The sequence below is a fragment of the Ovis aries genome, chromosome 3, assembly GCF_016772045.2.
Source record: "Ovis aries strain OAR_USU_Benz2616 breed Rambouillet chromosome 3, ARS-UI_Ramb_v3.0, whole genome shotgun sequence".
Taxonomy (NCBI): Eukaryota; Metazoa; Chordata; class Mammalia; order Artiodactyla; family Bovidae; genus Ovis; species Ovis aries.
The window spans coordinates 10,665,806-10,787,701 of record NC_056056.1 but is presented as its reverse complement, the minus strand read 5'-3'; the positions used below and the strand labels follow the sequence as shown (position 1 = coordinate 10,787,701).

The window sequence follows — 121,896 nt, the reverse complement described above, 5'->3', positions numbered from 1 at the left end:
AAGGTAAGGGGAAGCAGGAAGTTTCAACTATGCTCAAGAAAACTCCGCTCTTGAAATGGTCCTTGCCTAGTTAAGCATATGGATGAACCAAACTCCCACCCCTTTTCTTAGATTAGGTTAGGCAGGTTTCCCAAAATGACTGAATATTTAAAGAAATGTTTCCTTACCTCAAAGCCCTGAACACTCCCAACACATGAGAGTCTAACCTTAAATGACTAACCTAATTAGAAGCTTTATCACAAAAATTAGACCAGCGTAAATAACAAACATTTATTGGTGTCACTTATGGTAGAAAAAAGTTCCTACACCAGATACACATGACCCAATTGTTAAATAGAACATTTTCAAGGTGAACACACGCCTAACCCAGCTTTTTTTAACCTACTTTTGATGACAGCCAATTCTTCCTTGCCCCCCACCCCAAGACATGTGAGCAACTGCTAATGAAAAGCAGTAAACAGCCACTTGGGCTATAGCATTTTCAACTCCACTCCAAGGTGAAGATTCCAATTACATTCGAGACTTAAGTTCTCTTAATTTTCTCCTAGCGAAAGTTCCTGAGTCCAGTATTTACAATATTACAGCACTAGCTGAGCAGTGTCTACAACTCATCTTTGTCTGCTGCTTCCTCCTCATTGGTTGGGGGAGGGCCTGCACTTCCATAGAGTTTGCTGATAATTGGCTGAACAATTTCTTCTAGCTCCTTCTTTTTAGCTTTGAAATCTTCAATGTCAGCATCTTGGTGACTTTCCAGCCACTCAATCTTTTCTTCTACAGCTTTTTCCATGGTCTCCTTATCTTCTGAGGAAAGTTTACCTCCCAGTTTTTCTTTATCTCCAATCTGATTCTTAAGAGAGTAGGCATAGCTTTCCAATTCATTTCTTGTGTCAATGCGCTCCTTGAGCTTTTTGTCTTCTTCAGCAAACTTCTCAGCATCATTGACCATTCTTTCAATTTCTTCAGGTGTCAGGCGATTTTGGTCATTGGTAATTGTGATCTTATTTTTGTTGCCTGTACCTTTGTCTTCAGCTGTCACTCGAAGAATGCCATTCACATCTATCTCAAAGGTGACTTCAATCTGTGGGACCCCACGGGGTGCAGGAGGAATTCCAGTCAGATCGAAAGTTCCCAGAAGGTGATTGTCTTTCGTCAGAGGTCGTTCACCTAGAAGTCACACACACAAAAATTGTTAGTTGTCACTGATAAATGTTAGTACATTTGGATCTCTACATTTAAGTCTGCAGTGGGAAAGGCACTCTTATCAACTTAAAGTGGGTTGTACTGGATCTGAAAAGAACACTGAATTAAGTTACTAGTACTGTTAATAGAATTTTGTCTACTTTATAGCAGTATGAACTTTGCTCGTTGTATTTTAGAAGCCAGCTCTGAAGGCATTTTTAATGGAAAAGAGTGCCAGACAAAAAACAGATTTTAGTCCTGGCTCTTCCAAACTCAACACTAAATTAAGGCCTTCTCACCTGAAAACAGCAGACACTTCTCTCCCTAGTCATTTCAACAGTGTATATTAAAAAAAGTCAAACTCTTCAAACACATATCATGGTATTAACAAATGTAAGCAATTACCTTCATAGACCTTGATGGTAACAGTTGGTTGATTATCAGAGGCTGTAGAAAAGATCTGAGACTTCTTGGTGGGCACCACAGTGTTCCTTGGAATCAGTTTGGTCATGACACCTCCCACAGTTTCAATACCAAGTGTCAGGGGACATACATCAAGCAGTACCAGGTCACCTGCAAAAATAAGTTAACTGTGTAAGTTCCAATTCAGGAGTCCCAGGAGCAATACCAAGCAGTCCCCACGATCAATAAAACTTTATCTTCTCCATCTTGCCATTTGGTTAGGTTCTATGCAAAATCATTTCAGAAGCAGTGAATTAAATACAGCTGTTAAGGATCTTGAGACTTCCAGGTCTTGTCATCACTGTACCCTTCACTAGCTCTTTGAGCTTGCTGCTTGTGTTCTATTACTTTCTAAAGCAACAGCTAATACTCTTCTCATTAAGCTACTGAAGCACTGTGGACAATGCTGACAGACTTACCTGTATCTTGATCACCAGAGAGCACACCAGCCTGAACAGCAGCACCATATGCCACAGCCTCATCTGGGTTTATGCCACGGGATGGCTCCTTGCCATTGAAAAACTCTTTAACCAGCTGTTGAATCTTTGGGATTCGAGTAGAGCCACCAACAAGAACAATTTCATCAATATCAGACTTCTTTAAATCAGAATCTTCTAACACTTTCTGGACAGGCTTCATGGTTGAACGGAACAGGTCCTAGAGTAAGAGATACAATCACTGTGATGATGCCTGTCATACCAACAAATAGTCGAAATCCCTAAATGCACTGTCCCAAACTCAGAGTCTAACTAGATCTCATTAGCAAAACAAGGAACATACCATGTTTAGCTCTTCAAATTTGGCCCGAGTCAGGGTCTCCGAGAAGTCTTCTCCTTCATAGAAGGACTCAATTTCAATTCTTGCTTGATGTTGGGAAGACAGGGCCCGTTTGGCCTTTTCTACCTCACGCCGGAGTTTCTGCACAGCTCTGTTGTCCTTCCGAACATCTTTGCCAGTCTTCTTTTTGTAGAGCTTGATGAAGTGTTCCATGACACGCTGGTCAAAGTCTTCTCCACCCAGATGAGTGTCTCCGTTAGTGGCCACGACTTCAAAGACACCATTATCAATGGTGAGAAGAGACACATCAAAGGTTCCACCACCCAGGTCGAACACCAGGATGTTCTTCTCCCCTTCCCTCTTATCCAGGCCATAAGCGATAGCAGCTGCTGTCCTGTTAAGGGAATGAGAAAGAAAAAACAAACCTTACTTAACTTTTACCTTTCCACATTTGGCAAATGTGCCATACTTTTGAATTTAACACTTACGGCTCATTGATGATCCTCATGACATTCAATCCAGCAATAGTTCCAGCATCTTTGGTTGCCTGGCGTTGGGCATCATTGAAATATGCTGGTACAGTAACAACTGCATGAGTAACCTAAAATGATAACAAAAGGTAGTCAGACATATTTTATCATAGTTTAATCTTTAAGTTACAATCATTTTATTTTTAAGATATATAATTATATGTATGCGGACTTGCAAGCAGTAAGTGATAAATGAAAAGACCCTAGTATTTTATCTCCAGTAAAACATGCAAGTGATTAAATATATACATGGATGTACATGGATGTCAGACTTTCAAAATGATGAAAGATCTACACAACACAATCAGAAACAGTAATAATAAAACTGCTCAACAAGGTTCTAGAAAATACCTACCTTCTTTCCCAAATAAGCCTCAGCAGTTTCCTTCATTTTAGTGAGAACCATGGCAGAAATTTCTTCAGGAGCAAATGTCTTTGTTTGCCCACCTCCAACATCAACTTGAATGTATGGTTTAGTTTTCTTTTCAACCACCTATTTGAGAGAATAATTACTATTTTCAGACATAGAAGCAATGACATTTTAAACTTTAAAAGAAAGAGGACTGAGACTCACTTCCCTCTCCAAAGCTGGGTTTATTTGGGACCCTTTGAACTGACTATTTGGGGCAGAAATATTTAAGGTGTAGAAGGTGCCTTACAATTACAAGCCACTTCAGTTTTAATCAGTCTCTTAATCCTAAACTATTGTCGACAGAATAGTTTTGCATGAAATTTCCTTGCCAACTTAACTATCTTCAGTTCTGAAATATACTAGGAGTATAAAATAAAATTACATACACACGACAACTCTATCCCCCTTGCTCGTGCCTAAACTTTTTAATCCTAAATACTCCCATCACCACCACCCACTATCTATTTAGAAGGAAAAAACCGGTTCGAACCTTGAAAGGCAAGAACTTGATGTCCTGCTGCACGGACGGGTCGTTCCAAGTCCGGCCGATGAGTCGCTTGGCGTCGAAGACTGTGTTCTCAGGATTGGAGGTGAGCTGGTTCTTGGCTGCATCGCCGATCAGACGCTCCCCTTCAGGAGTGAAAGCCACATAAGACGGCGTGATGCGGTTGCCCTGATCGTTGGCGATGATCTCCACGCGGCCGTTCTTGAACACCCCGACGCTGGCGGAAAAAACCGAACGGAAGGAATCAGCACCACGATGCTCTGGGCAGCCCAGGAGGCCACGCCCCATTTTCCCCTCTCCCCAAACCCCACTTACCAGGAGTAGGTGGTACCCAGGTCGATGCCGACCACCGTGCCCACGTCCTCCTTCTTGTCCTCCTCCTCCGCCCGTGCCGTGCCGAGCAGCAGCAGCAGCACCGCGGCCACCAGGGACAGCTTCATCTTTCCGGCACCGTCGGCCAGTCGGTCAGCAGGCAGCTATAGGGCTTCGTAGGAAAACCAGCCACAGGCCGCAAACACAGGAGCGCACCGACGTTACCGAGCTGAGGATGACAGGGCCCCGGATCAGGAGAACAGCGGACAATGCGAAGGGCAGGTCCGAAAAGACAGGCCTCAGCACCTACCTCTCAAACGCACGAAAAGATTAAGTTGAAGCGTCTGTGATGTCTCGGTCAGCGTCGACCGCGCCGTCGCCTACTCCGCTTATATACCCTCCCCCAGCCCCGTCGTGGAGGCCTCGGATTGGCGAAGGCGCAGCTCGTTGGACGTCGCTGATTGGTCCAGGCCACCAAGCTGGCCGCTGCGGATTCGAAGCGGCCTCCTCCGCAGCAAACGTCATCGCTACGCCCCCCGGGCTGACTCATTGGCTGTTGGGCGCGCCCAACAATCACCAATGAGACACAACATCCGCCCCGTGCTCCAGCTCCGTTGGTTTAGCAGCTGCCTGTCAGTGACGGGATCTCTCACACCGAGGTGGTTTCCGCCGGTAACAGCTGAGGTCCCACCTCCACGCTGGGCCCTGAGGGGATCCGGGCCCGTCCGGCGTGCCAGATCCCCTCGAGGCAGTAGGACTTGAGTCTGTGCCTTCTCCACGACCCGCCCGGCTGACCTTCCTCCGTCTCTCTCGAGGGAAGCGGCTGTTTTCTCCTCCCCGCCTCCATCCCGTCCCAGGCAGGCAGGTGTCAGCGTAGATGTTGTAATCACCTCCGAACAAATTTCTCTGTCCTCAATAGCTGCCACAGGTACTAGTGTCCTGGGGTCTTGTGTTGCTCATCAGGCCGCTGCTCTCTAGTTGGGACCTAAGCTAGGCACTGCCCGGTCGCGAATCATGGCTCCTGCTACTCACATGCCCCGGCACCCGTGTTTCCCAGGTCTCCCCACATTGCCTTACCCCACGGTAAGTCCCGGCACAGACCTGACCAAAGTAATTGGCTCCTATACAGAGTCCCCTACACATGGCAACCCTGCCCTTAAGAGCGTGCTAATGCCATCACTCCCACCTTGGGATGTATCATTTTTCTAGCTTGTCACCCCTTGTCTTCCCTCTCCTTGCCATCATTTCCTTTTGTGGCTCAGATTATCATTTACAATGCCTTCTTCATCCTTTATTGATACCTTTTTACTTTCACTTCTGGAAAAGGTCCTATTGTGCTAAACGTATTTAATGGACAAAGACCTCTGGATATTGCCATACTCTTGTAGCAAAAAGTATAAAGGCTGCTATTTACTTTAGCCTTACTATGTGCCAAACATTATTCTTTTGCCTTTTGGTCCTTACAGTTCAATACTTGGCATTTCCCATTTTACAGATGAGAAAATGGAGACTAAAGAGATTAATTGTCGCAGAGCTGCTAAGTAATAGAGTTATTATTGATATCCAAGTAAGCTTGACTCTGTAGCCAATCCTCATAATAAGTTTTTAAATTTGTTCTTTGTCCTCAGTGTAGAGCATGTGGGGTATTAGTTCCCCAACCAGGGATCAAACCCATGTCCCCTGCATTGGAACTACTGAACTGCCACAGAGGCTCCCAACAGTTTTTTAAAATTAAGTTCACTTATGCAACAAATCATTTTAGAGGCCCTACTAGAGATGGGTCAAAAGCCTGATAAAAAAATATTTTGAGATGCTTACAGTAAATTTGTGGGACTTAACCACAGTCGGGAGCTAGTGACTCCAGTATTTTTTGCACTAAATGGTTTCCTGAGATTCATTGGTATGAGCAATACTCTGTCCAAATAGCACTGAAACATCTTACACACAGTTGACTAAGATGCTGAGCCTAGGAGTCAGTACTCAGGAATTTTTCTTTCTCCTTTAGTGCTCCTCAAAGGTTATGCTGGTGACTCAGTGTTGACTCCATTTTTACAATTGAAGTTGCATCATGCATCTCTTTCACAGGGCTTGTAATACTGCTGTAACAACTACCCTTCGGGTTACATCAGCCCATTATCAAGATAGACATCCCCATTCCACCACATTGCAGTTACATATCATTGCAAGCAAATTTTCTGTATGTATCATAGTCCATATCCTTTAAAAACAGCTCTCAATTTCAGCCTCATCCTTGATTGATGGAGTAACCTTTGCAGCTCTCCTTTTCTGAGATTTAGAAAAGTGGTATCTGGCTAACTGCTAAAGAGAATTGAACATGTTGGTGGTTATAGTATTTTTAAAAGTCAAATATATTAGGTAAATTATAATGTATTCCAAAGTGCAATCATTTATGGATGGAGTAGGAAAATCAGTAAATAAATCTAGTTTGCTGAATGTTAAATACCAATAATAATAACAGTGCTAAGTTATCAATATTTTAGTGCTAAACACTATGCTAAATGCTGTAAGTGCAATATTTTAATCCTTAGGTAAATATTTTTTAAATCCCTACTTTGGAGATAAGGAGTATGAAGCTCTAAGAGGTAAAGAAACTTGGCCAGGAGGTCACACAGCTGAAAAGATACAGAACCAGAATTTGAGCTTTGGCAGGTCAATTTTTAATTTCTGTAGTCTGGATTGTCATCCTGAACTTCAGGTTTATAAGACTTCTGTAGTTTTTAGGATATAGAGTAGTTACATAGTTTGCAAGTATTTTGATATTGGTGATAGACAAATGTAGATTTTTATCCAGTAATTTAAACAAGCTCAGTTTACTTGTGCCCTTATGGATAAGAAAATACATTTCTATTTCCCATCTGATCTCAGAAAGCTAAGCAGAGTTACAGTTGATTAGGATTAGATGTTATTTAGCTCCTAAATCTTCCTTTCTGAAAGGGAATTAAAGGCATAGCGCAAGAAGGAAAAGGCCAATGTAATCAACAAGTTGAATATTTACACCCTGGTAAGTTCACATACTTTGTTGGAGAGAATATTCAGCTAAGAAGGCATATGACCGTGGAAACACGCAACCTCCCAGAGCCTCAGTTTCTTCTTCTATTGAATGTCAGGAATTTCTGTCCTTCCTTGTCTTGGTGGCTTGTTTCAAGGATCAAATGAGATATTGTATGTGAAAGTTGTACAGTAGTGGTAATGCTATTATTTATCATGTAAATATACTATGAGAATAAATTTTAGAAGTCTTCAAGCAAACCACCTCTTGAGAGTGAATTTTTAAGATTACTTTCTACGGAAAATAGTGTTTGGTGATCTCATTGAATTTGACAAAAATTTTTGGAAATGCTTTGAAAAGTGTTACATCTAATTACTCTCTTGTATTGGCTGCATAAGATGTCTTTTTTGATTAAGAGACCGAATAATTCCTCAGCCTTCGTTAAACAACAAGAGAGTGAGAGAAAAGTATATCTCCCCATTACCCAAGCTGGGAGTAATAGGAAGTATGAATCTTATAGGATATTTTAGTACTTCTGATAGTGCAATGTATCATTCAATAAGTTTTTTTGTCTTCACTTAAAAAGTGACTTTAATAGAGAACCTTCCCCACACACAAGTGAAAAGTAACAGATGGTGTGTTTTCTGTTCTTCACATAAATATTTTTGGTGAAAGGGATTTAGGAGGATATATTGTGTCAGCATGATAGAGAAGAAGGATCACAGAGTTCACAGGCATAAAAATGAGTTCCAGTTCTGTCACGAATTGGCATTGACTTCCCTGGTGGCTCAGATGGTAAAGCGTCTGCCTGCAATATGGGAGACCCTGGTTCGATCCCTGGGTTGGGAAGATCTCCTGGAGAAGGAAATGGCAACCCACTCCAGTATTCCTGCTTGGAGAATCCCAGGGACAGAGGAGCCTGGTACGCTACAGTCCATGGGGTCCCAAAGAGTTGGACACGACTGAGTGACTTCACTTTAGGGTAAGTCGCTGAATCTCTCTAAAGCTCTGTTTACTAGTCTGTAAAGTCGGACATGACTGAGTGACTTCGCTTTTAAAATGGATGTAATTGTGCCTCCTCACAAAGCTACTTATGATTGAGGTACTTGATTAATTATAAAGTATTTTATACATAAAGTGTTCGTTTTAAAAGTTTTCCTTTGAAGTACAGTAAGCTACGGAGGGGACCTCCTGGGTGGTCCAGTGGCTAAGGTTCCACTCTTGCAAGGCTGGGGGCCTGGGTTTGATCCCTGTTCTTCAGGGGACTATATCCCACATGCCACAACTAAGGCCCAGTGCAGCCAAATAAATTTAAAAAAGAAAAGAGGAAGGACTGAGCATAAAGAGCTACCTGTTGATTTTGAGTGACAATATTTGATGTCTTAAATTTCTAAATTTTTAAAATAGGAAATAATATATACGTAGCATATAATTCAAAGGGTACAGTATACAGTGAAAATAAGTTGGCCTGCCACCCAGTCCCCAGCCCTGTTACCCTACACAAGTGAAGGTTACTGCTGTCACTGCTTTCTGATAGTACCTTCTAGAGATGTTTTATTCACATGCAATGTGTGTGTGTGTGTAACCCAGTTTTAAAACCAATGGTAGAGGATAGTGCACAAATGGTTTCTGCTCCTTTATCCACTTAGCTGTGTTTCTTGGAGATTGTCACAAATCAGCTGCCTTCATTTTTTTTAAATGTCATACTGGGTGCCCTGAATTGAGTATCTACTACATGATGAATGTTTTATACATTTTAAACCGTTTTATTATAAATTACAGTGTGGATGCAGAAAATACAGATGTACAGTTTAATGAAAAACATGAGTGAATCCCTAAGTATTCAATAACTAGGCCAAGGAATAGAATGTTGTCAGTACCCAGAAGTCCTCATTTTTTCCCCTAGCACAGTCCCCTCCTCCATGAAAAAAAGTGACTTTTCTGGACTTCCCTGGTGGTCCAGTGATTAAGAAGCTGCCTGCCAATGCAGAAGATATAGGTTTGATCCCTGGTCTGGGAAGATTCTGCATGCCGTGGGGCAGCTGAGCCTGTGTGCCCACAACTATTGAGCCTGTGTGCTAAGAGCTGCAGCAGCTGAAGGCTGCACATCCTAGAGCGCGTGCTCTGCAACAAGGGAAACCACTGCAATGAGAAGCCCGCACACGGCAACCAGAAAGTAGCCCAGGCTCACTGTTTCTAGAGAAAACCTGCCCGCAGCAATGAAGACTGAGCGCAGCCAAAAATAAATAAATAAATATATATTTTTAAAGTGACTTTATTGTTACAGTCTTCAGAACTTAACCATGTAAAAATACCTCCTCACACATCATGGTTTAGATTCCTTTGTATTTTTTCACTTGATGTAACGGAACCCAAGAGTATATATACTCGTGTCTGGCTTCTTTCACTCACATTGTTTTAAAGTTTTATCCTTACTGTTATGTGTAGCTCTAATTCATTCAATTGTTTAGTATCCCCAAGACAGCACAATTTAGGTTGTATTTAGTATTTTGGCTATTATGAACAATGCTACTGTGAACATTCTTCATGATTCTTGGTACACACGTACATGAATTTCTCTACAGTGTATGACCAGGGTTTTGGCTAAGATCAGGTGTGTAGTATGGGGGCTTCCCAGGCTACACATTGGGAGGAGGAGGGCCCCCCTCCTCCCAATGCAGGAGGTGTAAGAGATGCAGGTTTGATCCCTGGGTGGGAAAGATACCCTGGACTAGGAAACAGCAACATGCTTCAGTATTCTTGCCAGAAAAAATCATGGACAGAGGAGCTTGATGGGTACAGTCCATTGGGTTGCAGAGCCTGACACAACTGAGCGACTGAGCATACACAAGGATCAAAAGGTTTCAGTCAGTTCAGTCATTCCGTTGTGTCCGACTCTGTGACCCCATAGACTACAGCACACCAGGCTTCCCTGTCCATCACCAGCTCCTGGAGCTTGCTCAAGCTTGTCCTTCGAGTCGGTGATATCATCCAACCATCTCATCCTCTGTCATCTCCTCCTGCCTTCAGTTTTTCCCAGCATCAGAGTCTTTTCCAATGAGGCAGCTCTTCACATCAGGCGGCCAAAGTATTGGAGCTTCAGCTTCAGCATCAGTCCTTCCAATGAACATTCAGGACTGATTTCCTTTCCAAACCCTGGAAAAACCATAGTTTTGACTATATGGACCTTTGTTGGCAAAGTAATGCCCTGCTTTTTAACATGCTGTCTAGGGTTTAAATATCTTCAAAAGGTTTAAATATGTTTCAAATATAGTAGATCGTGTTGAACTGCTTTCCAAGTGTACACTCTCACCAGAAGTTTATGAGAAGTCCGCGTGTTCATGTCATTGTCAACACTTGGTATAAACTTTATTTGACAGTCTGAGGCATGTGTACTCGCTTCTCATTGTGGTTTTAATTTCTCTGATTTTAAATGGAGTTGTGTACTTATTCATATTTTTATTGGTCATTTTGATTTCTTTTATGGGGTTCATAGTTAAAATGGCAACCCACTCCAGTGTTCTTGCCTGGAGAATTCCAGGGACGGTGGAGCCTGATGGGCTGCCATCTATGGGGTTGCACAGAGTCGGACACGACTGAAGAGACTTAGCAGCAGCAGTTATGGTTTATTACATAACATATATTACATAACATAGCAATGAGATGGTTAGATAGCATCACTGACTTGATGGACATGAATTTGAGCAAACTCCAGGAGATAGTGGAGGACAGAGGAACCTGGTGTGCTGCAGTCCATGGTGTCGCAAAGTGTCAGACATGACTTAGTGACTGAACAAGCACAACAAAATAAAATTAGCAAAATAGGCACAGGGAAATCAGAAGTCCAGATTTCTAAGAATCTTCTCTCAGTGGGGTAACATAAGACATGATTAATTGCTCCAGGTTCCAAATAGGAAAAGGAGTACATCAAGGCTGTATATCGTCACCCTGCTTATTTAAATTATATGCAGAGTACATCATGAGAAACGCTGGGCTGGAAGAAGCACAAGCTGGAATCAAGATTGCCGGGAGAAATATCAATGACTTCAGATATGCAGATGACACCACCCTTATGGCAGAAAGTGAAGAGGAGCTAAAAAGCCTCTTGATGAAAGTGAAAGAGGACAGTGAAAAAGTTGGCTTAAAGCTCAACATTCAGAAAATGAAGATTATGGCATCTGGTCCCATCACTTCATGGGAAATAGATGGGGAGACAGTGGAAACAGTGTCAGACTTTATTATTTTGGGCTCCAAAATCACTGCAGATGGTGACTGCAGCCATGAAATTAAAAGATGCTTACTCCTTGGAAGGAAAGTTATGACCAACCTAGATAGCATATTCAAAAGCAGAGATATTACTTTGCCAACAAAGGTCCGTCTAGTCAAGGCTATGGTTTTTCCAGTGGTCATGTATGGATGTGAGAGTTGGACTGTGAAGAAAGCTGAGCACCGAAGAATTGATGCTTTTGAACTGTGGTGTTGGAGAAGACTCTTGAGAGTCCCTTGGACTGCAAGGAGATCCAACCAGTCCATCCTAAAGGAGATCAGTCCTGGGTACTGAAGGACTGATGCTGAAGCTGAAACTCCAATACTTTGGCCACCTCATGCGAAGAGTTGACTCATTGGAGAAGACTGATGCTGGGAGGGATTGGGGGCAGGAGGAGAAGATGAGATGGCTGGATGGCATCACCAACTCGATGGACATGAGTCTGAGTGAACTCTGGGAGTTGGTGATGGACAGGGAGGCCTGGCGTGCTGCGATTCATGGGGTTGCAAAGAGTCAGACACGACTGAGCGACTGAACTGAACTGAGCTGAACAATGTGTGACAACATGCACAGAATGTTGCCAATCAAGGAAGCTCATCTGAGCCCAGGAGTCCAGGGTTTTTACTGGGGGTCCATCAGGTATACAGTGCACATCCAGAGGGAAGATGTTCACCAGAGAATACGTACTTGTTAGTATAAACCAGCCGAACTAGTACAAAGTGGCTCAAAAACCCCAGGCATGTGTTCTTGTTTTTTCCTTTTTCTATTCTTTTTCAAATTCCTTTCCCATTTAGGTTATTACAGTATGCTGAGCAGAGTTCCCTGTGCTAAACAGTAGGTCTCTATTGGTTCTTTACTTTAAATATAACAGTGTGCACATGTCAATCTCAAACTCCCAATCTATCCCTCCCTCCCACACTTTGCCCCTGGTAACCAGAAGTCCGTTCTCTTAGTCTGTGAATCTGTTTCTGTTTTTGTAAATAAGTTTGTATAATTTTTTTTTAGATTCCACATATACACGATATGACATTTGTCTTTCTTGATTTATTTTCTGAAATTGTCCTTTTCTCGATTTAGAGTTTCTTATTTTGTAATTAGTTCTTTATATTCTACATATTAGTCATTTTTTCAGTTATATGTATTGCAAATACCCTTTCACCACACTGTGTTTTCAACTCTTCCTAGTGTCTTTAAAAACCTTTTACTTTTGAAAGCATTGCAGACTTGCGGAAAGTTACTTTGCCATTAAAGGGCTGTATAGTCAAAGCTATGGTTTTTCCAGTAGTCTTGTAAGGATGTGAGAGTTGGACCATAAAGAAGGCTGAGTGCCAAAGAACTGATGTTTTTGAATTGTGGTATTAGGGAAGACTCGAGAGTCTCCTGGACAGCAAGGAGATCAAACCAGTCAATCCTAAAGAAAATCAACCCTGAATATTCATTGGAAGGATTGATGCTGAATTTCCAATACTTTGGCCATGTGATGCAAAGAGCTGACTCACTGGAAAGGACCCTGATGGTGGGAAAGATTGAGGGTAGGAGGAGAGGGGCCAGCAGAGGATGAGAAAGTTGGATGGCATCACTGACTTAATGGACACGAGTCTGAGCAAACCCTGGAAGATAGTGGAGGGCAGGGAAGCCTGGAGTGCTGCGGTCCATGGTGTCACAAAGAATTGGACATGACTGAGCGACTGAACAACAAAAACAGCAACAAAATACTAGAATCCCATGTACCCTTCACTCAGGTTCCTCCAGTGTAAGATGGAGGATGTAAGGTGTAAAGTGACATCTTACATAGTTGGAAAAACTAGGAAGTTGACATCAGACCATTACTTTTAACTAGATCGCACATTGCATTCAGTTTCTACCATCTTTTTAGCCTGTGTGTATGTTTGTATATAATCCTATACAGTTTTTTTCCAAGAAGCATTAGTATTTAATTTATAGCCCCACTGTTTTATATGTACATTTATGGACTGTCCAAAAGCAGTAGTTTTTAGTAACCTTGTAAGTTTTAAATACTCTAAGCAGCTCCTGATATCAAGTTGTCAAATTCCTCACCAAGGACAGCCTTAGATAATCTGTGTGCTCCCAGATAGTAAGTATTCACCTGGCAGCCATCTGTGCTTCAAGCCTCCATCTTTCACCTGCAAGGCTGGTGGTACTCATTTCTGCCAAATTCTGCACCTTGACACAATTATCAAGATCTAAACTTAAGTGGCACTTCGGCGTTGACCTGATTTCACTCTTTGACAAGGTCAACATACCTGCAGTTATATTGTGAAGCCTTTCCCTTTCACACGCAAAAAATCCCCTCTTCTATTAAAAATTCCCTGACATACAATCGATGAGCAATAAACTCACCCCCATCGTCCCATCTCCTGACGTGGAAAGGCAGACCTGGGGCCTCTTTGGGGCCTCCTGAGTTCTCACACCAGGACACCGCCCTCCAGTGTTCAGGACGCAGAAACCTCGGGCCAGCAGGGTTGCGACAGGAACCTCTCCAGACCCAGGGAGTCTGCATGCCAGGGACCTGGCCCTCAGAGGCCTGGTGGCAGCTCACCCCAACCCACCCGAACCTCCGGAGAAGAACATCCCTACTGAGAGCAGAGGCTAGAAAGCAGTCTTATACTGTTTTATCTGATGGATAGATTCATGTAACCATCACTAAAATTAAGTTAGAACTTAATGCTATCTTTGATGGCCAGATAGTTTGACAAACGGAAAACATCAATTTTTTTTCTTTTATGGTTCTGCTTTTTTATGTCTTGTTTAAGAAATCTTTCCTTATCCTGAGATCAAGAAGATCTTGTTCTTAATTATCTGCTAAAAACTTACTTTTTATTGTTTTAATTAATTAACTGGCCATGTCCTGCAGCATGTGGGATCTTAGTTCTCAGCCAAGTATTAAACCAGTGCTTTGATAGTGCAGAGTCCTAACCACTAGACCACAAGGGAAGTCCCTAAAACTTACATTTTTAAACCTGTCTCTCTCAGATCTATATAATTTACTTGGAATTTATTTTTTGATATATGTAAGTTATACATAGTGTGAGTAAAATGAATTTTTTCCCATATGGATACTCAATTGTCCCAACACCATTTTTAATATCAGTGTTTTGTGAGTCTCTGTCTTAATTTCTATAGCTGTATAGAGCTGGACTTTGAGCGACACACAGGTTTGAACTGCATGGATCCACTTACACATGGATTGTTTTCAATAAGAAATAGTACAGTAGTACAGAATCCAAGGTTCGTTGAATTTGTGGATGTAGAACTGTGAATACAGAGGGCTAACTATAAGTTACAGTTGGATTTTCTGTTATGCAGAGGGCTGGTATCTCTAACCCCACACATTGTTCAAGAGTCAACTGTAATAAATTTTGGTATCTGGTAGGATAAGTCCTTCCATGCTGCTCTTCTTCAGGAGTGTCTTTGGCTAATCATGGCAATTGTATTTCCATATAAATTTTATTTTTTATTAAAATTTTATGTATTTGGCTGCACTGGGTCTTGTGTCGTGTGGGATCTAGTTCTCTGACCATGGCTCGAACCTTGGCCCCCTGCTTTGGGAGCATGGAGTGTTAGCTGGACCACCAGGGAAGTCCCCCACAAAACTTTTAGAATTAACTTATAAACTTAGCAAAATAAACTATTATTAAATAAAAAAGCAAGTTACTCAATGAGTCCTATGCCATGTATTTTTAAAATAAGCTTTATAAAGTATTAATTTTCTATTTAACTTATTTCTGTATTGTAGAGTTTTTTAATTTGCATGAATTTTGCATTTAAAATCTGCTATCAAGAGTAAACAATTTCCATTTTGAAATGATGTTATGATTTATCAGTTTGATATATTATGTAGCCATTAAAAGTGTTGATATCTATGATTTTCAAAAAGTACATAAAGTGTAAGCATGTTACTTTTTTGGTCTAGACATTTTTGCTATTAAAAAATCTCCATTTATCTATCAGGAGCTTAATAAACTTGGAAAACTTTAAGGACTTAAAACTAAGAGTAATACAAGACAGTGAAATAAGTCATCAGTGAAAGCTATAAGATATGATTACATTAAGGATACTTCATACACTGTAAGGGACTTCCTTGGTAGTCCAGTGGCTAAGACTCCATACTCCCAATGCAGGAGGCCTGGGTTTGATCCCTGTTCATGGAACTAAGATCCCTCATGCCGCAACTAGGAATTCATGTGCCACAACTAACGATCTCAACTGCAATTGAGACTCAGCACAGGCAAATAAATAAAAACAACAACAACAAAATTTTTTTTTAAGATTCTTCGTACATTGTGACTGAGTGCTTGCTTAGTTGCCTAGTCCTGTCCAACTCTGCAGCCCTTTGGACTGTAGCCCACCAGGTTCCTCTGTCTGTAGGACTTTTCGGGCAAGAATACTGGAGTGGGATGCCATTTCCTCCTCCAGGGGATCTTTCCAACTCAGAAATCAAATCCATGTGTTCTGTGTCTCCTGCGTTGCCGGCGGATTCTTTACTGCTGAGCCACAGGGGAAGCCCATACATTGTAATTAGTCATCAGTTAAATTCAAATACAGATAATGCGCCAGAGTTTTACGTTGCATTAACATTATAGCTCCTATCATTCTGTACATAACTTGCAATGGTAGAAAAATAAATTTTATAGTAGATTTCATTGCCCTGAAGTATGAGTTGCATGATTTATGATCCTGTTCTACAGGAGTCATTTTTAACATTTCCAGTAGTCTCAAATTTTAGGCTTTTATCTGTTCTCAATTTAGCCAATAATTTAAAATTCCTTGGCAAACGTTACAAAACTAAATGACTATGTGAATACATTAATAGATTGCCTTAAATCAAAAGCTACATCAGCTTCACAGTAAACCGACCTCTGAATATCTGTATTTCTGAACCTGCCAGCGGGGGCCAGTGCAGGACAGCCAAGGGCACAGAGCGTGGAATAAGGCTATGGCTGCAATCTTGTTCTAGACTTTCAACCAGACTGTGTACGTGCAAAAAAGGACTTTGTGAAGGAACTCTTTGCCACCTGTGTATAGGACAGCGTCCATGCCTGTCTTCCTGGATTTTCCAGAGGTTTAGAAAAATTTTCCCATTAAGACATAACATATAGTTAATTCACATGTATTTTTTTGTTATTCAAAGTGTGATGAGTCAACCTAAATGTCTATCAATTGGAGATGCTAAACTAAACTAGGATAGAATATACTACGGAAATATTGTGTAAGATTCAAAACGATGAATTAGATTTTTATGTATCTATATGGAAAGATGCCAGGATTTATTATTACATGAAAAAAGTGTTACAGAACATGGAACAATATGTACAATGTGATTCTATTTGTGTTAAACACCCCACCATTCGCCAAATCTGGATGGATACCTATCAAGGTGACAAGCTTGGCTCCTGGATGGAATTGGATGGGAATCAAGAGGAATTTTTGACCTCTTTATATTGTATACATTTAAAATTTTTAATTTTCTTTTTATTCATTTTTTAAATAAAGTTTTTCATTTTATATTGAGTATAGTTCATTGACAATGTTTTGTTAGTTTCAGGTGTACAGCAAAATGATTTAGTTATACATACTTCTATTATTTTTCAGATTCCTTTTCTATTACAAAATATTGAGTAGAGTTCCCTGTGCTATCCAGTAGGTCCTTATTGATTATCGTTGGCAACCTGCTCCAGTATTCTTGCCTGGAAAATCCCATGGATGGAGGAACCTGGTAGGCTGCAGTCCATGGGGTCGCAAAGAGTCAGACACGACCGAGCAGCATTTACTTTACTAGTGTATATATATTAATCCCAACCTCCTAATTTATCCCTCTGCCCCACCTTTCCCTGATAGCTCAGTTTGGTAAATAATCCGCCTGCCATGCAGGAGACTTCAGTTTGATTCCTGGGTCAGGAAGATCCACTGGAAAAGGGATAGGCTAGCCACTCCAGTACTCTTGGCCTTCCCTTGTGGCTTAGCTGGTAAGGAATCCGCATGCAATGTGGGAGACCTGGGTTTGATCCTCGGATTGGGAAGATCCCCTGGAAAAGGGAAAGGCTACCCACTCCAGTATTCTGGCCTGGAGAATTCCGTGGATTACTGTTCATAGGGTAGCAAAGAGTCAGACACTTTCACTTTCCCACCTTTCCAGTTTGGTGACCATAAATTTGTTTTCTAAGTCTGTGAGTTTCTGTTTTGTAAATAAGCTCATTTGTATCATTTTTTAGAATCTATATATAAGTGCTATCACATATTTGTCTTCATATGATTTACTTCACTTAGTAGGATAATCTCTAGGCCCATCCATGTTGTGTATCATATATATATTTTATAAGAACAAGAATGAATATATTACTTGTTGGATTGAAAGTAGACTTTATACAAGAAATGTAGTAAACAGAAAACAACCAAGTTAGCCTTTAGCATTGAATGTTTGCCAGCTGTTTGAGTTTGAATTATGTCAAAGTGTAACATTTATATTTTGACATGATAAAAAGCTTTGGCCTGCATCCTCTGGTTTTACCCTAATAACAACCAAATGGGATAGAGGGGATTGATGATGTCTCTGTTTTACAGTTGAAAATACAGTCTCAGAATTAATTAATAGTAAAATTATGAATTCTCTGCTATACTGGTTTCTATTCATGTTATTCCTATATTTACTTATCACCTAGTTTATAATCTAATTGGCTCAGATGAGACACTAAAATTAATCTTTGCACAAACCAAGTATGTACCATTGCTTCAAACTAATTCATTTCCCAAACACACACCAAATAAAATTTCACATAAATGAAGTCTTTGTTTTTGTTTCTCTTTCACCTTGCTCTTCCTCTTCCTAATTTTTATTTCTTTCTAGATATGACCCTATTTTTCTTTCTGGTATAGTTTTCTCTCAATTAACTGTCATATTTCTTTCCTATGTATAGATGCACAATAATGTAAATTTTACTTTTTCTAGGGGCATGTACTTTTTAATCAGGATCTCTTGAGGAATAGCCTCCAAATTCAAATGAATGCAACTTTGGACTAGATGATCTCTGATACAGCTCTAACATCCAGGATTCAATGTTTCTATCACTAATGATGACATTTCAGGGAGCTATCATGGACATAAGGAAAAAATATTTTTATCTGGAAATACCAAAAGCCCCTCAAATCACTTAGCGTAGCACCTGCTTTCTCATCGTGCCTCCAAGTACTGGCTGTGCACAAACAAAAGGAAAGAGAACACTTAAAAACAAATTGAGTTCGTCACTGCTCTCTGCTTCTGTGGCAGAGTAGTCTGGGGATTATGAGGTCGAGAGTCTCAAGAACTGACCTCTAATCTAGATCCGGCATGATTTCTGTGGCTATGAACATGTAATTTCATTTTCTCTGTATGTCAAGGAAAGTTCTGTGATGTAGTGGAAAGAAAAGGGCTTTGACCACTGCTCACTGTTTATTCATCTCATTCATTTTTTTTTTAAAGAAAATATGTATTACATCCTAAGTAGGTAGCATGGCAGGTTCCAGAGAGACAGTGGTGAACAAAATGGGGTTCTCTCCCTTTGTAGTGAGGTGAAAGTCGCTCAGTCATGTCTGACTCTTTGCAACTCCATGGACTGTAATCCATGGAATTCTCCAGGCCAGGATACTGGAGTGGGTAGTCTTTCCCTTCTCCAGGGGATCTTCCCAACCCAGGGATCAAACCCAGGTCTCCCACATTGCAGGCAGATTCTTTACCAGCTGAGCGACAAGGGAAGCCCAAGAATGCTGGAGTGGGTAGCCTATCCCTTCTCCAGGGTATCTTCCCGACCCAGGAATCAAACTGGGGGTCTCCTGCATTGCAGGTGAATTCTTTACCAACTGAGCTATCAGGGAAGCCCTCTCTTCCTGTAAAGTGTACTATTAATTGATTCTGAACATCTTTTCATTTCCTGAGTTCACTTTCCTTTGTGTAAAAAGTGTTCAGAATAATCTTCATATTCCATAAGAATTACAGTGATCCTTTTCTCCTTTTTTTTGGCTGCGGTGGGTCTTCACTGCTTTGCACAGCTAGTTGGGGCGAGTGGGGGTTACTCTTTGTTGCCCGGGAATGGGCTTCTCATTGCGCTGCTTTCTTTTGTTGTGGAGCCTGGGCTCTAGGTATACAGGCTGCAGACAGGCTCAGTAGTTGTGGCTCTCAGGGCTTTAGAGCACAGCTCAGTCGTTCTGGCTTTTGGGGGCTCTAGAGCACAGCTCAGTAGTCGCGGCTCTGGGGCTTAGTTGCTCTGTGGCATGTGGAATCTTCCTGGACCAGGGATGGAGCCGGAGTGCCCTGCGTTTGCAGGTGGATTCTTATCCACTGTGCCACTAGGGAGTCCAGTGATCCATTGTTCTGATGTGCAGATTGTGTTCCTTGGATGTACTAGCTGGAAGAAAATATTGAGAACTGCTTATCTAGGTCAAGTTCTTCATTTATAGGTTGACAGAGGACTCAGAATGACTAACTGACCATCCTGGTATTCTTTTTACTTACTACATACTGCAATTTCTTCACAACCTTTAAGAACTTCTTGCAACTTTGGGGGCTCTTTCCTTCCCCTTTAACCTGGCCTGTGTGCTCCAGCCCATTTATAGCACTGTACTCAGTGTTAAGTGAGAGCAAACGTGATCCATTTCATTTTGCTGGACTCTTCCTTAGTGATATGCCATTTCTTTCTTGAAATCCAACCATTCGGTAAATTTGAAGTGTTACTTCCTTTCTAAAGTCATGGCCCATCAACGTGATGAAGATTTTTACCAAGAATCTGAATGCACTTTATAACTTAGCTTATTATTATGATCCTTAATCTGTGTGATTATCCTTTTACCCTAAATAATAAACCATATTCTGTTGCTTTTTTCATTCACTGGTTGCTGTGTGTGTGTTTGTGTGTTAGTTGCTCAGTCATGTCCGACTCTATGCGCCCACCAAGCTTCTCTGTCCATGGGATTCTCCAGGCAAGAATACTGGAGTGGATTGCCATGCCCTCCTCCAGGGGATCCTCTCCACCCAGGGATTGAACGCAGGTTTCCTGCATTACAGGTGGACTCCACCATCTGACGGAGAAGGCAGTGGCACCCCACTCCAGTACTCTTGCCTGGAAAATCCCATGGATGGAGGAGCCTGGTAGGCTGCAGTCCATGGTGTTGCAAAGAGTGGGACACGACTGAGTGACTTCACTTTCAGGCATTGGAGAAGGAAATGGCAACCCACTCCAGTGTTCTTGCCTGGAGAATCCCAGGGACAGGGGAGCCTGGTGGGCTGCTGTCTATGGGGTCGCTCAGAGTCCGACACGACTGAAGTGACTTAGCAGCAGCAGCAGCTACCATCTGAACCACAAAGGAAGCCTCTGGTTGGTTTGGACAATGTTTTATAATAGAGCTGTGGAATAATCTCTAATCGAATTCTTGAGTCAGTTGAATGGCAATATGATAGCAATAATACCTGACGAGCTTACCACGGAATGCTCTTGTGATTAAAAAAAAAAAAAGGCAATAAATCCGAGGCAAATTTTGACAATTTCTAAAGATACTACATCAAGAATATGGAAAGCAGTCTGGGAGCTGAATCATATTTAAGTTGTTGCAAAACTGACAATTATCACTTTTTTTTTTTTTTGGTCTGGAGACGCCTAGTGTTGGAGGATATAATTATTGTGTTCAAGTTTTTGAAAGACTATCAAGGGGAAAATATTCTATATTGCTGTAAGCAGCATAACTACTAGCAGTGGAAGGAAGTAAAAGGGAAATAGATTTTGGTTCAGCAGGAGAACTTTCTAACATTAAACGCTGCCCAACAGTTGAGCAGGCTGTCTTACTTAAGGAAGTGAGCGCTCTGAAATTTGAACTGTTGAAATAGAAGTCGGACGCCTATCTGGAGGGAGTGTACAAGAGGGAATTCATGCCCGGGGGGAAGTTGGACTAATGACTTTTAAGGTGTCTTCCAATTCTAAGGTTTATAGGAGTGTTCAGTTAACCTGACATTTGAATCTATGTGAATTGTTATTTTTAAAAGATTGTATTAAATAAATAGTCAATCGACCTAAAAACTGTATGGTCAAGTTTACAGTATGTAAAATTTGATAAACATAGTGGGAAATCAGGTTTAAGACTGAAAACCTAGGTGTCATTAAAGGCAATTAGTGACACTTTTAACAGAAAGTAGGAAGAAAGAGCCATATGGGTTTCGAATGATGTGTTCAGGCCAAGTGACACTTGTCACCTAAAACATAAATGCTATAAATTGTTTTACTTTACACATGCTCAGACGGATTTTTTAACATTCAGCGGTACCGTACGCGAGAGCAAGAGCGGGTCTTTGGCTAACAAGTCTCCGGAAGCCCTTTCGCGGTTACCCAGCCGCGGAAGACCGCTCCAGCCCGCGGCGGACTCGGGGGTGGGGGGTGGGGGGTAAAAGCGGAAGAGGCGCCGCTGGCCGCGGGTCCGAACTACCAGTCCCAGAGGTCCCCGCGGCTCTGCGCAAGCGCGATGACTTGGCGGCAGCGCCGCCGCAGGACGCAGGGAAGCCAACTAGCGAGTGGCGGCGGCGGGGGCAGCGGCCGTGGCAGTTCGCGGCGAGGGGACGGCTCCGAGGCCGAGTGACGGTCCGACGCAGACCTCGGTGCCCTCTCCGCATGATCTTCTCGGTAAGTGCACGTCCCGGATCACCCCGCGCCCAGTGCGCGGGCTCCTTGCCTGGCGGCGGTGCTGCTCCGGCCTAGGGCCGCAGCCTGCGCCTGACGGCGGGCCACCGGGTGCAGCTAACCCCTGGGCCCTGGGCCCTTCCCTCCAGCGAGGGGAGACGTGGGGCCGGGGGCACACGATTCGGTCCAGAGGGGAGAGGAGGCGGCGCGCAGGGGACCAGGCAGCCTGGGGCGGACAAGAGGGAGGGACGCGTGGGGGATGGGATGGGAAGGGAGAAACAGAGGCGAGCGACCTGGCAGCTGGAGAACTGAGAATGGGAGGCGAGAAGGTGCAATATCCTCTGAGAGCCGCTGGTGAAGATGTCTTGGTTCGGAGACTCTTGACAAGCTGGACTCAACGGTCTGGGGGTGGAGGGGCAGCCCACCTACCAGAAACATACACACCATACTTGGCATCTTTCCACTTCCTGTTGGAGGTCTGTAAATAAGAAGCTGTCGGTTGCTTCCACCGCCTTTCCTTCAACTTCGTCTTTCATTGACTGGCAAAATTTTAAACGGGTGCTGGCTAAGCAAAGCAGAGAAATAAACAGGTAGTTCTGTCTGTAAATCTGCGTAAAAACAGGGAGGCGTGGTGGTCCGTTCAGACGAGAGGTAAGTCAAAGGAGAACTCAGTGTTTTAATTTTAAAATTTGTGCTAAAAATCAGTTTGAGCGAGGCTTTAAACTAGAAAGGATTTTAAACCTGGGATTCACCATTTGGTGGTTAGAATTCAGGAGCTCCTTGAACTAGAATGAGAACAAAACACGTCTTTATTATCTGATAACTGTATTGTCATTATAAGCAACAAACCACAGTAGAGTTAGCAATGCCTGTGACTTTGTCACCAACATAAATAATAGATATTTTTGTGTCTTGTTTACAGTTGTTGCAGGTATCTTAAAATATCATTTATGGTACACTCCAGTAAAACATTTTTAAAGTATCATTTATGCTTATAATTTCTTTGGATTATGGTATTATCAGACCCACTGTTAGACCTTGTTATTTGATAATAAAGGTACACATATATTAAAATATCAGGTTTTTTTTTTTTCATTCTTTTGCTAATAGTTCAGTATAATTAGTTTCTTTTGTGGTCGCATATAGTTAATTATGCATTTAAAAAGCAATCTGAGAAGGGGGTCCATAGGCTTCACCAGACTACCAGAGACCCATGGCTCAAAAAGACTTAAGAATTTCTGAAGCAGAAATAAGTTTTGGGGATCTGTAAGTTGGCTTGCAAGAATATTTGGATCATTAGATAAGAAAAAAGTCAAAGCAGATAGGACAATAGTGTAGATGAAAGAGGGAATTTTTGTAATCGGGGAAATAAAAAAATCTGACTGTAATCAGAGTAATAGTTTTGAAAAAGAGTATTGACCACAGATATTTCACTCAAGGTACTGAGGAATCAACAAAATAATCTGAGGAAGAAAGGGAAGTGAGTACTTTGGCCCTTAGATTTTTGTGTGAAGGCACCTCCTGGTTCTAAGTGATTGAAGGAATTGAGCCCTCCAAACTCTTATATAAGTCTGTGAAAGAAAATTTTAGTGTGTGCTGTTTTTCTTTAAGTCATGTAGGCAGTGTGACTTCTAAAGGGGGGTAGGATATTCTAATTTTTCTATCTTTTTTGGGATGCGGGGTGGTGGGCCACACCGTGAGGATTGTGGGATCTTAGTTCTGTGACCAGGGATCAAACACGGACCTGTGAGAGCACTGACTGCCAGGGAATTCCCCAGACTAATTTTTCTATCATTAAATGAAAACTGCAGGATCTCTCTTCGAGTGTGTTTTCCTGTTGCTGTTCTTTTCATACATGACAGAAAGTAAACGTACAGCTTAGAGTTGAAGAGTTACTAAGTCTTTTTCTTGAAATTTCATTTAAAATTCTTGTAGTTCAGCTGCTTTTTGGCCTCAGACTTCTCACTGACAAATCACTCTTAACATTTTTTCAGAATATGTGTGACTGGAAGTTTGCACCTGTTTGTAAACACCTGTCAGCATCTTGTGTGAAATATTGTCCCCTCTAAAATAATATCTATAATGAAAAACCAGTGCAGCAGACTCTTTTCTGAAATAGATGTTGGTGCTGAAATAGTTTGTGTTGACTTAAACACACTGTGTTACAAATCACTGCCTTGGGGAGGTCTTGCCATATACTTTCTGTGTCCTTACACTGCCTCTTTCATCATTCTTTCTCCCCTGCCCCTTTATTTTATTTATAGCATGTACCTATCTGGCATCATATTATTTGTATATTTGTATATATTTATACCTAAAAGATCAAGAGAATTTAGATTGGAGCTACTACTACTAAATGGGACAGTGGAGATTGGGGAGTGCTGTGTGGATATGTCCTTTGAACTGGACATTCAGTCGTAGATGTGATTAGCTACAGGGATACTGGAGAAAGGCCTCGGGTACAGGGAACAATTTGAACAAAGACAAGGACAGAGAAGTTTGTAAATCAAATAAACATCTAAGTCAACAGCTCACCGCCACCTCCCTCCCATCCATCCATCCATCCATCCAGTGCGTTAGGTCTGTAAAAGGAAAAATGGAAGAAAAGATTATGTATAAAGGCAGTTTGGGATGAACAAAGGCTGAGAAGTCTAGGCTCCCCATGAGAGTGTGTGACCATTTGCCTCCAGATGGATCTCTCCCTCCTAGAGCCCACCATTGACATTGCTCACAGGGAACCTGAAGTCTCTATGCTGAAGAACCAGAGGCAGCCTGGGGAAATGAAGAGTGGGGGGTGTGGAGTCAAGCAAATCTAGTCTTGAATTCCTTGTCTGCTGCATAATAGCTGGATGATTAGGCAGTAAGTTATTTGACTTCTCTAAAGCTATTTCCTCCTCCGTATAATGGAGGTGATAAATAGTTGTCATATACGATTAACCCCAGAAGTAACTTCAGGAACATGGCTTTCACTCAGTAACTGCTGGTTACCTTTTGGCGTTCCAGCTTTCAACGTGCTTTCACCCTTTTCCGCCTTCATGCCACGTCCCTGACTTTAAAACAGCCACTACTCTTCTGGCGCCCTCTTGGGCACTGTCACAGTGTTGTCACTTCCCTTCCCCCAGTCGGCTTTGCTGTGAGTTTGTGAGCAGTTTTCCAGGGGTGACACTTAGCACCATAGAAGGTGATACTGCCTGAGAATGGCATTCTGGAAATGGCAGCAATATGTATTAACTTTTGTTGAGTGCACCTAACAATATAAAATTTGCCACTCTTTAAATGTAATGTGCTTCAGTTTAGGTTAGTTTATTTGGAAAAATTACCCCTGATATTTGCAGAAAATTGAAGCAGGAAAGTAGATACATCCCCAGCTGTAAGATGTTTCACTTTTATTTATTGTTATTTTTAGTAGTGAGTGTACTGGGGAGTTGGTTACACATTCTCCAGGATAAAGTATGATTTTTTTGAGGGATTTAAAGTCTGATATATTAAAAAAAAGTTTGATATAAGTGGGATCCTTGGGGTGAATTGGGGGGATGGAAGGGAGGTTCAAGAGGGAGGGGATATATGTATACTTAGGGCAGAGTTACAGTGTTGTATAGCAGAAACCAGCATGACATTATAAAGCAATTATCCTCCAATTAAAAATAAGTCAAAAAAAAATAAGTGGAATCCTTTTTACTTGCTTAGGAAAGACCAAAAATAATTGAAAAACAGTTTCTTCTCAAGTGACTAATTAAATTTTCCCCTTCAGCTTTATGTTTATTCACCACACACATTTCCTTTTCTGTAGTTAATGTTTTCTTAGGTAAGAAGGATTTTAGCTGTGTTTTTGTTTTTTTACATTTGAACTGCCTAGAACACAAATTCTATATGTTTGCATAGAATTATTTGTGGCTTTAACTCTTAAATCCTAATCAAGAATTCATTTGTAAAGGAACAATTTCTGTATTGTGTACAGAAAAAGCTTTTGGCACAAATTGTTTGACTTGTGGTTTGCAAAATTACAGATAATTAAAATTTCCTTCTTTGTGTTTACCTATATTTTCTTCTTTTTTGGATTATGTTTCAGTATGTATTATGATTTTGTAAAAATAGTTTCAGAAGGGGAGTTTTTCGTTGTTTCTAAGCTGAAACCCAGTTTTGAACTCTGCAATTCAAAGGTCAAAAAAAGTGATGAATATCTGTTGATACTTCAAGGTCTCATATTTAACAAATAAATGGCTGAGCAAATATTTAAGAAAATACAGACTTCCTAAGGGTCTTTATAATGTCTTTTTTCTTTTCTAAGTTTGAAGATAAACTAGATACTTGTTAAGTATTTATACCCAAAAGGAAAATATAACTTAATGCTGTATATTAAGCCAAAATTATCTTTGTATTCACCTTTTCTGTAAGCCATTTAAAAAAGATAAGACTACATAATAGCGAATGAAATATTGCCATTTGCAGTAACTTGAGTGGACCTAGAAAATATGGTACTTAGTAAGTCAGACAAAGACAAATCTATGATATCACTTATATGTGGAATCTAAAAATAATGCAAATGACTTTATATTCAAAACAAAAACAGACTCACAGACATTGAAAATAAACCTATGGTTATCAAAGGGGAAAGGGGGTAGGGGGTTGATAGAATAAATTAGGAGTATGGGATTGACAGATACAGACTACTATATATAAAATAGATAAGCAAAAAGGATTTACTGTATGGCACAGGGAATTATAACCAGTGTCTTATAATAACCTATAATGGAAAATAATCTTAAAAAAGATATCTATCAATATATAGGTAGCTATCTATATGTGTCTGTCTTCTTGTGTGTGTGCCCAGTTGTGTCCGACTCTTCATGACCCCAAGGACTGTAGCCCACCAAGCTCCTCTTGCTCATGGAATTTTCCAGGCAAAAATACTGGATCAGATTGCCATTTCCTACTCCAGGGGATCTTTCCCACCCAGGGATCAAACCCTCGTGTCTTGGGTCTTCTGCATTGGCAGGTGGATTCTTTGCCAATAGATAAAAGATAGATATACATATCTGAGTCACTTTGCTGTATACCTGACACTAACACAATATTGTAATCAACTATACTTCAATAAAAAGATGATAAACTATACAAGGCTTTAAGCAGACTGTAACAGTATAAACAGGCAAGATGTCTGCTCATTAATTTAAGATGTCTGTCTGAAAGGGTGCCTGCTTGGTCTTGCTCCGGTGTAATGCCGATACACCCACGCTGGAGACTAGTCGTCAAACGTGTTCAGTTCTATTTTTTCTCTTCCTAATTTATATTTTCAATTTATTTTCTCTGAATCTTTGAAAGGATTAATATTGGGGAATTTAAAAGACAGAACATTTAATCAAGGGATGTTAGCCTATTCCCTTTTTTTCAGGATCAGAATCAAATTATCTTCACAAGCAATTCAAATTTTATCTAAGTACATCTATTTTAAAAGTTTTTAGGACTTAGGCTAAAGTCATCTATTTTCAGCCCACTCTGAACTGTCTCCTTTCACTTTCTAATGGAGAACTCTGACCTGTGTCTTAATTTTACTTCCACTGTTTATAAATCCTGACCACCTGACAAAAATACATTAGGTCTGAAAGTCATAGCACTTATGGCAGAATTGTGAAATGTTTACAGATGTGGATTTGTGTCCAAAAGGCTTAGGGAAGAATAGATTAATTCTTTTTACAGAATTTATTTCATCTTTACCTTCTTTAGAACCCAAGGAATCTAACTTTGATTTCTCTAAAACAAAGTGCTTTTTAATATCGAATTATTCAAGGGCCTGGTGGGCCAACTTGGATTCTGATGGAAAGTAACTTATTAAGTAAGCTTTCCTCTAAGTTTCTGTTTGTTGCTGTTCAGTTGCTAAGTCTGACTCTTTGCAACCCCATGGACTGCAGCATGCCAGGCTCTTCTGTCCTCCACCAACTCCCAGAGTTTGCTCAAATTCATGTAAAGTTTTTATTCCATCATTGCAAAACATCATGATAGCAGTAATGACAATAATAGCTAACATTTATTGACTTCTTTTTTTGTAGGCATTATGTAAACTAAAGTTAAAAATTCCGTAATTTTATGGAGCCATCTTAATGGTTAATTTATTTTTGAAAAGCCATTTGACTAATGAGATTTATTTATTTACTTTTTTTGTGGTCCAGAATGTTCCTTTTAGGTAGAACACAGTGATAATAATGCTGTTTGAAGTTTGATAGTGTTTGTAATTTTATGAAGTACCATTTTGGAAAATGTGATGACACAGACATGTCAGTCTGCTGTTTACATGCTTTCCTTAAATTTGAGGGTGTACTCTTGGATCTTGAAACAGGCTTTACCAGTATTACAGCTCAGCAAAAATGCAGCTGAAGCTCAAAGTTCTCTTTCTGCTCTTCTATCTGGTAGTTTTGTGCACCCACTGTATTTAGGGAAGAAACTTAAGTTTATGCTGGGGACGAAAGCTTCCTCGAAGCATGTGGGTGGTGAAATCTTTCTCTCAAAGGTTTGTAGAATGTTCTAAGGGTTGTAGGATTTTTTTCGCTAGTTTACCTTGATCTCCAGATTTCTGTATGTCTTAGTAAGTTGTCGTTAGAGATTGTTGAATAGGGGGAAATTAGATTTGGTGGTATACAGGGAGGCCTGGCGTGCTGCAATTCATGGGGTCGCAAAGAGTCGGACACGACTGAGCGACTGAACTGAACTGGAGAAGACTCTTGAGAGTCCCTTGGACTGCAAGGAGATCCAACCAGTCCATTCTGAAGGAGATCAGCCCTGGGATTTCTTTGGAAGGAATGATGCTAAAGCTGAAACTCCAGTACTTTGGCCACCTCATGCAAAGAGTTGATTCATTGGAAAAGACTCTGTTGCTGGGAGGGATTGGGGAAGGAGGAGAAGGGGACGACAGAGAATGAGATGGCTGGATGGCATCACTGACTCAATGGATGTGAGTCTGAGTGAACTCTGGGAGTTGGTGATGGACAGGGAGGCCTGGTGTGCTGCAATTCATGGGGTCGCAAAGAATTGGACACGACTGAGCGACTGAACTGAACTGAACTGAACTTTGGATTAATTAAATTAATTAAGGCTTACATAACATGAAAGTTCCTGATGCGTTTCTAGATCAGGTGGATATTTTTGTGTAACTTACTGCCTTTGGAGGAGAAGGGGATATGATTTTAATACCATTGCAGTTCTGCTTATTAGTGTACAGTGTGTTATTGTTCAGCTGTACCTAGAAATTAAGTACTGTGTCCTTTTTGTTGGACTTGAAAATTTCACAGTTTTAATTATTCACAGAATTTTTCTGGTCCTGAGTGCTTAAGTAATTGTACTAGCAGATCTTTAAGCAGGGGAGCTTTTAGTGCCAAGTTTTTATTATGTTTTCCTTAAAGATTTTTTTGAATTACTAAAGTAATAAATATTCTTTGTTAAAAAAAATAAAAATGATGCAAAAATGAAAATTTTTTTCCCTACCTGCATATGCATATACTATATGATTTGGAATTTTTTTCCCCCCAGAATTATAGTTAATACTAGCTCTTGTTAACCCATTAAACCCTCACAACTTTATGAACATGCCCGTCAAAGTTTCAATTTTACATCCATTTGCATATGAAGAAACTAAGGCAAGGAAAAGTAATTAGCCAAAGCCTGCATAACCAGTGAGCAGCAAAGCTGAGATTTGAGCTCAAGAAGTCTTGCTCTGGGATTTGTGTTTTAACTAACCTTGGACTGCCTCTGGGATCTTACCTTGCATCTCGTTCTGCAGTTTGCTTTTTTCACTTAGTGGAACCTGATAGGCATGCGGGTCTCCCGCACTGTAGACAGACGTTTAACCATCTGAGCCACCAGGAGCCACCAGGGAAGTCCTCCATGTACCTCTGTCTCCTTAGTAATTATGTGGCAGTACATGGAAAGCCGCTTCCCTGGCTGCTCAGTGGTAAAGAATATGCCTGACAATACAGGAGAAGAGATGCAGGTTCAATGCCCGAGTCAGGAAGATCCCATGGAGAAGGAAATGGCAACCCACTCCAGTATTCTTGTCTGGGAAATCCCATGAACAGAGGAGCCTGGCAGGCTACAGTTGATTGGGGTCACAAAAAAACATGACTTAGCAACTAAACAAGTCCATGGAAGGCGTACCATGATTTACTTAATGTCTTTCATGCTTCATCTTGTTTAACTGTCCCATTAGTCATGATTTCAAATAAGATTTTAAAAAGCCAAGATTTTAAAATGAAAACAGTGCATCTACATTAGTATTTACTAAATAATGCATATTAGCTGTCCAGGTGTTTTATTCTGTCAGTTGGGTGGTCTAATAAAACCTGAGCTTAATCTACAAGCTGTTTGTTATGTGTTGAATTTCATTATTTTCATGGTTTTTCTTTTTCAGCTCTGGAAAAGTAATTAATGGATTGGGGCAGGGGGTAAAATTGACCTTTGGATTTTATTTATTTTTGGTAGGGTTTGGAGTTTTGATGTCATAACACGAAGTGCTGTACTCTTAATTTGAATTTTGGGTACTATCTGACTTTGAATTAGGTACTTACATCTTCGGAGCTGTGTGTCTTTCAGATCCTTGTACTTGTGCCAGGAATAGTTGGTACCAAGTCTATTTTTTTAAACAGTGTCTTACTTTTGTTTCAAAAATGTCAACCAAAGATATTAGAACGTGTCAGTTGTTTCCGTATTTTCCCCTCATGATACACATTTCTTCATTGTAAAGAAACGTCCTTTTTTTGGTACCTTAATAGTTATTTCAGACATACTCATTGGGAAGTTAGTAGGTGTCTCCAACTTAAATTTTGTTGCTGTTCTTTAATCACTTTGGAACTGAGTTAGCAGCAGCTTGGCTGATTCCTAACTGGAGCATTGCTCTTCATCATTCAGTCGCTTGTTTATTAATTATTTATAAATTTGTACATTGATTCAGTACCTGCTGAACACCAGTTCCGCTGCTGAGTCATGGAGATACCCAGATGACTGTGTCCCTGTTTCAGGGCACTTGAAGTTTTGTTGAGAAAACAATGTTCTGTTGCAAATAGTCTGTGTGAAAATATCTGACTCAGGAGGCTGGTAAAGGCTTCTCAGTTTGGGCTGGGCCCTGCTGCCTGAGTGGGACTTAACTGACCACTAAGAGGAGTAAGCAGAGGATTCTAAACAGAGGGCATGCAGAAATCCAGTCTCTGACAACTCAGAATTGTCATCAGAATGTCATGTATCCCTGTGAGAATGCAGGTCCCTCAAGAGCAGACCTTAATCTGTCCTGTTCATCAGCGCCTAGCACTTCATAGGTGTTTAGTAAACATTTCTTGAATGGGTGAGTGAAGCAAGTATGTTAAATACAGCCTTACTGTCCTTGTCTGTCCATTTTCTGGAAAGAGCTGAGCTCATTATTTTTAATACCTGATGATTTTTAGAGTATGTAATTTAAAGAAACATAAAGTGAGTAAGAAACTATTCCTTCATCGAAAGAGATAAATCTTGCAAGAGGAAACACATGTAGACAAATCATTGTAATTCAACATGATTATATTTATTAAAAAAAAATTTTGCAGTGGACACCCATCTCTGCTATGGGTTGGTTACCCTGAAAAGTGGTGGGTAATTAAAATCCTATATAGCTAACATTGTAGTAGGTCATTAAAAAATGACGGTCATTTTTTTTGTCCTTGTCACATTAGTATAAACAGTACATGAATACTATGATGAAATGTATGTATATAATGAACAAAAAAAGTAACTGGCAGTTCTGTCAAGGCTTAGGCAGTAGTATATAACAATGTTTACCATGCTTGATCCTTGAGTAACATCAGAATTTTTTCCTGAATCTGCACACTGCTTTACTGTTGTTTATTTAAAATGTCTTTTTTTGGGCCCCTTAAAAATATTTTTAAAGAAGCTTTATGTTATTACCATAATGAAAGGCTACTATCTCTTGCCCTAAATAGAAACCAAGTTAAATATAATAAAAACACAGCAGTGTTATAAAACTTAGCTTGCTGCTGTTTGCGGAAGGTGCCGAGTTTGAGATCTGCTGTCCTTTAATTGAAAGGAGAGATTAGCAGGTGTTGGGCTTCCCTGGTAGCTCAGCTGGTAAAGAATCTGCCTGCAGTGCAGAAGACCTGGGTTCGATCCCTGGGTTGGGAAGATCCCCTGGAGGAGGGCATGGCAACCCTCTCCAGTATTCTTGCCCAGAGAATCCTCATGGACAGAGGAGTCTGACAGGCTACAGTCCATGGGGTCACAAAGAGTCAGACACCACTGAGCGACTAAGCACAGCACAGCACAGCAAGTGTTAGGGAAATGTTGAAGACAAACTGGGGCCTCGCTTAGCTTTTCTCCATGATGTGAATAGGAGAACTGAAAGAGACTTGAAGCTGGAGTAACTTTCCCACTCAGTGTCATAAGGGAGGAAGGACGTACCCTATTTGTTAGAGGCAGTTCCCCCAGCCCTTAGCAGTGGGAAGAGATTTGGGGGCTGGGCCTCAAAGGAGAAATTTGAGTTCACGTAAAGATAAGGAGAATATAGGCTCCGTGTGTGTGCGTGCGTGTGTGCGTGTGGATGCTCAGGTGTGTCTGACTCTTTGCGACCCCGTGGACTATAGCCTGCCAGGCTCTTCTGTCCATGGGATTTTTTCAGGCAAGAAAACTGGAGCAGGTTACCATTTCCTCCATCAGGGGATCTTCCCGACTCAAGGGATTGAACCCATGTCTCCTGTGTCTCCTGCAGTAGGGAGGAGAGTCCAGGAATGAGACTACTCAGATGATGAGACTCTTCATAGTCTGAAGGGTTGACTGGAGGAAGATGATAATCTTGAATTTTCCTAACCTTTCCCAGTAAAGGGCCATTTTGATTTTCTGTTCTCCCACATTGGAAGAAGGCAGGAGATACAGTCAGAGCATAGATCACTTTGACAATATTGATTACTGTCTGAGGTCACCTGCCCACAGGAAATCCCAGTTAGCTTCCAGAGACAGAGAGTGAGGTGATCCAGGTTTTCTGGTGCCAGTTAGGGAAGAATTGATGCTCTTGAACTGTGGTGTTGGAGAAGACTCTTTAGAGTCCCTTGGACTGCAAGGAGATCCAACCAGTCCATCCTAAAGGAGACCAGTCCTGCCTGTTCACTGGGAAGGACTGATGTTGAAGCTGAAACTCCAATACTTTGACCACCTGATGTGAAGAGCTGACTCATTTGAAAAGACCCTGATGCTGGGAAAGATTGAGGGCAGGAGGAGAAGGGGACGACAGAAGATGAGATGGTTGGATGGCATCACTGACTCAATGGACATGGGTGTGGGTGGACTCTGGCAGTTGGTGATGGACAGGGAGGCCTGGCGTGCTGCAGTTCACAGGGTTGCAAAGAGTCGGACACGACTGAGCGACTGAACTGAATCTGGATTAGTCCCTAGTAACTTTTTCTAAACTTTCATATACCATTTCTTTAGTAGGATCTAGGTTATTTAGTTGTGAAGTCCAACTAAACTTGACTTTGTCAGACAGTTTGAAACTTTCGAAGAAGAGGAGAGTTGTCCAGCTACTGACTGACATATTAATAGTTGGAAGAGTGGGGTGAATAGAAGCAGCAACCTTGACGGTGAATTAAAGCACTCATTTTGGGGAGGCAGATGGCATGGTGGTTAAAATCTGCGTAAGCCAGGTACACCTGGATTCTAGTCTTAGCTTTGCTAGTTACTGAGTTGACCTTGGGCAGAATATTTAATTTCCTCATCAGTAAAAGGTGGGTACGAATACCTTTCAGGAATGTTACACAGATTAAATGAGAATTTCCATATAAAGTACCTGGTTGGTCCCTAGTAAGGACAATCCTGAAATGCCCAGTGGTTATTATTGTTTCCTAGGCACGAGTACATTTTACTGCTGCTATTGCTAAGTCACTTCAGTCGTGTCTGACTCTGTGCGACCCCATAGACGGCAGCCCACCAGGCTCCCCCGTCCCTGGGATTCTCCAGGCAAGAACACTGGAGTGGGTTGCCATTTCCTTCTCCAATGGATGAAAGTGAAAAGTGAAAGTGTGTCCGACTCTTAGCGACCTCATGGACTGCAGCCCACCAGGCTCCTCCACCCATGGGATTCTTCAGGCAAGATTACTGGAGTCGGGTGCCATTGCCTTCTCCAATACTTTACTACCCCCAGCCAAAACTCTCCTCTTGAAGCTCAACCACTATTACTTATAATGGCTTTAAAAATTTTGCTATTAAGTGGAAATTAATATGAAAACTGACATTTCCTAAACAATTCTGGATGGGAAATTTATTTGCCTTGCTTCTTTTGACCAGGAATTAGTGCAAAATGTTAATACAGCTGTGGAACTTTTGCGTTAGGAGGTTTCTGTGTTTTGTTTCTGATCACAGTGAACTGAAAGAAAAAATATTCTTAGTGTGATAGTTTAAACAGTGCAGTTATGTTACCAGATGTTAGTGGGTTCTGTGACATCAGGTAATGATAAGTTACAGTGTTCACGTGCAGTTCTCAAATTCATATATTTTTTCTTACTGAGAGAAGTTGCTAAATTGTATGCTCAGATTTAGAATTATATTATTTATGCAACAAAAAATTAAAACAGACTTTACTTTTTAGAACAGTTTAATTTACAGAAAAACCTAGATGATAGTGCAGGGAGTTGCCATCCACCCAGCATCAAGTTCCTGTTGATATGGTGCATTTGCTACAATTAGTGAACCGGTATTGATAATTATTATTAATTAAAGTTCATACTTTATTCAGATTTCTTTAGTCTTTACCTGATGTCCTTTTTCTGTTCCAGGATCTCATCCAGGATATGTTACATTTAGTTGTTATTATCTCTGTAATTTTTGATTGGATCATCTTAATTAACCAAATTATTTGTTTGCAAAACATGCTTTATTCTCAAAAAAAGCCATACCTATGTGTGGCATATAATGTTGCTAAAAATGCTCTTTGATTGAAGCTAGTTGGCCTTTAATTCCACTTTCAATAAGCCTTTATGACGGTAGGTTTCATCATGTGAGCAAGTAGTCTGTCTTACCTTTTTAGTTATGTCTGATATTTCACACTTACTTTCATGGAGAGCTTCATTTTGGTTGCCTCTGCCGTGTGAAGGACATGGAGTATGTCTTATTGTGTCCTAGCGAAATGATAAAAATTACTCTGCCTCTTTTTTGTGGAGGCACTAAGATCCCACAAGCTGTGCTACATGGCTTGTGGGATTTTACCTCATTAACCAGGGATTGAACCTAGGCCCTTGGCAGTGAAAGTACAGAGTCCTAACCACTGCACCACCAGGAAATTCCCTACCCTACCTCATAATTGATAAGAATGGTGATGTCCTATATCATAGATTATTTATACTTTACAATCTTCTCATGTGAACTATACTATTTAGCATATGAAGTAGGTAAGAGGTAAGAGCATTATCCCAGTTTTGAAGATGGGGAAGCAGAAACTTAGGTGAAATCACTAGCCACAGATCACGTTGCCAGTAGAAGTCAGAGCCCAGTCTTAAATCCCTCAGATCTTCTTACTGTAGTTTGTTGTTTTTTTTTTTAGTATCCTTTCCATCGTCTTGTATAAAATAATTTCTATAAAAAATGATACAGTAGTGAGTGTTTTTCTGTTACTGACTTACAGAGTTGATCTTGAGTTTATTAAATTCCTGAAGCCTGGTGATCTCAAAGATCCATGGGATCTCAAAGAACCGAGCGGCTGAACAACAGACAGATGATTAGATAAACTCTCGCTGTTACTTACAAGTTTAAAACTCTTGGCTGCATATCATTAACTTGGGATGCTTTTGATTAGAAATTTTCATCAGCGAAATCATGAGACATGATTCTCATTCCATAAAACATTTGAAATGATTTCCCCCTACTTTTGAGTCCTTGAGTCGCCGGAGTTGGTTCAGGCATAGTTGCTGACGTGTGTAACACGTGTTTCCTCCTTGGAACTTTGAATGCATTTTCTAATTGACGAATTTCACTTTATCTGGTTGTGCTTCCTCCCCATGCTCTGTGTTAGAGTAGGTATGCTTGCTTATCAGGAGTTGACAGGCTTTTTCTGTAAAAGGGCAGATAGTGAATGTTTTAGGCATTGAGGGCATATGGACCCTGGTGGACTCTGGCAACTATTCAGCTCTGCTGTTGTAGCCTGAGAACAGCCATAGATAATATATAAACAAATGGACATGGCTGTGTTCTGGTAAAACTTTATTTGTACAAGTAGGCAACTGGTTGAATTTGACCCACAGGCTGTAGTTTGGCAGCCTCTCCTCTACACAATTGTAGGAACGATACAAAAACTCAATGTGCTTCACTTCTTCCAACTAAAATCTCCCTCTAGGCTCTCAGTGATAAGTCTTCCTAACATGAGTTGAAAAGGTTAAAATCTGACTTAACACGCATAGGTATGCTGCTGCTGCTGCTGCTGCTGCTGCTGCTGCTGCTGCTAAGTCGCTTCAGTCGTGTCCGACTCTGTGCGACCCCATAGACGGCAGCCCACCAGGCTCCCCTGTCCCTGGGATTCTCCAGGCAAGAACACTGGAGTGGGTTGCCACTTCCTTCTCCAATGCCTGAAAGTGAAAAGTGAAAGTGAAGTCGCTCAGTTGTGTCTGACCCTTAGTGACCCCATGGACTGCAGCCTACTAGGCTCTTCCGTCCATGGGATTCTCCAGGCAAGAGTACTGGAGGGGGGTGCCATCGCCTTCTCTGATGCATAGGTATAATTGATTTTATTTTTGTAGAAAATGTGGTTAAGTGGAACTGAGGTTAATATAGATTTTCAAAGTTCAATTATTGACCCCTCCAAAAAGAAATTATCTAACTTTGAAAATGCTTGCAGCTTTCAGGGAAAAAAAAAATCAGTTTGTTACTGTGAGATATACCTAAAGTTAATTTAAAAATTCTTTGATTTTTACTTAAGTTCTTTTTCTCAGAGCAACTTGTGATAATGCAGTTAGCAGAACTATATGAGAACTTCTTGTGTTTGCCTGTGGTCCTGGGGGCTGGGCATACACAGGTCTAAGAGAGAATTCTCATCCTTTGAGGGGACCCTTCATTCTTGCTGGAAGGACAATAGACATTAAAGATGAAAATGAAAAATACCAGTTCCAATTTAATGGTATGAATAAGCACTGCTTTAGGAGTTCATAGTTGGAATTTATCACTGGAGCAAACTGTATGGTTGGGAAGGAAGACTTCATTGAGCTAGGCCTTGAAAATTTAAAGGAGCAAATAGGATGAAGGTGCATTGAAAATAAAAATGAAGAGGCATAAGAGGGTTTGTATAGAGAAATAATGTGAGATTAGGACTGGAGGGGAGGGTTAAAGGAAAACTCGCCCTTAAACATTAGGTTAACAAGTTTGGAAATTATCCTCTAAGAAGTAAGGAATAAATATTAATTTTGAACGTGTAGTATTTTTAATGTTTTCAGCACAATGTGCTTATTGTAGTTAACATTTATTGATTGTTGTCATAGTATTTACCTCTCCTCTTTTCCTGTCCATCAGAGACTACACGCTTGTTCTTCCTATGTTATTTCCACCTCTGCTTATGAGGTTTCTAACATGAATATGTGACTGAAATGCCTTTTTCCTTCATAGATTCATTCAGCAGATGTGTACTGATGTGCATGATGTGATGGATTCTATTCTAGTCGGTGTGAACAGAACTGGAAACAAATTGGGCATAAATCCCTCCTCTTAGGGAGTGTATATTTTCTTGGGGAGATGGTAAATACATAAGAGAGATAAGTGAAATGTATAGTAACCAGTGCTAACAAGTCAATCCTAAGGGAAATCAGTCCTGAATATTCATTGGAAGGACTGATGCTGAAGCTGAAGCTCCAATACTTTGGCCACCTGATGCGAAGAACTGTCTCATTGGAAAAGACCCTGATGCTGGGAGAGATTGAAGGCAGGAGGTGTAAGGGACAACAGAGGCTGAGATGGTTGGATGGCATCACTGATTCAATAGACGTGAGTTTGAGCAAGCTCCAGGAGTTGGTGATGGACAGGGAAGTCTGGTGTGCTACAGTCCATGGGGTTTGCAAAGAGTTGGACATGACTGAGTGACTGAACTGAACAAAGCAGGGAGACATAAAATGAACATGTGACAGAGTGAGGGTTGGAATGTTACGTAGGGTGGACGAAAAAGACTTCACTGAAGAAGATGACTCTTAAGACCCAAAGGAAGTAAGAGACCCGGGTGGGAAGCAGATGCGGAGATGCTGGAGTGGAAGTATGCCCGGCAGGTTTGAGAATCTGGCTGAAATAGAATGAATATGGGGGTTGGTAAGAGAGTGAGCTAATGTCCTTCTTTGTGTGTCTTGATGAAATTATTAATAGTGTCTGCTTTCATTCCCAGTAGTGTCCCAGTTTGGATGGTAAGTTATATGGTCTGGTAATAGGAGGTGAAGTCAGAGAGCTAAAGGGGGATAGAGGCAGACCATGGAGAGCCAAGAAAAAAGCTTTTGGAGGATTTTGAGTTCAGTGATGTGGTTTGACTTAGGCTTTCCCAGGCTTTCACTTAGGCTCACTGTGGCCACTGTGTTGAGAATAGGCTGAGAGCAACGACTGAAGCAGAGAGCCTGTGGAAAATCTCTTCTGATGCTTCAGTTCTCTCAGTAAAGTAGGAGGCAAGGGGCTGAGAATGAGGAGAGGGGAAGAGGTTGGGGATCTGAGGAGAGAGGATGGTATGGATTCATCGCCTGGGGACTGGGGAGTGGTGGAGGAGCTTGTGGGAGTGGCAGGCGTGTGCCGTGCATCAGTGAGGGCCCGCGTAGGGCTTGTGATCGTGAGTTTGAAGTGATGCTAGCATGGTTGTGTGTGTCGGTTTTCTCATTCACAGGTAGAAAGTAGGAGTTGGGAGAGCATTAGGTTTAACTGGAACTGAGGGTTAGTCAAGTGAGGGGACAAATTGCGGGCTTCCCAGGCAGCACTAGTGATAAAGAACCTGCCTGCCAGTGCCAAGTAGATGTACTAGAGGTAGGCTCGATCCCTGGGTCGGGAAGATCCCCTGGAAGAGGACTACCCACTCCAGTATTTTTGCCTGGAGAATCCCATGGACAGAGGAGCCTGGCAGGCTATAGTCCATAGGGTCACAAAGAGTCAGACACGACTAAAGCAACTTAGCATGCATGCACAGAGCAAATTGAGAGTGCATTTGGCAAGTGATCATAATGATTGACTATGGGATTTGTGCTAGTTGGGTAAGGAAGGAAGCAGAGACAGGAGGAGGCTGAAGGTTAGTTAAAAAAAAAAAAAAAATATATATATATATATATAATAGGCTTAATGGCTTGAAATCCTTGATGGGGTCAAATGATCATTGGAGTTTGAGAGTTGTAGGGGAAGGAGAGAGACTGTAGTATATGATAGCAGTAAGGGTGGGTAGTAGGTCATATAGTGTGAGGAACTTGAAAGAAAATGCTTAGCAAGTTTACCCAGTGTTCTGGATTTATTTAAAATATGTTCACAAAAATGTCTTTGAAGACATTTTGGGCTTTCGAAGGGCTTAGAAGGTGAGTTCTTGTTCGGATATTTGAAGTATTACCTTCACGTGATTTTTTATTTTTAAATATTTATGTATTTGGCCATGCCGGGTCTCAGTTGCAGCCATGTGTTAATTTTTTTTTTAAGTGAAGGTTTACTTGAAGGTTTTGGCTTCTAAACTGCATAGATTGGTTCATATTTTGCTATGTCTTTGGAAACAGTTTATGCATCCTATCTTGAACAGAATTTCTGTTCTGATTGGACTGTGAGCTCCTTGAGATTAGGGGACCTGGCTAGGTTCCAACGATAGTTGATAAGATATTTTGTTAAGTTGTATTAAGGCATCAAGAAAGGTACAGTTTGAGAATTGCCAAAATATTTTCCTCTATCATTTTATTATGAAAAACTTCTAACATAAACAAACTGTTGGAGTAGTACATTGATCACCATATACCCACCAACCAGATTCAACAGTGTTTATATTTTGCAGTGTTTTACAAATCTTTTAACTTTTTCTTGACCATGTACAAGTGAGTTCCAGATATCCTGACACTTCACTTCTACATACCTGAGCGTGCATCTCTGAAAAATACAGTGTTTTCCTGTGTAACCACCGGATTTTTCTGAGCCATTCCTGTAGAGATCAGGGAAATAGTGAAATGTACTGGCTCTGTCACCTCTCGCCCACTTGGCCTCATGCAAGTTACTTAACGTCCCTGAGCCTTAATTCCCTTTGCTGCACGGTTCCTATCTCAGAGGGATGTTGTAAGGATGAAGTGTGTAGAGTTCTTAGAACCACACCAGGCACAATTTTCAGTTTATAAAGTGTTTTCTCACATAATACCCAATTATGGTGTATAGCACCACAGCCAACCCTTGTCATCGGAGTTGGAAACATCTTCCTCGCCATCTCCATGTATGTGTCAGCAAGCTAGTATCTTCTGCCTCCAGTATCTGTCATATCTGTCTGATTCTTTCCACTGCCACTACAATATTTCTTGCCTATCAACAAGTTCGTAGTGTTTCTTCATCTAGTTCCATCCCTATCTCCTCATCTTTCTCCTTACTGCCAGAGTTTATGTTCTCAAATATAAATTTAATCATGTTAATCTATTTAAACTCTTTCCCCATCTCTTACAGTCCAGTTTCTTTTTTTTTTTTACAGTCCAGTTTCTTAACACTGGCTTATCTCGTTATACATTGAGTCCTCTGCCTCCAGCCTCACTCTTAACACACACAAACACACATGCCCCCAAACTGTAGGAAGTCATGTGTAGTTCTCTGAATATCACACACACCTGTGCTTTTTGCTTGATTGGCTCTGTGTATCTGGAAGTCTACCCCTTCCCAAGATCTTCTTTTTGTCAGGCAAATTCTTATCCCACCCCTGCCTCCCCACCCAAATACTTGTCTTTTAAGACCAGACTCCCGGTACCTAACTTTTCAGTCGCTCCTTCTCTTTGTCCCTACTGTACATTGAACAGCCTTCAGCATATTATCCATATTTTGGGGCAGCCACTAACTTGCATGTCTAATAGAATGGGGGTTCTATTAGATTAGAAAGTCCTTGAGGACTACGTGTTATCTTTGTGTTTTTTTGTATCCCTAGTACCTAATGTGTTGTTCATGCCAGGCACAAAATAAATGTAGGTATTGTGTCCACGTTTTATGGAGAAAAAAACCTGAAGTTTAGATAATATGCATTATGTACCCAAGGTAACAGAACTATTAATGAAAGATAGAGATCTTTAAGAGCCCATTTCCATTTTATTTTCATTAACTATAAACTTCTCATAATTACAACCATTTGTTCAGTGATTCTGTTCTTGGTCTGTGGATTTAGAGCCCCCTAGAGGATGTTAGAATTCCCTCATGGAAGTTTACAGAGTCATGTGTGTTTTCTTTAGACTGAGTTAATAAGATTATATATGTTTGGCAGCAGTTTTTTTGAATGTACATGAATGCTTTTGTGACTTAATAGCAGATCATCTTGGTGAAGTAGATATATTTAAAATCTTTGGGAGGAAAGCAGTCTGAGGGTCTTAATATGGGAGACCTGAAATAGTTTGCTGCTGCTGCTGCTAAGTTGCTTCAGTCGTGTCTGGCTCTGTGGGACCCCATAGACAGCAGCCCACCAGGCTCCCCCATCCCTGGGATTCTCCAGGCAAGAACACTGGAGTGGGTTGCCATTTCCTTCTCCAGTGCATGAAAGTGAAAAGTGAAAGTGAAGTTGCTCAGTCATGTCCGACCCTCAGCGACCCCATGGACTGCAGCCCACCAGACTTCTTCATCCATGAGATTTTCCAGGCAAGAGTGCTGGAGTGGGATGACATTGCCTTCTCTGAAATAGTTTGCTAGGTAATTGATTAAGTACAAAAAAGTGATTTTTTGAAAGCAGTTAAATTCAGGTTAGATGATAATTCCAGAAACTTTCCTAGAAATCAGTAGTTCATTAAAATAAAGGTTAAAAATTTCTGAAGTCAAACTTATTTTAAAACTTGTTGAATCTGTTTCATTATTTAAATTTGAAAGTGGCTTTAAATATATTTCCATTGACTCTCATAATATTTAATTCTTGGTATTTTTTTAAGTCTTAGCACAAAAATATTTATTTCATATATATAAACGTATTTTCATTGGATCTGTAAACATATTGAGAGTTCTGTGGGCTAGGTTCCTCTTTCCAAATCTGAATTCACTGCAAATTATATTTTATCAATTCCAAATAAACCCACTATGAATCTGATTGGTTGGGACAACATTTTTTAAAAGACTTTTAATATATTTCTTTTCTTTAAATTTATTTTTATTTGGAGGGGGATAGCTCCCCCCCAACTTTATTGAAGTATAATTGACATATAACATTATGTAAGTTTAAGTTATATAATAATGATTTGTTACACATATATTGCAAAAGTTTGCCACAGTGAAGTTAGTTAATGCATCCTTCACCTCATGTAATTACCATTTGCTTGTTATTATGATGAGATCATTTAAAGCTTTACTCTCATAGCAGCTTTTAAATATACAATCTTTATGTTTAATTTTTAAAAAATTTTTTTATTCAGATATATATTCCACATTGATTTAAATATAAATTCAACATATTCAAGTGTAAATTCAACATTGATTTACAATGTTGTGAAGTAACTCAGATATAAGTATCAGTTCAGTTCAGTCACTCAGTCGTGTCCGACTCTCTGCAACCCCATGAATCGCAGCACGCCAGGCCTCCCTGTCCATCACCATCTCCTGGAGTTCACTCAGACTCACGTCCATCGAGTCTGTGATGCCATCCAGCCATCTCATCCTCGGTCGTCCCCTTCTCCTCCTGCCCCCAATCCCTCCCAGCATCAGAGTCTTTTCCAATGAGTCAACTGTTCTCATGAGGTGGCCAAAGTATTGGAGCTTCAGCTTTAACATCATTCCTTCCAGAGAAATCCCAGGGTTGATCTCCTTCAGAATGCACTGGTTGGATCTCCTTGCAGTCCAAGGGACTCTCAAGAGTCTTCTCCAACACCACAGTTCAAAAGCATCAATTCTTCGGCGCTCAGCCTTCTTCACAGTCCAACTCTCACATCCATACATGACCACAGGAAAAACCATAGCCTTGACTAGATGGACCTTAGTCGGCAAAGTAATGTCTCTGCTTCTGAATATGCTGTCTAGGTTGGTCATAACTTTTCTTCCAAGGAGTAAGCGTCTTTTAATTTCATGGCTGCAGTCACCATCTGCAGTGATTTTGGAGCCCCCCAAAATAAAGTCTGACACTGTTTCCACTGTTTCCCCATCTATTTCCCATGAAGTGATGGGACTGGATGCCATGATCTTCGTTTTCTGAATGTTGAGCTTTAAGCCAACTTTTTCGCTCTCTTTCACTTTCATATGGTTTATCACAGGACGTTGAATATAGTTCCCTGTGCTGTACAGCAGGACCTTATTTATTCATTCTGTATGTAACAGTTTGTATCTGCTGATCCCAAACTCCCAGTCCTTCCTTTCCTTACCACTAATGTTTAATTCTTAATGAGAAGCATTTTTCTAACTTAATGACTGCTGTCTGGACACAACGTTGTATTCTGCTATCTTGGCCACAAACGCTTCTATTGCTGATATAAAACATTTGTGGTCTGGCAGGCATTCTAGCTTCAAGGGTATAGCTTAAATAATAATGCTCTAAAATATGTGTGCTATTTTTTTCAGTTTGTTTAGCTACTAGATGAACAAGAATTATGTGATTTCATTCATTCCTGTGGCAAATACTTCTTTACCTCCTGGCGTGAGCCAAACCCTCTCCTTAGCCCCGAAATTACAGCTGTAAGTCAACAAAGCAGACAAGCCTTAGTCTTGGCGGTCCTTGTCTTTCAGTAGGGAAGCCCCACTCTAAGCATCTTGAATATTCATGTAATATAATGCTGAGTAGGGGCAAATGCTTACTAAAAGGTCAGAAGAGGAAATAAGTGATTTTCTCTGTTTTAGAATGAGTTGTTTTAGAAGACCTTTCTCAATAGACATTTGAGCAGAGAGACCTGAAAATAATTTTGTTTTTCTTTTTCACTCTTAGTGATCAGCCTTTGTCCCTTCTCCACATTTGAAGATGGTGAAGCTAGATATTCATACTCTGGCCCATCACCTCAAGCAGGAACGCTTATATGTGAACTCCGAAAAACAGCTCATTCAGAGGCTTAATGCAGATGTACTTAAGACAGCTGAAAAGTTGTATCGTACAGCATGGATTGCTAAGCAACAGAGAATTAATTTGGATCGGCTTATCATCACCAGGTAAAGAAAAGGTTTTGAGTTCAGAAATTTTATAAACCGCTATAATTCTGCTTATGGCAGTTACATAACTGCTAACTGCAAATAAACAAATATATTTCTAACAAAGTGCATTGTTTAAGATAACTTACATCAGCATCCCAATGGTGAGTCTTTGCTTATTTTGTTTATTAATGTATTGACCTAAGCACTGTTGTAGAGAATTACAACTTCAGCATTAATATTTTATACCACACCGTTTAATTTTGTACATTGGCATTATATAACATTTTATTGTTACAGAGGGTAAGTTATCTTGTTTCCTACTTTTCTCCTAATATTATTTAAAATACACATTTTCATGTTTTGCTATTTTGTATCTACTTTGCAGTTTTAGAAACCTGTTTTCACTGTGTTAATACTTCTTTATTCTATTGTTCCAAGAAGCAGTTTTTTTTTTTTTTTTTTGGCTGCACCACAGGGCATGTGGGATCTTAGTTCCCCAACCAGGGATTGCACTCATGCCCTCTGCAGTGGAAGTGTGGATTCTTAACCACTGGATCACCAGGGAAGTCTCTCAACAAGCAGTTTCTAAGTTTAGAAATAGTGATACTATGGTATACTGTCTAGAAAAGAAGACATACATAGAAGAGTACATACTGTATGATTCCATAAATATGAAATTCAAAAAGATGCAGAACTAATCTTCAATCCTAAAGGAAATCAACCCTGAATATTCATTGGAAGGACTGATTCTGAAGCTGAAGCTCCAATACTGATGCAAAGAGCTGATTCATTGGAAAAGACCCTGGTGCTGGGAAAGATAGAAGGCAGGAGGAGAAGGGGATGACAGAAGATGAGATGGTTGGATGGCATCACTGACTCAGTGGACATGAGTTTGAGCAAATCCTAGGAGATGGTGAAGGACAGGGAAGCCTGACATGCTGTAGCCCACAGGGGTCGCAAAGAGTTGGACATGACTGAGCGACTGAACAGCAGCAACAATCTTCAATGATAGAAATCAGATTAATGGTTATTTCTCAGTATTTTTCATGGAACCTGATTTAATATGAGAAATCTGTCTTCCTTTGTACTTTTTGGTTTTGACTTTCTTTACATATTCAGGTGCTGGTGGTCTAAAAGATTTTAGCAATTCGTAGTGATCTCGTTGCTGGGACTGTAACCAACTCACGTTTCCATGCTTCAATATAGTATATGTGTTATATTATCATTGTTGTTAATTTTGTTATTTTGCTTGTTTGCTCTGTTTTTTAGTGCTGAAGCTTCCCCTGCTGAATGTTGCCAACATGCTAAGATTTTGGAAGACACACAGTTTGTCGATGGGTATAAGCAACTGGGATTCCAGGAGACTGCTTATGGAGAATTCTTGAGCCGACTAAGGGAAAATCCTCGTCTTATTGCCTCCTCCTTGGTTGCTGGAGAGAAGCTTAATCAGGAGAACACACAGAGCGTCATTTACACAGTTTTCACCTCTCTCTATGGCAACTGCATTATGCAAGAAGATGAAAGCTACCTCCTTCAGGTGTTGAGATACCTGATTGAATTTGAACTTAAAGAAAGTGACAACCCCAGACGACTTTTGAGGAGAGGAACCTGTGCCTTCAGCATCTTATTTAAGCTTTTTTCTGAAGGACTATTTTCTGCCAAACTTTTCCTCACAGCTACTTTACATGAGCCGATCATGCAGCTGCTTGTTGAAGATGAAGATCACCTGGAGATCGACCCAAACAAGCTGATTGAGAGGTTCTCCCCAGCTCAACAGGAAAAACTCTTTGGAGAGAAAGGCTCAGACAGGTTTAGGCAGAAGGTTCAAGAGATGGTGGATTCCAACGAGGCCAAACTTGTGGCCTTGGTGAACAAATTTATTGGTTATCTCAAACAGAACACTTACTGCTTCCCACACAGTCTGAGGTGGATCGTGTCGCAGATGTACAAAACTCTCTCCTGTGTAGACAGACTGGAAGTTGGGGAGGTCAGGGCCATGTGCACTGACCTCCTGTTGGCCTGCTTCATTTGTCCTGCAGTTGTCAATCCAGAGCAGTATGGAATAATCTCCGATGCTCCCATTAATGAGGTGGCGAGGTTTAACCTGATGCAGGTATGCTTTTGCTGGGCATTCAGTGTAAGGTCAGTTGATTGGGCTTTGGGGTGGGAACAGAAGTATGCTGACATTGTTCGTATGTTCTTAACATGCTTTTCCCCCCAAAGTGTCCCAAATATTTGCTTCTGAAGTTTTGGGTTCATTTTTAAATGGAGTCCTCACACACTTTAAATATTTAGATGATTCCATTTTCTAGAACAAGGCTACCATCCCTTTCCCATGATTTCACAATCCAGAATAATTAAAAACTGAGAGGGTCTTTTATACTTCCTTTGGTAGCAAAACCTATCCTGAACTAACAAGAGGCAATTTATAGTCCATTTCGTGTTAATGAGTATTTGTGTTTTGCTGCAGGAATGTTAATGTGTCTGATTATAGGATGCCAGCCTAAATATTGGACGTGTTGCGTGTATATGTAGCCAGGCTTTCTAAAATCTACAGAGTTTGAAATCTGAAACTCTTATGGACCTAAACATTTTCAAAAGAAGATTTTTGGGTTTATGTTAACACTTTCCCCCCCAATCATCTGAACTACTGAAATCATGTTTTTATTTCTTAAGGGATTCTTTCAATTATATGTTATTCCCAAAAATACTGTGAAGAAGATAGAGTTTATTTGGAATAGCATATATCTTTGGATGATTTTTTTTTCAATGATAAGCTTTCTTTTTCACTATTAGTTCTGTCATGTTAGGGTGTTTAGAAATTACATAGACATCCCTGAAATAAAATTAGAATTTCTTTGTCATCTCTGAAACACTAAATTTATTCTTACAATAACATCATTATAGTTCTATTTTTGTCATTCCAGTAGAGATAGAATCACATACTTTCAAAATGAGTAAAAAGGGGGATTGTCCCAGATTTGAAGATGATGCTATATGATAATAACTTTCAGCAAAATATCTTTAGAGAGTAGATTAACAGTTCCCTTTTGACAGTAAGGATCTGGCTCTGAGAGTTAATATTTACTTTCAAAACAGCTTATGTTCTGTAGGAATTATTTGCTTTCAAGTCTAGAAAAAATTTTTTACCTTGAGTACTTTATGAACTATAGAAAAAAGTACTTAATAATATTTTGTCAGCTTTTACAAATTAAGTTTTTAAAGATATGGTAAGTACAGTAGCAGAAACAGAGGTCATGTACCTTCATTTCCTATTGTTGATATAATATGCATTAAAGACAAAGCAGAAATGTCTACTTATTCATTATAGCTCAATCTAAATGTAATAAAATATAGTGGGCTTCCCTGGTGGCTCAGTGGTAAAGAATCTGCCTGCCAATTAGGAGACACGGGTTCGATCCCTGGTCTGGGAAGATCCCACTTGCTGGGAAGCCGCTGGATGCGTGCACCGCAGCTACGGAGCCCTTGCAGTCTAGAGTCTGTGCTCTGCCTCAAGAGAGGCCACTGCACTGCAGCTCAAGAGTCGCCTCTGCTCATTGCAACTAGAGAAAAAGCCTGTGCAGCAATGAAGACCCAGTCTAGCCAAAAGTAAATAAATAAATAAAAATTTAACAAACAGAAGTCCTTAAAATATAGTAAAAGCTGACAGAGTCAAGATGCATGTTTTATTGGGGATCCCCTTTTGTATGCTTGGTTAGGTGGATATTCTTACGAAACAGATGTTTAGAGTAGAATGGAGATGCTTTCACAGTGGGGACTGTCTCTCCAGCCTGCGTCTTCCCACCTCTGTTCTGGGTTGCAGGTTGGCCGCCTTTTGCAGCAGTTAGCAATGACTGGCTCTGAGGAGGGAGATCCGCGGACAAAGAGCAGCCTTGGAAAATTTGACAAAGTAAGAGCAGATCCTATGTCATGTGAAGGACTCTGTATGGAAAGTTCTGCTAAAATATTAGTGAACCTGCTCTCTTTATTAAATCTTATCTCTCAGTGATGTGTAAATTAAATATTCTTTTTAATTATGCTTGGTTTGGCTGTAGAGGATACAGTGTTGGATCAGTAGCATTTAAAGGAAGATGTCAGCAAAGATTACTAATGCTCACTTACTGAAATGTTGAGGCGATGCCATTGTAATGAGAGCCAAAGAGCTGTTAAGATTATTTTTTAAAGTTTGATTTTTAAAAATTGTTATAAAATTAAGTCTATGAATATATGAATCAGCAATGATTGTATAATTTTAAGTGGATTTCATAAGTTAACGTGGCATTGTTCAGTTGATTTAACTAAATAAAAATTTATCATATTTTTAGTAGGCTGTACATTCAACCTAGATTAAAATTCAAAGGTTACGTAGTGAAGTTTCCCTTCCACCTCTGATCTCTAACCTTCATTTCCTCCTCTAAAGGTTCTTTATATTATCAATCTTTTGTGCGTCCTTCAAGAAGTCTATATGTATATTCCTAATATATTTTTAGGAATATGTTTTCCTAATTACAAGTGGTAGGACTGTGTGCACTGTTTGCCTCATGTTTATTTCACATACCAGACTATCTTGTTGGTTATTTTATATCAATTTATAGAGTTTAATTTTTTCCACTGTTGGGTTTAATATAATTTTCAAGAAGAAAAGCTTTCTATGTGCTTGTTTGTCTTAATCAGAAATTTTGTTCCCTTTATTTTTATTTTTTAAAAAATTTTATTTTAATTGGAGGCTAATTACAGTATTGTATTGGTTTTGCCATACATTGACATGAGTCTGCCACGGATGTACATGTGTTCCCCATCTGCTCCCTTACTTTAAAGGGAGAGTGTTTCACAGTGATTTTTTTCTCCTGTTTGAACAGAGCTGTGTTGCTGCTTTCCTTGATGTTGTGATTGGAGGCCGTGCAGTGGAGACCCCGCCAATGTCCTCCGTTAATCTCCTGGAAGGGTTGAGCAGAACTGTGGTTTATATAACCTACAGTCAGCTTATTACTCTGGTAATGGCTTTATTCTGTAATAGAATTTTTTTTTCCTCAAAAGTCATTTATCTAAACGTGGGCAGACCCATAGATGAATACATTCTGTGAGAAATATACGCTGTTTGAAAAATTGATCTCCCCAGCTAATGTCCTTTTTACTTTTGCCAGGTGAATTTTATGAAGAGTGTGATGTCTGGAGATCAACTGAGAGAAGATAGAATGGCTCTTGACAACTTACTGGCAAATCTACCCCAGGCGAAGCCAGGAAAAAGCAGCAGTCTGGAAATGACCCCCTACAATACACCTCAGCTGTCTCCAGCAACCACTCCAGCAAATAAAAAGAATCGATTGCCTATAGGTAAAGAGAATTTCTCATATTGAGGCTTTCCTTTAAATTAATGTTTCTTTATTAGGTTAGGCTATTGCTTAGAGATAGGGGGTATAGTTTTCAGTAATTTGGAGAAGTTCTTCTCTTCATTTTTACTGGGAGTAATTCAGGTTTTAACATTAAAAAAATATTGCACCGGATTAGTTAAAGTTCATCGGAAGGCTTTAGCTTTATCTAGACATACTTTTCATAATTGATTGGAATTATGGCCCTTACAGTATACTTATATTTCAGTGTCTGGGACAGTTTTGAAAATGTGATTTGCTCTAAGTAGTCATTATTTGAATTAGGTAGCCCTGTTCTTTCCACAAAGTTCTAAATAATATAATAATATTATTTTAGAAGTTTTCTATTGGTAAAGTTGAAAATACATGGTTACTATTTTTCCATTATTAGTAATAGTCAATCTTTTATGACTGAGTTAAAATCTTTTTTATTTTATGAAATAAGGTAAAACTTTCATTTTATTTTGTCAAGTTTATTAAGAATTGGGCTTCCCAGATGGCTCAGTGGTAAAGAATCCACCTGCAGTGCAGGAGACACAGGAGACATGGATTCGACCCCTGGGTCAGGAAGGTCCCCTGGAGTAGGAAATGGTAACCCACTCCAGTATCCTTGCCTGGGAGCTTCCATAGACAGAGGAGCCTGGCGGGCTGCAGTCCACGGGGCCACAAAGCCTCAGATGTGACCAAGCACACATGCAGTATCATCAGTAGGGGTGTGGCAGCATGTTCTTCACGTGTTTGGCTTTCATCATCCCAAAATGTAATTTTCAGAACTAGAGAAAGAAAAAAGTAAAACTTGACATTCAGTATTATAGTTTATTTGCGGTTTTTTTTTTTTTAGCATTAAGAAACAAGTGATGTTTGGTAAACCAGAGATTTTTTTTTTTCTCCATGATTCACTTGTGTACATTAGTTCTTTCATTTCTTGTCATCCAGAAGTGTCATTATATAAAAGGAAAGGTATCATGGAAAGTAAACTTCAAATGTTTGCCCGTTGTGATTCTGTACAGTTGTGTGACCTGGTCGTTGAACTTATTTCCTGTTGTAAGAGCTATGTCCATTATTCAGAGGGTCGATTTTCTTTCTGTTTAATGCCTTCGCAACCCAGGACAACAGTTAGCAGCCATCACTGCCTGGGATTCCTCAGCCACCAGTCTTACTGCTCATATTACTCTAGTAACCCCGTTTGGTGGGTAATAGGCTGTTCCTCTTCTTACATAACTTTTATTTGAGAAATGGTTTATGAAATCATGCTCCATGTGCATGTTGCTTTTGCTTTATGTAAATTGCTACATGAATTTTGATTACTTGCATTTTTACAAATTATAAAGTTTATTTCGTAAGATTCATGTAGTTGTTCATAAAGCTGAATTTAAGCTTACAGTTCAAGAGAAGACAGAGTCAGTGAAGAAAGGTGTGAGTGAAGCCTGTTTTAGACTTTTGGAAGTTGGTGTGTACTTTGAGTTTTTGAAAGTACGAGCGATTGATGAACTGATCTGCAGCACTCTGGAGAGAACATGATTGTTTATATTTCTGTCTTCAAGTAGGTCAGCTTTCACTCAAACTGAAGGTGAAAGGCTTTTGTTATTGTTGAGTGTTTTGGCTTTGTCTGTGTTTTTTATTATTTTGTACAGAAAGAGTATCTATTTCGTATTCTGGTTGTATCAAATTGTAATGGCCTCTGAAAGAAAACTGAAACTTATCACAGAGGACTGAAACTCGTAGAGAAATTGTTACAAGCTATCTATATCTTTCCATTTCCAAAGTTCTTAGGAGATCTATAGGATGAAACACTTTCTAAAGCTATTACTTATTTACTTATAGACAGGGGCAAAAGCACCACAAAATACTTAGGTCCTTCATTAGTTTAGACTGTTCCCATAAAGCAGAAAGGAAATGTGTATTCAAACATAGAGAACTCTTCCATATCTTTGAAGAGTTTAATTCAGTTCAGAAAAAAAACAATGTTTTGATTCTGTTTTATTAACAGTTGCCTGATTAATGCATATAACTTTGTATGGCTATCAGATTTCCATATGAAATTTTCTAATGCTTGTGAGTGTAGTTATGAGTATGGGAGACCTGTGGCAGTTAAGTCATTATGTTGCAGAAGCAGCTGAAGATATCTTGAAAAGATAATAAAATAATGCTTCCCTTGGCACCCCCAAGTCTTGAAGTGATTGAGGCATGTTTGCTGTTGGGCAGGTGTAATCTGTTTGTCACTCCCTGTCAGGTGACCATGGATCACTGTTTCTGTGGATCAGTTTTGAAGGAGAGCTTGTGTCAGTCACTAGAAGAGCACCTGGGAAGATATATATATTTTTTTCTTATTCACATTCTCACCAGTCTTTTTTGTGCATGCGCAAGTGTTCTACATTAATAGAAAATATATTTTTGTATTAATGTGCCACTTTCTTCATTTTGGTTTTTCTGTAAATTATCATACTTGAAATTTTTTTGTCAGCAACTCGGAGCAGAAGCCGCACTAATGTGCTGATGGACTTGCACATGGACCATGAAGGATCAGCTCAAGAAACCATCCAAGAGGTGCGGCCAGAAGAGGTGTTGGTCATTTCCTTAGGAACAGGTCCCCAGCTTACTCCAGGGATGATGTCAGAAAATGAGGTATGATTATATTGTTACACACACGGATAGCTATTAACCTTAAGAAATTTAGATTTTTTTTTTTTTGGCTATGCTGTGTAGCATGAGGGATTTTGGTTCTCCAAACTGAGATTGAACCCGTGCCCGCTGCAATGGAAGCTGGGAGTCTTAACCTCTGAACCATCAGGGACAGACCGCTGACCCTGAAGCCTCGGGTTCCTGCAGTCCTGAACTGCCCATTGACATCTGATTGCCTGTTCAGTCACTGACACCAGTAGGGTCCTGGAAAGGCATAGATTCAGTTCTTCTCATTGATGTACTTTCATCCCAGGGGCACTTAGGCCCTGTAAATGGGTTTTTAGTTAAAAAAAATGCTCATTTAATGTTAAGAAGAAATTAAATTTGCATTTGCCATGGTTTGTTTTTCTTATCAGCAATCTTTCTGTTGTGATAAACTCATGGCGTTTTATTTTTTCAGGTCCTCAACATGCAGCTTTCGGATGGAGGACAAGGAGACGTCCCTGTTGATGAAAACAAGCTCCACGGTAAACCTGATAAAACCTTGCGCTTCTCCCTCTGCAGTGATAATCTGGAAGGAATATCTGAAGGTGAAGGGTTACTTCATTCAAGGAGTTGTGTGATTCAAGTAATATTTTGTTTTCTGTTCTTTAAAGGAGCCTTATAAATTATAATTGTGCCCTCTGTGCCTCTCACTGAGGAGAGTAATGAAGTTTTCCTCTAATGATCTTGAACAGTTGGCTGTAAAGATTATTTCTCTGAATAAAATTAAGATGGCAAGAGACCTTTGGTCATATAAAGTAGAGAAGATGTATGTGTTTACTGAGACTTGAATAATACCGAGTTTTATTTCACTAGTATTAAAATATACCAAAGCTTATAGAGCTCCTTTAGAGGGATTAATGCATGTCTAAATGGAAAAAATGGACTCATAATATTTCAGGATGTTGTGTATACTTTTAACCTTTTAATGAAGCGGAAAGATACAATGGAAATAGGATAGGAATTAAAAAGGAAATAAAAAGGCAAGATTTTAAAGTGAGAATATGTCACTCCATGTGCAAGGACGAGCTTTATTAATGGAAGAGTTTCAAGTTGATTAACATTTTAGGATAACATAAATAGTAATAACTTTTCCTTTTTTCCCCCTCACTTTTAAAAATGTAAGTAATGCGCATTCATTCTAGAGAATGAAGGGAAAAAATTGAACCATCTGTAACCTTACCATTCTATTAATAACAGTTAACATTTTGGTTTATTTACAGCAAAATTAGGCTTACGCTGTTCTGCAGTCTTTTTGGTTTAACAGTGTATCAGTAACATTTCCCTTTGTAATTGAGCATTCTTAAATAACGTGGTTTTTAATGGCTGCTTTCTTTAACTTCAAATGGGCATTTCTCATAATGTATTTAAACTTTCTTCTATGATTGCACAAGTAGATTGTTTCCATTTTTTAGACATTATAAGAAGTCCTGCAACAAGCAACCTTAGGTGGAGTTTGATTAGTTCCTTAGGATAAATTTCTAAAACCAGAATTCCTGGCTAAAGGGTGTATTTATTTTTAGGGTGTAACGGCATTAAAAGCACTTTAATCAGTCTTTTATTTTCTTATCAAGGCATGAAACATTACATGGCGGCTCATGACTGTCTTGTAAAGTTCACTCACAGTATAAATGTCTCTCTAGGTCCTTCAAATCGTTCTAATTCAGTGTCCTCACTAGACCTGGAGGGGGAATCTGTGTCAGAGCTTGGAGCAGGACCTTCTGGGAGTAATGGAGTTGAAGCTCTGCAGCTGTTAGAGCACGAGCAAGGTAAAGTGAGGTCTAATTCAGTTGCTCAAGTAGCAAAGAATTTACCTGGTCACAGAATAAGCAATCTGTTTTCCTGTGAGTTGGCTGTGTTCAGTTGATTATATAATGACCATTAAACTAGCATTTATTCATAGTTCCTACAGTTCTTAAAAATGTGTTTGGTTGGGAATTCCCTGGCAGCCCAGCAGTTAGGACTTGGCACTTTCACTGTGATGGCCCGCTTCAACCCCTGGTCGGGGAACTCAGATCCGGAAGCTGCACGGTGGAGCCAGAAAAAAAAATGTTTAGTTGCTAAGTGGATTATTTAGGCTTAAATTACATAGAAGAATTAAAATGAATTGCTTGAATTGTGTAATATTTGGTATTTCACTTCTGTAGTATTACAATTTTAAGGGGTACAAAGATAAATTCTGAGGGCTCAAGGAACTTAGAATAGGGAGAAAATGGACACAAATGATTAAAATTATCATAAAAGTGCATTGGCAGTTCTGGGTAAGAAAGTGTAGGGAAAAGCTTATTGGGAGAAAATAGTAGCCTTGAAGCCTGGCTGGCATTGGCATTGGCTGAAACTAGAGGTACTCTAGGTAAAGTAATATTAATAGTATAAGCAAGTCAAGGAGCTGTTTCTCAGGAACTGTCAAGTAGGGTGATAATGTGAGGTTAGGATGAAAAGCAGATAGATCGCTGTTGCCCTTGTAGAAAAACGTTCTTTGAATTTTTTTTCATTTAAAGATCACTGGTGGATTTTATGGGAATGTTTATTGCCCTCAACTGGATTTGAGGCAGTGACTTCAATGGGTGTTTTTTACACCTGGGGAGTTAGGAAAAAAGGAAAAAAAAGAAAAGGCATTTCCCATGTCTCATTTCTAGAAATCATGGTTTAATCTCTTTTTAGAAAGGAAAAAGAGGGTTGCCAGTCAGGTTACTTGTGGGTTGAATAAAAGTAAGGCTGAGTTTTACTGTATCAGTTTCTGCTAAGTCGCTTCAGTTGTGTTCGACTCTGTCGTGTTCGACTCTGTGCGACCCCATAGATGGCAGCCTACCAGGCTCCCCCATCCCTGGGATTCTCCAGACAAGAACACTGGAGTGGATCGCCATTTCCTTCTCCAGTGCATGAAAGTGAAAAGTGAACGGGAAGTCGCTCAGTCGTGTCCGACTCTATGAACTGCAGCCTACCAGGCTCCTCCATCCATGGGATTTTCTAGGCAAGAGTACTGGAGTGGGGTGCCATTGCCTTCTCCACTGTATCAGTTTATCACTATATTATTTAAGATTAAATTTTCTGCAAAAAGCAGAAACCTAAAATATTAGCTTAAGATGGAAGTTGAAAGAATATCACTTCTTTAACAAATCTTTTAGGTGATTCTGGTATTCTTTTTAAAAAATATTTATTTATTTGGCTGTGCCAGGTCTTGGTTGCGGCACGAAGGACCCTTAGTTGCAGCTTGTGAACTCTTAGTTACAGCTTGTGGGATGCAGTTCCCTGACCAGGGATCAAATCTGGGCCCTCATGCCTCTTGGATCACTGGTAGTCAAAGTAGGGAGCTCTGCTAATTTTAGCTGGGCATCTGTTGGTCAGTGTGGAGCTGGCTAGTCTAGGATGACCTTTGCTTTGTTCCGTGTGGTTTCTCCTCCCCTAAAAAGCTGGTTTCAGCTTGTCCTCAGGGCAGAAGCAAGGATGAGAGAGCAGATGTTTGTAAGATCTCTTGAGGCCTAACCTCGCAACTGGCACACTTTCTCTTTATCCTTTTGGACAAAGCAAGTTACCAGGCCTGTCCAAATTCGAAGAAGGGGGCATATATCCCAATTCTTGAACAGTGTCACACTACAGAGGACGGGGAGACAGCTGATTATATCAATTGCCCAGTTAACTGACCAGAAAGGGGAGGACATATGTTGAGCTTGGCTCAGAGAGGGAAAGAGTACTTCCATGAGGGAATAATTCCATGTTTTGGTACTGTGTGCTGAATGTTCGTGTTCAAATATATAACTTGGAGTTCAAAGACACAAAGTTCTTTAAAGTTGATTTTAAAAATGGTAGCTATGTTGTGATTTTTAAAGTGCTTAATTTTGCTTTTGCTAGCTACCACTCAGGATAATCTTGATGATAAGCTCCGGAAATTTGAAATCCGTGACATGATGGGACTGACAGATGACAGGGATATATCAGAAACAGTGAGTGAGACATGGAGTACAGATGTCTTAGGAAGTGATTTTGACCCTAACATTGATGAAGATCGCTTGCAAGAAATCGCAGGTAACTGCTGGTGAATGTCTCTGGAAGATTGCTGTTCAGTTATTCGTATCCACCCACCCTTCATGGGAGGGAGCTTCCGTGCTCTAACACGGTGTGTATGTTAATAACTGGAAAACTGAGATAATTGTATGTGACAAGGCATTTGTGTATTTTTTTCTCTTTACTGAAATATAGGTAGTGTTTTCTCTGTCTGCATTTAAGGGTTCTTCCCCATACAAAAAAGAAGAACCAATCTTTTGAATTATCTTCTTGTCAATTCTTGTTTGCAGAGCCTAGGATATGTTCTTAGTCTATGATTAGCATATTCTTCTTTTGAAAAGAAACACTTTGCCTTAAAGTGAAAATTCGTATAGGTTATAGCTGTAAAGCCTTTCAGAGTAATATGATATTGAGATTCTCTAAAACCTGAATTCACTTCTGGCTGGTTTAATTCAGCTCCAAAGAAGGAGCAGTTTTCTTTTCCTGGTTTTCTAGTATCAAGTTTAGCGAGATACAGTTTCCATATGTTAAAGTTACCTTTTTAAGAATCCTGTTCTGTCCCTTCTGAAAGAGTCACACAGTCTTGTAATCACCATCTTTATTTTCTTCTTAACCGTACACTGAGCACCATTACCCATCACCCAGATGCAACAATTATACATACACACCTGGCCAGTTTTGCTTCATCTCTTCTCCCACCTTTTTATCCCCTCTCCTGATTATGTGATTATGTTTAGGCATGTTCCAGACATTATTTTATTTGTAATTATTTCATGACATATGTTTCTTTTATTTAAAAAATTTTAAATTTTATATCAGGGTATAGTTGATTTACAATGTTGTCTTAGTTGTGATTCAAGTTACACATACACATCTGTCTACTCTTTTCTAGATTCTTTTCCTATGTAGATTATTACAGAACATTGAGCAGAGTTCCCTGTGCTATATGATAGGTCCCTAATGACCATTTTTCCATATACCGTAGTGTACATATGTCAGTCTCAAGCTCTTAATTTATCCATCCCTGCCCCCCATCTTTTCCCCTTGGTAACTGTGACGTGTCTTTAAAAGGTAATTTTTGCCAGTAACCTTTTTCTAAAAGTTCTTCATCTACTGAAATAGAATTTTATTAGGTTTAATCAGAAATAGTGGAGCGTTCTGAATTTGACTATTTTTAACACAGATGTACAACAGTGTTTAATCTTTCTGTTTGTATTTTTAAGAAGTATAAATAGATTTCTCAATTGGTTTTGCATTATGTTGTTCCAGATGTCAAAGTGATTTTTTCCTTGTAGGTGAGCTGTATTTGGGCAATAAGCTGTATTTGCAGTTGAATGAATGCTACAAAGGAGATGTGTATTTTCTTGCAAATACACTTTATTGCTCTGAATATGTGGCTAATGTGCCAGAAAAAAACATTTGGCCAGTATAATTTTCTGTGGTTAAATGTCTCTGAGTGTTTTTAATCCCTGAAGGACTATAATTATTAGAGAAGTGCTGAGGACACACAAAATTTGCTGAAAAACAAGAGTGAAAGCTCGTTGCAATGTTGTGACCTAATGAACTGTGTTTTCTCAGTGGAGACCAAGGTGAATAATAGGAAACTGATTGAAAAGGCATTTGTGCTATTGTGACCCAAGTGGGAAATTTGTGTTTTTAGTGGTTTTATTGATTGAAATTACTCTTACCTTGGCTTTTTTCTTGTGAGTAGAGAGATTTTGTTAGCTTAGTGTTTGCCCTTTCTCCTTTATCACTGCTCTTTCCCTGAGGATCTTTGTTAACCCTTTGCTCCCCGTTGGTTATGCAGGTGCAGCAGCAGAGAACATGTTAGGCAGTTTACTGTGCCTGCCAGGTTCAGGGTCCGTGCTTCTTGACCCCTGCACTGGTTCTACCATATCAGAGACAACAAGCGAAGCTTGGAGTGTAGAGGTATTGCCAAGTGACTCAGGTTAGTATGCTGTCATTGTTTGCTTTTTGATTTGCACAGAAGTTTTAAATGTAAGGCATCCTAATTTCTATATTATGTATACCTTTTGTCAGATATATGTTTGACAAGTATGAGGCAATAACATTGTTAAAAACTTCAAATGGTAAATTAGTTTAGGATGTTTTGTGTCCATCAAGAAAAAATGTAGTGTTGGATGGCAGAGGCTAAGATAACAGGTGCTTTCTGACTTGGTTCAGTTATCTTCAAAGCAATTGTTAGTAACTTATCAGGGTTCTATGTGGAATATTGAGTTCAGTGTCTCCCACTAACTTACTGCAAGAGAAGAATAGCAGCACAGCTTGAACCTGGTAATAAGCATGTTTAGATTTGGAGAATTTAACCCAAAAATACCAAATGTATTTTTGAAATGCATTGAAATTGAGACTCTGGAATCCCAAAGAAAGAAAGTGAAGTTGCTCAGTCGTATCCGCCTCTTTGCGACCCCATGGACTGTAGCCTACCAGGCTTTTCCATCCATGGGATTTTGCAGGCAAGAATACTGGAGTGGGTTACCATTTCCTTCTCCAGTGGATCTTCCTGACCCAGGGATCGAACCCGGGTCTCTTGCATTGGAGGCAGGCACTTTAACCTCTAAGCCACCAGGGAAGCCCAAGAGTTATTATAAATGTGGCGGTGGTTTAGTTGCTCAGTTGTGTCCAACTCTTGCAGCCTCATGGACTGTAGCCTGCTAGGTGTATTTTGTACTTTCTTTTATGTATTGCATTTCTGCTTTTTTTCTGCTTATGAATTTAAATCCTTGTCTTCAACTAAATATCAACTACCAGGATGCAAATATAAGCAACTAGGTATCTGAATTATATTCTGTTTCATCTGCTTGGCTCAAAAATATGAAGTGATTTTGATATGTGTTTTTTAACCTTACCACATTCAGACATGCTAACCTGTCCATAAACATCCGTGAAAGTGAAGTCTCTCAGTCGTATCCGACTCTTAGTGACCCCATGGACTGTAGCCTGCCAGGCTCCTCTGTCCATGGGGTTTTCCAGGCAAGACTACTGGAGTGGGCTGCCATTTCTTTCTCCAGGGGATCTTCCCAACCCAGGGATCTCCCGCATTGCAGACAGGCGCTTTACCATCAGAGCCACCATAGGAATTATTTTTTAGAAAATGGTTGATTTAATGGCAAGCTCGCCTGTATTCTTTAGTTTACTTTTAACCAGAAGAAAGAATACTCTGAGATTAGTGATCTGGAAGCAGAGTTTTCATCTGTGTACAGTGAACTGGCCTGTATCGGGATAAAAACCACAACCTTGACTTCTTTAACACTTGATCTAACTGGCTTTGCTAACTGGCCCAGACTTGGAGGTCTGTTTGCACTGAATCCATTCATGCCCCAGTAGCTTTCTTCATCTGGGTCACAAAAGCTGAAACTGATGTGTAGCGGAATCACTAATGTGGCACCTCACTTCTGCTTAGAGGCCCCAGATCTAAAGCAGGAAGAGCGACTGCAGGAACTGGAGAGCTGTTCTGGACTGGGTAGCACATCTGATGATACGGATGTCAGGGAGGTCAGTTCCCGCCCCAGCACACCAGGCCTCAGTGTTGTGTCGGGTATGTCTGTCTTGTTTTAAGGAATAAGGACTTGAAGGTGTGTTCCCACTTCCCCCTTTATAAAGTCAATAGCAAAGATATATATTTTGTTTAAGATCTGAGTAACTCCCAGGAAACAGTTATTTCTATGGGATCTGACATCTATGAGAAGTTACTATGTGCCTTTATAGAACTTGTCAGAGTAGTTGATAGACAGTCTGTGTGTGTTCCCTCTATAACTATCTGTTCTTGGTAGCCTCTGCCACTGTATTTAGCTGTCGTGTGGTAATTCTGATTATGTTGTACAAATCAAGGTAAATATATTTAAGCAATAGTACAAGAAAGGGTATAATACCAAACAACTCCCTTGTGAAGAACTGGGACACAAAAAAATGTGAGACTATATACATTTCTCCAAACTTCATATACTTTTTGTGTGGTTATTTTGTTGTTCTTGCTCTTTATTTTTTTACCATATATATAATTTTTTTTTTTTTTTTTTTCTGAAGGTATAAGTGCAACCTCTGAGGATATTCCCAATAAGATTGAAGATCTGAGATCTGAATGCAGCTCTGATTTTGGGGGTAAAGATTCTGTCACTAGTCCAGACATGGATGAAGTCACCCATGGTAAGAAGGGGAAATGAGAATGACTTTTATTAATAGGAACGATCACATCCATGACTGAAACTGTCCACCTTAACACATTGCTGATGGTGATATCCATTGCTATACATCTTTGGGGCGTTGTGTGTATAAGACCTTAAAATAAGGTTCACATGCTAAATTTCATTCAGTTAATCCACTGTAGGAATCAGTCATAAGGAAACAATTGATGTATGGAGAAAGTCTTATGCACCAAGATACTCTTCATAATATTTATATCGGTAGAAAACTTAAAACAACCTAAGAACTGAAAAATAGCATGGCTAAGTGAATTTTGAAGTAACCACTTATTAGAACTTGCACAGCTGTTTTTTAAATACTTTAAAGAATATGAAATAATTTGGAGAAATACCTAGAACATAATATCACTTGGAAATTTTATCTTAAAGCATTTTATATATAACATAATAAAATGTAAAAAAAAAAAAAAAAAAACGTATCCTAAAGAAAGCATTGGGAAGAAGTACCAGAGTGCTAGTAAGTAGTGATTTTATATACTGTGTAATGGTGTTGTTTTTTTTTTTTAATTTATTTTTTAATTGAAGGATAATCGCTTTACAGGATTTTGGTGCTGGGTTTTGAAGTACTTTTATTTTTACATTTTTGTTTATTCCAAAGCCAGGTTCCTTACCCTCAACACTGTGAACATTTTGAGTCAGGTGATTCTTTGTTGTGGGGGCCTATCCTATGCATTGTAGGATGTTTAGCAGCATCTCTGGCCTCTGTTGGAAGCATACCATCCCCTTCTTGTGCAGTCGTGACAACCAAAAGTGAAAGTTGCTCAGTCATGTCTGACTCTTTGTGACCCTGTGGACTATATAGTCCATGGAATTCTCCAGGCTAGAATACTGGAGTGGGTACCCTTTCCCTTCTCCAGGGCATCTTCCCAACCCAGGGATTGAACCCAGGTCTCCCGCATTTCAGACGATTCTTTACCAGCTGATCCACAAGGGAAACACAAGAATACTGGAGTGGGTAGCCTATCCCTTCTCTGGCAGATCTTCCTAACCCAGGAATTGAACCGGGATCTCCTGCATTGCAGGCGGCTTCTTTACCAACTGAGCTATCGGGGAACAACCAAAAATCATTGCCAAATGATCACTTCGGTGGCACAGTAAGCCCCAGTTGAGAACCACTGTTCTAAACCAGCAGTTTTCAGAGTGTAGTGTCCATGGCCCACTGAGGTCCCTCATGACCTCTTGAGGGGTTGGGGAGGTATGAGGTCAAAACTGTTTTCATATAATAAAAGGTTATTGTCCTTTGTACAATACTGATGTTGCACTGATAGTGCGCAAGCAAAGATGGGTAAATTTGCCGAGGCCTTTAGGAGAAAGCAGGACAGCAGAACCAGGCTACCAGACGCTGTATTCTTTTCTCAGAGTTAAAAAAAATTATGAATGTGTTTGATAAAGCAGTAAAAATTATTTTTATATGTCAACCCTTGGTATAAAATTATTTTTATATCTCAACACATCTGTCTAGTATTCTGAATACACAGGCAGTATCCCTAATGGATTTCTGCTGTATTCTGAAATATGATGATGTGTCTAAGGAAAAGCTTATATGATTGAGTTATGAGCTGAAGTAGCTGGGTTTATTTTTGTTTTTTTCCTTGTTTGCTTTTTCATGAAGCATCGTTTTTACTTGAAAGAATGATAAGCTGTAGTTATTGGTACTTGGGTATTTGGCAGACATTTCTTGAAAATTAACAAAATGAGCCTGTTATTTCAAGGAAAACAACTGACAGGGTAGAGTCTGTTGCCAGTGATAAAATTCAGGCTTTCAGAGAGAAATCAGAATTTTGGAAAGCTTTGTGTCTCCCTCCATGACTATGACAGATTACTGCTATTTAAAAACTTTTCTGGTGAGATTGGTGGTGATACTTGAGAGCGTCATTTTTTCTGGATATTATATGATGAATGGTGTCAACATTTCGAAGATCTGCATTTGTCTAGTTGAACCAATATTTTCCAGATGACCAACACATGATGTTACCAAATCATGCTTGGGTAAAAGATTCCTTCAAAGTGTAGGACAGACCACTTGAATTTTAATGTAACAGTACAAAAAAGTTCATTGGTCTGGTTTCAGCTTCCAAATTGTAGCTAACCTTTAAAAAATAGTTACTACTGCCAAGGTTTGGTATAGTATTCGAAGAGTAATATCCAGTTTCCTGAAAAGGCTGTTAAAATATTATCTCCTTCCTACTTGCATATCTGTGTGTGATCAGCTTTTCCTTATATACTTCAGCCACAACAGCACAGGGCAGCAGATGGAAAGCAGAAGCAGATATGAGAATTTAGGTGTGTTCTATGAAGGAATTTGCAAAAATGTAGAAGTGTCACTCTTCTGGCTTTTTATTTTGGAAAATATAGTTACTTTTCACCTAAAAAGGTTATTTGTGTTACCATTCAATGAGTGTATTCAATTGAATTAATATATATAACATTTTAATATAAAATTTATTAAAAGTTTAAATTTTTTATTTATATGTTCTTTTCAGTTTTCATTGCTAGTATGGTTAACTATCATTAGATATAACCAACCTTATATGAGATATATAAAATATCTTATGTATCTTATATCTTATATCAGTTATATTAGATATATATAACCTTATATATAAGTAAGGTTTTAGGGTTAAGAAATTTTAAGGGACTTTCCTGGCAGCCCAGTGATTAAGACTCCACACTTCCACTGTCAGGTATGTGGGTTGGAACCTGGTTGGAGAGCTAAGATACCACGTGCTGTGCAGTGCAGCCAAAATATAAAAAAAAAAAATTAAAGAAATTAAGCATGTTTTAACTTCCCTGGTGGCTCAGAAGGTAAAGGGTCTGTCTACAATGCGGGAGACCTGGGTTCGAGCCCTGGGTTGGGAAGATCCCCTGGAGAAGGAAATGGCAATCCACTCCAGTACCATTGCCTGGAAACTCCCATGGACAGAGGAGCCTGGTACGCTGCAGTCTATGAGTCGCAAAGAGTTGGACACGACTGAGCGACTTCATTTCACTTCACTTAAGCATGTTTTACGTGACCTAAGACCAAAATCTTGAGAACTGATCATTCTAAGCTATCTTTCCTAATGATAAACTATTTCTGTAATTTTTAGAAAGGAAAGTAATTATAAGACAGAACAAAAGGAAAATCACATGGAAAAATCATACTATCATTATCAAAAAAGAACTCAGACTCAGAAAGTTTAGAGCATCAGTTTCTTTCCTGTATTTGTAAGTTTTAGTCTCTGCATTCTTATGTGATTTAATAGTCTCTTGTTTTGATTGTTTAGACATGTGCTTAGAGGGGGCTTCCTAGATGGCACAGGCATCAAGAATCTGCCTGCCAGTGCAGGATATGCAAGAGACGTGGGTTCGATCCCTGGGGTGGGGAGATCCTCTAGACTAGGAAATGGCAACCTGTTCCAGTATTCTTGCCTGGAAAATTCCATGGACAGAGGAGCCTGGTGGGCTACAGTCCATGGGGTCGCAAAGAGTCGGACATAACTGAGTGAGCTCTCATGCTCAGAGGAATCATCTTTTACTCTGTGGCTTTAAAGTAACGTATTCTAGAAGTTCAAGTTTGTTTTGTGGTATAATGTAGCTTGACTCACTTTTGTTATGAGTTCTCTTTTGCTGAGAACAATAGTGAATTTCAAGTTTTAGAACTTTTAATTTATGCTCCTTCTGTAGGTAGTATTGTCTTTGTTTTTATAGGTGAAGGCAAAGTGGACTCAGGAAACTTATAACATTCTGAAAGTTTTGATGATTTTCATCTTCTGGCTCTGCTCTTGGCAATAATCACAATATAATTTGGCCATTAAAAGTAATAGGTATATGGGTACTAGACCACTTAAACATAATTGAAATCCATGTATGTAGATAAAAACTAAAGTGAATCTGATGTGATCAGAATACTGTTGATTAGACTGTTTTTTCTGGTATGCCCCTCAAGTTCTGACTGGTCAAAAAGGAAGACTGTGGAAGAGAGAGCCTTTTCCGCTGTGTGGAGGCTGCCTGAGTCGCGCCTTCTGACCTGATCACACCGTCTGCCCCTGTCTTTCAGGTGCCCACCAGCTGACCTCGCCTCCGTCTCAGTCAGAGTCTCTGCTTGCCATGTTTGACCCACTGTCTTCGCACGAAGGTAAAGTAGTCAGGTGGACTTTCTGGCCCCTGTTTTATCACGGCCAGAAGAGCAAAACTACAACCCCTTTGTTCATGCCTTTTGGGACCAGCTGTGTCTCGGCTGAGAACCTTTTTCCTGTGTTGCAGGGGGAGCTTCTGCTGTGGTAAGGCCGAAGGTTCACTACGCCAGGCCGTCACACCCGCCCCCAGACCCCCCGATCCTGGAAGGGGCTGTGGGAGGAAACGAGGCCAGGTTGCCTACCTTCGGTTCCCATATCCTGACTCCAGCTGAGATGGAGGCGTTTAAGCAAAGGCACTCGTACCCCGAGAGATTAGTTCGCAGCAGGAGCTCCGACGTCGTGTCTTCTGTCCGGCGCCCGATGAGCGACCCCAGCTGGAACCGACGCCCAGGGAATGAAGAGCGAGAACTCCCTCCAGCCGCAGCCATTGGTGCTACTTCTTTGGTGGCTGCGCCTCACTCTTCATCTTCATCCCCGAGTAAGGACTCCTCAAGAGGAGAGGTACGGGACACAGGCCATGCCGAAGAACTTGCTCCTTACACACAGCTACAGTCAGTGTTCCATCTGCCTCGTTCTCTTGATACCTGAAATTAATGCGGAATATATAAATCTAGGGTGAAGGAGGGACAGTAGTCATGTCTAAAGGTGGTTTGTCAGTCTGGTATGTCCAGCACCTTAACCCACTAAAAAAATCCCTCTATTTTGGTTTTGTAGTATCTTGCATTTTTATGATACTTTTAACTTTTCTACAAGTGATTTGGTATCTCATTTAAACCTCACAGTTTCCTTCAGAGATGGATAGAGGAACTGCTTTTTTTCCTTTTCCAAAAAGTTATTCTTTTTAATCTTTTAGCACTCACAGAGTTACTAAAAAAAGTTGGAATGAGACACAAAGAGCCTCCCTCCCCCAGCCTTGTGAGACTCAGGTGCCAACCCGATGCTCCAGTGCGTATCTCTGTCTTTCTATGTAGAGAAGCATTTCCAGTTCAAGAACAGCAGAATTCATGTCTCTCATTCTGTGTTTGCAATTCCCTTCTCCAACCGTGGGAAGCCTGCTTTCATGATTCTTCATGTAGGTACTTAATTGATGAGTCTCCCTGTATGTAATGAATATCCCACCCCCACCACTGAACCCTCCCTGGGTGCCCTCATTTCCCTTCTTAGGGTGTGATATCCCATTCACATGGATGCCCTCAGAGGAGGTATTTTTAGTTCCAATTTTGTCGATGAAAAAACAGAAATAAAATGATTTGTCTAAGGTCATATCGTAGATTAGTAAAGGAATTATAGTCTCTGCCTTCTGGCATGTTGTCTTAATGATAACCCATAATTGATGATCAAAGCAGCAGCTTTGCAGTTGGTCACATCTAGCTTTGAGCAGCAGTGCCACATCCAGTCTGTATAACTTTGGGGAAGGTGGGGAGATAACCTTTTTTAGCCCCATATTTCTCATCTATAAAGAGGGGTTAGTAATAATATTTGTCTCCTGAGACTAAATATTCTTGTTAAGCCCTTTTGCTGCCCTAGTAGCTCAGACAGTAAAGAATGTATCTGCAATGCAGGAGACCCAGGTTCGATCCCTGGGTTGGGAATATACCCTGGAGGAGGGTATGGCAACCCACTCCAGGATTCTTGCCTGGAGAATCCCATGGACAGAGGAGCCTTGCAGGCTATGGTCCATGGGGTTGCAAAGAGTCAGACACGACTGAAGCCACTTAGCACCCACAAGGCTACTGTGAAGTTTAAATGAGGTAATACATGTTTTTCATTCAGTGTTTGGCACACAGTACATACTTAGTTTTATTATTAATACTACTGCTACCTTCTCTCCAAATCTCTAGATTTTATCTGCATTGCATTTAGTCATCCCTTATGGGTATTTATTGAGTGCCTACTCTATGCTGGACTCATTACCCTTTTGGCTTGCTAACAGTAGTGAGATAATGCCTACCCTCAAGTAATCAATCAGTCTAATGCTTGAAAGGTATATGTCTGTGTTCCAGAAGCTGCCTGTACCACAATAAGAACAGTTGTGCTTTGAAGACAAATGAGTGGTTTTTGTATTTCATAGAATAACTAAAATCCTTTTCATGGTAGTCTATCCTGCTGTCCAACTACAAATAAAACATCAAACTTTTTCTACAGACTGAAGAACGCAAAGATAGCGATGATGAGAAATCAGACAGGAACAGACCTTGGTGGAGAAAGCGTTTTGTTTCTGCCATGCCCAAAGGTAATTTTATAAGATATCAGAATGCAATAATAGCAACAAGAAGCAAAGCCCCCAAATCTCTTTCAGAGAGCTAAAATTTCAACTCCTCTGGGAGGTTCTCACAGGGCCTAAGTTTCATGCTGTTTTGAGGTTATAGAAAACGCTTTCACTCAGGTGAATGCTAAGGTACAGCTTTAGAAGTGATAGTTCCTATTCTTTGCAGGAAGTGGCAGTGGTTTCATAAATGAAAGTCAGGCAGGTCACAGTTGTTTAAATATTATATTCCATTGAAGTTAAACATGTAGGACTTTTGACATATGTATTGCTAATAATTACTGCAGGAAAAAGGGATGCTATTAATGAACATTGAAAATTCATTCTTTACATTCTTGGAATAAACTTAAGCTTCTTATGTTTATAATCATTGAGGATGATAATACCCTGAATATTAGTGTTTATTCTGGAAGGCAGTTGTGTAGCATTGTTCGCTTTTTTGTGTGAATAGCCTGGCATCATTCCAGTAGGTATTGAAATCTGAGTTGGCAAAAGCATCTCTTCTAGGAAGGAGAGATTATCCAGGACTAAAGGGAGGGGTCTTCTTCTGAAGGCCTCTTCTCGGCACTGTGGTGCTCAGGAGCTGAGGAGCGCTGCTTTCACGCCAGACTCAAGCCCACTAGAGGAGGAGAGAATGAGGCTCAGAGCTTTGAATGTGTTGTGTTTTTTTTGAGCAGAGGTTAAGAGGCAGTGGTTTTGATTCAATCCCAATAGATTCCTATTAAATCCTTCTTCCTGTGGCAGATGACCTCAAAGCAGATTCTGAAAACTTCTTTAAGAACCTTCAGTGCTATGTTAAGAATGATAATCAGCGGACACTCGGGATTTCTTAGCTTTTAAACTTTTCACCTTCCTTCCACTTAGAAATGTTGGCACACCAGTTAACTCCAGAATGACTGCTGTCTGCCGAGTAGTGCAGTATGTTATATGTCACACTACTGACTTTATTTAATTTCCAGCTCCTATACCATTTAGAAAGAAAGAAAAACAAGAAAAAGACAAAGATGATCTGGGGCCTGACAGATTCTCAACACTCACAGGTTTGTAGACCCATGGACTTCCTGGCTCCTTCATTCCCAGAGCACATATTTCATAACACTTTCTCTTGGGTGCCATAAACGTTGCCTTTTTAGACGAGTGTGTCTGTGTGTGTACAGTGGGGAGTATGTTCTTCATAGCTCTGTGGTTTCCAGTTGGCGGCCACAGTGAGCTCTTCCTACAGACCGCCACCACCATCATCATCCTCATTGTCATAACTTCCGTTTATGATGAGGTCCCTGACCCTGAGCCTCTGGGCCTGCCCTAGCACCCGACATCTTAGTGGGATGATGACCTCCCATGCCTTTGAGGAAAGTGTGGTGACGGTTTTAGCGCTGTGCATGCCATATCTTTGGATCACTGACAGTAGTTTCCTCTGACGTTGATCGTAGAAGTCTCAGTTTATTGCCGTCTGTAGTTCTTGATTATTCAGGATCACTGAAATTCTGTTTTACCTAATCATTTCCTTTTTTCCCTGAGAAGTGTTCAAACAACATCAGTAGATTTGTAAACTTGACCAATTTTTTTACAGCTTGAATCATTTTAACATTGTTATCTGACCCAAGGAATATATAACTAGGGGTTAGGTTCTTACCTCATGTAGCATTTGTATTTCTGCAGCTTCTTTTTGGCATATTATGAATGAACACCCTGAAAGGAAAAAGTATGAGAGGTAGTATTGACAACCCAACCATGAACTTGATAGCTGTGTACTATCTCCAGTGACTGCAGAGCATCTGGAGGGAAATTAATTTCTCATCTCTCTTTTTCTGATGTTGGTTTTAAATTATGTTATCCTACTCAGGTGAAATGAAGGTTTTTATTTAAAAATGGGATAAGTTTCAAAAGAACATCCTCCTCAAAGAGCTCAGCATAGTACAGGTAGAATCCCATTTCACTGCATAGCCCCGTCATGTCTAGCTTTGAAATACATGTAGACAGTTCTATGTCCCGGCGTACCTTCCTGTTTATTTAATGAAATGACTTTCCTGGAATAAAGGGTTTTTAACAGCAGTAGCTGTGCTTTCAGGCCAGGTTTCCTGCTGAGAGCAGTCAGGCCTCATTCAACCAGCAAATACTTGTTGAACATCTGACTCATGCTAGGCACTGTGCTAAGGGTTGTAGGTGTTAAGTCAAATCACACATGAATCTTGGCACTTAGTCTGATTGAGAATTGGAAAGGCATACTTTTGGCAAGATTTTCATGTTTGTTTCCTTACCATCCTCCTCGTTTTAGACCACCACCACTATTTACAGAGTGGAATACTCAATGAAGAAATCTCAGGTTTTCAAAATGTTTGAATTAGTAACTTTGGAGAAGTTTAAAATTATTTTTATGCATGTCTTTAGGCAATACATTTTTCTTAGTTCTCGGTGCCTAAAGGAGAAGCTAAGTTGACTAAGTTTTTCCCATAAAATATTCCATTTTGTTTGTGTTTGATTCAAGCAGTTTAGCTGCCCGACTGGTGCAGACATTTCTACCCACTCTTAATTAATGACTCACTGAAAAGTATCATTAAATCAATTTTTTGAAATGTTATGAATTTCTTAACAGTCTGTGCATCATCTCACTACCTTAACTTTTCTTTTTTTCATATTCTTTCTGAATCTTTCCATATCTAGACATGGCTTTTCATGATTAAATCAGAGTTGTATCCTTTTACCACATGTTACTTCATAAACCCTCTCCCAGTGTCTCCTAGACATAGGTGGTTTTTTTAAATCATTATTGGCTCTTAGGTCATCTATCATGATTTTATGGCAATGTAAACCATTCTCTTGCTTTTGGATATTTAATCATATGCAATTTTTTTTTTTACTATGAAAAACTACTTAAGATAAGTTGGAACACTCATCCCCTTGTACATATAGCATTTTTTGTATGTTTTAGTTATTTGTTCTTATTGTTTATTGTCCTCAGATAAATTTTTTTAAATGGCATTATAGAAATAAAGGTTATAAGCAACATTATTGCTTTCACTATCTTTAGCCTTTTTTCAGAGCCTTCAACAGCACTCAAAACCAATAGCAGAAAGAAGATTTTGTAGCAATAAAGGTTTTGTAAGTTTGCATTTTGAAGAAGATCATGTTTTATTAGGACTCTCTTACATGCATTGAAATTATTATAGCAGAAATTAAATTATTTTGACAGTTGTTTCTCCCTACAGTTTACCATAGTTTTACAGAGACACAAACACTAAATATTGTTTTTTGTAGAAAGAGAAGAAGAACCTGTGAGCGTACTACTTAACCTCTTTCTACTTTGGTTTCCTTTTCTTGAAAATAGGGGTGGTAATGGTACGTCCCTTGTAGGGTTATTGTTTGGCACAATTCCTGGCACGTGCTAAGTGCTCAATAAATGTCAGCTGCTATTCACATTAGCTGCAGTTAACACATAGGAATATATAAATTCTAGTGATTTTTTTTTTAATATATGTTTTAAGACTTAAAAAAAAAAATGGGATTCTACCAGAGTGTGGATATTACCTGCTTGGCCTAGATCTGTCTCAGGAATTTACATTTCACCATGGAACTCTGTTTTGTCCCATAGATCTGTAGCACTTCTTTGCTTTGTTAACTGTTAATTAGTGGCTTTGCCATCTGACTCCAGGAAAACATAACTAATGTGCTTATTTTGCTGACAGGATAGTGGGCCTGTCAGTAACCCGGGCTGCACCTGTGATGGTGGTAAACCTTTTCTCTGTGTACCCCAGGTACAATTCAGGCAGTCTCCCAGAATGTCTAGATTCTCTGGGAGTGCCTCTGACACCACTGCATGCACAGAAGTGCTGTCCTAGTCCAGCACCTGTAACTGTCCTGGTGAGATTCAGTGAGGTCAAATATGAATTGCCTGAAGGTTTTAAATACGGTGTGGAGAGAAAAATTCATGGAGGAAAAGTGGAGGAAGGCAATTTAAAAGTATTTAAAAGGGTTAAGTTTTAAGTCTGAATACGTTTTTTTCCTCCTTCAGCATAGAGATGTTTGAATAAATGAAGCCTGCATATAAAAATGCCTTGTTGGAAGTTCTGTTGGCATGCATTGCTAATAACAGTGATTGGGGTGTAAACACTGTAGAATCCCATCATCCATTCAGTCTGCACTGAATTGTTTGACAATGTCATGCAGAAATCTGACGATGATGACAAAGTGGAGCTAATCGTCCCGATTTCGTGCCTTGGCAAGGCTCTCAGACCTAGACCTGGGATGAGCAGGCAGCTGCATGGTGCCTCTTATAACACTGAGATATGTGCTCTTTTTAAGTCTTACCTCCTAATCCGCCTTTGGGATTATGCTACTGGTGTCGTACTAACATCAGAGTGGATGCAAACCAAGAGGCACTGATTCTCCTCCTCCTTTCCCTCCTGCAGATGATCCCAGCCCGAGACTCAGTGCGCAGGCTCAGGTCGCTGAGGACATTCTGGACAAATACAGGAATGCCATTAAACGCACCAGCCCCAGTGAGGGAGCGCTGGCAAACTACGAAAGTGCAGGTGACCATCCTGATACAGAACGGAATGGGAACTTTTATATTCCTGCCATGAAAGTGGTCTGAACTGAAAGTAGCCTCTTTCTTTTTTAACTTTTTCTTTTATGTTGGAGCATAGTCAGTTGACAATGTAGTTTCAGGTGCACAGCAGAGCAGCTCAGCCATACATACACATGTATCCATTCTTCCAAGTAGCCTTTCAGTAGCTCCCGTAAATAGTTGTCAAAAAACCATGGTATAATCCCCGAGATTACTATTAGAGCATCTCTGGAAGAGTCTCTGACAAACTGAACATGAGTTGGCTCAAGGGGGACTCACAGGAGCCTGAGAAAACCTCCTACACTTGTAAGTTTTAAAATAACAAAAAAGTTGGAATAGTACAGTGAAGGTCTGTTATATTCCATCTGCCTAGACTTACCAGTTGTTAATGTTTTGCCACATTTTTATATGTATGTTTTTCCTGAAGCATTTGAAATGATTTCCTGAGAATAGAGAATTTTTTTCCACGTAGGCACGTGTCTTTGTTATACTAAGGAACTTTTCATTTCTTTGGATTGTATACATGCATGTATTATCTAAATGGATAAATTAGAAACAGAGAAACAACTGTGGGGGCACCATAGGTCTGTGCTGGCTGCATTTGTGCATTTGTCCCCGGCTCATTCTCAGGCGGGGAGGACTGCGGGGGTGTCCCTTGGAGTGAGGATGAGGGGTCTCAGTGTGCCCTGGCCGAGAGGGTCACAGCCAGCTGCTTCCTGACTGGGCAGGATTCCACGTCTGTAAAACGAGGGTGTTATGTGAAATGATTTCTGAGACCCCTTTTAGTTCTGTGGTTCAGTAATTGTGGTTACAGAGTATTATCTTTATTAAGTTGATAAAGGTTTTCATTGTTTTGGATTACAATTGGATAAGAAGTAAGATTATTCTCAACTGCTCTCTTGATATATTATCATTGCTGTCAGTTTATTTATATAGTGTTTGAAGTTTCTTTTTTTTTTCCCCCTTTCTCTCTAAGAACTCTTTTCAGAAGGCACAGCTTAATTTATTGTTGAGTTGCTCTGAATACCTACCAGTGCCAGAATATTCCGGATTAACTTGCTTATCATTTTTGCGGGGGGTGGGCTTTGTTTAGAAGTCATGGGTGACGGTGAAAGCGCACACGACTCCCCTCGTGACGAAACCCTGCAGAACATCTCCGCTGACGATCTCCCGGATTCTGCGAGCCAAGCGGCCCACCCTCAGGATTCAGCCTTCTCTTACAGGTATTTCTTGTATACGATTTAGAACCTTTGGGTTTGAATTTTTCATCACCATTGCAGTCACTTCAAGTCAGGTGTTTTTTTGAGTCCCTTAATAAATATGTAAAGCAGGGAGGTAAGACTTTGCTCGCCTTGTGGATGTCATATATCAAAGGCTTTAATTCAGAGAATGAAAAAACCAAGCAAACCTCATGGGCTCACAGGGACCACATATTGTTGAGTAACCCACTTCCCCAGTAAGCCTACTGGAGCCCTCCCAGTTTATCATCTTCCTCATTCCCTTGATTTCTAACACGGTTTGAGAAAATGACTTTAGGAGCCTGAATAGTTGTACACGGGCTTAGTTGCTCCAAGGCATGTGGGATCTTCCCGGATCAGGGATTGAACTCCTGTCTCCTGCATTGGCAGGCAGATTCTTTATTACTGAGCCTCCAGGGAAGCCCCCGGATTATCAGTTTTAAAGCATTAATCATCTGTCCATCTCTCCGTTTCTGTCTCTGTCTTTCTAGCTTTTTAAACTTTTTATTTTAGAAACTTTCTAGCTTGTACAAAATGGCAAAATACAGCAATATACCTATTCCCCAGATCTGTTACTAATACGTGGCCAGTATTGTTTCATGTTTACTTCCTCCCCCACTTAATTTAAGTAAACTCTTAATAGCATATCATTTTATTTAATTTTATTGAGGTATCGTTGATTTATAATATTGTTTAAGTTTCAGGGGTACAACGTAGTGATTCACAATTTTAAAAGATCATACTCCATTTACAGTTGTAAAATAATGACTGTATTCCCTGTGCTGTACATATCATTTTATCATTAAATATTATGGAGCTTTATACTTTTTTCCTGTGGTAAAATGGGGTGGGGGGTAGTGGGAGACAATTTTTATTTTCCAGCCATGACTTCACTGCTTCATATATATTCAGAGTCTTTACAAAGTAGGCAGATATTACAGTTGATTGAGGTGATTCGTAAGTTACTCATTTTTGAGGAAGCAAACCATTAAGGTGGGTCTCAGAACCAGTCAGGTGAGGTGGACAAGTGATAATCCTGCAATGGGAGCAAACTCTGGCTTGCTCTTAGAGGTGTTTTGACTCCTTTTATTGGGAGGCAGCCTCAGCCATTCTGAAGAAGCTCTGATCCCTGCTCTCCAAGACCCTCCCAGGGTGAAGGACTGCGTTGTTGAGGAGGGTGATGTCTTGTTGAAGGGCGCTCTGCCGGGTGGTAACGAGAGGTTCAGTGGTCAGGAATTGAGCAGGTTTTGGTTCAATACAGAGGTTTGATCAACAGGGCAACAGAAAGGTCTTCTTGTCACAAGCTTTTCTTATGGCAGGATCAACATATCTTGAGAAATGTGGTGGAAGGCTTCCTTAGTTTGGGTGCTGAGATGGTCCCAATGACTTCTGTTGATTCCTTCCCAGCTTGGGCAAAATCTGGCTTTCTGACTCGTCCTTACGTTTAGCATAGAATTTAGTGGATATTGGAAGGTCAGAAAGGATTTGTTTGATTCTAGTGACTTTACCAAATGGTCCTTGCTCAGAGCACCTTTACAACCTTGCTTCTCAGATAACCAGAAGGCCCACTCCTTAAGCAAGGTGTCAGTAAGTTAAAAATTATCTTTTATTTATGACCATTTGAAACATTTGAGTCCTGAGCTAGCCTATTAATTTGTGTATGTGTGTGTGTGCTAAGTTGCTTCAGTCGTATCCGACTCTTTGCAACCCTATGGACCATAGCCCACCAGGCTCCTCTGTCCATGGGATTCTACAAGCAAGAATACTAGAGTGGGTTACTATGATCTCCTCCAGGGAATCTTCCCGACCCAGGGATCAAACCCGTGTTGCTTATGTCTCCTGCATTGGCAGGCAGGTTCTTTACCACTAGCCCTGGGAAGCCCATTAATTTGTATAGTAAATATGATAATAGTTTATAGAATGTGACAATATCTGGACAAAGAAATGACTATATTTTCATATGTTTTTTAGAGATGCAAAAAAGAAACTGAGGCTCGCTCTTTGCTCTGCGGATTCTGTGGCTTTCCCAGTGCTAACCCACTCAACAAGAAACGGTTTACCAGACCATACAGACCCAGAAGGTAGGTTGCTATGTGAGAGTTTATTTTTTTCCTATGCTTCATAGGAACCATATGAAACTGCCAGTATTCAACTGTATTTAAACTATACAGCAGTTCCATCCAGTTCAACTTAACACATTTATATTAGCATCAGTTAAGGGCACTTGGATTACTGATGGTTTGTGAAAATGTTCTCTAATTGGTTCTGCTTAATTTTAATGATACAGACATAACTGACATCCCACAGGCTGAGGGATGACCTTCAGCGTATATAAAGCCTATGGAACTTCTCAACAGTAACAGAATTCTGATGTTTTTTTATTTAGACAATGAAATTGTCTGCTTCTTAAAAGTGCAAATAGCTGAAGCAATTAACTTACAAGATAAGAACTTAATGGCTCAGCTTCAGGAAACAATGCGTTGCGTGTGCCGCTTTGATAACCGGACCTGTAGGAAGCTGCTGGCGTCTATCGCCGAGGACTACAGGTAACACCCCCAGCCTGTTTCACTTGTATGCCTGTTTTCGGCTGCAAGTGTTTTCTTCTCAGCCCTTATTTCAGAAATGAATCTAGGCTCACTGCAAAGTGCTGGGCTTTCCTGGATGTAGATTTCTAAGCAACATTTGTGGATATTAGTCTGGAAGTGTAGTTGTAAGCGAGCAGCTCTTACTAGGGCTTCTCTGATAGCTCAGTTGGTAAAGAATCTGCCTGCAACACAGGAGACCTCAGTTCGATTCCTGGGTTGGGAAGATCTGCTGGAGAAGGGATAGGGTACCCACTCCGGTATTCTTGGGCTTCTTGTGGCTCAGCTGGTAAAGAATCTGCCTGTGGTGCCTGGGTTGGGAAGATCCCTTGGAGAAGGGAAAGGCTACCCACTCCAGTATTCTGGCGTGGAGAATTCCGTGGACTGTATAGTCCGTGGGGTCACAAAGAGTCAAACACGACTGAGCGCCTTTCACTCACTCACTCAGATCTTACTAACAGAGTACAGTTGACTTCAGCTTTGCCCAGAAGCACCTGTGGTGAAGGTAGGGCCAGGATAACTGGGATGCCGCTTCCCTCGTTTAGTGGCGATAGGAGAGACTGCTTCCATGGGCCAGGGAATCAGGAGGAGTCCTAGGAACTGTTACCGTTTGCCTGTTGCCTGTCACTGCTGACATTTAAGCTGAGAAGCTTAGGAAGTAAAGAGGCCTAGGGAATGGGTGCTCTGATGATTGTTGTATTTAGGCTATAAGCAAATAATTGGTGGTATATTTAGTGATCTCATGGTATATCAACCTGTATTTTGTTGTTATTTTAGTCTTTTGTAGAAGTCAGCTTCCTGTTAAGTATGAGGTTCTACCAGCATGGAGACTGTGCTCCAATGCAGAACAGACCAGTGATGTGAAGAGATTTAGTAGTGTTTAGGGAGTTAGCGAGCTGAGTGTTCAGACCAGTAAATGGTTCTGTTTCTTTTTTTCTTATTTTTTTTAATTGAAATATAGTTGATTTACAGACAATGTTAAATTAGTTTCAGGTGTACAACATAGTGATTCGCTCTTTTTAAACATTATACTTCAGTTACAGTTGTTATAAAGTGTTGGTTCTGTTCTCTGTGGTGTGCATTCGACCCTTGCATAATTTTTGGCTGCACTGGGTCTTCATTGCTGCGTGAGGGCTTTCTCTAACTGTGGTGCACGGGCTCCTCACCGCGGTGGCGTCTCTTGTTGCAGAGCACAGGCTCTAGGCTGTGCCGGCTTCAGGAGTCGCAGCACGTGGTCTCTAGAGCTCGGGCTCAGTAGCTGTGGCATGCAGGTTTAGTTGCCCCTCGGCATGGGACATCTTCCCGGACGAGGGATCGAACCCATGTTCCCTGCTTTGGCAGGCGGACTTGCAGCTGCCGGACCACTAGGGAAGTCCTGACTCTGTTTCTTGAGCTGGCAACATAATCAGTTCTCAGGATGGTTGTCTGCAGCCCGATAGGCTCATTTGTAAAACCAGTCTTCGAGGTCGTTTTTTTCCTTTGGAGAAAAGTCAGGACTCTTTCCAGGGAGGGTGTGCACCGTGTGTCTGGTGTCCTGCAGTGTCTTTCCTTTCAGGAAGAGGGCCCCCTACATTGCTTACCTCACTCGCTGTCGACAAGGACTGCAGACCACGCAGGCCCACCTGGAAAGGCTACTGCAGAGGGTTCTGCGGGACAAAGAGGTGGCCAATCGATACTTCACCACCGTCTGTGTGAGGCTGCTGCTTGAGAGCAAAGAAAAGAAGATCAGGGAGTTCATTCAAGGTAGCCAGAGACCCTTCGGTGAAGCCGTATGTTAGCCGGAAGATTTGGGAAGTTTTCTTTTGCTACTTTTTAAGTACCTACATGTCTAAGAGCAGTTCCTTAAATTCCCAGTTATTTCTTAGTACTTAAACCTTGATGTTCAGCCAATAAATGTCATGTTTATCCTGGCTGAATATCTATAGTTTATTTAAAAGTTGGAAAAATTAACAAAGTTTTGGATGCACCCAATTTTTCTTTTTTTTTTTTTTTTGAAACAAAGCATATCACTTTGTAACAAACCTCTTGTTCTTAAACTTCTGCGCGTGTCTTACCTTTCCCCTGTTTTTAATGATTTGGATGTATTTTCTCCCCAAATGAAACCATGCCCAGTTACCTCCGGCTTTGAGAGCATGGTAGCTGGATAGGTAGTGGATTATGATTCTAATAGTTTTCTATTTTTAACTACTTCCTAATAATTTCCTATTTAAAATTGTTCAAATACTCTATTTTAAAGCGTATTATTTTGCATTGGAGACTTTCAGAAACTCACAGCCGCTGATGATAAAACCGCCCAGGTGGAAGATTTTCTGCAGTTCCTGTACGGCGCAATGGCCCAGGATGTCATATGGCAGAACGCGAGCGAGGAACAGCTTCAGGACGCTCAGCTGGCCATCGAGCGAAGTGTGATGAACCGGATCTTCAAACTTGCCTTCTACCCGAATCAGGACGGGGACATACTCCGTGACCAGTGAGTGCTCCTGCCTGTGATCGACTAAATAGGGCTATCCCAGCCAGCCCCATAGTTTAGACAAGCTATTCACCAGACATAATATCTGAGTAATAAAGGAAAAGATACATGTTTCCTTTTTGCACCTCTCAGAGTTACCAGACCGGAAAGAATGAAGGTGCTCTGTTCTCAGAGGTGCTGGGAATTGGGCTGGAGGGCCGTGTACACTGGTCTGGCCGTTGTGGAAGGCACTGCTGTCTGCTCTGCCACAGCTGTTCTTCCCTTCTTTCTACCACCTGCTCTTACCCTTCAGATCAGAACTCGGACCTCACTTCCTCAGGGGAAACCCTTCCTAGCCTGTCTGCCTGGGTGAGATGCCCTGGCAGGGCAGGGCTGCCTCAGGCCTGGGTACCTTTCTTTAGCACTTGCCCCCATTGCAGTTTTACACTTGAGTCGTGGTTTCTCTCGCTGGCACAGCTGACATTTCGGGCCAGATGATTCTTTAATGTGGGAGGCTGTCCTGTGCCTTGTGGGACATGTAGCGTCATGGCTGGCCTTGGCTGGTAGTACCCTACCAGCTGTGAGAACCGCACTGTCTCCAGACACTGCCAAGTGCCCCTTGGGGGCAAAACCGCCCCCTGTTCCAGATCACTGGTTTGTGTGATTGTTTGATGAACGCCTCCGTCCTCCACCGGCTGGTTCCTTGCATGAGTACAGGAACACAACGCTTCATTCATCTCTCCATCAGGGCATCAAGCACAGTGTGTGACTTCTGATACGTACTTTTTATTTACTGGGAATGATATGTAATTGAATATCAAAGTATCAAGAAGTGTATGGCATATGAATTAAATCTCAATAAAGCCTATTTTTAAAAACAATCCTAATAATACTAATCTTGAAAAAAAAAATCTAGAAGGGTAACCGTGGTTATTTGGGGGTAGTGAGACAGCATTTTAATTTTTTCCTCTTCTGCATTTTCTCGACCACTGGTTTACGACCCGGTTTCTGTCCCCGAGTGTGTTGCTCAGTGGCCGCCGTGTACCCCCGGCAGTGACAGTGGCTCACTGTGCCAGCGACCCTGAGGGGCCCATGTAATAGGACCTCAGAGTGGGACACTGGTGGTTGCTGTAAGAATTTTTTTCATGGAAATTTAAAGATACCTCATGTATGTTTGAGAGAGCTCACTTTGGTGTGAGTGGGTTAGGGTCGTTCCCACCTGCCTCTCTCACTTGTTCCTAGACTTGGGCTTCTTACCCCTCCCCAAGTTTCTGTATGCAATTTGCCAGCTGGGTTCTGTTTTCTCTCCAGAGCCCCAGTTTTTGGCTTCCAGGGTGGGGTAAGGAATGGGAACATTCAAACTACTTACTGCAGAGAGCACCGTTGAAGCCGATTATGCCTCTGTCTCCTCCGTGACTTCTTTGCAGGTTTATAGAGAGTTAGCACTGTGTTCTGGAAAGAACACTCGAAGGCAGGAGGCTGGGTGTAGCCTCTGCTCACCACTGTGTGGCCTTAGGGAGATCCTTCACCGTTTTAGGCCTAATCCTTGTCACCTCTGATATGAGAGGTGAGCGTCCTCAGCGTCCCTTCTCCATCAGAGCGTCTGTGCTCTCCAGTTTCTGGCCTTTGACCCCTCCACTTCTTGGCCTGTTCACCAGTTAGCTTGTCCAGGAAGCATCCAGGCTAAGGAATTCCCTCATCTCTCCCGTGGGCGCTGCCCTGGTCCAGAAAGGAGGGGTTCCCACTCTTCCCCCTGCGTCCCCTTGGCTCACTGAGCCTTTCTAAGCAGATCCTAAATGTGAGAGTTTTTGACCAAGACAAAGAATACTTATAGCTAAGAGAGAGTCTCAACTGTAATGGTAATCTCTATCTAGAAGTGAGTCTAAACTGGTGTAAGTGTGTTTTAAGGAAACCGATTATAACTACCTGCATACCTTCTTTTCTGAATTATATGTTTACATATGTGTTTTGGGGCATTTTCAGGGTTCTTCATGAACATATTCAGAGATTGTCTAAAGTAGTGACTGCAAATCACAGAGCTCTTCAGATACCAGAGGTAATAACAGTTTATACAGTATGGATGGTATTATTCAATTAAAAGTGTCTTGGTGTACTATGTACATGTTACCAATTTTTCAGGGAAGCAGAATATAGTAAGTTATAAAGAAACCACTTGCACTGGATGTCCTTCAGTTGATAAAATTCTCAAAGGTCTTTCGGTGGATTAAAATTCCCTAGCCTGGGAAGGGACCTTAGTAGTGAGAGGTGAGTGGAGGGAGGGCCAGCCTGGGGAAGCCGCCGCCCTGACACCACCCCCTTTAGGCAGGGCTTCCTGCTTACAGCTCACTCCTCCTGCAGCAGCCACAGTCTCCACGGATGCTTTTATAATCATATAGAGCCTCGAACTCCTAACCATGCAACAGCCAGTGTTCTTTCCAGAAAATTCTGCAGGAATGTCCCGTATGAAGGGATCTGGTGGAACTTCAAAGAGTGTGAAAACTCTTGTTCAGGAGAAGGAACTGAATCTGAATGTGACCTCAGAATTACCTTTTAGTTCCTGATAGTAACATTTTTACCTGTCTTACACCTCTTACAACATCAGAAAACAGGAAAGTTTTAGGTATATGAGTTTTCTGGTTGTTTCATTAGAATCTGGATATTAATTGGCGTAAAATTTTTAATTGTCCTTGATTTCTAGAGCTGCTGCAACACAGGTACATACTAATTTTTAAGCTATTTTAAAAGTAGCTTGTCGGTTCTTTTGGAATCAGCTGCAATACATAGATAAGTCCCATTCCAGCTCTTTAAGAAAGATAATTGCTTAAAATTTTACGAATTCTAGGTTCTGTGTTATCATATGCCTCTACTATATATCTGGGTGGGTTTGTTTGTTTTTCCTTTGGGGCCACATCATGCAGCTTCGGGATCTTAGTTCCCCAGTGACCAGGGATGGAACCTGGGCCCCTGGCAGTGAGAGCTCAGAGTCCTAACCACTCAACGGCCAGGGAATTCCCCTGGGTGGTTTTATTTTAAAATGCAAAGCAAATAATTTAAAAGCTTAAAAGTTAGGCTTCAGTCCTGAAGTAGGAGGATGGGGAGGAATTGCAATTTGGTTTTTCTGAAAAAAGGAAAATTGCAATTTGGTTTTTCTGAAAAAGGGAAAAGGCAGCAGCTTCACCCATCCGCCTCCTGACGTGGAGGTTGCTCTGGTCTCTGCCTTCCACCTGCATGACTGTCTGTGTGTGGTCTCGCTTAGGTTTATCTTAAGGAGGCACCGTGGCCCTCGGCACAGTCAGAAATCAGGACAATAAGTGCTTACAAGACGCCCCGGGACAAAGTGCAGTGCATCCTGAGAATGTGCTCCACGATCATGAACCTCCTGAGCCTGGCCAACGAGGACTCCGTTCCAGGGGCCGATGACTTCGTCCCTGTGCTGGTGTTTGTGTTGATCAAGGTAGGTCCCCGCTACCTCCCGTGAGAAGAGTTTCTTTGGCGTCCTGAGTCAGGCAGTGTATAGAGGGTCCCCGGGTGTTATGGACTTTGACTCTTTTACAAGTTTCCAGCTCTGTGATACCCAGGAAGAAAGTAGCTAATGTCAAGTTATGTTCTGTCCAGAAGTTAGGGTTATCCAAAGAAAGGAAGAGCTAGATTCCTAGATGAACATTTTCAGCTTTTTCAAGCAGTGCCTGAAGGTCTTGCTTGGAGCTCGGTGGGTAATTACTGAATGAATGAATGAGGGCAGGTTCTCTGGCCGTAATGTTTTTACCATCTTCTTTCATGTTGAATTCTTCATGGTGGTTATCACATAAACTGCTACATTTTCCTGTCATCTTTCTCCTCTTTTGACCTCATGTTTTATTAATTGTACCATATTGTTTTTTAAAGTACTGACACCTCTTGTCCTTTTTTGACTTTAAAGTGTCACCATTCAAATGGTTTATTTTGAACATTTTGGTTTGGAGGTGGGGACCCTGCAGATTGGGTGCACAACAGCCACCCAATATGTGTTCCAGTCAGCTCAGCCCTCTGGTGATGTCTAAAGTGTATTTGACATGTAGCTTACTAATTCTTAAATGTTGCGGTATTTTTGCAGCCTGAACTCTTAGCTCAGAGTCAGAGCGCTGACTCTGAGTCTGTGCGGTCAGCCTTCTTCACTCCTCTTGCCCATTGCTCAGCTCTCTTCCACAGATGATGTGTTTAGTCTCTATACAGAGCCAGTCTAAGCCCCTTTTAAGGAACAGGCCTTAGCTTGTCCTCCTGATTTAACACACCTGAACCTGGAGGTGAACGAGCAGGAGCTTTTCTGTGCTACCTCCTGCAGCAGAGGGCCTACTCTTTTTTTTAGTTTTGTTTTTTTTTCTTTCTCGGCTGGTTCTACCCATACTTACTAAACAGATATAACTCAATTTGTCTGCAGCATTTCCTTCCTTATCTGGAATCCTGGGATGTTGAGTGAAGCCGCTGGGATTAGTTCAGCCCCTCTAAGGACCAGTGAGGTCAAGTGCTTTGTTAGGCTAGAAAGCTCTAGATAGTTGAGCTAGGATTAGAACCTAAGTCTTCTTTCCAATACACTGTTGCTCCTCACAGTAACTCGGGTTTACAGATTAGTTCCAAAAAGGATTTGGGGGATTATTTTCAAAAGGACTGGTGTCTCTTTTTCATAGGAAAACATGTGAAAGATGTTACCATAAGTGATTTTTCCAGCTGAGTAATTGACTTTATTTTTCACTTCTCTAGGCAAATCCGCCCTGTTTGCTGTCCACTGTCCAGTACATCAGTAGCTTTTATGCCAGCTGTCTGTCTGGAGAGGAGTCCTATTGGTGGATGCAGTTCACAGCAGCCGTGGAATTCATTAAGACTATCGATGACCGGAAGTGAACAAGACAAAGGCCCACCGAGGCAGCAGACTGCTAGTGGGGCAAACAGATCTCTTAGAAAATGTGCCAGCTGCTTTGAAAGCTGAAGATTGTTTTTGTATAATATTGTACAGTGTTCAGACCTTTTAAAACAGATCTTTACTAAACAGATTAATGAGCTAACAAGCAGGTTCTCTTTTCTTTGGGTTCTTTTCCTTTCTGAGTTACATATTTCATTAATTTCTTGTCCCCACATAGAGAATAGTACTGCAAAAAGGGACCACATTTTTCAGGTATTTTGAAATACAAAAAGAAAAAAACAATCTCCTAGAAAATTCCTAGATCTCTGTTTATGGATACTCATTCTTTCTTTTCATTAAAAAAAAAAAAAAAAAGAACCGTACACCTCTTTCAAGATGCTGTCTAATCTTGGATGCATCTAACAGAAGGAAAATGCCAGTTGCACTGAGGATTATAATAGTGGTGACATTAGTGGCATTATCTATAAATACACTCACCTAAATTGAAAAGCTAAGAAGGAAATGTAAATATGATATATATTTATATTTGATGTAATATGGACATCTTCAGATTCTAATAAACAAGGAATATTGCTGATAGTAGGTTGTTATGTACCCTCTTGTGAAATGGTTTCCTTGACAACATTTAAGCTGAGCTTAAACGCAAAGGCGAACAAATACACAGAAGTATTTATTAAAGTGTAACACAGTTTATTGAACTTTCTAGGTATGGAATTTGATGCACAGGGCTGCCTTTGATGAGGGGTATAGAACTTATTGAATATATCACTTAGACTTTCTCACCCTGGACATCTTTGAACCTGCAGTAGGAGATAGACTGTTTGTTTAATCATCATACATGGCATACAAAGGAACAGCAGATATCTAACCGATCCTTGTGGTACTTCTCATCTGAAATGCTAAATAGAGTGTAGAAGCCCCAGCCAGAACTCCTTACAAACCTGTAACTGTAATATATTTTTGATGATGATTCACATTGAATGCACAGACCAGGAATTCAGTGAATGTCAGTTTTTTTAAAAACTAATTTGTATTGTCTGCTTTAGTGATACGAGTTTTACTAGTGATAAACTATTTTAATCAACCATACTATTCTTATGGGGGGAAAAATCTATTTTGGCAGGTTTCTGTGCCTTTGTTTCCCTCTTCTGAACAAAAATATGTGTTTCTGTATTTTGGTTTGATCGTGTGTTGCTAATTAATGAGGATTGGGTTTTGGTGTCTGAGAAACAGGCCAAGGAGGCCCACCAAAGCTTCAAGCACAAGTCTTAACACATAGGCCATCACTGACTGGTTTTGCTCTGTATGATTCCTAAACGTGTTTAACTTCTTTTATGAAAATTGGTCCCCTCCTTTGAGTCTCTTGTTGCTGGCAGCATTTCCAGGCATGTTTAAGGGAACTATGACCAACAGCCTTGAGCAGATAAAGACAGAGGCTGTCTCTCCAGGAGCTCTGCGCTCCACTGTGCCTGAAGAAGCTGGGTTTTTTTTATGCCTTGACCTCTTCTCATTCCTTTACTCCAAAATACTGAGATAAGTTGCAGAGGATTGTGAGATGCGGTTTCTGCCTTTTAGGGGCAGATCAAAATTCAAGTAGTGTGAAAAATGTCCTCTTGAGCGTTAGGTCAAGAAACCTATGTACAGTCATGCTTCATGGACTGTAACGGTCAAGCTCATGTAGGTCTTAGAAGTTAGATCCCATCATAGATACTTAACAAGACAAACTGTCTTAACATGATTTCTAAGGCAGAGGGGGGAGTTCAGCACTTGATTCAGTAAATGTTAAGTGAAAAGAAGTCTTGGAATAGTTGAAATTTATTGTTTGGGGATTTAACTCAGAAGTCAATGCAATTTTTCACCCCCGTGGTGGTTACTAACTCTATTCCATGTTACTATGGAAATAAATATGAAGATGTGGACACTGCATGGGGCTCTTTTCGGTGGAGAAGGTGGTGAGTCTGTATCTCCTAGAGGCAGGAGGTAGAGCTCTGCAGGGCTTGAGACAGTTGTGAGAGGAGGACCTCAGAGCTTTGGCATCACAGCTACATCCGAGATGGAGGTGGGTGCCTGTGTCTTGACTCAGGTGCCGGCAGAGAAGCGCACAGCCCAGCCGTTTAAGGCTAAGCTGTTTTCTTCTGGAAGCTGGTCAGGAGTAAGGACTACTTCAGCGTTAACTGTCACTGGTAGTTTTGTAACAGGGTTTAGCATGGTGTTGAGTTCTGAGTTTAGGAGTTGGTAACTGCCTGCATGGGCTTTCCAGGTAGCTCAGCAGTAAAGCATCTGCCTGCCAGTACAGGAAACTCAGGTTTGATCTCTGGGTCAGGAGAAGGGCATGACAACCCACTCCAGTATTCTTGCCAGGGAAATCCCATGGACAGAGGAGGCTGACCGACTATAGTCCACTGGGTCACAGAGAGTCAGACACAATTCAGTGACTAAACAACTGTGTGTGTGGCAGTGGTGGGCGTGAGATAGGGAGTAATCTGATTTTATTCTTTCAGGAAAGGAATAGTTGTCTTTCAGCTGTGTCTTAGCACAGTTCCTCCCAGGATATAGGTTATATGAAGGATTGTGCAAAAATACAAAATCACACGTAGGAAACCTTCAGTAGCCACCGATTATTACATGGTATTTACAAAGAAAATGAATGTTAAGTGTTCACTGAAATTCTGTTGAACTATCTGACGAAAAAAGTCAGTTCATATTTTGTATTAATACCCTGCTTCCAGAGATAGTTAAGTGATAGAATTACAGATTGAAGATTTATCTTTTATCTGTAAAAGTATTATTTTTTAAATCTAGTAAACATTTTATTTTCTTTCTCTACTTTAGGTCAAATCTCAGCCACAGTTAACTGATTTCTCCTACTTTTTCTTTTTAAAAACCTGTTTATAAAAGCCATTTATACAGATATGAAATCACTGTAAGAGGGTTAGGCTTTGTGAAGGATGGAAAATAGATGTGGATGAGATGCATGGGTTTTTCTCTCCCTGTTGTGTCCTGGAAGCTTTTGTTTAATGTAGACTTTCAACCTGCATGTTCCTGAGGTACGTAAGCGAGAGAACTAAAACCCGTCCCAGGCAGTGACAAGGTCTAGTTTTGGCCACAGGAAGCTGTATCTGACTGTGCATGCCGGTCGGCACTGCTCCCCATTGCCTGCCGTGGGAATTCCGTGGCCAAGTGAAGATCAACATCGTGAAGATTTAACAGTTTCTGTGTCTGATGGGATTGGGTGTGAAAAGGGAAAGTAGGAACACACTCGCTCAGAATTGTTAGTGGATTGTGTCGAAGTGATAGAATCATTAGTGGATTCAACTTCCTCCACTGATGTGTGTCCTGGTCTTTCTCTTCCCTTTCCATTCCTGCTTTATTTTGTAAGGAAAAGTCTGCCTTCTGTTTAGTTCTTTTAACTAGTAAGTTTATTCTGTATGTAATTGCCATACTTTAGGGCGGAAGTCAGAAAAGATCTTCTTGAAGCTCAAAGAATTTTTAGTTGAGTAGATGAACAGTGATGGGATATTTGAGGTACTTTGCCAAAATGCTTGAGAATGTTGCCAGATTAATAATCATATATTTTAGAATGTAGGTTACCCAAGGAGTAGGGTGACCAGGAATAGCTTTATTACTCTTGAGAATACTTGGAGAAAGGAAGATACGCTTTGCTTCAGTGTCAAGGTTGGTGTGGTTGGGCTGTGGCATCACCACAAAGCTGCATGTCCCCCAGGCCTGTGCTCATCGAAGGTTAAATAACGCGGGAGAGAGTCCTCTACACCTGGTTTGTGGCAGACACTGGGCAGGAGCCACATGCCTTAAGAATTCACCTCTGCTGAGTTGTTCTGTCTTGTCTACCGTATTCTCGTGTTTCACCTGTATGAAAAAGCTTTGTACTGCCTCTCCTCTTGAAACTGATAAAAACCTATAAGCCTCAGTGAATGAGCTTGCACCATCTTGTATATGTACAGGAAACCCATCCTGTCTCCTAATGTGATTACTCATGTACAATATCATTGTGTAAAATTGATTAAAAAGGGAGAGCCATTGAATTCATTGGGTTTTATGTTTCCATCATCTCTTTTGTATTTGGAAGCATTTCTGAAAATTTCTCTGACTTCTCAGATATAACTAAGGTTCTCCATGAATTCACACTCGACTTTTTCATCTGAACATCTGTTTGTTAACTACAGTACAGGCAGGAATTGGAATCATCCACAGTTGCTGATGAGATGGTGCACATCCACTCCTTTAACACGGTTCCTGTCTGAACCCTGTATTTGGTTAGCTATTCATCAGCCATGGTTCTGAGCGCAGAAGTCCTAATCATGTTATTCACAGGAGCCTTGATTAATCTCAGTTGAGGGGAGTTTCTATTAGCCAAGGAACACTTGTGGCAGAGGCCAGCTCATTCTACTCGCTGGTGGAAAAGCACTTTGTTCATATTGATTGCACTTAATTTGGAAGGAAACATTTAAAAACTGGATTAGGGTCCGGTTTTCACTCAGTCTGTTCAGTATTAAAATTAATGCTATGACTTTCCTAGAACCGAAAATAGAATTCAACTTTTCTTGCCAATTTGGAATTCCCTATGTCACCTGGACTCGTTATATTTGTGCCTACTCACCCCTCTCTAAGTAAGCGGCTCTGTGGCTTTTCCCTGAGGATGCAGAGCTAGTGATGTTCAGCTAGGCCTCCCTGCGGTGCTGCCTGTAAAATATGTCACGATCCTGAAAAGTGAAATCAGGTCAGAAGCTCCTCTTGGCTGTAAATGTGTCTCTACCTAGAGATTTAAGTATTCATTGAAGAGCTTTCGAGCCGGTCATTTCATTCCAGAAGAATCCTGTTCCATCTTCTTAGGGTACCAAATAACAGTACAAAGACTTCAGGGGTGAAAAACTGATCAGAGAGGCAGGAAAATCCAGTTATGAGGATCCAGGAAGCATCTTCCACATTTTGTGCTAAAATGGAAAAAGCTCTCAATTCTGTCATTGAACCTGTTGTTGACAGTGAACATGAAAACCGTGGTAATCTCATTTCTGTTAACGAGGATTTCAGCATATTGCTGGCCCAAATCATTAAATTTTATGCTCCTGTCAAAAAGAGTATCCAGTGTGATTTTTAAACAGGGACCATTTTACTTCAGCTCTCCTTAGCCCTACTAATTTGTAGTTTTGACAGAACTTTTGTCACCAAGACTGTTGGTTAATATACATAACTGCTGATGTCCCTTATCAGTAATTCCTAGTGAATTTAGTCAAGAGATATGTCTGATCTGACTCACTCTGACCAAATAAACTACATTCTTTGGGAAAATGAAAATGTTAGTTGCTCAGTCATGTCTGACACTTTGTGACTGCGTGGACTGTAACCCACTAGGCTCCTCTGTCCATGAAATTCTCGAGAATACTGGAGTGGGTTACCCATGTCCTTCTCCAGGGGATCTGCCTGACCCAGGGGTCAAGCCCAGGTCTTCTGCGTTGCAGGCAGATTCTTTACCATCTGAGCCACCAGGGAAGCCCACAGTCTTCAGGGGTGGCACTCAAAACAGGTCCATTTTTAAGTACCCTAGCTGCTGCTGGTAAGTCGCTTCAGTCGTGTCCCACCAGGCTCCGCCATCCCTGGGATTCTCCAGGCAAGAACACTGGAGTGGGTCGCCATTTCCTTCTCCAAGTGCCCTAGGAAGTTCTGTAAACACTGTTTTCAGACCTCACTGTTAAGAATCACCTGGTGCTCTTGCTGATAAATCAGCATGCATGGGGATGGGACAGGAACCTTTAAACAAGTACTCCAGGTGACTGACTTATTTTTGTGGAACTTAGAGCAGCAGCATGAGTCAGCATCTCACAAAGTATGAGCTGGAGGATCACGTGCACTGTCCACCTGGGATGATAAACTGCTGACTCATTATTCCTCACAGGGCACATGGAGTCAATTTTGGGGGAAGAACAGGAGAAAAAATCTGTATGCCTAGCAAACTCCCCTTCTCACTCTGATGCTAACTAAAAAATGTGGGATCTGTGAAAGGTGTTCAATTTCTCAAGTTTTGGCTCCACATCCCCAAGGTGGGTGGAGCCCCTTTTAAAGAATACAGGGCCTGGCAGGGACTTCCTGGTGGTCCAGTGGTTAAGATTCTGTGCTTACACTGCTGGGGGCAAAGGTCCAGTCCCTGATAAAGGAACTAAGATCTTTCATGCTGCATAGCACTGCCAAAAATGAAGAAGGATAAAGGACATAGTAGCCAATCTGATATCCTTTAAGGATAGTTTTTTTCTTTTCTTAAAATTTTGCTTAAATCCAAATGTTTTCTCTTTTGATAATCTTCTGGTTATATAAAAACTTTTTTTCCCAAACCTCAAATTGCTAAACATTTGATAATCACAGTGTTTGGATTTCTATGTGAAAACATCATCTAATCTTCCTCATTGTTTTAGCTTTTTAAATGGCTGTTTGGTTTCTGTTGCCTTCGCTGTCCTGTGTTAAGTAACAGCGTTGTTTCCAGCAGCCCCAGCTTCCAACTGGATTTTTCTCCCCCAGCTGGAATTTTTCCCCGGCCTGCCCTCTGCTGAAAGTGAGAGAACCTGTTAGCAGTCACTTCCCCTCCTGTTTCTGATCCTCTGAGTCGATACGTGAGTTCCAGCCCCTTCCTCTCTCACTCACTTTTTGATCAGTAACAGCGTTCTTTTCCTTCTCCTGTGGCTGTGATGGCGACAGTTGAGGCTGTGTCTGCTGCAGCTGGCGCTTCCCTGATGGCTCAGTTGGTAAAGAATCTGCCTGCAATGCAGGAGACCCAAGTTCGGTCCCTGGGTTGGAAAGATCCCCTGGAGAAGGGAAAGGCTACCTACTTCAGTATTCTGGCCTGGAGAATTCTATGGACCGTATAGCCCATGGGGTCACAGAGTTGGATGTGACTGAGCGACTTTCTTTCTGCAGCAGCTTAGGGGTAGCAGTCTGGGAGTGAGCCAGCCTGGTGGGGTTAGGGGAGACAGAGAGAGGCAGGCGCATAAGAAAGTCACAAGTGACAGAAGGGGAGGTGCTAAGGCCATCCCACCAGCACAGTGTCACAGTGATGCCCCAAAACACCTCCTCCACCGCAAAGCCGGGCCACACCAATGGGATCATCTAGATCATTCTTGCTACTTCCCGGAAAGCCACTGGTTTCAAGTGGTATGTGGTTGTAATGTCAGGTCCAGGAGCCTGAAAATGGTTCTTGTTTTACATCTGCCACTAATCAATTCTAAGGCCAATGAAAACCTCTTTGAAGGGTTTTTCCTGAGTTGGGCTCTACTACCTCAGTGGTCCTGGACATCCAGTCTTGGTGAATATATATGTATACACGGACTTTATACATGGATATACAAATATGTATATATGTGCATATATGTATGTGTATATGGGGCTTCCCCAGTGACTCAGTGGTAAAGGACCGGCTCCTGCGTCACAGAAGGTGAGGCTTTGATCCTTGGGTCAGGAAGATCCCCTGGAGGAGGGTATGGCAACCCACTCCTGTATTCTTGCCTGGAGAATCCCATGGACAGAGGAGGAGACCAGTGGACTAGAGTCCATGGGGTCGCAAAGTCGGATGTGAATGAAGCAACTCAGCAGGCAGGCAGGCATGTGTGTATATACATATGTGTGTGTGTGTATATGGTCTTGAAATAGTTCTCCTGTGCCAGCATTTAAGGAGGGATGTAGTAGAGGGCAGTGGCACTGTGGAGGTTGCCAGCATGGACCATAGGTGTTTGGAAACCCTGATGGAAGAGGCTGCCCACTGAGCTGACTCAAGAAGGGACTTGAGACTCCAGCTCGTGCACATCAGTTTAGGCACCCAGCGTCTTTCTAATCTGGTTTAATGAACTTGAACCAGGACTGATGTACTGTGGGTGACCAGGTACAGGCCGGGTAATCCTAGAGAAGCACTCTTCTCTGACATCAGCCAGCAGAGCCAAGGGGCAGTGTTGGTTCTGTGTCGTGACATCCCAGGAACAGTCTAACGACCTATGAACACAAAAACCGCTCCACCTGTTTTTAACTAAAGGCTTCCCTTGTGCACTTAGTCATGAATAATAGTGACACAACTTCTGAAACTTCCCTTTATACTGTCAACTGGGGGGAAAAAAAAAGCACAGTGTAACAGCTGTGAGTCCAGTTTTATTTGGGGACTTACTGAGGAGATGGCTCTCAAACAGCCTTGAGGACCTGCTCTGGAAGAAGGGGAAGGCTGATACATATGTGATTTTGGTGAAGGCAGTGCACACAGTGAAGCGCGTGTCTCGCTAAAAGGTTGCTGCTGGTCATGAGAAGGCGCCCCATGAATGATCTTAGTGATTTTCCTAGATGTGAGAAGATGCAAGAAATTGGGTTTATGAAATTTTCTCCTGAAAATATCTCTCTGCCAGTTTTTCCAGACGAAGCAGTGCCTCATTCCTGATCTCCACCCTCAACTCCTTTCAGGGGGTGTTGAAGGTCAGCAGCTGCAGTGGCTATGACCTAACCCTCCTAAAAGCAGATGGCGAGTGACTTTAGTTGTCCCTTCTTTTCTGGATTTGGCTATTTCAGTCTTTAGTGGTCTAGTCCACCCACCTCTTCTATTCCTCACTGTCCCAATCCCTGGATCACTCACACCCCCTGAAGAGTCTCTTGAGGAAACAGCTCTAATGTGCTTTTTTTTTTTTCACCTCCATGATCACAACTGATGGATTTCCAACGCCTCCCATCCCCCCTTTCTCCTAGAGTCAGTCAAGTCTGATCAGATTTCTCTTCTGTCCAGAATCTTTTCTATTTTGCTTCCAACCTGCATTTTCATCCTTATGCCTCTGTCCCTTCTTCCCCTCCAGCTCCACTCCTGCCCCTCAAAGTAAATCGTGCTTTACCTGCATCACCCACAAATTGGCACTGGCCCTCTACCTCTGCGAGGATGATTATGAACCACCGCAGCTGCTGACCTTCAACACCCCCCTGAAGGGAGTTCAGGGTGGAGATCAGGAGGAATGAGGCCCTCTGAGCTCTGTGAAAAACTGGCAGAACGGGTCTGATTTTATGAGCCCAGTTCTTGCGTCTCCTCTCCTTCACGGTGACCTCCGCTCCTTGCGGCTAGCAGAAACGCTGTGCAAAAAATATGTGCCTGATTGCATGTACTCGCCCTGCATAAAATTATACATACTGCCCTCCTCCATCCCACCCTCTTTGGAGCAGTTTCTCAGAGCCATCTGAAATGCTATCTCTCAAGCTATAGTCCTCATTTGACCCCAAATAAAACAACTCACAACCCTCAGATTGTGCACTTTCTCCCAGTCAACATCTGCCCCTAAGCCTCCGCCTTTGCAGCGCCCTCTGGTTTCAGTGCTCTCCCTAAGCAGGCTCTCCAGCTCTTCTGGGCGGGCGACTCCCCAGATGTCCATACCCTTCCCTCCCTCTCCTAGGCGGCTCATCCCCCTACACTTCTCTGCAAAGTAGTGATCTCTCTGGAACCTGAGCTCTCCTTAGGGACTGTCCGATCCCCAGCTGGCAGCTGTCCCCAAGTGTCGGGGGCCGGGGAGGAGGGTAGGAAGTCAGACAGTAGCCCCTGGGTGCGGGGATTCCACTCTTTTTTCCTCCCAGATTCAGTCTTTGCAGGGACAGGGGCTCTCACTCCCCTCCCTTCACGTGGTCCGGGGCCGAAAGCTCTGCTCGTCCTCGGGAAGACACTGCGCCCCAAGCCCCGGACCTCTACCTGGGAGACGGAGGTGAGCTCAGGCTCCCGGCAGCCCTGTCCCGCTGCGCGCGCCTGTGTCTGGGCCCGCCCACGGGTCACCCTGCTGGGACCGCGCATCCCCAGCGGAAGAGGCCGGTTCACCGAGGTGGTCCTTCGAGCTGATGGAGGGTCGGATAAGGAGTCCCCCACCCAGCGAAGTGCCGGCACAGCCGCGCCAAGTCCAGGGCGGGCGGCCGGGCGGCTGGGGGGTAGTTTGGGAGGTCAGGCTGGCCGTCCACGACGCCTACGGTTCTCCAGCTCCAGCTGGCCCTCGACGGCTCTTCCAGCGCCCCGGGCTGCGCTCGGGGCCCAAGCTGCCTCCGGACACCCGAGCCCGGGGGTCTCACCCTTCCTCCCTCACTTGGCGGTCCAGATCCCGGTGCCAGGTGGCTGCCACGAAGAGTTGGTGTGGGCCCTGCTGGACCGTCTGGGGCCGCCCCGGGGTCCGAAGACCTGCCACACTGTCGCCTGTCCGGTGTCTGCGCCGCACCCTCGTGAGGCACGGGCGGGGATGGAGGGTCTCCGGGGCCCTGCGGAGCGCCGCCCGGCTGCAGCCTCGATTCGGGCCACGCGGTCTTCTGTTTGCACCGCCTCCCCGCCCTCCTTGTTCCGCAGGCACGGGTTAATCCTACACCGTGAAGGAGTAGGAGTAATTATTATCTCTATTTATTTATTACTTTAGGTGGGGTCTACAAACCGGTGTCCTCTGGGGGCAGCAGTATCGTGTCGGGTAGGAAATCCTGAGATTTGAACCCAGGGCAGCAGGGGCTCCTCCCCCGAGGCGTCCAAGAGCTGCGGGGCGGTGGGAGAGGGCTGCGGCGGGACCTCGCTGTTCGCCGACTTGACTCTGGACTGGCCGGTTTCGCCCAGGCCCCTGCTTTGCTGTTGCTTGGGCGACATCTTGTGGCCAAGGATGGGTACAGACCCGAGGCGGCAAAGGCTGCGGAACGAAGGCCCCCCTCAGACTCCTCTGGAGGAGGCCACAGGCTCTCAGACTCAGAAGCTCCAACCAGCCCCCTCGCATCCACCCTTTCACTGAACTCTTTTCTAGGACAGCTCCAGGCAGACCCCCAAACTCACTTGTGTCCCCTGAGCTAGACACACGAATATACTGGGTTCCTCTTGGCCCACCCCTTATTGGGGCAAATTAGCATTATATAGCAAGCTAGTGACCAGGGCTTCCCTGGTGGCTCAGACAGTAAAGAATCTGCCTGCAATGCAGGTGATCCCTGGCTCAGGAAGATTCCCCAGAGAAGGGAATGGCAACCCACTCCAGAATGCTTGCCTGGAGAATTCCATGGACAAAGGAGCCTCATGGGGTCGCAAAGAGTTGGACCCAACTGAGTGACTAGCACACAATGGGCAGGTTATTATTCCCATTTTGCAGATGAGGCAGCATCCCCGAGTAACCACAGCAGCACTGGAGCCCAGCTTTGTCAGGCTGCAGCATGCTGCCGGACACAGGGCTGAGAGCTGCGGTGTCGTGTACCCCACGGTCCGGGGAGGTGCTGCCAAGGGTGGAAGTATTATTGGCCACAGGAATGCCTTGGGTTCATTTTTTGGTGCTGAGCACAGAGCTGTGTGCTTTACAGAATCTCACAGAACCCTCACCTGTGAGCCGGGTAGCATTATGAGCCCCATGTTACAGATGAGGAATCTAAGGCTCGGAGAGGTGAAGTGGCTCACCTAAAGCCACCCAGAAAATCACTGGCAGAGCCAGGATCTGATCCAGGTCTGGAGGATTCACAAACCCTTATTTTTAAAAAAATATATTAATATTTTAAAAATATATTTATTTTTATTTATTTGGCTGTGCTGGTTCTTAGTTGGGGCATGTGAGATCTTCCTTCTTCGTTGTGGCATGGGGATCTTTAGTTGAGGCATGAGAGATCTTTCCCAGTTGCCGCAGGTGAGATCTGGGATTCCCAGGTGGCTCAGAGGTAAAGAATCCCCCCGACTGAGCACCATGCCAATGTAGGAGACGTGGGTTTGATTCTGGGTTAGGAAGATTCCCTGGAGGAGAAAATGGCAACCCACTCCAGTATTCTTGCCTGAAAATCCCATGGACATGGACAGAGGAGCCTGGTGGGCTACAGTCTGTGGGGTGGCAAACTTGGACACGACTATAACATGCATGCCCATGCAGGATTTAGTTCCCTAACTAGGGATGGAACCTGGGTCCCCTGCATTGGGAGTGTGGAGTCTTAGCCACTGGACCACCAGGGACATCCCCTGAGTCCTTAGTTTTAGCTATTGGGGACCCTATCTGCTTCTCTGCAACATATCAGCCCCATAGGATTGTGGGAGAATCATGTCAAGCAGGAGTGGCAAGAGCTTTGTGAACTGTAGAGGACGGGGCCGCTCACGGTGCATTATTGTCCTGCTCCTGGTGTGCAGTTCTCCTTGGGCGAGTGAGCCCCTTGGGGGCAGGGCTGGATGCTCGTGGCATCCTCAGGGCCCAGCACGGATCTGGTACCCGGTGGGCAGTCTGGGGAGCAGGGAAATGCCCACTTTCGCACCCATCCCCATGAGGCCCAGGTCCACTTCCTAGGGTTCATGGTCGAGGCAAGGATAGTCAGTCTCTGCCTCCTGATTCACTTCGTTCAGAGGAAGGGGTGACCTTCTCTTCCTCCTTGGTTGCAATAGGCTGGCACCTGGACTCCCACGCGGGGCCCAGAGGGAGAGGGCTTCGTGGCGGGAGATCCCTCGCAGGCCCCGAGAAAGCAGCAGGGCGGGCGGAATATAAATGCGCCTGTGAACGCGGAGGAACAGATGAGAGCGAGCCTCCAGGTGACTGGGTGGAGAGGACCCACAGGGGCAGCCGCCTCCTCTCGGCGCACAGATTGAACCCATGATGAAGATGAATGGAAACCCCTTTGCTGGAAAATGTGGCAATCAAGACGCTACCTGGGCCGGGGCCCTCCCACCAGCTCCGCGCAGGGAAATGTTAGGATTCGGAATTTCAGCACCAGCCGCATGGTTAGCATGGAAAGCAGGCAAAACAAGTGATAAGCAGCCCCAATTAGAGGATAAATGATACAGGACGCCCGTTAGTTTGGCAGGAATCTGTGGACTCAGCGGCTGCGGGTGGGTATCAGACGGCCCCTGCAAACAGACGCCAGCTTGCACAAAGAAACGCAGCCCGCACGGCTGAGGATCCCGGCCGAGCCGTGGAACCCTCGACCAGGGTGCGGTCCTGCCCAGAAGGGTTTCCTGAGAGTAGCCGTGGGGTTCTGAAAGGCTGGTTGAGGGTGCGGAGGTGAGATGACTTTGTGGGTTGCCTAGCACTTGCTGATGGCAACAAATTGAACTTGTAGCTTCCAAAATTCCACGCGGGGAGGCAGGGCTCATGAGGACCCTGTGTCTTCATCTTTCCAGGCTGAAAAAAATCTCCCCCCCCCTTTTTCCCCCTCAATACGTCCACTTCAAAGCAATGTGTATGATCATTGGGTGACATGCACCGTGGACCAGGAAGGAGGGTTTGCTGGGCGTATTAATATTGTCGACCAGATTGCAGGGGGCATGTTTAACTCGCTTCAGGTGTTCTCGCAGCATTGGCACAACGGATCAGCTAATTACAAATCATGCCTATTTATTCATTAAACAGGGCCTGGGGGAAATTCAAAGAGGCAACACTGTCTTCACTTCATTCAATTTGCAGTCTGTGATTAAACGGAACACAGCTGCAAGACTCCAGAAATGTTGCCTAATATCCATCCGCCTTTTTTTCCTAGCTCAGACGGACCTGTTCTCTGGAGGCCATTTCTACCCTCAAGTGGGGTCTTGTCATCCTTCTTCAGCAGTTATGCACTCACAGACTGCTTGTGACTCTGAGCAAGGGCCAGCACCAGCACCAATGACTCAGTTTCTTCATCTGTGTAATGGGTTCGTGATCCTCTGGCTGTTGGGATGGGTGTTCAGTGGCTCTTCTAGGCACCAGTCAGAAACTGGATGGTGAAGATTCCTTCTGTGCCCCTTACATTCTGAGCTGCCATTAAGACGCAGGCCCCAGGGTCCCCCAGACAGCCCTGACCAGGGGAATCTGCGTCTGCTGCTACCATGGGGACCCAGCACAGAGCCTGGCACATAGGGACTGCTTGCCCAGCGCTGGGTGGAACTGGCCTGGTGTTTCCTGTCCATGACCCTGGGCATCCCAGTGTCCCTCTGGGATGATGCGGCCAACAGTCTCAGTTTGCCCAGAATGTGGGGTTTCCCAGGATGTGGGCTTTTTAGAACTAAAACAGGGACAGTTAGTCAGTTTGCTCTCAAAGTCCCATGAAACTCTGCTTTTCCAAGTTCCCTAAAATAAAAAATTGAGCTAACTTTACCTTTAATGCTTGCAAAGTGTGGAAGGCCCAAGGGTTATTTATTACCATCAATAAATTATAAGAACCAAATAGCCAACATTTGCTTAGTGTTTTTCAATCCACAAACTGCTTTTAATTTGCAGGATGAGTGTTTCAGGGCTTTCTTTCCACTTACTCAGCGTCCACAGCCTGAGCCCCTAGGGCTGGTGTGGGAACATAAGCTATCAGAGGCTAAGGCAGGAGAGCCCTGGTCCCCTGTGAGGCTCCTTGAATTCTGTGACTCTCAACTCAGGTCACGTTTCTGTCCCTCCCTCCTGCCTCTGTTAGAGGCACCCACATCTAGAAAGGGTCCCTAGGCAGAAAGCAAACTGTTAGCCTGAACCGTATGAAAATAGTCTTTTTCTGGATCCCCAACAGTCAAATATCATCATTTTCATAGGATTCAACCTCAGATAGTAGTGGTGAAGTTCAAGCCATGAGCAACTGGAGACAACTTACTTAATATCTCTGAGCTTCTGGTGGCTCAGATGGTAAAGCGTCTGTCCACAATGCGGAAGAACTGGGTTCGATCCCTGGGTTGGGAAAATCCCCTGGAGAAGGAAATGGCAACCCACTCCAGTACTCTTGCCTGGAGAATCCCATGGACAGAGGACCCTGATAGTCCATGGGGTCACAAAGAGTCAGACATGACTGAGCGACTTCGCTTTCACTTTCAGTATTTCATCAGAAAAATGAGGCTCTTAATTAAGTTCCTCCGTTCTGGTGTTGCTGTTGGAATTAATGAGATCATCCATGGATCAGGCATTTCAGTAATGCCTGGCACTTAGTAGGTGCTCTCTGAATTAGAGCTTTTATTTTCCTCCTGTATCTGTCGTGTCCTTCAGCTTTCTGAGCTGCTTGTGGTCAGCCACGCAGCAGGCGCCTGACAAATGCTGATTGAATGAAGGAGTGGAAGTGTGAATAAACGTGGCTCTCTCCGTTAGTGTTTCCCAAATGACCTTGAACTCAGACAGGCTGCTTTCCCTCCGCTAAGCAAGGGGCTCTCCCTCTGCCCTCCTTCTCTCGAGGCCTCTTGGTAAAGCACCCCGTTTCTCCTGTGGCTCCCTGCAGGGGAACTGATGGGTTGCAAGACGTGTTTCCATCCCCCCTATGGTTTCTAAAACATACAAATCATTCTGGCTGCACTTCTGTGTTTCATTACGAGGAATGCACATTTGAAAACAACAGAGGGTGAGGTTTAAAAGCAACATGCAATTTTTATTACATATATCTCCAAATCTGCCATTAGGCCTGTCCCCGCGGTGTTATTGACCTTGATTCTTTCTCATTTGCATCCTGCATTTTTCATCCTTTGGAATATGGTGTTTTGGGACTTCTCCATCATTAAGTGGATTTACAGCAATTTCCCTGTGTGTTTTCTCCAAGGGATTCTGTTATGAGATGCACATTAAATCTCCATTAATACCTCATTATCCGACTGATAAGATTACCATGATAATGAGGCAGAAATTCTAATTGTTTCACTTCTTATTGTGCCTTCCATTTAATCCTTTACTCTACCTGGAAGTTGGTCACGAGCTGGTGAGCACCAGGCAGAAAAAGACTTTCCAAAAGGAGGACCCAGAGGGTGGGATCTTCGTGATCAATAGTGATGGAGGGAAAGAAAGGAGGCGGAAGAATGTTTAAATGAACTTCCTGGGCCAAAAATTTGGCGGTGGAAAGCCATCTGGGGTGGGCCTAGGTGGATTTACAGAGCTGCTCTGCTCCAGCCTGATATACACTCAGACAAGGCGCATGGGTGCACATGCACACACAGACATGCGCTTAAGCACACGTGCACGCCCGCGCACGCACATAACCACTCACATATGTGCACACAGGACACACGCACAAATGCACACACACGCACACACAGGCCAAGTTCCAGAGAGGCTAGCCTCATGACCTCAGGCTCCTTTTTCCTATCGGCCTGGACCCCCTTCCAGACCATCCCTTACTCTGGAACTCTCTGTAAGCCTGTCTTCCAGACAGAAGAGCTCATTTCACTGAGTCAGAGGCATGGGGGCCAGAAGACACTGAGGGGAGGCGGGGAGGGACAGAGAAGAGAAGCTCTTCAAGGGACAGCCTACCTGTGGGCTTCCCTGGTGGTCCAGTGGTTAAGATTCTGTGCTGCCACTGTAAGGGGCATGGGTTTGATCTCTAGTCGGGGATCTGAGACCCCACATGCCACATGGCACAGCCAAAGAATAATATATATGTGTTTTATAAAGGGAGAGTCTACCAGTGGTCACGTGTGGATGTGAGAGCTGGACCATAAGGAAAGCTGAGCACTGAAGAATTGATGCTTTTGAACTATGGTGTTGGAGAAGACTCTTGAGAATCCCTTGGACTGCAAGGAGATCCAACCAGTCCATCCTAAAGGAAATCAGTCCTGAATATTCACTGGAAGCACTGATGCTGAAGCTGAAACTCCAATCCTTTGGCCACCTGATGTGAAGAGCTGACTCACTGGAAAAGACCCTGTTGCTGGGAAAGATTGAAGGCGGGAGGAAAAGGGGACGACAGAGGATGAGATGGTTGGATGGCATCACTGACTCAATGGGCATGAGTTTGAGTAAACTCTGGGAGCTGGTGATGGACAGGGAGGCCTGGAGTGCTACAGTCCATGGGGTCACAAAGAGTCGGACACGACTGAGCAACTGAACTGAACTGAACCTATGGTCATGTGCAGTTGCTGCAAAAGCACCTCCCTCTTGACCTTTATCTTGCCCTTCTACTTGGAGAGTAGGGCTGAGAGCTGCAGGAGCCCCACCTTGAGCAGAGCTCTTGAGCTGCAGGAGTTCTTGAGCAGAAAGAACTCTTTGGGGAGTTCCCTGATGGTCCAGTGGCTAAAACTCTGTGCTCCCAGTGCGGGGAACCTGTGTTTGATCCCACATGCTGCAAATAAATTAGTTAAAAAAAAAAAGAGGGCTTCCCTAGTGGCTCAGTGGTAAAGAATCCACCTGCCAGTGTGCAGGAGACATGGGTTCCATCCCTGGTCTGGGAGGATCCAACATGCTGCAGAGCAGCTGAGCCCGTGAAGCTCAGCTCTTGAGTCTGTGCTCTATTAAAGCCCTTGAACTGCAGCTCCTGGAGACTGTGTGCCCTAGAGCCCTTGCTCCATGAGAGAAGCCACCCTAATGAGATGCCCGTGACCGCAATTAGAGGGTAGTCCCTGCTTCCAAAACTAGAGAAAGCCCAAAAGTCAGCAAAGACCCAGCACAGCCAAAGAGAAAGAAATACAGAAAATATATATATACACACTTACACACACACACACACACACATATATATATATATATTTTTTTTTTTTTTAAGAAAAGAATGAGCGCATTCAAGCCTGTCAGTGGCACAGTGTCTGGAGAAATGGCACGTCTGTGAGCCCAGTTCCTCAGGTGTCCCAAAGCCAGGCATGGCCTAGAAGGCAAGAGACTGAGCCACTTCCAGGGACAAGCTCTGTGACGCCAGACGTTATAAGCATTGCAGTAAAAATGCAGTCTTTCTACAGTGATCATAGATTTAATGGCGAATTCCTGCTAATATTCTGGTTTCTTCTGCATTAGTTCCCTAAGGCTCCCATCAGTAAGTACCACAAACTGGGGGGCTTAGAACAACAGAAGGGTATCCTCTCACAGTTCTGGAAGATTGTCATTGTTCAGTTGCTAAGTCGTGTCCGACTTTTTGCAATTCCATGGGCTACGGCATGCCAGGCTCCTCTGTCCTCCACTATCTCCCGGAGTTTGCTCAAATTCATGTCCATTGAGTTGGTGACTCTTCCTCTGCCACCTCCTTCTCCTCTTGCCTTCAATCTTTCGTTTCCCAAAGCATCAGGATCTTTCCCAATAAGTGGGCTCTTTGCATCATGTGGCCAAAGTATTGGAGTTTCAGCTTCAGCACGTTCCATTGTTCTGGAGTACGCAAGTCTGAAACCAAGGTGTCAGCAGGGCCATGCTCCCTCTGAGACTCTGGGTCAATCCCTCCTGGCCTCTCAGCTTTGGCGGTGCTTGTAACTTCATCACTCTGGCCTCTGCCTCTGTTGTCACACGGCTTTATTCTCTCTGTGTGTCCCTTTTTCTTATAAGGACATCAGTCATATTGGATTAGGTTCCGCACTAATGACCTCACCTTAACTTGACTGCATCTGCAAAGACTGTTTCCAAAAATGCCCCATTCACAAGTGCTGAGAGTTAGGATTTCAGGGTATCTTGCTGTTGTTCAGTTGCTAAGTTGTGTCCAACTCTTTGCGACCCCATGGACTGCAGCATGCCAGCTTTGTCTGTCCTCCACTGTCTTCTGGATTTTGTTCAAACTCATGTCCATTGAGTCAGGGATGCCATCCAACCATCTCATCCTCTGTTGTCCCCTTCTCCTCCTGCCCTCAATCTTTCCCAGCATCAGGGTCTTTTCCAATGAGTCAGCTCTTCACATTAGATGGCCAAAATATTGAAGCTTCATCTTCAGCATCAGTCCTTCCAGTGAATATTCAGGGTTGATATCCTATTGGATTGATTGCTTTGATCTTCTTGCTGTTCAAGGGACTCTTAAGAGTCTTCTCCAGCATCACAGTTTGAAAGCATCAATTCTTTGCTGCTCAGCCTTCTTCATATATATTCTTAGGGGACACACTTTAACCCATAACACCTTCTGAAATATATCCATGTAATTAAAATGTTAATGATAATATTAGTCAAATACTAGTACAGTTTTCAGAATTTGTGAGTGGATTCTCAGATCTTGAGGTCAAGGGCTGGCCTAGATCTGATGGCCCTCACTGTTTCGTTTTCCATGGCAGTTGTAGAACCACAGATTGGCAGAACTGGAAAGTCTTTCTGAGACCCATCAATGCAACCTCATCATTTTCTTCATTGTATTTTATCCATTTCAATCCCCCTTCTCCCAAAATATATAAGCACATAGTTTAAAAAAAAGTCAAATAGTACTAACAGCTCCTAACAAAAGCCAGCTGTCCCTTGACCCATTCCTACCTCCTTCCAGAGTCCCTTTCCCCAAAGGCAATTACTCCAAATGAGCTACAAGGGAAGACCTTAAACAATTTACAGGCACTTAATTCATATTTGTCAATAATTCATTTGTACCACTATTTCTCATCCCAGCAGCTTTAGACATTTTCTACTCGTTTCCTGTAATGGAACATGAAAATTTAATTCTTTTACTCATCTGCCCTCACCTTTCTCTTTTCCATGCTCACAGTGTAGGTATAAAGCAATATTTGTTAAATCGGGACTCAGCACCTATGTAAGTGTTGTTCACATCTGAGCCTTGTAAGAAATTTTGATCACATTTCCTTTCTCTGGTAGCTTTTTGGATCCTCATGTTTTCATTTGATTAGTTTTTTTAATGTCCCAATTGTTAATTCTTCCCCAACTCTTTAACGCCTCTGAAGTCTGTTTTCCATGCGGTATAATAGAGATCTTGTGAGTCTGAAAATGGCTTTATACCATGCACTTGTGTGATTGGTAGTTTGGCTGGGTGTGATATTCTAGGTAGGAAGTCACATCCCCAGATAATTTTGAGAGTTTATTCCATCGTCTCCTACTTTCCACCATTGCTGTTGATCTGGTAAATGGTATTTAAATCTGGAAATGGACACATTTCTTCTTTTGCAAGGCCTTTCTTCTGGGATTTGAGTCATTCTGACCAGGAGTTGAGTTGAGTTTGGGTCATGTTGTTATGGCGACCCTCACATCCCTCTAGCATTACCTGGCTCCACTAATAGTTCAGTTCAGTTCAGGTCAGTTCAGTTGCTCAGTCGTGTCCGACTCTTTGCGACCCCATGAACTGCAGCACACCAGGCCTCCCTGTCCATCACCAACTCCCAGAGTTCACTCAAACTCACGTCTATCGAGTCGGTGATGCCATCCAGCTATCTCATCCTCTGTCGTCCCCTTCTCCTCCTGCCCCCAATCCCTCCCAGCAGCAGAGTCTTTTCCAATGAGTCAACTCTTCCCATTAGGTGGCCAAAGTATTGGAGTTTCACCTTTAGCATCATTCCTTCCAAAGTACACCCAGGGCTGATCTCCTTCAGAATGGACTGGTTGGATCTCCTTGCAGTCCAAGGGACTCTCAAGAGTCTTCTCCAACACCACAGTTCAAACGCATCAATTCTTTGGTGCTCAGCTTTCTTTATAGTCCAACACTTACATCCATACATGACCACTGGAAAAACCATAGCCTTGACTAGACGGACCTTGGTTGGCAAATAATGTCTCTGCTTTTGAATATGCTACCTAGGTTGGTCATAACTTTTCTTCCAAGGAGTAAGTGTCTTTTAATTTCATGGCTGCAGTCACCATCTGCAGTGATTTTGGAGCCCCCCAAAATAAAGTCTGACACTGTTTCCACTGTTTCCCCATCTATTTCCCATGACGTGCTGGGACCAGATGCCATGATCTTCATTTTCTGAATGTTGAGCTTTAGGCCAACTTTTTCACTCTCCTCTTTCACTTTCATCAAGTAATTAGTACCACTAATAGTACTGAGCATCAATTTCCTGTTCTTATTATATGCATATCTTCTTTGATGAAGTGTCTATTCAAATCTTTTGCCCATTTTTTAAGTGGATTGTTTAACATTTCTGTGTTTTAAAGGTTGGGCTTGATTTGCCACAGGAGTTTTCTCAGTGTCTGTTCCACGCTCAGCTTTCGGTCTGCCCACTGTACTTGGCTCTGCACCTTCCATGGCCTTGCTCCTCCTCTAGCTGCACCTTTAACCTGGCTGGGGGAGGAGCATTCATTGTTGTTTTACAGGCAGGAGCTGGATCTTGGTGACCCTGTTGCTCACCTGATGGCAAGTGAGGTCTAAAGGTCTGGGCCCAGGATGTGTTTCTACCCCACACCCAGAGTTTGAGAGTTTTGACTAATTATTCACCTTTCGGGAAACCACAAGTCTGGTACTGTGTGTCTGTTGGTGCCTTCCGTGTGCCAGGCTCCCCTGGGCCCAGAAGGGGACAACATGGAGCAAGTGCCTTGTTGGGACACAGGACTGTCCTGGTGGCTCTCGCTGGAGACTCCCCTGAACCACTGGGAATTGCGGTCTCCACTGTACAGTAGCAAACCTGAGCTTGGATGGGAAGACCAGCCCATTAGGGCTGGAGGGGCAGTTCCGGCCTGGGTCCAGCTCCTTGCCAGGTACATCTGGCAGCTGAGCCCTGCCTGGATCTGGTGGCCAGGGCCGTAGTCACTGGGCCTCCACTTCCCTCCACCTTGCTCACCACCCTGAGGCAGGAGATAGATGGACCCCAGGCTAAACAGCTGCAGTTTGTCCCCTGTGGACAGATACTCCAAGATGAAGATAATAGCAGGAGGATAATAGGAGAGGCTGAGCCCTGCCCAGATAAAAGATGGAGACCACATATTTCTTGTTCTCAAGGTGGAGACCTTTCCCACTGTACATGGGCAGAAAAGCTCCCTGGGGGTCAAAAAGGGAGTGATGTCAACCTACTGGATTCTTTCCTGGAATCCATCCTGACTAAGAGATGCATGTACACACACAGGGAGGACCCTGAGAAAAATCCAGTGCGGACTCAGAACCAGGAGAAACAGGATGATTGGCCAACGGAAACCCAGGAGAAATGCCCCCTGTCAGTGATTCAAGCCCCGCGAGGCCTGGCTGTCTGAATCTGCTTGGTTGTGCCTATTCACACGTACTCTTTTTCCTCTTAATAAACTCTCTACTTGTTTCACTAATTTCTGTCTCTTTGTGGGAGCTTATTTCTACAAAGCGGATGGGCCAGGGACTTGTCGCTGGACAGTAGTCCCTGGTGGTCCAGTGGCAATGATTCAGCACTCTCACTGCCACGGCCTGACTTCAGTCTCTGGTCAGGAACTGAAATCCTGCTTTAAGTCACTGCAGACCAAGGCCAACCGAGATCACCTCCATGCCAGCAGATCCACCGGAGGGGGACGGAGCTCTGAAGTCCACTTGTGTGGCTGAGTGTGAGAGTTCAGGCTCAGAGGCCAGGTTGGCTGGTGTTGACATTTATCAGCTGGGACACCATAGGGAGGTGAATTCCCTCCTCGGTTTTCTCATCTGTAAAATGGGAATAGTTTATCCCTAGCTTGCAGGTGGTTGTGAGGGGCAAATGAGGGAATATGTGAGGTGCCCACATGGCCAGGCCACTGGCAAGGGCAGAGCTGGGTGAAGAGGAGTCCACTTTGCCTAGAAGTTGCTGTGCTGGTCTGTCAGGCCCCCTGGGGGTACCCGTGGCTGCTCACCGTACTCCATCCAGGCAGGGCAACCTGGCCCTCTGCCTCCTGAAGGGAGTTAGACCAGTGTCCTATGAATTTAGTAAGGGAACCATCCAGGGGAGATTTGGAGCAGAGAGGGATTGGTTAGCAAATCTGAACCTCAGTCACCATTATAGTCAAGCTGTGGTTTTTTCATTAGTCATGTACAGATATGAGAGTTGGGAGATGCTGGGCTGGGACAGGTTGAGCCCCTGGGGCGGCTTCGAGAAGAGCAGGACCAGGCCTGAGGCCCTGCAGCTGTGACCACCCTTCCCCTAGGAGACCTGATCTTGCAGGATTTTGGATGATCTAAGGGGCCAGAGCAGGGGAGTCAGGGATGAGCAACACCTGGGTGCCCCAGTGCTGGAGACCCCTTGTCCCTGACTCATCAATAAGGAGTCTGGCTCACACCACCCATCACACAAACCCCAACCCTCATCTATGCCTCCCCCCAGTCACAGAGTGATGGGACAACACCCCAAGTTCAAATATTTTATTGCCTCGGGGACTTCCCTGGTGGTCCAGAGGTTGGGACTCTCAGCTTTCAGAGCAGGGGACTTGGGTTCTGTTCCTGGTAGGGGAACTAGGATTCTACATGCTTCGTGCAGAAACAAAACAAAACAAAACAAAACCCCCAAAGCCAACCAAACAAAATCTTGTCTCTGTAAAGTTAAAAACCTGATTCTCTCTGTAGAGAGCCTGTCTTCAAATAAGGAAGTCCTTAAGGTGAGCCCTAATACAGTCTGACTGGTGGGAACTTTGCGTACTCAGTTGCTTAGAGGGGTCGACTCTTTGCTACCCCTTGGACTTAAGCCTCCCAGGCTCTTCTGTCCATGGGATTCTCCAGGCAAGAATACTGGAATGGGTTGCCATTCTCTTCTCCAGGGAATCTTTGCGACTCGGGCAGGGATCCAACCCATATCTTCTATCTCCTGCATTGGCCGGTGGGTTATTACCACTAGTGCCACCTGGTGGGGACTAGTATCCAATGCTGTGTGCTATCCTCAGTCGCTCAGTTGTCCGACTCTTTGTAACTCCATGGACTGTAACCCTCTAGATTCCTCTGTCCATGGGGATACTCCAGGCAAGAATATTGGAGTGGGTTGCCATGCCCCCCTCCAGGGGATCTTCTCAACCCAGGGATCGAACTCAGGTCTTCTGAATTGTAGGCGGATTCTTTACCGTCCGAGCCACCTGGTAAGTCCTAGAATCCAGTTAAAAGGAGAAATGTGGACTCAGAGAGTGTGCAGGGAAATGGCCTGTGAAGATGGAGACAGAGACTGGGGTGGTGCTTTTATGAGCCAAGGGACATAAAAATTGTCCCTGCCAGGGTCTAGCCCCGGTGGATCCAGAGCAATTCGAAGGGGGGACAGAATTGGCGTCCTAGGAAAAAGCTATTTAACTAGAAATATAAAGAGAGATTAGAAAAGAATAGTGTAGTAGGAAAATTAGTGGAGAAAAAGAGGCTGAATAACTTGGTTTACTTGGAATACCAATAAAACTCCAAGACAAGGAGTTTGCATCACCTACGTAGGCCACCGGCGCCCACTTGAATAGCGGAGGGTGCCTTGCCTTGGGCTCCCTCTCACGTGGGTCTTAGAAGCCAGGGCAAAATTAGCAGGCTTGGCGAGCATCCACGCTCCAGATGGGAATTCACCCATAAGGGGAAAGAAAGAACGACACGGGGGAATCAGTCTTTCTAGAAACGGATCCGTTTTATTTTCAGGTTTGCTTATATACTTTTTGTTATACATAGGGATGAATACAGAGTCACGTGGGGTCAGCAGACCTGACCTTTATCAAAATCAGGTGCTTCATATAAATGTATACAAAGGTCTTAGGGGTTTTACATCATTTTCTGGCCATGAGGCCTGCTGACATTTTATGGCCCTTTCTGATAACGGTCAGTCAACCAGAAAACTTATTCTTCCAGGGGTGAATTTTCTTAAACCAGGCGCCACCCTCTGAAAGCACCAGATAAAGTTGCATTCCTATAGGGTGAGGGTGCAGTGGGTTACAATTAAGAAAGGAATTTACTTAGCTTAAGGTTTAACATGATTAATCTTAAAAGTTAATACTTATTTCCCCTATATGCTAGTTATATTCATTATAAGGGCAGGGAATATGGAGATTTAGCAGCAAATATTGGCTCAACAAATGAAAAACCCTTCACCAATATAATTTCTAATCAACCCACTATACTATACTAATAATTTTCCAACTTCTCAAAAGAATCTGTATTTAGAAAGTTTAAAGCATCTCATGCCTCTCACAGTTGGGAGGCTGTAAACAATCACATGTGGCCGGACAAAACTGCTCAGGCAGGGTAGAGAACCTTCAGAGGAGTTTGTAAGTTGAAACACTCTTGTCATGCCCAGGAATTTTTATTGACTGGAACTGCAAGTTAAAGCCTTCTCCGAGAGAGGTGGTGGGGGACAGCCCCCTGTAAAGTCAGAGGTGTAGGTGAGAGCATAAAGCAGTAAAGTAGGCGGACTCTGGTTTTGGGGATAGATGCTCGGGAACAGGGGGTCTCCTGAGGCTCGATCCCACCTTTGCATAATGCCGAGCCTCCTTCCTCATGACCTTTGCCAAGGGCAGAGTTCCTCACGCTGGCTCCTGGCATGTCCCCAAACCACTGTAAGTGAGGAATGGATTCTCCCTTACAACCCTGGAAAGGAACCAACCCTGCTGACACCTTGACCTCAAGCCTTTGGCCCCTGGAACTGTGAGGCAGTAAATTTAGATTTTAAGTCACCTAGAGACTGAAATTGAAGAAAGTAGGAAAACCACTAGCCCATTCAGGTATGACCTAAATCAAATCCCTTATGATTATACAGTGGAAGTGAGAAATAGATTTAAGGGCCTAGATCTGATAGAGTGCCTGATGAACTATGGAATGAGGTTCGTGACATTGTGCAGGAGACAGGGATCAAGACCATCCCCATGGAAAAGAAATGCAAAAAAGCGAAATGGCTGTCTGGGGAGGCCTTACAAATAGCTGTGAAAAGAAGAGAAGTGAAAAGCAAAGGAGAAAAGGAAAGATATAAGCGTCTGAATGCAGAGTTCCAAAGAATAGCAAGAAGAGGTAAGAAAGCCTTCCTCAGCGATCAGTGCAAAGAAATAGAGGAAAACAACAGAATGGGAAAGACTAGAGATCTCTTCAAGAAAATTAGAGATACCAAGGGAACATTTCATGTAAAGATGGGCTCGATAAAGGACAGAAATGGTATGGACCTAACAGAAGCAGAAGATATTAAGAAGAGGTGGCAAGAATACATGGAAGAACTGTACAAAAGGATCTTCACGACCCAGATAATCACGATGGTGTGATCACTCCCCTAGAGCCAGACATCCTGGAATGTGAAGTCAAGTGGGCCTTAGAAAGCATCACTATGAACAAAGCTAGTGGAGGTGATGGAATTCCAGTGGAGCTGTTTCAAATCCTGAAAAATGATGCTGTGAAAGTGCTGCACTCAATATGCCAGCACATTTGGAAAACTCAGCAGTGGCTACAGGACTGGAAAATGTCAATTTTCATTCCAATCCCAAAGAAAGGCAATGTCAAAGAATGCTCAAACTACCGCACAATTGCACTCATCTCACATGCTAGTAAAGCAATGCTCAAAATTCTCCAAGCCAGACTTCAGCAATACGTGAACTGTGAACTTCCAGATGTTCAAGCTGTTTTTAAAAAAGGCAGAGCAATCAGAGATCAAATTGCCAACATCCGCTGGATCATGGAAAAGCAAGAGAGTTCCAGAAAAACATCTATTTCTGCTTTCTTGACTATGCCAAAGCCTTTGACTGTGTGGATCACAAGAAACTGTGGAAAATTCTTCAAGAGATGGGAATACAGACCACCTGACCTGCCTCTTGAGAAATCTGTATGCAGGTCAGGAAGCAAGAGTTAGAACTGGACATGGAACAACAGACTGGTTCCAAATAGGGAAAGGAGTATGTCAAAGCTGTATATTGTCACCCTGCTAATTTAACTTATATGCAGAGTACATCATGAGAAACACTGGGCTGGAAGAAGCACAAGCTGGAATCAAGATTGCCAGGAGAAATATCAATAACCTCAGATATGCAGATGACACCACCCTTATGGCAGAAAGTGAAGAGGAACTAAAAAACCTCTTGATGGAAGTGAAAGAAGAGAGTGAAAAAGTTGGCTTAAAGCTCAACATTCAGAAAACGAAGATCATGGCATCTGGTCCCATCACTTCATGGGAAATAGATGGGGAAACAGTGGAAACAGTGGCAGACTTTATTTTTTGGGGCTCCAAAATCACTGCAGATGGTGATTGCAGCCATGAAATTGGAAGAAAAGTTATGACCAACCTAGATAACATATCTAAAAGCAGAGACATTACTTTGCCAACAAAGGTCCGTCTAGTCAAGGCTATGGTTTTCCATTGGTCATGTATGGATGAGAAAGTTGGACTGTGAAGAAAGCTGAGTGCTGAAGAATTGATGGTTTTGAACTGTGGTGTTGGAGAAGACTTGAGAGTCCCTTGGACTGCAAGGAGATCCAACCTGTCCATTCTAAAGAAGATCAGCCCTGGGATTTCTTTGGAGGGAATGATGCTGAAGCTGAAACTCCAGTACTTTGGCCACCTCATGTGAAGAGTTGACTCATTGGAAAAACTCTGATGCTGGGAGGGATTGGGGCAGGAGGAGAAGGGGATGACAGAGGATGAGATGGCTGGACGGCATCACTGACTGGACGTGAGTCTGAGTGAACTCCGGGAGTTGGTGATGGACAGGGAGGCCTGAGTGATGCAATTCATGGGGTCACAAAGAGTTGGACACGACTGAACGACTGAACTGAACTGAATTGAGAGTATGGTATTGGTTACAGGACCCTAGGAAACAGCACTACCAAGCCTACTGCCTTCACTGGGAAGGGCTGGGAAGCCAGGCCCCCAGTGTCACTGGGTCACGTGCCTGAAAGTTTGGACAGGAAGCATCCCTTCCTTCTGCTCATCCTGAGTCTACTGCCTGCCAACCACTTTCCAAGCCTCAGACACGGCCCAGAGTCCAGGGGCTCACTGTGGGGCTGCCCAGGCCTGGGTCCCTGGCCCCCAAGACTTGAGTTGGGGGCCACCCATTTTGTTGTTGGTGTTTCTGTCTTTTTATGAGGGGCTCTGTTCTCACAGGGCTTCCCTTGTGGGCTCAGCTGGTAAAGAATCCACCTGCAATGAGGGAGACCTGGGTTCAGTCCCTGGGTTGGGAAGATCTTCTGGAGGAGGGCATGGCAACCCACTCCAGTATTCTTGCCTGGAGAAGCCCTGTGGACAGAGAAGCCTGGTGGACTGCAGGCCATGGGGTCTCAAAGAGTTGGACACGACTGAGAGACTAAGAACAGCACTGTTCTCCCAAACCAGTACTTCCTGTAAGAGACTCAGCAAGTCTGGAAGCTGGCAAAGCTTTTGTAGATGAGTCTCCCACCATGTGTACAGTTGGGGAAACAGACACAGAGATGGGCAAGGCCCGTCCCAAGGCCACACAGAGAGAAATGACAGGCCTGGGTCAGCAGGGCTGGGGGGCTTTGTGCCAGTGAGAGGCCATGTCTCGGCCATTCCCTCCAGTAGCAAGTGCTGACTGGTGTGGGCTTCGAGGCCTGGGGAGACCAAGACCCTCCTCTCCACAGCCCCTCCCAGAGTGACCCCCTGCTGCCTGCCCCCCACTCCAGGACCTACAGAACTCCCCCTGCACTCTCACCTCCAAGCCTTTCACAGGCACCCCTTGTGCCAATCTATGTCCATCTGGAGTCACCAGGTCCTGTGGGATGCGGGGGGGCGCTGTAGTTTAGGATGAGGTCTGATGGGGTCATGGAAGGAGCTGAGACAGTGATGATTGAGGGAGAAACTGGGGGATCAGAGCAAAAATCACAACCAGCCAACCTGGGAGGAAGGTCCAGCCAGCCATCCAGCCCCTGACTGTGAAGGAGGTGCCCAGAGGTCTGCATGTAGCTCCCACCTTTCTGGCTCTGCAGCCGTAAACCCACAAGGCATACAAAGCCCCCTCCATCCATCTCAGGGGCTGTGAAGTCCTCTCCCAGCTGTGTCACACACGCCCTTTGATACCCCAGAAGCTGAGCACTGATGAAAGTGTGGCTGCTTTCAGCGCGCTCTGTTACGTGAGGGGGAATGAGAGAGGAAGAAAAGGGAAGAGGAAAAGGACTGATCGCCTGCGCAGTACACTCATCGTGGTTTTCCTTGGTGGCTCAGCAGTAAAAAACCTGCCTGCTAATGCAGGAGGCTCAGGTTCAATCCCCAGGTCAGGAAGATGCCCTGGAGAAGGGAATGACAACCTACTCCAGTATTCTTGCCTGGGAGATCCTATGGACAAGAGGAATCTGGCAGGCTACAGAGCACGGGGTTGCAAAAGATTCAGATGAAACTGAGCAACAGAACAACAAAAACAACGCGCTCTTGGTGAACAAGGGAGACACGCAGTCCTTGGTTCTGCAACAGCCTCATGGCTACGGTGGCCGTTAATTCCTCTGCCATCACCCGTCCACATTCTCTCTGCCTGCATCAGGCACCCACCCAGCTGGCTCCGGCTCCTAACTGGTGGGGGGAGCCAGGCCTTTCCTCCTGAAGATGGGTCAGTGTTCCTGCCCATACTGAGCTGGAATTTCCCTTCCAACTATATCCCTCCTTGCGCTGTGTGCTTAGTCACTCAGTCCTGTCCGACTCTTTTTCAACCCATGAACTGCAACCTGTCAAGCACCTCTGTCCATGGGGATTCTCCAGGCAAGAATACTGGAGTGGGTCTATCCCTCCTCACTCCCATCGTATTAGTATGTATATATGTATATGCATGTATCTGGCTGTACCACGCGGCATGCAGAATCTTAGTTCCCCAGCCGGGGATCAAACCTGCATCCCTTGCTATGGAAGCACAGAGTCTTAACAATTGAACCATCAGGGAAGTCCCCCATTATATATTTAGCAGCCCTGTTTCCCCAGATAGGGCCAATCACCCCCTTTTGGCTGTTGATTTGGCAGCATAAGGAGCCCAAAATAGCCCGAAGGAAACATTGCTTTAGTGGAACTATTGTTATGTCCTCCAGTGTGAATGTTTCTCCTTTGGGAATTCAAAATTGCAGGGATGGGAAACAAACACTTTGCTAGTGAGAAAATGGTGAAAAGAACTACTCCCTCTTCTATCCAGCGCTGACTCTTACACTCGTGAATCCTGACTGTGAGAGAGACGGCCCCGTGTGCTGAATGCTGACTCAGATCACAGTCTGCACCCTGGAGGATCCTGACCCAGCCCTGTGAGATACTGCCCCACACCGGTGCCTTCCCTGGTGGTCCAGTGGCTGAGACTCAGTGCTTTCAATGCAGAGGGCATGGGTTCAATTCCTGGTTGGGGAACTAAGAGCCCACACACCATGAGGCCAAAAAGTAAAAATTTATTTTTCAGGCTTCCCAGGTGGCACTAGCAGGAAAGAACTCACCTGCCAGTGCAGGAGACATAAGAGATGCGGGTTCAATCTCTGGGTTGGGAAGATCCCCTGGAGGAGGAAATGGCAACCCACTCCAGTATTCTTGCCTGGAGAATCCCATGGACAGAGGACCCTGATAGTCCATGGGGTCACAAAGAGTCAGACATGACTGCAGTGACTTAGCATGCATGCTCAGTGCCCCAAACAGTGTCTCCAGAAGATCATCCCACTTTTTTTTTTAATATATCTATTTGTTTGGCTGTGCTGGGTTACAGTTGTGGCCTGTGGGGTCTTTAGTTGCAGCTTTCAGGACCTTTAGTTGTGGCTTGTGGGATCTGGTTCCCTGACCAGGGATTGAATCTCATCCCTCCCACCCACCTGGTATTGGGAGCTCAGAGTCCTAGCCTCTGAACCATCAGGGAAGGCCCCATCCCACCCTTCTCTAAAGCCAGCTGCTTTAGTGGGATAGGGAATTCCATGTGAATCAGGGAATCCCGTGAGCCAATTGCCAGGCTTGGTTTGCTGCAAAGTGAATGTCCTGGTTGAAGCAAAGCTTTGTGGAATACCAAGTTGGTGGATAAGGCATTCTGTAAGTCCACGGGTGGTGGTTTTAGCAGAGCATTTGGGGCTGGGAAAGCAAATCTATACTCAGGAAAAGTTTATACCAAGAAGCACAAAGTGCTGCTCCTTCTATGATGGCGGTGTGCTCTGTAATCTGTCTGCTACCAGGGTGCTCTGGTCTCCTTGGGGAGTGGTGTCATAGCATGAGCTCTATTGTGATGGTTTAGGGAAGAAGAGGCAGTCAAGGTTCCGGTGGTCTAGACTACGGAAGAGGGCTGGGAAGCTGAAGGTATATTACTGGCCCCACCCACGGGACGTAAACAACTGCTACTAAGAGAAGAGGTACCAGGGACTTCCCTGGTGGTCAAGTGGCTAAGACCGAGCTCCCAATGCAGGTGGCCCCGGGTTCAATCCCTCGTCAGGGAACTAGCTCCCACATGCTGCAACTAAGCATTCACACGTCGCAACTAAAGATCCTGCATGTCTCATCGAAGACTGAAGATCTGAGTGCTGCAACTAAGACCTGGCACAGCCAAATAAATAAAATAAACATTTTTTTAAAAAGAGAGAAGAGGTACAAGATGCACTGATGGTGAGCTCCAGCCAAGAAATGATGTCCGAACAATAGCTGCTGTGGGAATCACCCCATGAGGAAGCTGATGATCACCTACTGCCATGCGCCAAGGCCTTCTGTGCGGACCCGGGAGGTGAGTGGAAAGGGGATGTGATAGGAATGGACACCCCCTCACGGTGCGGTGTCCTCGATGGAGGCACCAACAGGAACGTGCTCTGCTCCTGGTTTACCCGTTGGGGAGGGGGCTTCCATCTGGCCTTTTTCCCATAACGCACCCTTCCTCCCAGGTGCTTTCAGAACTGGGAAAGGATCCCTGAGCTGTGTTCAGGGATCTGCTGGGTCCAAATGAGCTGGATGTGAACAAGACTCTCCTAGTTACCTGCTTGATTCCCAAGAGTATTTTAAAAACATGGCCATACCCAGACAGAGATAAACAAATAGCATGTGATATCACTTATGTATGGAATCCAAAAGAATGGTACAAATGAACTTGTTTACAAAACAGAAATAGATTCACAGATGTAGAAAATAAACTTGGGGTTACCAAGTGGGAATGGTGGGAGGGATAAATTGGGAGATTGGGATTGACTTATACACACTACTGTGTATAAAATAGGTAACTAATAGGGCAGTAGTGTATAGCACAGGAAACTCAATACTCTGTAATGACCTATATGGGAAAAGAATCTAAAAAAGAGTGGATATATGTGTATGCGTAACTGATTCACTTTGCTGTACTCCTGAAACTAACACAACATTGTACAACTATACTCCAATAAATATTGTTAAAAAATGAAGAAACAAGCAAATACTCTCTCAAACTCAATACAAAAATGTGATCCTACATTCTTAACATTACTCCCATCAAGATGTGCAGACTGTGTCCCTTCCTCTTGAGTCTGGGTGGGCTTGCGGCTCCAAAGGAAGTGATGCTACGTGACCTTGAAGGCTAGGCCTCTGAGCGATGGCCTTCTCACTTTGTTTGCTGACTTTGTTCAGTTGTTTATGGAACCTGGAGTCCCTGAGTAAGAATCATGACTGCTCTGAGACCACCACGCCAGGCCTCATCACCAGTCCCAGCTGAGTCCTGCCCAGCAGCCACGGCAGCCGCAGCACCGAGTATGTGAGATATTATCTCAGACTCTCCAGAGCAGCCCATTGCCAGCCGAGCGCCACTAAATGATTTCAGCTGACGCCCAAAGGAGGCGAATGCCCACGGAGGCCTGCCTGAACTCCTCACCCATGAGATAACAGGGCATGAGACAATGTTTGTGGTCTGTTACACAGCAAAGATATCCACAATACCTCCAGAAGCCCTTACTCTGATGGGACCATTGTGGCTCTCCTGGAAGTGTCAACTCAGAACCAGCATCCAGGAATCTCTAAAATAGCTGGCACTTTGCCTTCTCCAGCGCACTCAGTCACTCAGGCCTCAGGTCCCATAGGGGAACACCGGGAGGAGAATGCATAGTATATAGTGTTGGCTGTGCAGGGTCCTTCCTCAAGTGACTCCAGCCTCCTCTTTCATTCAAGGGGCTCTGTGTCCATGAAACGCCTGGTCCTGGCATGGGTGGGCAGTGACTCACATTCTCTGTTATGCTGCTTTAGTTCAGACTTCTGTTCAGCAGACCTAGAACTTTCCTGCTTCTGCAAATCAAGATTTTATTAGGCTGCCCATTTACTTTGGTCTTGGAGCACCATAATTGGTTGATCGATCAATCAATTACTAATAATTCCATTCCCCTGCATTCCACCCTCCACAACTGGAGAACAATAGTGAGGTGGTGAGGTGGGTGAGCAGAAATTAAATAAATTCATTCAGAGAATTCCCTGGTGGTGCAGTGGTTAGGACCCCACACTGTTACTGCTGACGGTCTGGGTTCGATCCCTGGTGGGGAATCCTGCAAGTCAAATGGCACGGCGAAAAAAAAAAAAAAAGTCCACTCAGCATTTGAGCAACCTTTGGAATCTTTTGGACCCTTCCTTCTACACTGTACTAAAGGAATCCTGGCCTCTCAGCTTCACTCAGTGAAGGCTACCTTGGGACCAGCCTTCGATGAATCAACTGAGCAACCCTTTAGAGCAAGCCCCAGGCCATGTTACAGCCACTCCCCACTGGTCCCTTAGCATCCCCAGATGGGATCGTCTAGTTGCAGAAAACAAGCTCAGGGCTTCCACTGATTCTGCATTTGGTGAGCTGTGTAATTATTTCACTATAGATCACAATGTAATAATAACAGAAATAAAGTGCACAATAAATGGCACGTGCGTGAATCATCCTGAAACCATCCCCACCCCCAGTCCATGGAAAACGGTCTTCCATGAAACCCATCCCTGGTCCAAAAAGGCTGGGGACCACTGTTTTAGAGCCATCCCCAGCTGTCTGAGCTACCAGGAGGAATGCAGGATCTATGATTAACGCATCCACTCACTTCAACACGTGATACTCCTTTCATCATAATGCGCTGCTTAGTGTCCATTCCCAGACACATTTCCCTGTTCATACACGCTGGAGACATCTTGCAGCTCTTTGGTGTGTACTGTGCCTTCTCCGGGCTTCCCAGGTGGCGCAGTGGTAAGGAATCTGCCTGCCAACGCAGGAGTCACAGAAGACACAAGTTCGATCCCTGGGTCAGAAGATCCCCTGAAGGAGGAAATGGCAACCCACTCCAGTATTCTTGCCTGGGAAATCCCATGGACAGAGAGGAGCCTGACAGGCTCCAGTCATGGGGTCACAAAGCGTCAGGCACAACTAAGCAACTGAGCATGCGCGCTCCGTTGCGCATGCTCACACACACACGCTTCCTCATGGGTCACACTGTGTGCCTGATACCCTGAAACTTGCCGGGTCTTAAGTCTGAGAAGTGTTATGCCTTGGCCACTAGAGTTTCTCTAGGCACAAAGAGAACCTCTGACTCTTTACTCAGACTTTGGGAATTGAAGCCCTTGAGCTCATCTTTCACCCTTTTTTGGTGCACTTAGAAGCAAAGGAGCAGCCCCATGGTCCTGATGCTCTTTATTTCCAGGTATGCTCTATGCCAGCAGCTGCTTGGTCAACCAGAGCCTTCTACAGGCCATCACCCCAATGGTCAAAAGGTGATCACTTAAGTGACAGCTTCACATTGCATGCCGTGGACCACTAATGTCCCCTTTACCCCAGCAGCCAGGTCCCTAAAATGCCCCTAAATCGACAGATTAGATCGTCGATGCCAGCCTCCCCTCCTTACAGTTCTGCTCCATTGGAAGCATCACCATCGCCAATCACTGTATCAGGCAGCGCTGGGTCGGGAGGCAGAGCCCTGTGAGTATTATGGGATGTGGGTTTATCATGGGGATTAGGTTTGACATGACAGTGGGAGGAGCTAGGGAGATGAAGGTCCAGAGGGGGACCTGGAGGGTCAGAGAAAGAGCCTCAACAGGCAATCTGAGAAGCCGGGCATGTCCAGAGCCTGTTGGGAGTTGTGGCCTGGGTTCCTGGCTGAGCCTCTGGAGGTGGGCAGGGGGCTGCCGATGGTCAGCAGGGCCAGCAGGCAGGACACGGAACTAGACGCAGAGGTGAGGGGAGTGAGGACAAGCGGGACCCCCCGGGACTCTGGGTCTGCCCATCTCCACATCTGAAGAGTGTGACCTTGAGAGAGTAAAGATCACTGCTTCACCTCTGCTTTCTGGCCTCATGTACAGACACCATACAGGAAGGCATCCTGAGAAACGTCTGTTAGCATCATTGGCACACTCCCTCCCTGCATCTCCCCTGTCTCCTTCTTCCAGGCCAGGCTTCCCCAGTCCAAGCATCTCCCCACACCTGCCCGATGGCTGCCTCGCCTCCCCCAGCAGACTGTGAGCTCTGAGATGCTGGGCTGAGTCTCCCAACTCATCACGGTGCAACCAGCACTTGGCACAAGCTTGGAACAGAGCGGCGTTCAATATACATTTGTAAATGGGTGAGTGAATAAATGAATGAATGAATGATAGTTGCTGGGTTCTAGGAAAGCTGGGAGAAAAATCAGACAGGGAGGAGGCTGGCCGCGGCCTTTGGTATTGAGCACTTTTACTCTGCATGACCCTGGGGAGAGGCTGAAGGTGGAGGAGGGAGGTGGAGATGAGCTGACCTGTGAGTGACCAGAACACACGTGGTTGAATGTGTCCAGCACCCTTGGATGAACCCAGGAAGAGACTGGCAGGGAGCTCAGAGGCAGCAAGGCCCCTGCCAGCCAGTGAATCCTGGAGGACTTCCTGTAGGGGGTGCCGAGCAGGGAGGACTGAAACGGGTGGAGTTAGGTGTGCCTTCCCGAGGGAGGAAAAGGCTTGTGCAGATGCGAACCCAGGGCACACATCTGAAAGAGTGAGGTTTTTATTTTGCCCTCACTTCAGGCTGTTTCTAGGTTTTGATTTCTAGAATGATTCCTGCTAATTTTTTTTTTGAGTTGTTAAAAATAACTTATTAACATTTTTCTCTTGGCCATGTGGCATGTGGGGTCTTAGTTTCCTGACCAGGGATCAAACCAGCAGCCCCTGCATCACAAGCACAGAGTCTTATTCACATGGACCACCAGTGAAGCCACTCGGATGACTTCTGATGTTAAGGAGGATGGTCTTGTTCATGTTAAGATTAATCTTCATGGCATAAACAGCAGACGCAAACAGAAACCTAGTTCCTGCGTTCTCTCCTGTCTCCAAGCCCAGCCTCTCTGGTCCACACTGTACAAGGGGGCCAGAGGGATACCTCTAAATCCCTCCATGGCTTCCCATTGCCCTTGGGATATGGTGCAGCCTCCTCTCACCTCTGGATCTTCCCACGGGCTGCCCCGCCCCCTACCCAGAACACTCCTCACCCCTTAGATGCTGCCTCCTCAGAGCAGCCTGTCCTGTCCCAGCCTGGACCAGGGATCCCCTCGAACTCCCCAACTTACTACTCATCAGGTTTGTTAGATTAGAGGCCTCCCTGATCATCACTGTTCACCACAGAACCCTGCTCAGCAGCCTGAGCTGGACTTCTGGGGCAACCTGTTCTCCTGGCTGGACTCGGTGGGGGTGTGGGGAGCTTTTCTCTGTGGGGTGGAGGGACCCACAGCTCTGCAGGACATACAGTAGGGGCTCTGGAAATTCGTGAGTGAGGGGCTGAAATTGTGGTGTTTCACTTGGTTTGTTCTTGTGTTACTTTTGCAACCTTTGAGGTAAGTTCTGTTATTATCCCCGCTTTTTTTATCCCCACTTTTTAGACAAAAGAACAAAGGCTCAGAGAAGGGCACAAAGCTTCTGGCTATGCTCAGCTTGGTCTAATTCCAGGGACCAATAAACAAATAAAGCCAGGCCTCTGAGTGAGAATAAAGAAAATCAGGGAGAGGACTCCTGCGAGTTACTCAGGTTTCAGTTCAGTTCAGTTGAGTCGCTCAGTCGTGTCCGACTCTTTGTGACCCCGTGGACTGCAGCATGCCAGGCCTCCCTGTCTATCATCAGCTCCCAGAGTTTACTCAAACCCCTGTCCATAGAGTTGGTGATGCCATCCAACCGTCCCATCCTCTGTCGTCCCCTTCTCCTCCCGCCTTCAATCTTTCCCAGCATCAGGGTCTTTTCAAATGAGTCAGTTCTTCGCATCAGAAGGCCAAACTATTAGAGTTTCAGCTTTAGCATCAGTCCTTCCAATGAATATTCAGAACTGATTTCATTTAGGATGGAATGGTTGGATCTCCTTGCAGTCCAAGAGACTCTCAAGAGTCTTCTCCAACACCACAGTTCAAAAGCATCAATTCCTCAGTGCTCAGCTTTCTTTATAGTCCAACTCTCACATCCATACATGACCATTGGAAAAACCATAGCTTTGACTAGACAGACCTTTGTTGGCAAAGTTAGTCAGTCAGTTCAGTCGCTCAGTCATGTCCGACTCTGCGACCCCATGAATCGCAGCACACCAGGCCTCCCTGTCCATCACCAACTCCCAGAGTTCACTCAGACTCACGTCCATCAAGTCCATGATGCCATCCAGCCATCTCATCCTCGGTCGTCCCCTTCTCCTCCTATCCCCAATCCCTCCCAGCATCAGAGTCTTTTCCAATGAGTCAGCTCTTCGCATGAGGTGGCCAAAGTATTGGAGTTGCAGCTTTAGCATCATTCCTTCCAAAGTACACCCAGGGCTGATCTCCTTCAGAATGGACTGGTTGGATCTCCTTGCAGTCCAAGGGACCCTCAAGAGTCTTCTCCAACACCACAGTTCAAAAGCATCAATTCTTTGGTGCTCAGGCTTCTTCACAGTCCAACTCTCACATCCATACATGACCACTGGAAAAACCATAGCCTTGACTAGACGGACCATGTCTCTGCTTTTGAATATGCTATCTAGGTTGGTCATAACTTTTCTTCCAAGGAGTAAGTGTCTTTTAATTTCATGGCTGCAGTCACCATCTGCAGTGATTTTGGAGCCCCCCAAAATAGTCTAACACTGTTTCCACTGTTTCCCCATCTATTTTCCATGAAGTGATGGGACCAGATGCCGTGATCTTTGTTTTCTGAATGTTGAGCTTTAAGCCAAATTTTTCACTCTCCTCTTTCACTTTCATCAAGAGGCTTTTTAGTTCCTCTTCACTTTCTGCCATAAGGGTGGTGTCATCTGCATATCTGAGGTTATTGATATTTCTCCCGGCAATCTTGATTCCAGCTTGTGCTTCTTCCAGTCCAGCATTTCTCACAATGTACTCTGCATATAAGTTAAATAAGCAGGGTGACAATATACAGCCTTGATATACTCCTTTTCCTACTTGGAACTAGTCTGTTGTTCCATGTCTGGTTCTAACTGTTGCTTCCTGACCTGCATACAGATTTCTCAAGAGGCAGGTCAGGTGGTCTGGTATTCCCATCTCTTGAAGAATTTTCCACAGTTTCTTGTGATCCACACAGTCAAAGGCTTTGGCATAGTCAAGAAAGCAGAAATAGATGTTTTTCTGGAACTCTCTTGCTTTTGCCATGATCCAGCAGATGTTGCAATTTGATCTCTGGTTCCTCTGCCTTTTCTAAAACCAGCTTGAACATCTGGAAGTTCACAGTTCATGTATTGCTGAAGTCTGGCTTGGAGAATTTTGAGCATTACTTTACTAGCGTGTGAGATGAGTGCAATTGTGCGGTAGTTTGAGCATTCTTTGACATTGCCTTTCTTTGGGATCGGAATGAAAATTGACCTTTTCCAGTCCTGTGGCCACTGCTGAGTTTTCTAAATTTGCTGGGATATTGAGTGCAGCACTTTCACAGCATCATCTTTCAGGATTTGAAATAGCTCCACTGGAATTCCATCACCTCCACTAGCTTTGTTCGTAGTGATGCTTTCTAAGGCCCACTTGACTTCACATTCCAGGATGTCTGGCTCTAGGGGAGTGATCACACCATCGTGATTATCTTGGTCGTGAAGATCTTTTTGTACAGTTCTTCTGTGTATTCTTGCCACTTCTTTTTAATATCTTCTGCTTCTGTTAGGTCCATACCATTTCTGTCCTTTATCGAGCCTATCTTTGCATGAAATGTTCCCTTGGTATCTCTAATTTTCTTGAAGAGATCTCTAGTCTTTCCCATTCTGTCGTTTTCCTCTATTTCTCTGCATTGATCGCTGAGGAAGGCTTTCTTATCTCTCCTTGCTATTCTTTTGGAACTCTGCATTCAAATGCTTATATCTTTCCTTTTCTCCTTTGCTTTTCACTTCTCTTCTTTTCACAGCTATTTGTAAGGCCTTCTCAGACAGCCATTTTGCTTTTTTGTATTTCTTTTCCATGGGGATGGTCTTGATCCCTGTCGCCTGTACAATGTCGCGAACCTCATTCCATAGTTCATCCGGCACTCTATTTATCAGATCTAGTGCCTTAAATCTATTTCTCACTTCCACTGTATAATCATAAGGGATTTGATTTAGGTCATACCTGAATGGGCTAGTGGTTTTCTCTACTTTCTTCAATTTAAGTCTGAATTTGGCAATAAGGAGTTCATGATCTGAGCCACAGTCAGCTCCTGGTCTTGTTTTTGTTGACTGTATAGAGCTTCTCCATCTTTGGCTGCAAAGAATATAATCAATCTGATTTTGGTGTTGACCATCTGGTGATGTCCATGTGTAGAGTCTTCTCTTGTGTTGTTGGAAGAGGATGTTTGCTATGACCAGGGCATTTTCTTGGCAAAACTCTGTTAGTCTTTGCCCTGCTTCATTCCACATTCCAAGGCCAAATTTGCCTGTTACTCCAGGCAAATTGACTTCCTACTTTTGCATTCC

At 43.0% G+C, this 121,896-nt stretch overlaps 3 protein-coding genes and 1 long non-coding RNA gene across 16 annotated transcripts in view; 3 read left to right on the top strand and 1 right to left on the bottom strand.

Moving 5' to 3' along the window:
• Positions 1-256: 256 nt before the first annotated feature.
• HSPA5 (heat shock protein family A (Hsp70) member 5) lies at positions 257-4,543 on the bottom strand. The gene is made up of 9 exons (XM_004005637.4): positions 4,488-4,543; positions 4,181-4,406; positions 3,851-4,082; positions 3,304-3,441; positions 2,907-3,019; positions 2,422-2,812; positions 2,061-2,298; positions 1,585-1,752; positions 257-1,164 (listed from the first exon to the last, which is right to left on the bottom strand). Exons 2-9 carry the CDS (start codon positions 4,303-4,305, stop codon positions 602-604), a joined length of 1,968 nt encoding a protein of 655 aa, XP_004005686.1. The 5' UTR covers positions 4,306-4,406; positions 4,488-4,543; the 3' UTR covers positions 257-601.
• Positions 4,544-4,866: 323 nt separating this feature from the next.
• LOC132659378 (uncharacterized) lies at positions 4,867-16,980 on the top strand. Its single transcript, XR_009599741.1, has 2 exons — positions 4,867-8,169; positions 10,218-16,980. It is a non-coding gene; the product is annotated as an uncharacterized LOC132659378 (long non-coding RNA).
• A 4,976-nt stretch (positions 16,981-21,956) lies between these two features.
• GAPVD1 (GTPase activating protein and VPS9 domains 1) lies at positions 21,957-87,838 on the top strand. 13 transcript variants are annotated; one of them, XM_060411797.1, is made up of 26 exons: positions 21,957-22,112; positions 44,170-44,387; positions 45,639-46,482; positions 48,193-48,279; positions 49,229-49,363; positions 49,514-49,703; positions 52,203-52,363; positions 52,821-52,887; positions 54,046-54,171; positions 56,255-56,428; positions 58,215-58,355; positions 59,832-59,966; positions 60,455-60,574; positions 64,670-64,747; positions 64,876-65,249; positions 66,894-66,981; positions 67,974-68,054; positions 71,421-71,543; positions 72,675-72,801; positions 74,788-74,897; positions 75,203-75,362; positions 76,954-77,141; positions 77,655-77,868; positions 79,831-79,903; positions 81,104-81,301; positions 82,585-87,838. In XM_060411797.1, the coding sequence occupies exons 2-26, from the start codon at positions 44,203-44,205 to the stop codon at positions 82,723-82,725; spliced, it is 4,320 nt and encodes a 1,439-aa protein (XP_060267780.1). In that variant the 5' UTR covers positions 21,957-22,112; positions 44,170-44,202; the 3' UTR covers positions 82,726-87,838. The 13 variants fall into 13 exon arrangements, with proteins under 13 accessions (XP_060267780.1, XP_012018231.1, XP_027822245.1 ...); XM_012162841.5 differs by having other exon boundaries at positions 72,672-72,801; XM_027966444.3 differs by having other exon boundaries at positions 52,821-52,950.
• A 25,889-nt stretch (positions 87,839-113,727) lies between these two features.
• LOC121819151 (uncharacterized) overlaps positions 113,728-121,896 on the top strand; it is a 38,471-nt gene continuing 30,302 nt past the window's right edge. The window contains exon 1 of the mRNA XM_060413652.1: positions 113,728-113,787. Within this exon, the coding sequence (XP_060269635.1) occupies positions 113,728-113,787 (60 nt within the window). The remainder of the gene's footprint in view (positions 113,788-121,896) is intronic.

Coding starts and splice junctions, on each gene's coding strand:
- HSPA5 (XM_004005637.4), bottom strand. CDS start 4,305: ATGAAGCTGTCCCTGGTGGCCGCGGTGCTGCTGCTGCTGCTCGGCACG. Junction 4,083..4,180: donor CTGGGTACCACCTACTCCTG/GTAAGTGGGGTT, acceptor TTTTTCCGCCAG/CGTCGGGGTGTTCAAGAACG. Junction 1,753..2,060: donor CTCTGGTGATCAAGATACAG/GTAAGTCTGTCA, acceptor TTATTTTTGCAG/GTGACCTGGTACTGCTTGAT.
- GAPVD1 (XM_012162838.5), top strand. CDS start 44,203: ATGGTGAAGCTAGATATTCATACTCTGGCCCATCACCTCAAGCAGGAA. Junction 49,364..49,513: donor ACAGTCAGCTTATTACTCTG/GTAATGGCTTTA, acceptor TACTTTTGCCAG/GTGAATTTTATGAAGAGTGT. Junction 52,951..54,045: donor TCTGGAAGGAATATCTGAAG/GTGAAGGGTTAC, acceptor ATGTCTCTCTAG/GTCCTTCAAATCGTTCTAAT.